General features: G+C 42.5%; 1 protein-coding gene across 1 annotated transcript; it reads right to left on the bottom strand.

Annotated features, from left to right (window-relative positions):
- Positions 1–40,080: 40,080 nt before the first annotated feature.
- On the bottom strand, positions 40,081–127,598 carry grik3 (glutamate ionotropic receptor kainate type subunit 3). The gene is made up of 16 exons (XM_084026114.1): positions 127,258–127,598; positions 82,988–83,161; positions 82,608–82,865; positions 82,342–82,523; positions 78,526–78,579; positions 74,346–74,516; positions 72,535–72,678; positions 68,962–69,069; positions 66,863–66,976; positions 63,356–63,559; positions 56,282–56,505; positions 52,538–52,656; positions 47,579–47,796; positions 44,524–44,749; positions 44,032–44,282; positions 40,081–43,290 (listed from the first exon to the last, which is right to left on the bottom strand). Exons 1-16 carry the CDS (start codon positions 127,370–127,372, stop codon positions 42,925–42,927), a joined length of 2,928 nt encoding a protein of 975 aa, XP_083882240.1. The 5' UTR covers positions 127,373–127,598; the 3' UTR covers positions 40,081–42,924.
- Between the last annotated feature and the right edge of the window lie 16,581 nt (positions 127,599–144,179).

The following is a 144,179-nucleotide window of genomic DNA, read 5'->3' as shown; positions in this document are numbered from 1 at the left end:
TTACACGCTACACCTGCCTAGTCAATGGTTTTACACTCTTCCACTGATTTACAAGTGCTAGAATTATTGTATTAAAAAAATGTTAATATTAAATCTCACAGATTACTGCGATTAAACACTATGCTGTGGTATAATCACCGTACTTAACTGTAACTTGACATTAAATTAATTAATACATTAAGCAGTATGCTCTTTTAGAATTAGTGCATGAAACATATCTCACAGATGACTGATTTAGCAGGATGTTGTTGTAAAATTACTATATTTAACACAGTTAATGTCTATCAGATGTCTACCATGGTAGTTTATTTATCCACATTATGGAAATACTACTGACCCACTGTTCATGAAACTTTGTGGAAGGGTGCAGCGTTGACCGAGGCATGGCCCATTAAAGTGCTCCTTCTGCTGATGAGTACTTCCTGTTGATCGGGATGCCGTCTGAACCTTTTTTAGATGGGCAATGTCTTTGAAAATGGGAATCAGAAAATGGAACTTCCTGATCCGCCCTGGCCTCGAAGAAAGGGGGCTCGCTCAAAGGTTAATGGCTGCCATTTCTCTTCTGTTTGTTCATTATTCAAATGCCAAACAGGCAAACTTTAATCAATGCTCAGCGCCACGCAGACGCGTCACGTGCCACTCTCGGAATGTGTTCATTAGGTTTCTCATGTATTATTAACGTAATCAGGCCGCCATGTCCCAGCATTCATGTCACAAGTGGCTGCTTTGACCCACAAACAAGTAAACAGGGAGGAAAGTTTGTTTCTACGTAGCTTCCAGAACGATGCGCTGCCTCTCCATCGAGGTGATGGTTTATGCATGTGGAGGAGGCGGAGGGCAATGCAGAAATGTTCGTGAGTTTGATTGGCACGATGCGATCGGTGCTGGTTGAGTCCCAGCTCTCGGTACGAGCGTCTTGGTGTGTTGTATTGTTTCTCCGTGTGCACATCAAGGGGAACCTCGACGAAGAACAACGCAGAGGAACACTTTGATGGCGGTCTATTATAAGCTGCTCGTGAATAACTTTTGAATAATGCATTAACTCAGCCTATTAACAAATGTTTTGCACGTATTTATGAACAGTCGAAGCCTTTCACTGATGTTCAAAGAAAGTAGCTGATGGAAGCGTCTCCTATCCTACAGGTGCGATACTCTATCAGTCAAGATTATTGTCATCGGCTGCAATTAACAAGTTGTCTTTTTAATTTTTATGCATCAATATTTAGAAGAGAAGCTCTTTAGTGAAGCACCCTGGCAGTTGAAATGTACCATTGTGCATACGTTGATGTATGTTGTTAAAGGGTTTGTTGAATTTCACACAACTCAGGCGGCAACCTCCGGGTCTGAAAAGTAAAGCCAAGGTGGAAGTGCCTTAATTTGCATTCTTTAGAGGTATTATGTGTTTTTCTGTGTGGGATATATAGCCCATATTCAGATTTGGATAATGACTATTTCACACAGATATGAGCTATATGTAAATGAAACGTGATAATGTCAAGAAGGTAGGACTTGAAAATCTTAGCTTCTTCCTGTGCCTCCTCAAACTTGAATGATTTCATTGATTTCTTTCTTCTTTTTCATATTTATATGATGTATTTTATGTCATGCAAATATTGTACTTTGTATTTGAGGAAAATCAAGATCAAATCAAATTTTCTGATCGAGGGCCAAGTCCTCTGGTTGCAAAAAGCACGTCCTATTGTATAGAAGTCTATGACAAAATGACCCCAATGCTGAAGTTCATTCATAATGTTCATTTAGTCAATTATGGTCCCATTTAGAGCCATATAGACTAGAAAACAGGGCTGTAGACCATAATATGACATACAGTTGCATCCTTTTTGGTCGCCTAAATACCTGTTATTCAGTGTTCAGCTCTACTTTATTCCACTTAATTCCATCCAGCAAAAAGCCGGGATCACGAGAAAATGGCAAAATGTCTAACTTAGGGCTTCAAAAAGGGCAGTTGGTGACGTCACTGTGACGATGTCTTATATCCAGTCTGTGGTTCGCCCACAAAAAGCCTTTCAGCACCTTTCAGCCAACTGTTTTAATTTCCTGGCTGGCAACTTTAGTTTAAACCTGACAGCAATTATAACCGCTGTATTGAACCTCTTTGGGAAATGTGATGAACATTATTTTGGTGGAAATCTTGTTAAAACTGGCATAACAAGACATTCAGCTGACGTTGAGCTTAACGTGCCTAAATGGAGCCTTTGTTTAATTTGTCTGAGTACAAACACGTCCATTTTCTTTCTAGTGCAATTTTATTACCGGTAGAACCAAATCAAACCACCATTAGTCACATGACATTAAACACTAATCGTATCAGGAAACACACCAAGTCTAAAGTGACAAGTTATCCAATTGGCCTTCTCCTGAGACATTTTGACTTGTCACAGTGAGAAAAGCACAGATGTAAGTAAACAACTTAATGATTGTCGACTTCCATTAAGCTGCTTCAGTTTTTAAGACGTTGTGGATGCCGGCTCACTGTCACACTGTGGCGGCTTACCGTGACACTCGGGTAAAACAAAGCCACCATTACTGTTAGTTGTAACATCTGTACTTCTGCCACCACAAGTCAAATATGTGGGAAAAAAGACCCATTTGACATATACTACCATTAGTGGTGATAGCCTTTAAGGCTCATGATGCCGATTCATTGCATCTTCCCTCTGTCGAAAAAGCCATTTAGCATAATGCAGTGCAGTCTTCCAAAACAAACAAAGGTGGGAAATTGGGTTTTACAAGCCTGAAGTCAGACTAAAGCACAGTTTATATTATATATATATTATATGTGTATTTGTCTGCAGAAATCCAATATGGTACACCAAGAAATAATGGGACATTTTTCAAAGTGTATCACATTTTACAATACTGTTGTGTGAGTCCGCAATTTTTTTTCAACTCATTTCTGAGACAAATCAATTAACCAAACTATGTATATACCATATCCACGCCATTTTTTGTACTTCTTTGTACTTTTTATTATTTAGTAAGTTTGCATCATCATTCCAACTAGCTGTTCATTTTGTGAGTCAAATTACCGCCTGTCTCATCAACACTAAAGCATTAACATTCTGTGCCATGACAACTTTGACACACAGTGTTTTGGTTGAGGGAATGTAAAACCATATCATTTGAAAACCTTGTGTGGAATGTCTTAATGTTTATAATTGTTTTAATGGCATTTAAGGGGAATTATGTCTTGAGAAAAGTTGTGAAAAGTCGGAGAGCCTTTGTCTGTCGAACCCATTAAATACGCTCAGACGTACGTGACGGTCGGGGCCAAACATCTTGGTTTTTGAATCGTTGACAGTGTTTTCAATTCCCTGCCGCTGAATGGAAAAGTAGTTTGGATGTGTGAATAAGTGTGAGGACAAAGTGTCTGCGATGCCTAAGCCATCAGCATATTGAGATGAAATAATAATAAATCATGGCCCGTTCTGCGTCTGGATGTCAATAGGACTTTGACTGCAGGTATGACTGTAATAGCCCCGTGGATGAAAGCAGGAAGTCCTTTCTGCTCTGTGATGACAAACAAGTGTGAAGGGCGACGCAGGTGATAAGTGCTGCATGATTAGAGCCTACATGATACCGGGAAAAAAGGTGCACTTGAGGAGTGCTTGTACCGTTCTTCCTCAGATTACCCGCCACAAATCAAGCACTCTACTCAGGTTTTTTTTTGGGTTGCAGTTCTGCAACGAGGAAAAGTAAGCCTGGAGCCAGTAATAGGATGAAGGGATATTTGTCCCACCCAGTGAAATCTCTACAGACACCTCTTTAGATGCACCAAAATTTAATCAACGTATTGAATGAGGTGTTATTGCATTCCGGGCGCTCGCACATTCCACCCAAACATGGTTTACGCGCCGGGGAGCTAATAAAGCACAAGGCATTAGCATTAAAATGAAACTTAAAGGCAAACTCCCGTTGAATATAAATCCCGACCAGCAACGTATATCTACTGACGGAATCCATCTTTTGTAATTAAGAACGAATGTGTTGGAAATGTGCGAGGAGAGACGGGAGAGCTGGAAGTAAAAGACCTGCTCAGAAAGATGAATGCTATTATGGAGCGAGAGTGAGGCGGCTGGTCTGGAATAATAACTTCCTCTCCACATTATGTTAGCGCACTTCTGATAAGATCATTGGAAAATGGCAGCTGTTGGAAATAATGCAATTCATTCCGTGTTGCTGCGGGATACTACAGTGCCCTAAATGAAGCATGTCTTCTATTAGACCCCTAAAGAAACAAACTAATAGCCCTGCAAAGACTTGCCATTTATAATGTGACTATAATTCGTATGATTCATTAAACAGGAACAGAAAACGATAGTATACTCTGATTAGAATCGTCCTCGGGGGAAATTCTCATGTTAATTTATTCTGAAATCTCTCGTTGACTAAGCAACTTGTCGTGACATTGTGCAGATTAATTCCCCAGGTCACATTGCATTGTAGTCTCATGTTGTCTCTGCATTATGTATAATAGATTAATGTTGTTTACACATGTTTGCCCACTTTGGTCCTCACAAAATTAATTCTTCTTCCACCCAAAAACCTATTCTAAGTTCTGATAATGGTCCTCTTAAGGTTTTTAGTTTTTCTTCTGTTCACATTGACCTCCCTAGGAGGTAAATGGATGTAGTTACATATAAAAAAAAAAGCAATTACATGAGTGGACTGCTCCAATTGTTGCTATGTAACTGAAATGAATTGAAGGAGATATTTTCACAACAATATGAACTGGATGAAATCCACAAATTTCAGAGATAGTTAGTTGGTTGGTGATTTGAATTTGAATGCATTCAGTATTTGGAACTAAAAAACACATTTAGTGATAATGGATTGTTATTACAGCCTCACATAACATGTGTTTAGGGCCCATAATTATATTAATACCACAAAAGGCAGCTTTTCTGATTCTCTTGTTGCAACAGTTTTTCAACAGTTGTATTATAAATCCTCTCTACTCTCTCCAGTTTCTGAAGTTTCTGCCCAAACTTCAAGGCAATTCTCTTTTTCTTTTGCAGCCTCTTCTTCCAGGCATTTTCAGAGGAAACCGACTTACCTCTGGTGTTGTCTCACACATACTCCAAGGCTCCCAGTCGTCCAGTGGAGCTCTCATAGACACTGAACAAAAAATCAGCACTCAAGTATTTGATTGCCCCTCTTCGTTGAAACCAAACTCTCTGTGAACACGATGGGAGTTTTCCCTCCCATGAGAAGATAAAACCACATTTAGCTGCAATGCAAATGAGCTCTAAACAGAAGGGGGCTTAATAGAGACAGGTTTACATAAAAATAAAATGTCATCATATGAGCATGTACGATTTTTTTTCATTCAATGTTTGATCTCCCCGCCAACAGGCTTAGAGTCATGGTGGATAGATCGGGGCTTTGAAGCTCCGGCTGGTGTTACCAAGATCTTGAAGTGTTGAAGGTGTTTCTTTAGAATTTAGCATTCAACTCCATCCTCACACAATGCACTCGTTATTTGAATATACTGTCATTACTTCATTTAAACTCAAACAGCATAACATAACCTGTGCAGTTATTCATTGCATTCTGCAGCTGGGTGAGACTTGAGCTATAGACTGAAAGTCTAGAGTCGTTGGTTTTTAAATTACAGAAGAAAATAATAATCATGAAATATTTCATCAGGCAACGTGTAACTTCTTGTGTTTACACAACATTTAACATTTCTGAACTTTGCTGTATTTTGTTCAATGAAGAAATCATTTTATCAAGGCTATCTTTCTCAAAGTAAGACATTGGACTATTTTTTTGATGCAGACACCATCATTACAGCCCTGTTAGTTTCAACCAGACACTTCTTTTGCTTGTGGAATATCAACTTTCTCCTTTTCTGTTACAAATTCATCAGTTCCTTAAACGTGTCTCATGCATTTTGATGTCGTTGCTTAAACTCTATTCAGGAAAAAGAGGGTTTTCCGTGCATGCAGCCTCTCTACCTGCTGTCTGCTACATCGATGTTTACTGCAGTACAAAACCAGACGGAATACTGAATGCTGAATCCTTAAATGAATATATTGTAGTAGAGTATCAATATCTACCCCGTATTCTTACAGTACACTTAACCCTGTTCGCAATCAAAATCGATAGACTAATTTCTCAACAAGGCAGCGTAAATCGTAATAACACTAAGTGGTTGCAGTCTGGAGTCCTGTTTTAGAATTAGGCCATGTGGTGAAAATAAAAATGGTATGTTTGAGCCCTGCATGATCATTCAGATTCAGTGAGTGCCCGAAAACATCAGAACCATATTGATAGGTTATGATTGAATTACTTTTTCCATTTAGTTTGCCTTTGAAAAACTATTTCAGGCTATTATTTTTTTTACCTTGGTTGGTTTTGTTGAGGTTAACAGAGAAAACATGGCACTGCAAGGAATTTACATAACCTTTTATTTTGTCCAAGGTTGTTAGGTTTTGTGCTTTCACCTTGGATGGCGCCGGGTGAAAAGGTGCTGACCTCGTGGATATAAAGTGTGATCGTAAGCACATTTATGTTTTTTTATGTTGAAAATACAGAGATGTTGTTTTGAACGGGTGCATCATTCTGTTAGTCTAACCGTCACCTCAATGACCATAATCTCACTTCTCAGAGCACATAGCGGGCTGACATCTCAACCCCAACATTTCACACACTATGGAGGCAATTGTTCCCTTAAAGTGGACCGCGCCATCAACGGAGGGCTGGGAGGAGGAGAGCGGTTGTCAGCAGGGTTTCAAACCTGGGCAGGAAAAAAAATGATCAGGCCTCCCACATCCCGAGTCATCTGTCTGGAGGATAATTGGTCTCTTCTTTGCCATGTTTCACCTTGCAGTTGTGTGTGTGTGTGTGTTTGGTGTGTGTGTGTGTTTGGTGTGTGTGTGTGTGTGTGTGTGTGTTTGGTGTGTGTGTGTGTGTGTGTGTGTGTGAGTCAGCAGGGGTGTAGGCGGGTCCACCTGCTTGGTCCAAGTCACAGTCCATCCATCTACCCCCATTAAGCCGCGTCCTCGTGAGCGGCCGAGCTGTGTGATGCTGTATGATGCATCCCCATCAAGGCCGTGCTTTGTTAGCCAAAACATCATTTGTTAATTACCCCACGAGTCTTGACCAGCGAGCTCATACATCATCACCTCCCTGCGGTAAACACCAGAAGGCACGCGACTGTGAAAGATCAAATCTTGCGTAAGTTGTGCAAGGGCATAAAAAAAAAAAGAAAAAATCTATTCATCTGTCATTTTTTTTATGCTAAACTGGTCTCCGGTTGCTCAGCTGGTAGAGCAGGTGCTCATTTCCTAACGCTGAGTCCTTACAGCAGTGGCCTCGCTCTCCTGCTTTCTCCTGCTGCACTATCAAAGGAAAAAACAAAACCTCCAACCTGAAGAGGCACTCGCACGTCAGCCTCTAAACACCAGACTGAAGACCATCGCTTTTTTTAAAATCTTTATTGAACATGTTAAAAAAAAAATAATACAATCTAAATAAAGCGAATGAGCAGTAAAAAGGAAAGCAAAAAAAGAAAAACAAGCAAATGGGATGGCGATAAATACATGACTCAAATAATATAGTTCACGTTCAAAAGGGACGGGAAGAAGTTAAAAACGTTTCTGGTCCTACCCCTTTTTATTTTTTATAATTATTTATAATTAATAATATATTATAATTCATCATAAACAAATTACAAATTCACTTTGAAGAAGTCGGTATCTGAAATTTTGCTTGTGGGTTAAACAAATCACAGCAAAACATGACAAAGAGAAGACCAACCAAAAAACAGAAGTTCAGTGCTCTTTAGTCTTAATAAAACTGGGTGTAAGCAGTTTTTGATGGAACACTGAGCATCGGACCGTTGCTACAGCTGATATCAGCTCCAAATATTGTTTTTTTAAACAAGTATTGTTGTTAATAATTCAAATTCAAGATTCTTGATGTACAATTCAAAGGTTCACCTCGAGAAGCAAAATACATTTTGATTATCTTGTGCTCTCCGCACTACGTTACCCTTAAAATATTTCTGTGACTATTGAACATCAACGTATGAGCAAAGGGCAAGTAATTGTAATTTAAACAGCTTTTTTATTAATACATAATAGAGTTACACAATACAGGCAATGAGATGGTTGCTCTGGAACAGATCCTGCAGTTAACATCTTTCATTTTTCATCACAGGCTAGTGTTTAATTGCCTTATTTATTATTTGTACGTTCAGCCCTTGATGGGAGATGGAAGGACTCTGCGGTTCTGGTCTGAAGTGGTTTAAGGTGGAATAAGGTGGGAAGTGTTGCCCCCATAGAGCAGAGAAAGGATTGCTAAGGAGACAGAACAGTGGCGTGTGGTTTAGGCCTGAAGGTGTGGATCTCTAGTACTGAAGTGACCAAACCGCCACATGAAGTCCTGTTGCTGTTGCTCTCAGCAGCAAGGTGACCTTGTTAAATGCACAAACCACTGAATAAAACACTGTTTTATCATCATTCAATTTATGACTTATCTCACTGCTGACCCTTATTTTCATTTCTATCAAATCACAAGGACTCGCTGGGAGCAAAAAAAAAAAAAAAAAAAAGCAAGCTTTTTTTTTTTCTTTAACCTTTTATGCTTTTTTGGGATTAGTCATAGATGTGCAGTGCTGTTCTGGAGACTTTGTGTGACAGGGTCGTCTGAGAGTCAAGCACTCATTTAATCAGGTCACTTTCACCTCTCGGTGCACGAGTGACTGCAGCAACATGACAATAACCGCATGTCATCTGCGGGGGGAGGCGCGCTGATAAGACAAGTGCAGAAACGCAGAGTGACAGCTCTCATATTCACTCCTGCTTCCAGGAGAATATAGCTTGGCTCCTTCGGCTCTCGGCTGCCTATTTTCAGAGCTTCATTTTATCATATGAACCTAAATAAATACCTCTCATTCGAGGTAAAGCAGACTGCTTTCTTGTCTTTTTGTTATGTGCAGTTTCAACAGTGGAACTCATTTCCCCAAATCCACGTCGTGTTCCTCTACAAGTAAACCACAACCCCCCCCCCCCCCCCTCGCATTTACCTCCACTAACAGAGAATCAGATCACTTTAGGAACCTCTCCCGTCCCATCTCTCCTTGCGGCAAGAGATGTGGTGTGACAATGACCGGGGCTTTCACAAACAATGGAGTCTTCTTTCCGGGGCCCGGGTAACTCCACCTGACACCTGACACGGAGCATGAGCTCCCACCGGGAGACTGAGAGCTCTGCCTCTGTGAAGTCTGACTGGGGCGCTAGGGTGGCTTTAGGCAGCGTCGGGAGCCCCGGCATGACTCGATCCAATCCCAGGTAGTAGACTCGTCCTGAAAAATCGTCCTTGACCGAGACGCCGGAACCTACAGAGCTGGGGTTAAATATAGAACATTGTTTACCACAGCCCTCCTAGCGTCGAGCCATCCATTTTCTTTCAAGGTAAGTAGAAACAGCAGTGGAGGTATGCTGACAGTGCAGATGTCAAAGTCATTCTCTCCTGCTAAAGTGCAGCAGTAACTGTGTTGTGAGGGGTAACCGTTGAGGAAGCCTAAAGGAGTACCGACCCATAAGCATTAGCGGTCTGTGATTTCAAAGTTAATTTAACTTCAACTGCAGTACGGACATCCGATAAATGTGCATTCTTGGCTCCAGGGGGCTCCAAACTTTGCAGTATCATTAACCACCAAGGCAGAAGTAATTTTATCAAGGCTAATTTTCTTATTAGCCTGATTGTGTCCTCTGCCTGACCCAGGAGAGGCGACAGGGATAAATAGGGGTTTCCTTCTCTTTGGTTGCACGTTGCCTGCAAAACGTCATGGCGTTTTTTCTCCTGTTATATTGTTCTCATTCGATCTTGAATCCCAAGAAATGCCATTTTAGATTTAAGTGCAAAGGGGCACTTTTATACACTAGATTTAAAGATATATGAATGAAGATACATAGATAAGAAAGAAGACGTGTAAAATAAAAGAGTGGGAACCTTTTAAGATTTAATGGAAAGGTAGAAAGTGCATGAAAGTTTTACTTCCCACTTGAAAACCTGAGCATTTCTGACCTCTTAGTAAGTTTTCAGCTAATTTGTAAAACAAACAGAGTTCTTGTGAAATGATGGCAATCACACGTTTTGATTGCCCCCGAGTCGCACAGCTGCCAGCGGATCTGAAAGCCTCTAGTGCTTCCTCCCGCACAAGTACCTTGATGCTAATCAGCCGTTTTTGTAATTGAGACCGACAATTCAGCTCCGCTACATAGGATCTCTCGGTCGCCATGGAAACCGCCGAACATTCTTGATCATGAGAAGTTCACATTTTCCACCGATAACATCTTTTTTTTTTTTTCGTTCTCCACTGAACCAAATCATCTCAGAGGAGACATGAGAAGTAAAGGCTGAAGGAACGGCTTGTTAAATATTCAGGGATTCATTGTCGTTTAGACTTGTGCGATTTTCTGTGGGAACAAGAGCAATTGGACAGTTTGTGAAAGTCTTAATTTGTTCAGATGAGTGACAGGATTCTCCTGAAACGTGTTCCCTTGCTGCCTTCAAATATGATTTGTTAAACATATACTATAGTGAGCAGAGGATCTAAATGATCTGTCTGGACTTATATTTATATTTTATATTAAATTCATTAATACCATTACACTTATTAATCCCACTAAGGCCCATTCACTGTCTTACTGGGTTTGTACTCCCATTTGACAGACTGGTCCAGATCCCAGTATGTGTTTGCTTGTCGCCGGGTCAATCAGCTTCAACACTAGTCGTGACCTTACGACCCTGCATTGCTTCCATTTTGGGGATTTTGTACAAATCCAGCATGCATCTAAGCGATGCGATCCACATCCTGCCGCCGGCATTCTGCTGATTTGCAGATGATTTAGGTAATGCGTAAAAAAAAAAAAAAAAAAAAATGCAGGAAGGAAATGCATTAGTATGCATCAGTCACACTGGATGTAAACATAACTTTTGTTTGTTTACAAGACATTCCTCACGGCACATTTGAAGCAAGTTAATGAAAAGTAAACAACTGCAAAATGTAGGCTGTTTGTTAAACATAATGTCTTGATTCCTGTCTCCATGTGCATTAAACAAAATCTGTGTTTGTGTGTTTAGGAAGTTAATGTAATTATTCTTTCAATAAGTAAGATGTGACTTATTGGTTATGTGTTCTTTACCCTCCACTGTGTATATTGATATAATTCCCTCGCTTCACGCCGTACTGTGTGGAACGCTGACGGCTCGCATGCATCTCTGAAAGTCCGCATGAATCAAAGCGGAGAGTTGACTTTTGTTACAGAGTGATAGTGACAGCCTGCTGGCCTCAAGGGCAGTTGGAAGGGCAGCGTGCTCTCCTGAGTTCTACCCTGCTGCTTCTGCCGCAGCCCCAACGTACCGAGAATGCATGAAATGTTTCGCAGAAAGCCCGGAGACCTCCGAGCCCTGCATTTCCTTTGACACCTAACCTAATATGACATGTATCCCTACAGCAATGCAGATTTTGAGCTGCATAATCTGGCTTTCGACGGCTGTAGCAACGTGGGATCCTTATTTGGAATTATTCTGAACTTTTTTACCCAACCCGACGTTGCTAAAAAATTGATTCCTGGACACTTTTTGTAGGTTGCCAATGACAGCCCAGCTGAGTGAAAAATCAGACTGAAAACTGCAGGAAAGGCACTTTTTATTTACCTTTTTAGTGAGGTGTAACTGTGTGGCAAGCAAAATGGGACTGACGGTTTGAAATGATCAAAGGAAGAAGGAGTCAATCTCTTGGTTCATTGTAGCTCATTGTGAAAGTCCGGTTCACATCTGTCCCTTCTCCCCTTGCTAGTAAAGATGACAAGCTGTATGTCACATTAAGGCCTATTGGTCATCACACCCCTAATAAAGTCACTGGTTCACCCTGCAGCGTACACTGGCCTGATTTATTTTATTTTATCTTCATAGTGTGTGTCACACACTTGGTATCTCCCGGAGGATAGGCGGCGCCCGGCGTCCACCGGAGTGGAAACATCTGTTGAGGAGCTAAAGACTGATGTCACGAGGTAATCAAAAAGCACGGTAATCACTGTACTAAAATCAGATCCCCAGGAAGAAATACATTATCATCAGAACTTCACATGGCAGGCCCGTTCTCCTATTTCAGTCACTTCATTACCCCCGATGTGGATTTCTCATATTTGCTGAGACACGCGCAATTCTCCAGGGCTTGTTGTCTCAAGAAAAAAGCTGCATCAGCACTTAGGGTCTTCTGGGGGGGGGGACGGGGGACGGGGGACGGCACGGCAAACATCCCGTTTCTTTTTCTTTTTTTCTTTATTGCACTTTGTAATTACAATAACCAAAGGGCTTCGCTCTGATGTGCAGATATTCAAGTACAAGCTGATTCATTTTCTTGCCACAGTGGAAGTTGTTATAGCCTCGTGTAGTTTGCTTATCGGGGACGTGTGTGTGTGTGTGTGTGTGTGTGTGTGTGTGTGTGTGTGTGTGTGTGTGTGTGTGTGTGTGTGTGTGTGTGTGTGTGTGTGTGTGTGTGTGTGCATGCAGACTATTCATTGTGCACATGTTTGTGAAATGAGTGCTGATGTCTGCAGGGTGGCGGTGCTGTAGGAAGGTGGAGAGAAGCCAGCGACGTGGTTTGAGAGACTGTTCAGTGTGAAGAAGGCAGAAGGAGATTTAATTCCTCTCGGTTTAATTGTTGGTTCTGAATTAAAACGTAATAAATTAGGCAACAGACGGGGCCAGATTCACAGATTCCCCTTTGGGGCATAAAGTCACTGGCCTATGAAAACACGCTGCCATTCCATGCAGAACTCTGTCATGGCAACTTGGTCACTGGTTCATTTCACAGCATCCTCCAAAATTCATATTATATATATATATATATATATAGACAGTGTATTGCATTCTTTATGCTAAAGCACTGTGTGAAAAACTCATCATTACATTATTGCAGGTTCATACTTGACCTTGAGAAAATGTGACGAAATCTTCGAGGCTGCTCGCTTTTTCTTGGCTGCATCTCTGTCAGCGAATCGACGTGCTCAGTTCTCATCACATGACCTCATAGTGTATATAAGCCCAGTCTTCAGGAATGCTGCTTTGCAGTTTGATGGAATTACAAAATGCTGTTTATCACTTTTGGTAAACCTAAGAGGAAACACTGGAGCTGCCTGAAAAAGCATTTTGTCAGGATATGCTGGCGTTCTATTGGCTGACTGAACAAAAAAAATACATAAAAATGTAAACAAATGAGAGTCTCTGAAGCATATCAAGCTTTATTTAAGCAATTTTAGTAGTCAGTCCTGCCACTCAGCTGTTTCAGTTTCCTCAAAGTGATTGTGGATGTTTGAAATCCGTCATGATGCACGAAGACAATTTTGGGTAAAAAACGAAGGCTGAGACGTTCCAACAATCCCCTCTAATGATGCACAAATGATGCTACTTGTCTTTATTTGCATTTTCTTGTTCGCACTTACCGGCTGTTTTGTTCCTGATAATACACGAAGCACCTGGAAATCATCCTATTGTGGACGCTCGGCTAATAACTCAACTTAACATCCCGAACATGAAAGTATCGCCTTTGTGTCGGAGCGGTTTCAAATGTGCAAAACTAAACGACTGGCTTAACTTGTGTTTATCCAGGTTGGGGGAGTAATGCACATTTTATGTGGGGCTTTTGATCGTGAGCAACATAAACACAGGAATTCACAACTTTTTGTTTTTCTCCTAAAATCATTTATGGTCGAGGATCTATTTTACTCTACTCAATAATATCATTTTAGCCTCTTAAAGACGGAGCAGAATTGCAGCTTCGATGTAGGGTTGCAGGGTATACCGGTACTAATTTGGTACCGGGGTACTGAGGCATTTAAAACGGTACTATATTGCATTTGGACGGGACCGTTACTTGCAGCGCCGCCGGCAGCGCCTGCAACAGCGGCGAACTCGCCACGTGACGTCACCGCGTTGTAACTACAGCTGAGAGGACGAGGAGCGAGCCGCAGCTTGGGGAGATAAAAGGAAAAAGCAAGCAAGCCGGAGGAAACAGCTAGCAAGTTAGCGAGCAGCGTGGACTGGAGCAACAAACGGAGCAGGAGGAAAGCTTGGAGAGAGAGCGCGCGCAAGAGAGAGAGAGAGAGAGAGAGCGAGAGCGAGAGCGAGAGAGAGCGAAGCACGGAGAGGAGAATGGCTGCTGCAACCGTCACCACGCCGCAACTTGCGGACAAACCAGCGGCGCGAAGTGCGATATGGCCGTACTTTAGCTTAAAACAAATGCGCAAAGCGAGGCAGTTAACGCCGACGCACCACTGTGTAAACGGTGTTTAAAACATGCATGGCTAACGGCGGAAACACCTCCGACTAGACAAACACTTAAAGGACAAGCACCCAGACCTGCACACTGAACTCAGGGAACGACGGGTCATTTACTCAGGAAGAAAAGCCACATTCAGTGCTAAAAGCAAGCGCCACCCCCCTTCACTCTTAACAAAAGTAGCTCTGGAAGAAAAAAAATAGAGCTGGTTTATTTATATTATTATATTTTTATATTATATTATTGTATTTATATTTTAACATTTTTAAAATTGTGTGCATTAGAAAAGCTTGTCTTTGTGGTATTTTATTTTATTTGTTGATTAATATGTTATTGTTCTAAGATTTTCTATTAAAATAAAGTCAGTAATGACATTTTTTGCATTGACTTTTTATTTGAAAAAGTATCGAAAAGTACCGAAACACATTTTGGTACCGGTACCGTGACAACACTACTTCGATGTCAGCAATGCTGTAAATTGCATAAAATCACCCAAAACTCATATACGGTCTAAAAAGAAAAATTAAGTTTATGAATATAACGTCATGCTAAGAGCTTGACATGTATGTATGTATGTATGTATGTATTCATCAGCCTCCAAATAGTCGGATATGCAGTCTGGTGCACGTTTGATATTATTATTAATTTGATTTGATTCATCCAATACCAAGAGGACAAAACTGCTCTTCCACTATGAACGTTTAAATATTTAAAGATGAAATGAGGAGGCTGCTGCCGTGTGATCGGCCTGCTGAGTTATGACCACGTAGCTGGATGTCCTTTTTAGTCACCGTCAATATGATCCAGCTTTATTCATTTATAAACTAGTATTTAAAGGTTTTAAAGCCATACGTGTAAAAGCACATCCTGGCTCAACCAAGTAATCCTTGGTCTGAAGGAGAGGCACACAGAGATCCTGACATTTAAGCCCTTTGATTTCTAAATAAAAGGTTTTTTGATCTTATCGACCAGTGCGAAAGACACGTTGGAATCAAAGTTTAACATCGTGCATCCAATTAGCTTTAAATGCGTATTTTTCCCCCCCTTAAAAAGGCATTGATCCTGAATGGTGGCTCGCTAGGCGGCCAGCAGGTCTGCTTCGGGTTCCAACCACTTGGCATCTCTCACCGGCCTCATTACGGGTTCTCCTCCGTGTTCCAGCAGCGAAACCCACCGGCCCTCCAATCAACAGGTAGCTAATGTTAGGGCCAAAATCACAATTTAACATTAATCGCCGCACATATACTCATGTGGGTGTCCCCTTCTATTACCGAGCTCCTAAGAAAACGCTTCTGACCGAGATCAGTAGAAATAATTGGGGAGATGGGAGTGAATGGAATTATTCATCTGCTGACTACGTGACTACGTCGTATCCATTAGACGAGCAACTTAAAGAAACCCAGAGCCTTTAATCCAAGAGACATTACAGCCATACTTAAAGGGTACTTTCCCTCATAAAAACATCTTTTTTATCTTTTCATTCATCAATAGTAGTAGTATTGTACTACTATATACAGTAGTATTATTCACAAGGGTAGCAAGTAATTCTCTCAACACATTAGCTGTTTTGTTGGCTTGTTTTTTAACAATGGTGCAAGAAAAAAGGTTAACATTAAACAACGAGAGCATATTTGTTATATATATATATATATATATATATTATAATATTTGTGTCGTCCAGTGTGAAACTTTGCCGCTGCCAACTTCAAATGCTGCAGTGTCATTTTTATTATTATTTTTGCCCCGTCAGCATTCCTGCCCATGAAGACTCAGTAATGCGTCCTCGTGTGTGCGGCGCAGCGCTGCAGCTGTTTGCAGCAGCGTGTGTTTTAAAAGCGGTTTTTAATGGGTTTTTGAAAAACAGTGGGTGCATCTGACTTCCACGAGGTAAAGCAACCTCCAGTTAAATAGACTGTAGGATTCCGACTGCTGCAAACCCATAGGTGGATTATTTTACATTTATCTAGCCATTATAATCATGAACGGCTGAGTTGACACCACATGGACGCCCAATTAAGGACTTTAAACTTTTGTTTCTTTTTTTAAATCAGTTTTCATATCCAATGCTGATTTCCAAAACTGAACTTTCTATTTTTACTTGGATGATACGACGAAATCATCGTTCAACGCGCTAATGATAATGGTTGTCATGTTTCCCACAATAACTTATTGTTAGACTCTCTTGTGCTTTCTCTACCCTTCACAGCATTAAAGTAGTGTTTTTTTTAAGTAACAACATACAAGCATAGCTAGCAATGTGTATTATTGTGGTTATAAAGAGTAAAATTATTTATGATGCCTCTAGACTGCCCTGGAAATGTAGTTTTTTGACGTTGCTGGTTGAATACTAATTTATTACGCGGTAACTTATTTTTTACATGACATAATGTTCACAAGTATAAACCACTCTGACTACTTTATGTGAGGTGTCATGATGCGTGAAGTTTACAGTCTGTCCCTCCACTTTAATGTCCTCTTCACTCACATTATGAAGGAATATGAATTACATTGTGAATGTAGTTATTTCTGTCTACCATGATACATTATTATTATTTCCTCTGGAATGTCTCTCACCCATATTGTTATTAGGGGTGTAACGGTACATGTATTTGTATTGAACCGTTTCGGTACGGGGTGCTCGGTTCGGAACGGAGGCGTACCGAACGAGTTTCCATACGGACATATTAAGTAGAGGACCGCATTTGTGGAGCGTGCTGCAGCCGCACATGCGCAGTTGCGCACACCGCGACACAATAAACAGCAGTAGTAGCGGACGTCATGGCTAATGCCGCTAGCGTTGGCAACAAGCCAGAGTTGGAGGACCCTCCCGCGACATTAAGGTCTCCCGTTTGGGAACACTTCGGCAAAGCGGTTTGCCGACATTGTTCATGTGAGGTCGGGTATGTTTCTGGCAACACGTCAAACCTGTTGACGCATTTGAAACGGCACCACCCCCACGTGAACATCGCTACAACGAGGAGAAAGACGAGCGTAGCGTTAAGGCGGGTCCACACCGCACCGACTGCCCGACTCGCGTCGGTAAATGAAGTCGGGCTACTTAATATGGCCGACTCGAATGGCGGATTACACATTTGAATCGGCTGAAATGAACGCCGACGTGGGCCGATTCGAGCGACCACACCAAGGAGACTCATGTCACGGACGCCGACTCTCTCAAAGATGCCGATTTTTGGTCCGGTGTGGACCCGCCTTTAGTGCAAACACAGCTCCCCACCGCATTTAAACAGCCTCTCCCTGCCCTGTTCAATTTTGCACATCAGATGGAGAAAAGATTTGTTTTTAAAAAAACAGTCTGAGCCTTATTCATGTTATTTAAATTGAGCAACAACTTGAAACTATTTAGTGTTGCAACTGTTCAATTTTGCACATCAGATGGAGATTTTTTTTTAAAGAAACAGTCTGTTATTTTTATTTTTTAAATAAATATTTTAAATACTTGTATTTATATTTTTGAGCAGCATTCTAGCTCCAGTGCATGTTCCTACTGTTAAAAGCACAAAAGTAATAAACAACTAGCACATTTATATTTTGCATTTTGTTTTCTTACTGTACCGAAAATGAACCGAACCGTGACCTCAAAACCGATGTACGTACCGAACCGAGATTTTTGTGTACCGTTACACCCCTAATTGTTATACACCATATTTACATGCTGGGATTGGAAGCTACCAACAGTAACCGAGGGGGGACGGGCTTTAACTGTCTCTGGCTCCTCCAGTTCTTTTTTTTAACCTCATCTCTGACTCGCTGCACCCACCGGTCAATAAAACACGTCCACGGTTCTGCTCCTGCAGAGGAATCCGGATAGCCGAGCTTGTTTTAGGCATTAAGCTCGTGCTTGACGAATAAAGCGCTAACGAGATAGCGATCAGAGAGGGCCCAACTCCAAAGGCAGCCTGCTTGCCTGGCAGCGCTTGATAATCTCTTAGTTGGTTTCACTCAGCTCCCTTTAATCTGACTTCACATAATCCTTTTTTTTTTTTTACCCTCCTGATCAAGTAAACGCTTAATTACGGCTAATGAATTCCATCCAGAGCTTGGGTAAACACGTCTATCAAGCAAGATCGTGCTGATTTCCAACTGAAAAAGGAAGAGGAGGGAGAGAAAAACAAAACAAATATGGGAGAGCAATCTAAGCGTGAACATTTTGCGGTGCCAAAATGACTGCGGTGCCACTAAGGAGCCGGTTCTATAGCTGTAATAGCAGGGATTTACAGCTAAAGGGAGAGAAGATGTGCTATTATCTTATTAAACTGAATACCCCTGTGACTTAATTTATGTTAGCACATTATCTTTTCCAGGATAAAAGAAAAATGATCAATCCAGTTATGCTATACGATGTTCACCCCTTTGATTTCCAAGTTATTATCTTAGTTTAGCTCTCATAGCCACTTTACTGTGTGATGCATGGAATATCAGGTCAGAGAAAATACAATCATGCAAAGTGTGGATTACAGATATTTAAAACAATAAAAGCAAGTTTCAGTTCAATGGCTGTAGAGAAAGTTAACTGTGATCACGAGGGGACGATGAATCCAGACTTTTATTGATCAAACTTAACAAAAGTCTCAAATAAGCAGAAGCAGCAACTTCGAAATCGTCCAACTCCACATCGAGCATCTCACCAATTATTTAGTAGCAGTAGTCCGTCTGGTTTGGTGCATTGCAGGAAACGGATATAAAGGAAGAATATCCAGTATTTCTTTATAGAAAATAAGTATGTGTGCACTTGTAGCCTTCATGAGAATACTTTAATGTACGGGAGGCGTTTTGTGTTTCTCAATTAAAATGTATACCGTTGTGAGACTTGTAGATTTTCATGTAGATATTTATTTATTTATTTTCTTGGCCTCGGTTTGTGTATGTGTGAGTAAAATCCATGAATTGTTGATGAGGGGTCTGTCGATGGCAGCAAGCCGGAGAAAACGGATGGAGTACTGGCGAGGCAGAGCTCTGTGGAAGCCGACGTCGTTTTTCAAACCGTTGATTGGAATCATGTTTGAAATGCATTTTGAAAGTTAGACATTCCAGTAGGAAAAAAAGCATTAAAATATACTTTCCTGTGTTTATGTTTCAGAATAGTTCATTTTATATATATATATATATATATATATATATATATATAAATCACTACCTGGTGGATTTGCTCCTGAGCTGCCTGTCCGCGGTGTTATTTACTCCGAGGACCATCCTGAAGCGATTCACCACGGTGCTACACAGGTTATTATTATGACACACTCCATCAGTTTAAGAAGCTCATTGCTTATCTTGGCTCCGAACGCTGTTTACCGGAGGATTTGAGCGATCCACGCGACGCCACTGTTTACTCTGGATTTGCCATTGTCATTCTCTGCCCATGCTTGACAGTTGGGCCTGGGCAATTTGTGCTTGGCATCCTTGAATAGTTTCCCCCCCTAATGAGCCTGATAGAATGACCATTCATCCACAGGGGGAGGGTGGGGGGGCGCTCTTGATGTGCCACAGTTCAAATGTTAATCACCCGAGCTACTTTGGCAAATTGACAGAGCTCCATTCACTGCTCGCCCCGTGAATGCGTTCCCGTCTAAAAGCCAGGCTTGTGTGTCTTCGGGACTAGACACAGGGAGTCCCCCACCGAGTCCCCCACCGAGTCCCTCGCTGACCCTGTTTTACAGTCCTCAGCTCACCTCGCTCTCATTTTTTTCTATGTTAACGGCCAGAGCGGTGGCACCCTCATCCCCCCCATCCGGACTCCCTCCATCATCATGTCAGCGTTCACTGGGAGTTCAGTCTCCCGGACAAAAGGGTCTTGTTTACACTTACAACTCAGCGAACCTCCCCGGCCCGGATGTTTTCAACCCCCTTTCAGTCAATTTGGATAACCCAGCACGACTCATTCAAGAAGCGATGAAAGCAAACCTGGTGCTTAAAAAATCTGAGGTATGAGGAAACTATTTTGACTTTGTCAACATATAGTATTACACTGTAAAAAAACGTCTAGAAAACCAGATAAATCAACAAAAAAGCTAATTTTCGAATTATTTTTTAGATGTGTTACTTTCCAATACTTTTACTGTTTGATGTAAAGCAGTTTGAATCACCTTGTTGTTGAAAGGTGCTATGCAAATAATGGCCTTGCCTTGCCAGGAGGCTTCAGGGTTCATTCTCTGAGCTGTATTTTGATAATTCCATCACATCGGGTATAATTCCACTGAAAGTCAATAAATGATAAATATCTAGTATCACCAAGCACTAAAAAGCAGTTTTCCTTGTGTTCTTTGGATTGGGTTCTCATTTACACCTCTGTTTGGATTTCACTTTAGTCCACTTTTTGCTCTAAACTCCGGTCATGAAAAAAGGTTGCATGCATTTGTAGGCCGAAGAGTTCCTCAAGTTCACTTCCACAGTCCACCCAATAACCAGGAAAGGAGACGACCTCTCCTCCCTCCCACCGCTGAATCTTCTCTGAAGCATGAGTGCACTTTTTCCCCAATCCATAGAGGTTACGTTTTCTTTATAGTTTGCCCTGTTTACCTTCAGCAAACAAACCCGGCCTTGGTCATACGTTAGCCGGAGATGAAAGCCTCCCAGGTCATGGTTATGGATTTTGCCCCAGTGAGAGCTCAGAACAATCTATATTTATATAGCACTCCAACAGCATGACGTCCAAATGATCCCGACGCCGGGGTTGGGTGACGTCTGGGCCACTCCATCACCGTGTGCACAACCCGCTCGTACAGATCCCGCACGATTACACTCTAGTCGTTTATGACCACAAGTCATTGCTGGTGCCGCGGTTAAACCCTCAGTGGCCCTAATGGCCGGCAGCAACGCACATCCCCTTGAAACCGGTGATGAATTACGGCGAGTGTTACATTTCCAGCTGGGGATCTGGTGGTAAATGGGGCCTCTTTCTCGTTGGACATCAAATTGAGCCAGATATGATGGGGGGGGCAGTACAGTAAAAACTGCCAAAACCGACTCGTCTGCTGCAACAAAGGAGGGAGCTGCAAACCTGACGTGTTAAAGTAGTCTACATATGATGATTACAAGGAGGTTAGTGTGGTAGTAGAGGTAGTGGTGGGACAATATATCGAAATATCAATATATATTGATAGTCCCTGCTGCGATATGTCATGGATACATTGGCGCCAAATATCAATATTAAAAAAAGGAATATTTATTCAAATATTGAGGCACTATTTACTGATTCCATGCAGTAAGGCTGTTACTATTTTGCCTCACCAGAGTCACTACTTCATGACTCCTCTTGGCCTTTTGCCTGTTTATGGCTATAATGATGGCACATAAAGACACATTCAGTCAGTGTGTTAAAGAGGGACTAAGCTAAGACTGCATTGAATAAACACAGTATATCATATATAAATCACTGGTATTCATTCTCCTGCAGATACACAGATATCGTGATGAATATCGTCGATGATTTCTTGCAATATATCGTGTATCGCTGTATCGTAATATTGTTATCGTGGGACAAATATTGTGATATTATCGCATCGTGAGTTACTAGGTGATTGCCCTTGTCTGAGGTGAATGCAGTGGTCGATGTTAAACAAGAGAAGGCAATGCAAACCAAGGAACAGTCTGCACCTCAGCGTCAGAAAACGCTTCACGGAATAATGCAAACCTCCTCCTCGGCGGCGGCGGCGGCTCGCTGTGGCAGGAGGGGGATCGCAGCATCTGTCGCTGACAGAGATGAAACAACCGTTTAACGCAAGGCGACAACCGACACGTGTAGAATCATCGCTTTCTCAAGGTGTGGAAGTGGCGCTGTCATATTCTTAATCATAATATTCATCCCGGCTCTGAGGCCAGATTAAACAGCCCATTACCCCGACTCTCATTAAAGTCAGGCAGACACCTTCGGAGGTGCAACACATTTTCAAAGTGTTGTGGAATATTTCCCAGACTCGTCAGTCGTGTGGCTCTAAATTGGAATGAAATCCTTCATAATGTCTTAAGAGGTATTTTTCAATGACAGTACAATGATTTCTGTTCTCTTTCGTGATTCTATCATCTATGCACAAACAGTTAAAGCCCTACTAGGCACGAGTACACACAGACTTAAGAACTTTCTCTAAAATCTTTACTTTGGATATTCATTATGTATTCGCATTATATAACTAGCCTAAACCAGTGCTTTTTCCTCATACTTGTCTTTTGTCAAACAACTCCAGTTAAGTCCAACTGGTGGGGATTCAGTCCGTTTCTAAAAGCAGTCGGGAGCAGCCATTTAATTCACACGATGTCCGCCCGGCTTTACAATCCCCATGAATCTGTAATCGTCGCCTATGAATTTTTCCATTTTCCGTGTCGGGCCTCACATAGAAGATGTTTACTGTTTGTCGTTTATCATTGTTTTCTGTGCAGTTTTAGTGACTCTGATCCAGCTTTACAACCCGAGTGAATCAAGGATGGCTGCATTTTCTTTCTGTCACAAAGTAGAAATATCTGGATTTAAAGGAACTCCTGTTTTGACGGAGCAGCCACTGACGTTTCCCCAAACACTGATGTGACCTGCTGAGATATCATTCTCCTACGCAACTGAAGGCAGCGCTCTAAATGTAAACATGGTTAGACCTTGGGAAATAACTAAGATTTATTGCCTGACAGTGTGTGTCTTCTTAACCCAGCCGCGGATATGCAAGTGTCAAAAGGCGGGATAGATAGCACGCTTTAATCACTGTTGTTTACACTACATCCCACCTCGCTGGGAATGTTATACCGCCGACATAACAGCAGAGGTTATCAACCAAATTATAAGGGTTCATTCAGTAGTTTACGTGGGCGGAATATCCATGAACATGCCAGGCTACGCATGTTCAGGTCAAGTTAAACTGGAAGCAACGATGTGGCAGAGGGAAACTCAAGAGAATATATATAACGCCTTTGTGTAACATGCTTCCCGAAGAGGACTGAATGGAAAAATCGATATCGTAGCGAGATATATTAACACTCTCCCACACAATTTAGCCGTCTCGGCCCCAAATATCAGAAATACATTCATATATAGTACATCACACTTTAATTGTTGAGATTAAGGATTCAGTTCAGATAAACTGGTGTACTATTATAAACGTAGCAGTAAAGCTATATGTGTAATAGCCCATATTCTCACCCCAGGTATAAATGGATGAATCTGAATCCCAAATCGACCCCTCGGGCAACACATTCATTCATTACATCATATTTTTTAAGTCAGATATTTTACCCCCACCAACACATTAATCTGCATGAAGCGGTCTTGGAAAAACACTGCGTGTCGGATTCCGGCCACAAAGATTATTTCCCGCTCCTGCAAATACGCTTTTATGTGTCCATCAGCAACACTGTTTTCTGCTGCCTGCATTACATCTCACTGTGGCGGGTCCAGGATAATACATGGAATATTTTACTGCATCCAAATCCTTTGCAACTGCCAACATGATTTTCTGTGTCTCCCCAGGACGATCTGTTCAAGTCATGGGAGGGGGGGTTGGGGAGCATACCATATAATAAAAGCTGTAGTGAAATAATAATGAGGCAATACACTGTATGCAGCATGCAATACCAGAGGTTTGTTTGTTGGGTGTCATTCAGTGTGGAATTTTGAGCTATCGACCAAATAGATCGTGGTATAACGGGACTTAATGGATGCATCAGTTTCCTCATGTAACTGGCTGATCGTATGAATTTGACCTAAAGTAGCCGCTTCCTTCGGGTTCAGATGGACTGGTAATGTCAGATTCTAATTTAAAGCAGTTCTGTCACATGTTTTTGTCCATTTATGAAGGCACATATGACCTTGACCACTGTGATCTGCAGTGTGCCCGTCCTTTGAATTTGTGTTTTCATCATATACATCCAGAACAAAGGTAATGGCACAAGCTATTCCAAGGGTATGTCACAGTGCAAGCTTTCAAGAAATGTGTCTATGTAGGTGCATTTATAATAAAATAAATCTGTAACGTTTGGTGGCATATACTGCCATACTCTCCATAGATAAGAAATAAGTAAAAAGAGCAGATAATAAGTTAAAAAACGATGATATTTGGAAGGACAAGTCATCGCTCATCAGCTCATAGATGCAAGAACAGAGATTTTCACTTCACTTAAAAAAAAAAACACAAGTCATGAGGGTTTCAGTCCAACTGTTTTGCTCTTTTGCCTCCTCCCGACTGCCTGGGGAAGACTATCCTGCCCCCCCGGTAACATGATCAAGGCTCATGAATTTGGCGATTTCCATTCAAAACCCTTTTTCATTTGGTTTTTATGTCTGAAGTCCAAATGTTCTCTGCCTCAACAACAAGCTGTTAAAAGTGGCCTGTGGATTTTTATTGTTGCTCACACAAACACCTTGTGTGCATCTTTTGAGGTCGAACAAATGTGTCGGGGGCATTTCTCTCCTTTGAAAAGAGTTTTTTTGCTTTTCCAATCCAGCCTTTCTTAAGTCCATGTTTACTAGCTTGCAGTCACATCACACTGCTGCATATCGTGATAAGTAATTATTAGATTGTATTGCTTGATTCTTTCACTTTTTGGTTGTTGTTGAAAAGAGTCACTTTAGCTAAACAGCAGATACAGCATGAATGCCGGAGAAGTGAAGGGGAAAATCAAGCAGCTTTGCCAAAGTTTTTAGCGTCTCCCTCGGGCATCGAAACTTTTAAGGCAAATCTGCCAGTGGGAGGAGAGGGAGGCTATGCTCTTCATGCTAGAGCTCACCTGGGAGACTGACAAGACCTTGCTTTATGGGTCTGCAATTCCCTTCATGTACAACATTTGAGTTAATAGAAGTCTTCATCCCTGACCAACCTCATCAGGAGCTTACTGCCGGGGAAATTATGGGGCTAAAAATGGCCGCACGGCAGCAGCAGGGTAAGTGCGGGGGAGGGGGAGGGCTGCTGAGGCAGGATGTGGGAATATCACCACAAGGTTAGATGAGATACGGATATCACAAAATAATAATCAGTTCACACATCGAGCGTATCAAGGGAGAGGCTGTGTGGATTAGCAAATTGCAGAGTACCATTGACAAATTGCAGCACAATGACATGACTCCTAGTTAGGTTTATATCTGCACATTTACAGCAGTCATATATTTGGGGAATAGCTTTACGTCGCCCCAATTAGCTTTTATGATCATCATAATAACAAAGTATTGTAGAGATGCACCGATCGATCAGCAGCGAATCAAAACCAGCTGCTTCTCAGCTCAGCGGCCTTACACCATTGAGTACCGTTATTCTCTTCAGAAATAAGGTCCCAAGGGTGACGCTGGAAGCTGGAAGGGGAGGGCCTTCGGTTTTTATTGATCATGCAAATGAAACACCTGATTCTGTGTGTGGTTTCCTGCACATACAACAGAGTAACACCTGAATCATGCGAGATACAAAGGATAGCAATTATCTAAAAAAGAAAAAAAAAAAAAGAACCAGTCCCTTTTTTAGTGTGGTGTCTGGGAAGTGACTGCCTAAATGAGCTTTTTGGATTGATGCATTATGGGAAGTACAAGGGTAGTGCCAAAACCATGCCGTCAGTGCCACTTACAAGGGGAAATGCTCCAGATAAACATATGGTGTATTCAATCTTGCTAAGCCTTTGGGGGGGCCCCAGCAATGAGCGATACAGTAAGGACTTCCATTAAGGACCGGCTGCTTGTATTTGCACTTTATTACTGCAAATAGATGCTCTCCCCTTCCATTTCATTGTTGCATGAGTGCTCAATATCTCAACTCCCTCTGACAAAGCGCTAGTTGGGGCTCTGCAATTTCGATTTTTAGGGTCTTATTTGCTTTACGCCGAGTGGAAAGCCTCTGTGGCTGATTGATCAAGTTGCCTGTCCGGCACAATGCTCGGCAAATACATATGTCCGTCTACCACGTGGTAATGGTGAGGCCCCCTGGGAATCAATCACGCCGGTTGCAGAGCACCAGGACGACTAAAAGCAAACGCTCCTTTGAGTACCAGGGACAGGTTCATTCTTTTTGTCTGAGAGCGCTGTGAGCGGTATATAGGCGGGCGTTTCACTCTCTGTCTGACGCTTTTTCAAAGCGTTTTGAACCTTGGGCTCTCGCCAAGAGTTTTGATATATGACACAGCCATTCACCCAGATTACAGACCACACGCTTTGCCAAGTAAATGTCCCAACCCTCACTAAAGATTGGTTAAAAGAGAAAGTAAACCTCTCCACATTCACTCTGACCTGTAAGAGGAGACATCTGTCACCGGCATCGGGGAAAATTGGGGTCATACGTTATATATTCTGGCAGCTTATTCACCTCCGGTAGATGGTCGGAGAAAGCAGCGCGTGTAATTCTTCTCATGTTGAAGCAATTCCTCTTTCGAGCTAGCCTGCAACGTGCCAGTGGATTATAAATGACACCTGCCATGTTTTTTTCTGGAAAAATAAGTGATAACCTTCAAATATTCCAATGGCTGTTGTTCTCCAGCAGACGCGCCGTCACAGTAATGTGTTCGGACGCGGTGAAAGGTGTTTTTTTTTCTCTCCAGAAAACCTTGTAAGGTGAATGTTTGATTGACAATGAAAACATGGTTCGTCAGTGTCACAGCTCAGAGGACATGGGGGTGAATATAATCAGAGTGAGACACAAACAAAAACATCCTTTGCACCCCGAATGTGTACAATATTTGTCGTGACATCCCAGCAGCACGTACGGTGAAGACGGTGCTGCTGGCTCTAAGCGCTGTCATTTTTAGCTACTTTGGGAATCAGCTTGGCAGGCCTGACGTGTTGCCATTCCTCAGTATGTATAACACGCGCTCCAGCCAAATGAAATGTTCCCTCCAAATTGAGGTCATATCTATTCAAATATTTGTTGTCCTGACAATCCAACAGGAGGGAAAATATATTACAAGAATAACAGTGACGACAAAGGGAATATTCAGCCTAATCATAACATAGTCAGACATCGACCAGGGGAGTCTTTTTTTTTTTTTTTTTTTTGCATCAAATTATGTTCATAATTACAAGTGTGTGCACGCCAGACTGCTTTTACATTAATGGCATTTGCATTCAGTCGTTGCTACGTTGTACGTTGCTAATCCAAAACTAGCGACACATGAGGGGCGTTCTTGTCCTCAGCCTGCAGCTCACGGAGTTTCTGTCCAATAATATCTGTTCACATGAATGAAAATCCCTGTGATTCCCAGGATTTATAACGCAACATAATTTGGCTGAGCATCCGCCTTAATATTTTACTTGCTTAATCAAACTGCGAGAAAGGGTGATGCATACTACTAATTGGATTGTTTCGTTTAATTCAATAATGAACAAGAAATAAAAAAAATAAACAAATGAGCTATCCTACTCATTTATGCAATTAATTCCAAATCATATTACACATATTACACAGAGAGTAAAAGGCCTGATACAGCTGAAGCAAAGTAGCATTCAAAGACGTTCTGTTTGAGCGTTCAGTTGCTCGTACACATACGCTGCATGATCTGAACAAGTCTTATCATTCCGCCCCTTCACTCTTTATCCAGATCAAGCCAGATTGAAACCTATTTCATCTCCAACATTGATCTATCAGGTTTTCACCCCGGGCACATGAGATGATTAGCTGGAAACTGTCTCAACATCTCCAGACCCCCAAAATAGCAGTGTTTGATCTGGTTTTATCCGGGTGAAAATTCCACAGTACACCTTTAACATCTTGTAGCGTTTGTATGACTTTTCAAACACAGTTGAAGTCCGACCATCATGGTAGCATTGCCGGGTTTAAGTATCATCAAAAAACCCCTAGCTTTAGATGTCACGATAAATCAGATTTTTTTTTATTATGCTTCAAGCCGATACCGCAATCCACGCGGAAAGCTCTCCCATGATCACAAACGAGATTAATGGGCAGAGACATCACGCTGTAATTGTGGGTTTTAGTGAGATTTGTAAGAAAAGCACCTCATCCTGATCCGTGGTGGTGGTGCGACGTATAGCCGTCACGCTTCCCTTCTGAAACTGACAGCAAAGAAACGGGAGCTGGGCAGCCGGAGGCGTCTTCCCCAGGGAAACATATGCTTGTTGCGATGCTAGACTTGTTATTCTGCAGTAAAGGAGTCCCACTGGACCAGTTAAGTAGTAAATGACGGTATGGAATGAATTGACGAGAGCCATATTTCCACAGGTGCTGCATTGAAGTCCCACTCGTGGTTTTTTTTGTGGCCTTTAAAAATTGATACGCCATCGGAGAGTCATTCCTTCAGGAAATAACTTGCTGTTTGGTGTGGTAGTTCCTGCAGCGTCGGTCGGGGTTTAGTTGTTACGGTGTTAGAGGCTAGTGCTTTACCTTCCCAAGGCTAATGGGGCTCTGATCACATTTAGTGCATCCTGATCTGGCAGGTCAACAAGCGTGTAAAAACCAGTGTTCTCATTAGAGGACGGAACATTGATTAAGATGAAAATGAAAATGCACGACGGCGCGTCGAAAGCCTGAGGACCAGGCGTAAGATCGTCAGCAGGTTTAATGCACCGTGGCCTTTTTACGTAAACGTAAAGTTTAGCTTTGTGGTGTTTGGCAGTTTTTTTCCCTCGCTGGAACCCTTTAAACCAAACCATCAGTGTGTTATTGTCATAGTGGGGAGGTTGCAGTAGAAGATGGCGGTGTGTTTCCCCAGACGTAAGCAGACCGGACATGTAGGGCGAGCTGAGTGCTGCAGAGAGGTGAGTGGCTTCTCGACTGTCTCGGGTCCACTGATTATGATCAGCCAGCGTCAAGCGGCTCCACAGCAGATATCAGCACATTATCTTCAGGTTTAGTACAGCCTCTTAATCACACCAGGCACAGAAATCCATTAGTCTCCGTCACTTTCTCCCCCAACTCAGGAAGCTAGATCCCAATCTGCCATTTGAATGTTCTGGTCCTTCTCTTTCCATTTTCCCCCCAGATCATTTTTTTCCCTCCTCCTCCTCCTCCTTCTCCCATGCGAGGAGATCTTCCCAAACACCACCTTACTTATCTTTTCTGCATTTGTTGCACACTGTGTATTTCCATATGTGTCTTGGCAGCAATCCCACTGTATATCATCTCTCACCGTTCTATCAGCCTCGTACCGCCGTACACACATTTCTCCCCTCGTGCACTCATCAAGATGTAAAGCATCCGAGGCAATCTCGCCGTTGGAGAAGTCACCCTCCTTCCAGTGTCATGCCTTTGGCAGGTGAAGTCGTGATGCAGCAACCAGATGCCTACATTTTTCTGGAAAATTATATAACCTCATAGAAAAATTGTATTGACAGCGGCGCATTTAATTTACTTTTTGTGCTTCTTTCTGGAAAAAAAAAAAGGAATCACTTGTACATGCATTGGTGTATCATATTAAGCTATAATGTCCAACGCAAACAAAAACATTTAAGTATCAATCTTTTAGAAAAGCATGTGGACACGACCAATATTTTTTGTTTATGCCTCTGTGCAGACTATTTTTGCTTATAGAAAAATCAATAGAGCTTGAGTTATCAAATCCAACGCGTGTTGGAAGAGAGTGCCAAAGGGGAGAGCGAGCGGCGGCAAAATCGATCCTGAGATATTGCCTTATTTAACAGGTGCCATAAATAGCAGCATTATGATGTTAACTATTGCTGAAGTTACAGAGAGGACACGGAGAGGTCGGACTGCATGTTACTCACTTTTTTCACTTCGCGCCTGTGAGCAGGTGGATTTTTAAAAATACTGCATCTGATGCCCAAATCATGATGATTTGCGTTGTGTTACGTAATTGAGTTAATCGGATTACATCACTCATCATTGAGTGAAAAGGGGATCTCTGACATCGGGCGCCGTTGGAAGGGTCTGATACCTTTCAATTTACACAATTAACGAATGTGGCGACTAAATAAAGGAGACGTTTTGTGATGATATATTGAAAATGAATCAGTGAGGACAGTTTGGCGCAACACAAGCGGTGCACTGAAACCGGTCCATCAATACGAGCAATACATCATTATGAAGAGGAGTGGCGGGACTAACTCAATTCCATTAGGTAAATAAATGTATAATCAAGGTGATTAATTGACAGATGAGGTGCATTAATGCAAGAAAACCGTCATAATGGAGGGTTGGAGAGTCAAGATGCACGGTGGCACCGGTAGCCGATTTAAGAGTTTTATGGATGCACTTAAAGGTAAGAACGAAAGCATTTACTTTAAAATCCACCTTTGGATTTACATTAGTGTTGTCGGGAGTCCGCCGTCAGCTGCTGCCTTTTTTCCTCCAATTAGGTCGGGCCTCCATATCTAATCTGCGACTCGGTGGCGGCGCTCCAGCAGCATCTGCTCAACCTGCAAGGCCACCCTTGGCGTGTGCCCTTCTGCAAGTGAGCCGCAGATATAACCTCTCCCTAATCCCGCCGCCACCTCCTCCACGTGCCTCGGCATGTGAGCCATCGTGGCACAACTACAGAGAAAAAGGGGAGTTTATCAGAAACGTCGCCTAGCGCGGCGAGGCCGACGCCATCATCAAAGGGGAAATCGTGCTCCTCGGAAACCATCTTAAAAGAAACCGCATTCAAAAGTGTGGCGTCGTACATTTAAATTTAAAGTAGCTTTGCATTGGCTGTGAATGGGAATACAGTCGATGATAATTAGTCCAGAGAATGATCCCACAGTAATACTATAAACTATGATTCCCTGTACTGCAGCTTAGAACTGCTTTGCGACCCTACCTTTGCAGAAGGCCATTATAGTCCAACATGAACCGGGTTGTTGGTCTTTCTGGTGTATGGAACACCTCCGGTGGCTTTTTAGAAATTTGGTGGGAGCTATCAGTGGTTGTGAGAGGAACTTGCATTAGTCATGGTAAATCGAGTCCCCCCACTCTTTTGCTTAAAAGCACTGCACTCCCTGCCATGGAGCACTGCTGCTTCGTAATGGATCGTAGAAACCAGCTTCGGCACGGATGAAACTTCTTCTCTGAGAAGCTGCAGAGTTGCAAATGTTTGGTACCACACAATGAATGTGGGACACCTTAAACATAATGCAGTAGCAGGCGTCGTCCGTATTGACTTGCTATTGCATTTGTAGAGGGTAAGGCACGTTTCTAACCAACTTTATCACGTCTCAATTTTCTTCTCAAGGTTCTTTTGTGAAGCTTTTGCACAATTTAATAGAATATTTCAAATGTTGCTTTGGGTCAGCACTTTATTACCCAAATATTTATATTTATGAGCCGAGCAATGTGATACACTTAGATCTCCAATAACATTAAACCAAATCAGCTATTAATGTTTATTTCTGTATATTTTCTTTAATACACACATAAAAATATCTCAGGCATCTGCTATTCCTCATGAGTAAATAATGTGCAGTCGTATATAAGTATAGAAATCCTACAGCAGCTCAGCGGTTGTACTTCTGGCAGGCGTATGGATCGCCCTGGCTGGACTCTGACTGTAAGTTCAACCCAGACATTCATAAAACTTGAACAGTATTCCCTAGAGAGCCTTTCTAAGTAGGCTGGCAGAAATGTTGTTACTGGCAAAGCAGAGTTGCACCTGGTTTGTGTCTCGATGTTGCTTTATCCGAGCGAGAACGGACTGTAAATCCATAGCAGAGAGAGGGAGAGAGGGAGGAAGAGAGATCTGGCTGTCTCTGCTCATGTTGCTCTGACAGCCACAGAGGCGTAAGAAGAGCCTTCCGGGGTTACAGGTTCCACGCCGCAAATATCACACAAATAGATGGCGTCTCCAACCGCGACACGGAGAAAGGGGTCAAGCGTGCAACGATGATGGAAACCAATAATACGCAATGCGGGGAGACCAGCAACAGCTTGACACCGACAAGTTTCAGGGGGAGGAAACTGAGGATCAGAAGTCATTCATCTAAATTTTGCCTCCGATATAAAAAAAAAAAACAGAAGGTCACTTTGGCCTTTTCATGGAGCCGCCAATAAGACTCTAGAAACCCACCGGTTCTTCTTGGCCGACGGACTGTTCTCCCTTCCCGTGATGAATCATGACAAAGTCGTCTTATCCTTCTTCCAGTCTGGATTTAAGGATGTCGTTGCTATAGGAACACTCTAGACGAATGGAGGCATTGGCACTAAGCAAAATCCAAAAAAATCCATTCATGTAAAAATCGCAATTCTCATTTTGTACGATTCTGAATCAATTCATAACTTCCAAATTTGAATTATTTAAAAATGGTCTTAGATTTGCCCTTGTGTATTTACATAATGATAATCAGTTTAACTTTGAAAAAAAATGATATAAGCTTATGCTGATGCCATAATTTGCCACATCACCTTTATGAGCTCATAGAGGACTGGATCATGAAGCATGTACTAAATCGGAAATCGATTTGAATCATGAAATGAATTAAAAATTGATTTTGAATCAAATTATGACCTCAAGAATCATGGAATCATGAGACACCCAAAGATTCCCACCCCTAATTGGCCCATTTATTAATTCCACGATAACTTGGACGCTGAGGTAATGTGTGTCCCAAGGTCTCATGTCTGTATGGATTTGTGTTTGCGAAGTAATTAGTAATATTAAGATCCGGTGCTCATTGCTACAAACTTTGTTTAGTCGTCCCTGATTGGCCCGAAGTGCTGCTGCATCCTTTTTGCAGTGGATGACATGTTTACCGTCGCCTCGTTTCCAGAGGACTCGTTCTCCCAAAGTACCACAACGGACGAGTGACAGTTCCTGAGGGATCCGCTCGCGAGGTTTTCATTCACTGTCGCTGCTGTCACTTTTTCTTTTTTTTTAAATCTACTGCTGTGCCACCAATGAATGCTTCATAGTAAAGCGCCTCTCATTATTTTCGGAGCTGTTTGTTCAGTTACAGCAGAGTCACTAGTGGCTAGAGCTTAACAGATGAGGTCTCTCTCTCTGAGCAGCTGTTGCAGGTTATTGATGACCTCATTAGAATGCTGCCTGCGGCACGACGGCTGACTTTGAAGGACTTCCCATATGCAATGCCCCAAACCGCCGGCGAAGCCCGCGCCACTCGCTTCATGCCAAACAGCATTTCCTAACGGTCTTTTAGTCGGGGAAGTCAAAGACGAGGCTGTGGAGTCGTCGTCCAAATCTTCTCTCAAACCCGGAGGCTTTTTACGGCAAAGTATGAATTGAGCGCCAGTAAGAATATTTCCTGACAGATTAAGTCTGATCGTCTTCATTTAATCAATCAATACCAACAAAATGTGATTTTTCCATCTAATTGAATCAACAAAATGTACATCATCATTTCAAATTCACTGCTGTGAATGGACTAATGGATTGAATGGGTTCCATTTATGCTCCGGCTACAGGTGCCATCTCTTTACCTTTTATATCCGAGACACTAGCTTTCATTAAGAAAGCCTCATTGAGCAATAATGCTCCGTAATTAAATATGACTTTACATTTGGCCTTACCCATAAACACAGGAAACATGGAGCCACAAAAAAATAAAACACAATGGGGGACATAAATTGTTATTTTCAGTGGCTACATATTAACATTTTTGTAGCTTTGTGTGGTTATTAAAACCGGTCTAGCACAGCGGAAATCATCTGCTATAAATACTGAGGGCAAGTTTTAATCACACACTTTATGGCTACAGTGTGCGGCTTGGTTTGCAACTGCATATTTAGTGTGGCAGAAGGTGATGTTGGTTTACTGTCTGCAACAAGGGAAACCCTGCCAAGATATATTACACAAGCCCGATCCAAAAGACGTGAAATGGACACTACTTTGAATGGACACACACCAGAATATATTATATAAGACTAATTATGGATAAATACAAAAAAATGTTGCATTTGTCGCCATTAAAATTGTGCTTTACCTAAACAACTAGAGTTTGAGTGGTAATTCACTAACAAATATAAAAAAAATAGTGTAACCTTTCTGCAAAATTCTCAGGATATTGGGGTATTTTTGCAGTTGGCCCACATTACCATGACACTGCCAAGCAGCACCCTCGGTCTGCGAGGTCCAAAGCAGCTGTTCTTTCACTTAACCACCACATATTGGGTTGAACAAAGCACCCAGCCATCACTTGCAATCCCGCTTGAGGTGCCAAGAGTGCATGCCAAGTCCTTCCAACTGTCACTTCCTTATTTAATATTAATGAGTAATTTACGGCACACAAATCCCTGCCACTATCACTCAAAAATGTCAAATAGTTTTGAGCAGGAGTTTTGCTTCCCTGGTGATCGTCTTTTTTGTGTGTTTTTTACTTGGACGTTCTACTGCAGAGAGATGGAGGGAGGGATGTGACATGACGGTTTTGGACTCCATCTGCAGGCTGCTCAAATTGGCCTTCACAGCCCATAAACTTTCCGCCACCCAGCCAGACACCCTCGAGCACCTTCCCTGTGGACAAGCCATATAATGTCCTCTTCTAGAAGAAAGAAGAGGAGAGGCTCTCTGGCCTCCATCACCAAGGATTTTTCCAAAGGAGTAAAAAATAGCAAAAATACATTTTGTTTCTAGTACTTTCTCTCTGCCATCGTAATGCAAAACTGGCCGAACCGTCATGTAGTATCAAACATATCATAATGATCAAGTGAATATGCCGAGACGGGGCGGCCAATTCTGGAACTGACGAGGCTGTGCAGAGAAGCCAGCATGAACCCGTTTGGTCAAGGCTTCATCGAACCATGAATGGTAAACTTTATCTTTGTGCAATCTTGATGTTTTTTTTCCCTCTTCAAAACCACTTAGATTTGAGGGAAGTTTACATGCTGGATGCATTTGGCAGCTTCCCAGGCTGAGGGCTGAAAATGTTGGAATTGAGGTTTTGATAGAGAATAGCAAATCATCTACTGGTGAACTCCATCCCCCTCTGGAACCTGAAAGAAGTCTGGTCCTGAGCCAACATCAAACGGCCTTGCTGTAGGCTGAGAGCATCCTTGGGATAAAACACTGACAGGATCTCCTCAGGTAGAAGCAAGCAAAGAGGTTTGGAGTTTGCGTTTGATGATGAGAGAGATCTGTCAAAACCAAATCTTAAAAAAAAAATAGAACGTACTCAGTGGCCGTAATATTTGCGAAACTCAGCCAACACTTAGGAAGGTCCAACTTTTTAGTGCTAGATGCAAACCAACTCAAGACGCTGGCTAGTAATTCTGTCTCGCTTTCAAACAGACTCACAATTAGTAAATGGCAGATTCACCACAAGATGGAGCTGTTGAGTCAGTGGTAGACTAGTTTACAGGTGAAGTAGCATACCTAGCATATATTAGCACCCTAGGCGAGCTTATTCTTAAAAAAACAAAACGTTAAGAACAGTAATTCAGATTTATTTTTCAGAAACGAGAACAAGAGAATAGAATAAATAAGATAATAAGTAACTTTTTATAAACAATAATAATAATAAATTATCTGGTTAAATTTGTCTGAATCCGGTAAATCAAGCTTCGGTTCTGCAAATAGTGTTTTTGACCACTAGGTGGAGCCATAACAAGAATAGAAACGTTCTTAAAATTCAAATGAACGTAGCTTCGAACTCATAAAAACCTGATTGTCTGTCGGAAAATGTAAACAAACTATTTAGAATAAATGTCAGCTGATCACGATTCCGCCTGATTGTCAAGGAAATCACCTCTACTTAATATTTAACCAGTTAATGACCAGTTAGCCTGATAACCTTATTAAGCATTCATAAGGGTATTTAAGAGAGTATGACATCTGTAGCTTCATAATACTGCAAATATCCATTTTCAAAGGTAATTCAATACATAACAAGAAAGAAGACTTTTTTGGAGGTATGAAAACAATCCGGTATCCATATACACCACCGGCCTACTGCTTCCATCAGATGGAGTTCTATCGTTCCCATCACACATGTTGCAGGAGGAAGCCATGCAGAATGATCCCATTCCCCATCATCCTGTACAGCTTAATAGCTTTAGCTACATGTCTTGGTTCAAGCTAGCCACGTTCAGGTTCAGTGACCTGTGTTTTAATGAGATGCCCTTTACTCATTACTGTTGGGCCGGGATATTCCTTGTGAACCTGTGGCCCGCCTGTCAGCTCCAATGAGTATTATCATTCCCCGACGTCTCCTTTTCAACAAGGTGTCTTTGCCCTCAGTGCTGCAGCTGATCGCATGTCTTTTTGTCTCTTTGTAAAGTCTCAGATGGATGAAACTATTTTGTAACACGTAATTATTGCATTATGTGCATTGTAAGCTCCACGGTTTGTCAGTGACTCGCTTTCCGGAGTGTTTTACGTAAATGAAGAGGCGCACGGCACGACCTGAAGCTGCAAAAAAGCGCTGTACCTTCTTGACAAACACCACTCCACATTAAATGTTGGAGGGTGTTATTTGATGTACACTGGAGAAAATTGCCTTTCATCCAGTTCTATATTTATATTCATGAAAAGCCTCCATTCCAGTCATTATCAGGGTCAAAGACGGAGAATAGTAAAGAGCGAGTCACGGAGGCATTTCATGGGCAATGTCTCTATCGGGCTGTTTCACCTAAAGTCAAATGGATAATTCAACATGATGGTGTGTGGAGAGAGAGCTCTGATACTGATGGTGTCAGCGATTTGCAATAAAAGAGAAGGGGTCTGGAATAAACAATGTTTTTCTCTCATTCAGACATTCTGCCATATGGCGCCTCCCTGTACAAACACGATACATGCAGCCAAATGCCAAGCTCATTATGGAAGGTAGAATATGCATGAGTATTCCCTCTGTGGTACCACTTCATTAGAGCATTATGGCGTGCTGTAATTACACCTCATTAATTGTTTATCATTTTTAATGTTATTGAGACGGACAGAGCTAGCGACCCTCTAATAGTCCTGTAATCCAGTTTCTTTGGCACACCGCCCACGAGCGATCGCGAAAAATGTGTCGACGTCGATACAATCTGGACGTCTGACTTGCATCCGTTGCAAGTGATCGATAATTGTGGCGTTGATGAGGAGCTGGAGATGTGCAGCTTTCATCTACCACCGTCTTGGAAAAATGTCATGCATGCATGGTGCAATACTTTTCATGGGTTGATCATAACATGTCTTACTGTAAGGCAATGTGAATCCAAGGTCCACGATATAGAGAAGTAACTACAGAATGTGAAAATGCACTGAATGGCTATTACTGAAAAATGCTAACTGTACATATTATTATACATGAGGTTTGATATGATAAGAATTCTTACTTTATCCTAACATTCTAACTTTCCATGCCCCGCTTCACAATGCCCTCTGTTTTTCTGTTCGAAGGTGATATCCACCTTCATTCCTCGGAAACCGTTTTTTTTTTTTTTATACCGCATCCTTTCCAGCTACATATTTTTGCGCGTCCTGGAGGGAATTCAGTTTTATGAGATGATGACATTGCCTATAATAACATTCAGCGCACACTGGCTCTCTCTATCGAGGCAAATCCTCCGGTGCAGCTTCGGCAGAGACGAGTCTTTCACCTAGTGGGACCTCGGAGATGGGCATGGCTAGGGTCGGGCATTCATTCGCCCCCCAAATGGGTCAATGATGCGCAGCCATCGGGCTCCGGCACATCGGGCTCCGGCACATCGCCCCGGAGTGTCAAGCAGAACATCACCCGCTGACGGCGCTGTCAAGGTCATCAAGGAGAGCGCTGGTCTGGACATGTGCCATCAGAGTGAGAGAAAACCCGCCACGAGCAACGGACCGACGCGGTCTCCATAATGGCAAAGACGCTGGAGGTCGGCTTTAGGTTGTGCTTTCTCCCATGCAGCACCTCGTTCCTCACACATGCAGTACAGTGACATGTGGGAATAAATCTGAGGACATGATGTTGTGGACTTTAAAGGTTCTGCAAAGTCCATATACGTCATTCATTGCCTCTGCTGTTCACGGACATGAGCAGCAATATGTAAAACCACTGGAGATAAATAGTTTACGGTCCCGCATTAGGCTGAGGTCCATTAACATAAAATCAAACATAGACTTTCCATCATAATAAAACATAAAAAATAAAAAGTTCCTTCTCTTAAAAGCCACTCTAACATAATTGAGCACCGCCACATGTCTGCCTTTTAATGGAATAATTAATTTCATTAAATGGCTAAATTTAGTATCTGTGTAGTTTATATTCAATAAAAGGCTCGTTTCTTAAAATAGTCCGTCTTCGTTGACCCACTTCCAGAGATTATCTACGTTATTGCATCACCGGTCCGGCTCCGGGTTTGCCAGTTGAACATATAGCTAATCGTTAAAAGCGTAGATCGCGGTCTTCCAAATTCTGTTTTATGTTTCCACAGACGTCTCGGCTTCTCTTTATCTCGTGTTGCTTCACTCGTTATTTGCTCTCCCTTTTTTATTTCTATCTCATGTAATTCCTGCTTTGTCTTTCCTTGCTCATATCTTATTACAAACTCTGCCTTTTTCATTAATTCTCTTTTCCTTCCTTCTCCCTTCACCGTCTGAATAGCTCTCACATCTTCCTGGGTATTATCTTCAAATCATTCTCCTCGTTCTCGTTGCCTTTTTTTCCTATTCTCACCCCAGCTTTTTTCATTTCGCCCCACTGCTCCGGCTCCCTCCACCTCACATGTCCTTTCACATCTCTCTCTCTCTCTTCGTCTGGCTGGCTCCCCATCCTCCCTCGGCCTCCCTCTCTCTCTTTAACATACTCCTGATGCGCTCCTGCTGGCCCCGGTCTGTCCGAAGGGATTAATTGATAGTGAGAGATAATAAATCTTCCCATTAGGCGAAAGGCCCCTGCCCATTGCTCATTATGCGCCCGCTGCTCCCCAACGCCGCGGCCTGGGGTTTCCCCTGCTTTTTTAAACACGCACGTCTGCCATCCCGGCGCCGGCAAGGTTAATCTCTGCCTATTGATTGGCTACCTCACAACACACATTCATTCATGCACACACACTGTTTGAGGCACACATGTTTATTCCTTTCTCCCCTCTCTGGTTTTGCAGCGTCATGCAGCAGCTACATGCTGACCTTATAAAAAACACATGATATTCCGGTTCCCTAAAAACGTGTACTTTTGATGTTTTATTAATTAGTGTATGAAGATATATATATTCTACCATGAGATCTTTACATGTTTAGCCTTCATGTCTTGTTTTTGGTACACGGAGCTGCAACATGCATGTTAGCCTGCTAGCAACATGCTACCTAGCTATGCAGCCGTTTCCTCATCTATTACCTAATATTTAAAACATCTCATTGTGAGCAATATAGCATGAGCTTTTTTGCTTTGTTTCACCTAAATAATGAATAACTAAGAAACAATATCAAACATGCTTGTCGTAAAGGGATGTGGACCAGATTTGGACCAGAATCTTCAGTTTTTCTAAACCAAATGAATTTTAATTAGAAAAAGAAACCCGATACACTGTTAATCGCATATACTCACTTTTTGAAGTAATTAATAAATAAAGTGAGCACAAGAAATGGGCTTTGTGTGGAGGAAGGATATAAAAATGTAATTATATTTCCGTATTTGCATGCATGGAATGCATACATTCTCCAATCGGTAATTATAAGTACACTTAGGATTCGCCACAATCATAAACATATTGCCCATTTGTTCCCAACATTTTTCAATACATTTGCTTGCTTTAATTATTGACTACTTTTGATGTTCTGTTGCAATATCTTAAAAAAATCTCATTGAATCTAAAATAATCCAATCATGTTGCCGCAATTTGGAAAAATCAGCATAAACAGTTTTAAAATGTAATATTTAATGTAAAGTTTCTAAACTGAATACTGAAATATGCCGAAGCTTCGCACCAAGCAACCATTGTTGGTAAAACCTCCTCATTGTAAGACTCAAATGAGAGCCCGCACATCAGTTGCTCAACAGAGATATAGTTTGTATTTTTTATTTAAAACTTCATATAACCCATACAGCAAACTGTACAATTGAATTATTCACAATGTGTTAAAAAGAAAATAAGTCAATAGCTTTTTCTATAATAGTTTTGTTGAATTCCCCATGTTTTACTCAGATGTCGGTTATTCTAACGTTCTCTTAACACATACATTTACTAGGAAAACAAAATCTTTTTTTCCCTTTTTCTTTTTTTACAAAACCTTACAAAAACTATAGTCATAGAAATTCTGCATGTCCACAAAAAGAAAACCCTGGTTGGCACCAACATATTCATCATATTGTTTGAGAGGTTTTCTGCCAAATGATAGAAGCTGTGCAACTCAAAAGAAAAGGTATACATAAAAAGGCATACCGCTGTGACCGCTGGAAAAACCCAAAACTCATATCACACACTGCTAATGGAACACAGGTTATGTAGCTTACATTTTGCGTTACTTTTCTCTCACGTTTCATACAATTTTGTGTAAAATGACATTATTATTCACATTGATTTGTAAAAAAAAAGGGAAAAAATGTATATATTCAGTAACCAAACTGACTGAATCAGCCAAATCAGAAACCCTGTCGTCAGTCCGACTCATTTTTGATTATGATGATATTTTCAATTATTTTCACATATCACGGAGGCGAAATACAAGAGTCTTTGAGTCACCTTCATGGGAAGCTACAGAAGACATGAGGGTAACAATAATATTTTCTAACGCATCAGCTGCAGCCGTACTTTGGACCAGGTTCTGATCGGGGGTTTCAAGAGCAGCAAAAGGTCCAGTTACACAAGAGAAACCCTAATCTCCCTATTCTAACAGCGCATCCCCTCATTTCTCGGGGGAAGCTCAACATATTCATTTTCATGTTTCACCTTATAGAAATATATCAGCCATCATAAAAGAAGATCTACATACAGTTTCCCATCTGGATGATAGCAATCCAATATACGATAATATAATGCATTTCCATTAAATAAATAAACTAGGTTTGGGGGCTGTGGAACTGGGGTAAAGTGAGGAAGTAGGTTAAAGTGACCTCTCTAATGAAATAAATAGCATCTATAACATTTGACTGTGAACGGGATTCATTTATTACAGTATAAATTTAGCAAAATACATTTTCTCCCGCTGATCTTATCTACATACTCTACTTTGCAGAAGGGGATTGATAGACAGTAATACAGCGAATCTCTACCAAACCGATGCTAAGTCTTACAGATTGGAGTTTCCTTGAATCGTAGATGGTCAAGATTGTTTTATTTTTTATTTCTTTGTCTCAACGTATGGACAACGTAAAACCTCACGGAGGTTTGCCGTTCGTCGGGCTCCCGGGTGACGGACTCCTCGGATCTTTCCTACGCCGTGACATTTTCTGACGACGTACATTTATTCAGTTGGCATTGACGTCAACGTGACCACACAAAATCCGTCTTTTTGTCTATTCACATTATCTTTCAGCACGTTCACACATTACACGTATGGATTAACTCCGTCCACACCAGGTAATTAAACAGGAAAAAGTCTGATGTCACTTTCAGAATCTGTTAACATTAAAAACAAAACTGTTGCTAATTTTTCATAAACGCTCGTACGGCAAAAATCGGTTTCCTGCCAAAAAGCCATGAGATCACACAAGTTCCAGCACGTAGTCCAGTGCATACGTCGCTATGAAAATGCCCAAAAAAATGCACTTTTAGTTTGAAGGTCACAGTCTCTTACCTGTTGTCTCTGTCACTGACAATTCTTACAAACAGAAATACGTGATCCAGTGCCGTCCGACCCCGTCCATACATATATGTATATACCAAACCATATATACACATTTAAGTACAGACATGCTACCATTTCATCACAGGTGGGTACAAACTTTTGAAATGGGTCCATAATGCTTGATCGATATTTCCGTGATGATCCTTTTGGATTTACTCAGGGCTGTGATTACGTTTTTTATTTCTTATGCTTTTTCTGCATGATTGTTTTAATTAACAGTGTCGATAACAACACAAACAACTATTGCGCCAACTACAATTTATTTAAGATCCCTTAACAGTTCCATTGATTCTCATTGACTTTGCATTGAACTCAAGATTCATGCTTTCTAAAATAGCAATGTGAGAAGAAACTGTATCTAGTTCTGTTGAAAGGCCAGATCTTTGGTAATCAACAATTAAACTGCTTAAAAATTCAATCCTTTTGACATATAATGTACTTCTGCTAAAATCAACTTCTTCGCCGACGATCAATTGCTTCTGCTGAACAATATATCACACGACAACTCGGACAAACGTGTATTTACTGCTGACAACTCTGCAGGTTCTGAGTGAGGATTCTCACGGCTTATCGTGTGAGTACCTGTGAACGTACTTTCCAAAGATCCCGTCTCAAAATCCTGCAGCTCGTGTCTGAAAAAGATAAGCACTGGAGCCGCAAACGGCACGTTTGGAGGTGACATTATTTCCAGCCGTTAAAGGCCATTCGGGAGTTTGTGTAAATGAACGGGATGAAGGTGAGAACTTGATATCGTAATCTCTAAACGTGTGGCAAAACTGATCTAATGAAAACGGCTCTTCTTCGTCCTCCGCCTGTCGTTTATTGCCATTCTTAACAAAGCCTTTCTTCTTGCTTCGGTCCATATTTTCCAATAAGATTCTCAGTCACACCGGTTGAGGATTCCTTGAACCGTGTGTATTTTTTCTTTTGTGTGTGTGTGTGTGTTTTGCGCACGTAAACATCAGACTTGAAACAGATTATTTGGGCGTTGTGTTTTTTTTTTTACATGTACCTCTTGTGGTTTCGGAATACAGATGTTAATTTCGTCATACCTGCGTGGCTGATGCTGCCATTTTGAGTTGCCCGTGTTTTGTTAGTGTCCCCATGTCACTGTGGTTAATGGTGAATCTGGTGATCCCGTCTATGCCGTTGTCTCTAGCCTCGGGCATCCCCCCCGACACGTTGCTCAGGAGGCTCTTGCCCGGCGGGGAGCACATTGTCAGGGGAACACGGGCGTCATCCCAGTGCTGCAGCTCATGTTGTCCTTTCCCGGGAGTCGTCGGTCGTGGTAGGCGTGCATGTTGATCACTGCATCCGTCTTCACCATGACCGGAGGCTGAGGCTTGTGTTTCACCCGCCTCTCGCAGGTGAACGACAGTCTGATCTCGTCCACCATGGCACTGCACAAAGACCTCTGGGCGAAAAGGGAGGATGCGGGGAGGGGAGCGAGAAGGAGGAGAGGGGAGGAAAGGGACGGGGGCGGGTAAATGCCTTAGCTTTAAATTGTTCTGACAGCAGAGTGTCGACAGTCTGAAGAGCACAACATGCACTCCAACATAACATTCATGTTGCGTTACTGCTGGTCCGTGTGTGTGTGTGTTTGTGTGTGTGTGTGTGTGTGTGCTTGCTGTCAGCAATGTCAAATCGCACCACCACCACCACCACCGCATGTAGCCTGCACACGGTTCATTATTCGCTGCTGTGTCAGACGGAGTGAACAAGTGCGGCGCTCGAGCATGCATGCAACTACTCACTTAGCATGACTCAAATTAGTGATTTACAACAGTAGAGGGTTCATGCTACTCTGACAGCGGCGATGACTAATAATGGATTTATTCTCTATGCTCCAATTTGCAATTATGCCTGTTAAAATAAGTAAATGTTGTGGTGTTAAGGCCCCAAGTACTCGTAGGGATTAGCCGAAGGCATGCAAATCCTTTTACGACGTGTTTGAACTAAAAAGCCATGAATAGAGCGTGGCTTTGGTTTAGAGGCTATGTGGAATATGTATCATTGCAAAATAGCTTTTTGGTTAGAAACTAACGAAAAAAACGAAAGGAAATCCTAGTAATTAAATTAATGTTCAACTAATTCTCCATCCAGCAAAACCCCAAAAACGACACATCGAGCATGTGATTTATGGGGACATATACCTGCTCCCGTTCTGCAGTCTTCCTCAGCTTGTAGATGAATTCAGCAATCGCCACGAAAACAGACAGCACTAGGCCAGATGCCAGCACAATGAATATACCACCCAGGTTCTGGATACCCATGGGGCCTGTCTCGTGACGCTCTTCATCCAAGCAGCTGCTCCCACTCCACCACTTCTCCTTCAGCATGTGTAGGCGCCCATCTTCCAAGATGCTGAGGATGGCTATGGTGATTTTGTCCCTGTACGGGGAGCCTGGAAGCGACATAAGGCTTGTTTTTACTTTGGAGGATACGCCAGCTGGAGTCTGTGATAATAAGGTCCATAAACACGTTGTGGCATACTGTTTGACTGGTAGCTAAAATAAAATAAAAAACATGTCTTGTGCTGCTACGGTGTCTAAAAAGCAATCCCTCACCCTCATCCTTCAAAAGGAAACATAAATAAAAAGCGGATTTAAAAAAAATTCACTTCTTCGTATCGTCACGGGTCTTACCGAGCGGAGTGCCGATGCCATAGCCTTTGCTGTCGATGATCCCTCCCACCTGGGTCAGGTTGCAGTTGCTCTTCGTGATGTAATCGATAGTGGTGGACTCCATGATGAGGGCGTAGTCGGACTTCAGCACCCGCTGAATCCCGTCCTCGATAGACTTCACCAGCGATGTGCTCGGCTTGCTGCTCATAAAGGCCCACATCTTCTCAAAAGTGGAAACCTTAGATTTCTGGAAGAGACCAAAAGCACCGGTTAAATACAAAGTGCCTTTCATCTGAATTCAAACAATCTTCCTTGTTGCGTCTGCCAAAACAAATCGGTTGAAAAATGTACTACACCACTAAAACAAGTTGGGCAAACCTCGGATCGCCTGATGACGGGATAACTTTACACCTGTGGGGATTCTGAATGCTTGAATAGAAAATATTTTTTTAACTTATAGTATATAAGAATACAAATTGCAATCATTCACCAAGTATATTTATATGATTACTCCTGCAGATCTCCATTGTCACAGGATTAAAGGACAATAAATTGAAGCGCCGTGCGCATCTATTCTCATAAGTGCTGCCGAAGCGCCAGTAATAGAAAGCCTCTCCATTAGTGTTGCATCAGGCTATGTGGTATTTCATGCAATTTCATACGGGGTCACATGTATGCCATGTCTAATCCTAGATAATTACTACTTTAAAGACTATAAGCCATTTCAAATTGTGTGAGATGCTATTATAAGAAGCCCTCCATTATGTGTAACTACAGTAGCAGCACACTCCTGGTGGCTTAAACTCAGATATGATATTAAAACTTAAAACTACCAATTAGGGTGTATAGCAACTGTTGCCAACTTGGCATCTTTGTTTCGTGATTTTTAAAAAATATTTTTCCACCCAAAAGAGTAAATGAGGTCAGAAAACGTGTAATTCAAAAAGATAAAGACCGATTCCTCGAGGAACTCCATCACGGCTAACGTTCACCCAGGCTTCCATTGAGTAACATTCATGTTGTGTTCAATGTCGATTCAGTATAAATGACTGTTGGGCAAATGTAAGTTATAATGTTATCTCTTAAAATTGATTTTTTGGTGAGAAACTTGAGTAAATAGAGTTGTTTGAAGGCGATGCTTTTACAGTAATATGAAGTAGATATTAGAGATGGTAACCCTTTGAACACTAGCTAAAGGAATGACATAATAATTTAATAAAAGTACTAATGGTTAGACTCTTTTATTGAAAGCAATAAAAAAAATACAATGACGTTTTTCCTAATATTTTGAATTGTGTGTTTTAATGCAAATAACTATATTGAAAGAATATCTAAGCTGTTCTAAATCAATTAGTTGTCTTATTTTCTCCTTTTGGTATATTTACTTATGAAAGCAAAAGTTTTGATTGAATCGATGTAATGATAGAATATTATGAAATAATCGCTATAGAGCAGCTTGTCTCTGCTAGGAGTGCATATACGAGTCTGCGGGAGCAAAATTAATGGTTGCAACAACCGTCAATTTCTTTCAACCTTTCAACAGGAAGTGGAAGCTTCTTTCCTTGGAAGCAGTTGACTTGCTCTTCAGTGCTCTCCTTCCAGTGTGCATTTGAACCAAACAGCTGGTCCTTTGAGAGGACTTAATGCCATTGACCTTTCCAGTTGTACAGCCGCTGATGTCAGCCATCATTTAAAACATCTGTTTGGTGGTGAATTTAATTCATGTACGTCTTTCCGGGCCGGGATTGATATTTAGAGCTGTGTAACTGCAGTGAAGTGCTTTTTGAATTGTGAATCAGAAATCGCAAACAATTGGGAACAGATGCTCCCGGGCTATTTGAGTGGATTTTTTGCAGCGATCCACAACCACAACACGAGCTAGCCGAGACCCGACTCGTAGCTAACCGTCTGCTATCTGGCGACTCGTATCACATTTGAGCAGAATCGTTTAGGAGCAGGTCCGTCCGGTTCCACACATCTGCAAAGCGTTTCTCTTTGCTCCCCGGTCTCCTCAGTGTTTATCCTGCTTCTCCGCCTCATTGAGTCGACATCATTAGGCTTTGCTGTAAGTGCAAATGGGATGGGGATGGGGGGGCAGAGGGCACTTGAGTCCTGCGACTCTGACGAGGTAATTAAACACCTGTTCCTCCCATCGATGACGTCACAACTACGGTTCACGGAGGTGCACATAATGATCTAATGTAACTTTTCTTTTACACGGAGAGGCGGGCAGGTTGATGTCTTTTAAAAGTCTGATTCTGGGCGCACTAATGATCAGTACAGGAGATTTTTGTATTTATTGAGTGATGTGCAAAAAGCAGTTTTGTTACAAAACGCTGCTATTGTTTTAAGCCGACATGGAATCAGCAAAAAAAACCCTGAACTGAATTACATAATGAAAGCTTGGGGATCCAGAACACGAGCCATTCAGCAGATCCAACAATGAGTCCCGCTGTGTTTGAGTTCCACTACACGCTTTATTGGGGGGGCATTAAATCTAGAGCACCCAGATGCCCTGGAAGAATCTGTTTCTTGCTTTCTTCCTATTGAATGTCATAGACTTATGGACTGCCTTCAGTGGGAATGTGCAGTGTTTTCATTCCCCCCCCCACTCGGAGAAACTGTAACACTGTTACATGTGTTATTCAGCACCACAGCAGCAGCATCTAAAGCAAAGCTCCAAATAATAAAATAAAAGTCAAAGACCCCGAAGGCATGCTGAAACTTCGGAATAAAAAAATCATTATGGAGGAAGACATCAAACAGTGCAGAGAAGTGGAGAAGCTGAAGAATTTGCCTTTGCTGTGGGAATTAAGATCTAACTGGAAATATATTTTTATATATATATGTGTGTATAGATAGATTTTCTTTCCCTTTGGAAACCTACTTTTTGACAAAGTCAACTTAATATCTTGAGTTTCAACATCTTGCGTAATTTCCGAACACATTTTATATTACGATCATGTTCTTGGCATGTTTCAGCTACAGTTTGACTTCAGACAACTTCACTGTGGACATATTTTAGATTTTCAACAGCGTGACCCAATCACGTACTTTTTATTGTGTTGTACTATACCTTGAAGAAAGACATGGTAGCTCCGTCTTTGACCACTCCGTACTCGATCTTGGTCTGCTTGGCGATGTCGTCGGCCGAGTCCACGGGCGAGTCCATGCGCTCCACGGTGAGAAAAGCCGCCAGGTTGGCCGTGTAGGACGAGATGATGATGAGCGTGAAGAACCACCAGATCCCACCGATGATCCTGGTCGACAGGGCTTTGGGCATCAGCTCTGAGCCTGTGGCGGGACACAAAGTGAGAGACTGTTTAGCGATTTTCCTAAATCAGATTACACCTGCCGTCGCTGTAACCCAATTATACAAAACATGATTGCTTGCCTTTTTTTGTTAATTATCCTACAAATGTTTTTGGCGGTGCGACTGAAAATGAAGCCAGTTTGGCAGTTAAGCTAAACTCTAAAATCAGACCAGTAAACCCTGTGTTCGTCAGGCTTCTACATTATGTACGGCTCATGTAAGCCTTCAGAGTCGACAGCAACTTAAAAGTCGAGAAAAATGCCTGAAAATGACTCATTTTTTGCACCTTTTTAACAATATATGCAACAACAAAAAAATAACTAACACAAAAAACTCAATTTCTTCATATTTCTGTACACAGATCTAGTATCTTTTTCATCCTGGAAAACAAAATATGATGCATGCTTACATCAGCTAGAACCAACCAATTTCCACCAATAATGTCACGACATCCATCCATCACTGAATCTGCAACTTCAAATCTTTTGAAAATTAAATTCCTCCCAGCGTTACGCCCGCCTGCCGATCCTGTTTTACCATATTAATAAATGAATACTTTGCTGGACTTTCATGTGCTCAATCACACTTGTCAAACTGAAAATATCATGTTTGTCAAAAGCTTTTAATGTGGGAATAAAAAAACTTCCTTCACCGAATGTCATTAATGTTAGGATGATGTTTAAGTCCAGTATTTGCTGTGGTTATTGCTATTACACGGAAGATGAATTATTGATGATTACCTCTTGCTGTTGATGCTACTACCAAATCTTTCGTCTGAAACAGCTGACACATGTAATTCACACTGCTGCTGCATAGTTATGTCATTTCATAGCTCATCGGGCTTTAAAGGCTGTGTGCACTCTCATATATTTGACAAACAACAAATCATAAAAGTCCGTCTGAAAGATACAAAAAGCAAAAATCAAGAGAGGGTACATATCCAGACCGACACTTCAGCGTCAGCCTTGACTTTGAGCCGGTCCTCTGCTGAGCAATACTGTGTTTACAATGGCTCACTGACTGGTGTTAAAGTTACTTTCTATCTCATCTCTGACAACCTCTGAAATACCCTTGTGCTCTGTGAGCTCTGTTACTTTCCCGGGGAGATTTATGAGGGCAATTCTGAAGAGTAACAAGCCCACAGAAGGCGGGCAGACTGGTCAGCTCTTTAACCTCTTCCACCAAATTTGATTGGATTTGTCCTTTGGGGTTTGACAAAGACTCTACGTGGTTGCAAACAAGGGAAGAGGGTAGCCTCCCGTAATTCTCCGTGACTCCACGGCAGGGCGGGGTGGGGGGGTGGAGGGGATCCAAGCGTATTCTCCGGTCGCACTAAAAAAATGAAGTGAAGCATCGGGTAACTCAATTGAATTCCACACTATAAAGTGCCGTTGTCAGCAGGGAGCTGTATATGGAGCTGCGTCAGAGCGCTAATAAATACAAAAGAAAAAGAAGCAGCTCTGTCGTACGGCGGCGGGGAAATGAAACGGTGTCAATACGTCGTGCACTTCCTTGAGGAGGGACTCGGATCTTCTAAAGCAAGGTGGTATGAATATTCTTTCAGAAGAGATGATACCGATTTCATGAAACCAAAACATCACATCTGTTTCGCTGACTGTTGCTCTGCTTATTCACATGAATAGTATGCATACTATCACAACGTATCATTTACTTTTTATCAATCATAATACATCTTCACAAAGGCACTGATGAAGAAAAGGGTACAAGAAAATGTTGAATCTGCAAATGGACATTTGGATTTGCAAACAGTAATATTAATAAAGGGATATGCAGTGTAAAAGGGGCCGTATTAAACCTTTAAGCTTGTGTTAACCACAGACCTTTATTTTACGGCCAAAAGCCTTTTTAAAAACACCTCTAGACTTTGAGATGAAGGAAGCGGAAGCCGGGAACTTAGGTACAGGATGGATAAAAAGCACTTTGACAAAACACAGCAACTTAACTCAAGGTCTATTTATTAGCTTCAAAAGCATATTTGTAGATATTTAAAAAATGGACTTGCATTAGGACATTCTTTTTGTTGTGGTCTAAGAAAAACGTTATTTTTACTTTATAAATTGATTGTGTTATCCGGCCTTATGATTTATATATCAAGGTGAACATTTTGAGGCTTTCCATTTCCAGTCAGGTTTCTCCTTGATGCCTAAATATTCTTAATTCACCGGCATTCAGTCTTTTGAATGCGGTTGGATTTCCGTGGTCCGTTATTTCCTTGTGTCTTTGAATGCTACATAATAGTGGCGTTAATGTACGTTCACATAATTTATTAGAAATAGGAATTTATTATTATTATTTACTATTTATTTAGTTAAGATGCTGTTTTATACTGTTCTATTTAAAAATACATTTAAAAATAAATGGCTTCCATTTGCTGTATTCATTCATGTTAAGGGTTTAACCTGAGCCAGGCCTCACCACAATGATAATCATATCACAGTCATGCAGGCGTAGAATGATCTTTTTCTTTTTTTAAACACACAGATATCAGTATCGGGAGGGGAAATGGTATCGGAACATCTCTATTTAAGAGGACGTCATAAAGAAGTCAATCTGACTCCACTATTCTCCTTTTTGCATAAACGGGCAGAATGTTTTGTATCTTATGATGCTTTTTTGAATTCAGTCCGTCGGGGGAGAAAGTGCTGTTCTCGGTGGATTTGCATCGTGCAAAACATAATGTCCCGCTTTCTCTGGAGTGCTTCTGCCCGCCAGCAAAGCCTCACCTTAACATGAGGGAACGAGGCTTTCCCCACGAGAATGATTACCTGTACTTAGCATTCTCTCCGCGGAGTCATCGCACAATAACTCGCTTTAAAGCTGGAGGCTTTTTACTCGTCGCTAATTGCTTTTAAATAATGACGCCGGGCGAATGGAAATGTTTATTCCGTTGCGAGTAAATCTTGAACCTGAATCTCAAAGAAGGGGCACGACTGCCGTTTCCAAACATAACATCAGCATGTGGATAAAGAACACAAATAGAGACAATATTTAAGGCGTGACACCTTACATCAATGAGTCACATATCTTAGAAAAGCAGGAATAATGTGAGTGAATTGGGGAATAAGTCAGCTCAGGTTCTAAAATTAGTTTACGTGGGGAAACCAATTTACAGGGACGGATCAGACATGTGTTTGTTGTGAGCGACAGCCCACTGAGACCACCAGGAACGCATTTGAAGTGTTTGCTTTTGCACCTCCTCATATTTTGCTGGTTTCTTTGTCTTGTCTGTGACACCCCCCTCCCACAGACAGGCTGGTAGATTTCTATTCCTCTCTCTGTTTTTGTTTTTTGGATCTCCTCAAACGCGTCCATTTGCATTTTAAACATGTCAAGGAAATGGCTCCCGTCTCAGCTGCTGTCACCGTGTTTGGCAGACGAGCCGAGGATGTCTGTTAATGTGACGCAGACAAAACACACCTCACTGCAGACGCCGCCTCGGTGCAGCATGTGTTACAAGGTGCTGCAGCACCCACGGGTGTCACAGCCAATATTACAACTCAGACAATTTATTGATTAAAAATCATGCAGAAAAGCAGTTATGCAACGTGAAAAATATATGTCCATATTGATAATACCCACATTTACTTCATATTTCCCTGATTTTCTATTTTATTCTGGCAGCTATGAGTAAAAGCTGCCGAGCAGCGGCGGTTTCAGTTAAATACTGTAAATATTAGAAACGCCTGCAGCTTTGACAGACAGCACTGTGAGCCGTGATAAGAATTATAATAAGGAATTCTCTCCCAGTTTAGTTTAATAATAAAGGCTACTAACTAGCTCATCTTGTTTTGATTCCCCCCCCCCCTCGCAGCCCTCTTCTCTGCAACCGGCAAATTGGCAGAGCGGCTCTGCAGTTTCACAAGAGTGCTGCCGAGCTGCTGTGCTTAATGAATTGCCGAATGTGTTTGCTATCCTTGCGGGCAAAGATCCACTGTTGAGTCTCACTAAGCCTCCTTGATTTGTCTTGTTACATTGAGGTTAAGCATTTTATTACTCTGGTCTTTGCTCCTTTTTTTCCCCTGCACAGTTGACTTCATTATGTGGCTCCTGGGGGCCTTCATTTGCTTACCTATCCCTTTGAGGGACACCTAGCAAGTTGTTTGTATCTCTTTGGTTTTCCAGCTCGAAGCTAGAATTACATCTGTGGCGGGAGGTTTTATCGTGAAAGGAGAAATGGTTTGTTTTCAAAATTATACACAAGCATCGAACAAGATCACAGTGACATTTCTCTGGCAGCCACTTTGTTGGACAGTTAGGAGTGAGACCGGGGTTTTTCTCTCGCCGAGTGCCGAGAAGCATCACACCTGACAGCTGGCATTTGTCAGACATGTTCCTCAACTTACCCTTTTCGTCCCAACAGTCGGAAAGCTCTCGAGCTTGGTGGGTCGACGGCGTTATGGGGGGGATAAATGCAGCAAATGTCTTCCAACCTTTTTCCTGGCAATCTCTTGACAAGTGCCTGGCACCCACTCTTTTTTTTTTTAAACAGCAGCTAGGTGACAACAGCCTCCCTTTGTCATGTAAGGCTGAACTCTGCAGTTGTTCTTGACAGGTAAATGTCTCGTGAAACAGTCACAGAATAGAAATCATGGAGCTTGTCAGTTAAAGAGGGAGAGAGAGGGAGTTAGCGGTGCATGGGGAGAAGAGGGCGGTGTGATGGGATTGTTTCTGACAGCGATAGACGATGTGCCGCTGCCGTACCTTGTTGCATTAAGGAGCCGACTCCGAACCAGAAGCTGTTGAGGAGGGTGAAGTTGTTCTCCACCACGTCGGATCCGGGGTTGCAAGGATGCGCGTCGTACCACTCGTATGGGCTGAACCTGGGGATGAGGAAGGAAGTCGGAAAAGCTGTTATTTTTAGACGCAGGAATATCTCTGTTATCCTTCAGGAAGAATCTGAAAAAGTGAATCGCGGCTGCTTTTCCGAGAGTTACAGCTCTGTTCGAGTTCCTCCTTTGGTTCGGAGCGACACGGCTACAGTATTGATGCCTGCAGAAGCAGGAAGCAGTAGTCGAAGCTCACTAACTTCATATTTATTGTGACATGGCCGCAACAGTTGTGAGCTGTGTTGGATATTCACTCTGTTTTGGGCTCCACCTCCTCCTAATCTGGCTCTTTAGCTGCTACTCGCTCCGCTGCGTTCGCCAGTTAGTCGTTATCTTGCAGCCGGCGTACGCTCGGTTTATCGGCGTGGTTTTCCACCGAAAACAGCTGCCTGCTGCAAACCAAACAGACGAGAGCAGTAAGAGTGAATCCCAACATTAAAGCCGCGGGCCATAAAAACCAAGACAATGTGCTGACATTACAAAACAAGAAGCTCTGTAAGGCTACTAAAGGGGAAGTGCAGAGTTGGGTGATAGTTTTCTGCGAGTTCACAGTCTTTTGATCACATAAAAAGATTGACGAGAGCAGCTTTAGCGACGTTAACGTGTCGGGGACAATGCGAGCACCCATCCACACATTTCCCGATGTTTATATGCAGCCGTTTCTCTGGTTTTATAAAACTGTTATCGAATGTCACATGGGAACATTTTGAAATCATCCGGTCCTGCTTTAGCCTGAGCTGGAAGCCCCCCGACTATTCCTCATGCGCTCGGTGCTAAAGGTGACCAACGAGGCAAAAGGAATCGCATCTTTCAGAGAGTGTAAAATGTCATGTTTGAGAATGTGAGGCATTAAGACTGAAACCATAAAGCATGCATCTTTCCCAATCGCTGCCATTTAGTTTGACACCTGCTGCACACCTTTCACTGCACAAGCCATTTTCAAAGGCAGATTCTGAGATAAAACATTATAAATGTCACTTCTTTGCCCCCCCTTTAAAACGTATTTATATAATGTGAACAATCTTTATTCTCTGTGCTCCGCTGGGTCAAATTGGATCCCTTAGACTCTAGATAGTATCTCCCTAAAATGCGGCATATCCCTTACTTTGATGAGATTAAGTAGACAGATAAGTAACAATGGTGCACAACACTGGAACCCACGATGGGAAATGTACATATTGTCATACCTAGAAGATTTAAATGACGGACATGTGTGTTTAATATAGATGCACTTTACAGATTACATGCTGCAGAAATATTTCCTAACAAGCCGGCAGTTTATTTTAATCAGCACTGATGCACAGTCATGGAACAGCTCTAAACTGGAGTCTTTTCCAGCCAAAGCAATCAGACATCCGAGACAATACGAAGGTGCTTTTACTCGACGGGTTTTTATTCCTTGTGCATTAGAATAAACCACGCACACTAGTGTTTTCATCTCAAAGTGTTTCTCTTAACATTCATGTGGCCTTAATAATAATTTGCAGACATCAGAGAGGCCTGGGGCAGCTGTGGTGCAAATGGTTCTCCCTACCATTTCAATTTATTCCTTCAGTCTCATTTTGTTTTACTTTAATGTGAAATTGAAAGCTGTGGTCAAATAATATGTGATAATGAAGAGACATGGGGGGAAATAGAAAAAGGTTTCTTCTTCACTATTTTGAGTGCAATTTCTGCAGACAATTGACTAGCTCTCATGGACTCCTGCCTCACTGCTAATTCCTAAAAAGCGCTGTGAGGGTTAGCAGCTGTAAACTGGCTTCAGCATGCGAGCTGAACAACCTTTACAGAACTGTCTGCTTAACGACACTATTAGCTGCTGGCCGAGAGTGCAGCCTACACACTGCAGAGGTGGTGATCTGGAAACTTGGTGTCCAAACAGGACCAAAAGTCAAATCTTGTATTGAGTTCGTACGCCTACTTCAGCCCTGTGAAGCAACATTCACCACCATCTAATCATTTTGCAGTTAACATTTATTTTCACGCCCGTAAAAAAACAAAAAACTGTAATTTTTCTGTCCCACATGAATTATTTCACACGCAGCTCTTCTGCATCAATAGTTTATGTTTAGTGGCGAGATGTTAATACCCAAAGACACTCACATGTCACATATTTGGCTAAAAATAAATGTCTTCACATGCATTTTGTGTTGCTATGCCACTTACTCGAAATCCAAAATGCTTTTTCATTAAATATCTATCTTATAAAATGTATTATAATAATATTGAGGCTTTGAAATCCAAAGGCTGAATGAAATAGACGAGCTTGGATTTAATGTCGCTGGCCTTTTCTCTTTTCACAAGACTGTACTCTCTCCAACAATCCTAATATATTGCCTTTAAATCTGTTTTATTACAGTCAAACCAACATTTTTTATTATTATTATTATTTCTTTTTCAAACACAAGTCTCTTAATAATCTGTACTCTGCTTATATTTATGCAGTTATTTCTTTTTTTTCCAGATATTTCTTTATGCTTTTGAGTTATGTGTTGAATGAGAGAGGCCAAATATATTCTCTTTTTTAGATCCTCTTAAATCATCCTTTAGTTTAAAGGCGTAGCTCGATATATATGAACATAAAGGGCAGCAGCTTTTTTCCCCGTCGCATAAACCTTACAGTAAATTTTGCATGCCATTTATCTCCAGCTATGGACTAAAATGCCTTTTGCAGGAATACCTTACAACATGATTATTATGGAGCAGCAGAGCTTCTGTAAGTGTTTCCTGCCTGATGTCGTTGGTAATCTCTGTCCGGTCGCCCTCATATTGTTCGCCGTTTAGAGATTCTGCACCTCCCAGCTATCTAGGCCGGCCTCCAACAACAACAAAACAACAAGCTAATGCACCATTTAAATATGATTTTGTACTTATGCGAGGCCACTCCAGATTGAGTTTGGTCTCACGACAACGAATGGGGATAGAGGAGCGCAGCTGTCTGCTCTCGAGCCCCAGAAGGCCTTTCACTGCCTGCTTTTCTAGAACTTCCTCAAGCACCGTTTCCATGAGAGGCAGCAGGAAATAGTCACAATGATGCTAACAAGATATTCATCGTACTCATTAAAAACAAAAAAAAACATGTAAGTGAGATCCTTTTCAGTCAATCAAACAGATCACATCCATCCATAATAATTGCATGACTTATTACTGCCAGGAGTTAAGTATATGCTGATGATGAACTATAATCCTCTGATCAAATTTCACATCAGGTGTGTGTATTTTTCTCTCTTTGTTCTCCTGAATATGATCATTTCTTTCCCCCCTTTTTTTTTTGCTTCCGCAACTACTTCTTTTTTTTAAACGGTGGATTTAAAGTGCGGCGTTAAAGCTGCATCGCCAATTCCAAAGACATCACACAGGAAACAAGAAATTGCACCCCGAATGAGACTTTGCAAGTCAACTAAAGATTTTCCTTTTCCCATTCCTCCTCCCACTGCTGGGCTGCAGAGAGCCCATGCAGACATAACTGCCTTGATCACTACCCAGCAGCTAGCGCAGTGTGAGAAACCCGACTGGCGTACTCTGAAATCAGCCCGCCATGATAACAGACTCCATGATTGGGGTCTATTGAGAGACCTCGGCAGAGATGTACGAGGGACAAACAAGGTGTTTGACTTACCTGGCGATGACGAAGAGGACGCAGCTGACGCCCAGGTAGGCCAGGAGGATGTAGACCCAGATGTCGGGAGTCATGGGGTTCAGGAAGGAGAAGAAGCCGTTGTTGGTGGCGTTGGGTTTGCGGTACAGGATGCTGATGCCCATGCTCATGAAGGGCTTGGAGAAGTCGATGACCTTCTCACGCATGTAGGTGATGGTGAAAGGAGCCACTGCCAAGTCTGCTCTCTGCAGAGGGAAACACAGAAATACAGAGATTTGATTCCTATTTCCATGTTGGCATTGGGTTTTTTGGGGTAACGATGTCCGTCTGTTGGTCCACCTTTGGTTCCCAGAATATGAATCCAAACGACTTTGGTGATCCCCTAACTTTAGTCCTAGCATGAGAATGATAAAGGGAGGAGGGCCATGCCTTTCCTGAGAGGCCATTGTGCTTGAATAGCTGTCATTCTGCTTCATTGTTCATTTGTTTATCATGTATGTGTTTTATATATTTTATTTTGTATGGATGCTACCGTCTCCAGGTTTGTTCTCAATGGGACTTCCTGGTTAAATAAAGTTAATAAAGCTTTGTACAAACATCTAGTTTACTTCCTTAACTTGTCATTTAACACCACCATGAGATTAAAATTGAATTTTTTACAAAATGTGGGACAAATACCTGCAAAAAAAACAACCTTCCCATCAGGCTTAGCGCCCCATTCAGTTATTATAAGCAAACAAGGTTAAGATGGTAAATGTGCTTCATGTTAGCTTTGTCATCATGATCATGTTCGTGATCTTGAATCTATATATTATGTATGATTATACATTTGCTATTGTTAAATAATTGAAACAGAGCAGACCCAAGCCATGTCATTTTGAGAGAGCTTTTGCTTCATCCTTTTCAAACTCCAAGTATTAGTTTGAAGTTTGTGTAAATTATACTTTAAATTCCTATGTTTTGTATCATTGTTTATATGATTACTTGCCATGAGGTTCAAAATAAATGAACTGAACTGAACTTAGCATGCAAGCTCATTAAAGCCAGTGTGGCTTTTTGCTACTCGATATCATTGATGGATCATTGATGTATCACTGATGATTTAATGGGACGTTACAGCGGGGTGAGATCGGGGGTCGTCTTCTCTTATTTAAGTTTGGATACACAGCGTAATACGCGGCGGTGACATTCTCCGTAAAAGTGAAATATGTGTCTGCCCCATTAATGATGCCTTTCAGAAGAAGTGGAGACATCGCTCCAGAGTATCAGATCCCGTTCCATCTATGAAACCATTATTTAGTGTCAACAGCATGACGTATGACTGCATGCGGCATTATGCAACGGACGCGGCTGAGCCTGACAGATAAGTTGCCGTCACCGTTATATGCGTGCGGCTGAATATTCAGAAGGTTAACACACACACACACACACAGACACACACACACACACACACACCTCCCCTCCACCCCGGCTGGACAGGAGGTTAATGAAACCAGCTGCTTGGTTCACGCTCGGGTAGCTCCTTCCTCCGAGAAACGACACAACTCACAAAGGGAGGCTTTCTTTTCTTCCTCCACACCGAGCCCCGAGAGAGGAGCAGGGCTCCTTCATACAAACAGTTCATCACCAAATAAAACCAGACCTCGCACTTGCTTTCGGGTCTTTATGCAGAACCATCAGGGCTTGCTGCTTCCAGAAGAACACGTAACCTCAATGCGGTGAAGAGGCACGGAGCTGAACGATGCCGCCGTGTCCTGCATGCTTCGTGTGAACTGATGAATTGTAGCGTACGGCACCTTTTAGGGTTTTTTAACACCTGTAAATATGTTAAGGCTGTTCTTAACATGAGTTTAAAGTTGAGATTGAATGAAAAATGCCTTTTGAACTCTTTGATCACATCGCCCTTCATCTTAAATTCCAAAATATTTTTCATATTTGTATATCAAAATCCAATCTTTTCTTCAAAATGTTGCGTTTGCTTACGTAAGCTGGTAGCAACCGTTTTCAACCAGTGATTTAATGACATCCATACATCAATCAAACTGCAGTTTTTAGTGATTGGGAAGTGTGGAGACAGCTCTGTATCACCCAACATTTAATGCCTGCACACTTTTTGGATTCCAATGTGAACAAAAGATGCTAACTTCCGTTTCACTGGGACTTTAACTTCCCCGTGGCTTGAACAGGTCTTCCCCTTAGATTCACGTGATAACCGCCACCCAGCAGCAAACAAAGGTCAAACATTTCCAATCTGAGTGTGGCGCTGCAGTTTACGAACTCCCGTGGTCAGCGCCGCGGTGGCTAAATACACGTTGGCCTCTGCAGAGATGGAAAGATGGGGGGGTTAAAAAAAAAGGAAGAAAAGCGATGCCTCCTGCAGCGCGTCTGCTGTCTCTCTTAAACTATTCAAATTTGTACATCACATACCGCTCCCTCCTGTTCTCCGCCGCCAACTGCAGCTTTGAAGCGAACCTGCCACTCAGGCGGAAGATCAACCAGCGTGCCGTCGCAGACGTCCCGGCGGTGGGGCTAATATTGCATGCCGCATGTTCTTGTTCTGCTCACTGCTTAGGCACACAAACTGGGCACAATCAAGATCACCTGATAGCGGAGCCCCTGCTGCCTCATGCCACATGGCTCTGTGTTATCGGGGGTCTGCAGATGGTGGGCTTAGTGGTGTTCCCCCTCCAGACCTCCTCACCCGACGGTAGCCGAGAGCATTCATGAAGTTACAACTAGCGTGATCCTTGTCTTTCCGATCCAGCGTTCGCCACCTGAGCATCGATACAATGAGCTGATTTCTCATTTTGTGCTTTTGTGAACTGATTAACAGCATCGGGCACATATTCCACACAGCTTCCACGAAGGGTTTTTTTATCCCGCAGCACGCCATCGTACAGTCTTTCTATGCAATCTGCAGCATGCACTCCCAATGCAGATATAAGGGCTGTATAGCACGTGGATATAGGGCTCTGCTTTTGCTCCCTTTCTCTTTTTCTTGTGAACATTTTGCACCAGGAGAGCACACTGTGATGAACTACACAATGGTCACCGCGGGATGCTGAGGGAATACAATGAAAAGGTCTGATTTGCCAGTTGAACGTGCATTCAGAAAGGATGGATGGAGTGAGTGGATATGCCATTATGCAATGCAGGCTAATACCAAACTATACAAAAGGCTCCGAATGATGAAGCAAACGCAATGCAATCAAGCAACTATTGCTTTGCATCAGCGGTGCATTCAGAGCACGGCGGCCCGGGGAATCGACTTTGACAGGCGGGGACGGACACGTTTGCTGCTGAGGCACTTGAACTTTCACCCCTTTGCAGCTACGGGTCAGCCACTCTCGCCGGCAGGTCATCCTGCTGTTTCAGAGCAAAATTGCAATCGCACCATTCGCTTGTGGTCACGTGCTCGCCTCAATTCCAAAAAAAGAAGACCTACTTTCTGTGTAGACAATAATAATATGTGTCTGTCGAAGGAAACACACGATGTGCTAAGCGGGCTATTAACATTTTGCTTCACAGCATGATTAAAGTGATCATCTATTGTGACTAAATCAACTTTAACAAGGCCTGTTGCATCATTTAGCACCTTCCAAACAATGCCCTTTGGCACCACAGTGAGCTTTGTGCCAGCGCGGAGGACGATAAAGGCTGCGTGCTCCACGATGCTAAATCGCTGCACTCGGCAACGTGGCAGTTTTTCTCATAAGCGGCAGCACAAAGTATCATATGCATCCAAACATCACCTTCTCTTAATTAAGTGCAATACAGAGGCATTTTAATTAACTCGCCAGTTGTTATGTGAACACCATGTCAGTCAAATGTCCTTCTGTTATTCTGGAATGGAAATGTGATTTTTGTCATTTTGACTGTTTTTAATTGCAACAAACGAGATGTGAGCAGAGAGTGTTTGTAGATAGAAAGATAGAGGTTAACAACATGTAGAATACTGAGTCAGGTTAACTGTATGTGTGCAAAAACAAGTGAGGATTTATGAGTCAATAAATACATTGGAATACATAAGTGGAGAAAATAATTTCAATCAATCTTTATACGACAATAATAATAAGATTATAGAATATTAGCTAGTCAGTCTGACCGATTCAACTAAACTGATCTACTAAAATAAATAAATAGAATGAATCGTTTTGGCTTCACCAATAATTGATATAAATGCGTTATATCTTATAAATGGTGATTCTTAATTATGATTAATATTTTAAGACTTTTAAGACACTCTCTCCCCTGTCAGCATGTAGCCTATTGGAAGACATTCAAAATAACTTAGCAATGTTTAATTACATTTTTGTATTCAGCATAAAATATTATGCAGGACTACTTTTTTATAGAATAAATATGTTAATTCTGTTGTCTGTTTATTTTTTCACCTTTCAGAAGAATACAGATAGTCTCACTCGCATTATTGCATGTTTATTTCATGGATATAACATTTGGTTAAAAGTTACTGAATCTAATCGAATCGAATCGCTGTGAAGCCAAAGATTTACACCCCTAACATTAGCAGTTTCAGTGTTTGTATAAATGTATATGGATGTTGATTTTTTTTTAGTTTGTTGTGATTTAAGAAGTTTTGAATATCTTTTTCATTGAATGGTTCAGATTGTCGTTTTTGTCGTTTTGAGTCTTTTCCCCGCGTTGCCGCCTCTCTTCATAGATTTCACCACTGTGAGATGATGCATCGTCTTCTGTTCCTCCAGTGTAGTAGAATGCTTTCCTGACGGTAGTTTGGGCTTCCATTAGAGACGTGGTGATGCGTTTACGTGACGTGAAGTCTCGGCACAGTGTTTGGGGATGTGCAGCTGTGATTTATGACGGTGCACTACGTGGGATGACAGCATGGATGCATGAGCCTCGTGGTTAACCCCCGTTTTATCAGCTCAAACCACCGTTTTCTACCTGAGACCTTATCTTAACTAACCTTTTTCTTTATTTCCCCCCAAGTAAACGCACTGATGCCCAATAAACTGTTGCACATCGTATCTGTCTGCATTACAATGTGGACCGCTGGCTTTTTAAGAGGTTAATATAAAGTAGTTATGAATACACATAGGAGAGATAACATATATGACAGCAGCAGCCCTTCTCTAACTCTTTGTATATGGTTCACATGATGAATGCATTTCATGCTGACCATATATTCCATACATTTTAGATTTGAATAAGATAGACATATAATAAAGTAGTATTTTACAGTTCTTGTCCTAAACTTTGTTAGGTTGACGTTTACTCTGAAGGAATCTTTAGCCATAGCAGCCAAGTCCTATCATTCCAGGGTCACATCTCTTGACCTTGAGTTAAAGTTTATGTTTCAGGTCCACTGAATCACGATCAGTTTATCCGTACCGACAAGGGGGGGAGGAAAGCGCTGGACCACAAAATAGAACCCACTAAAAAACCCAGCGAGCCGACGCCATGCGCCCTTGGTCATGCGATAAGGAGCAGTAAAAGCAATAACTAGCTGTGTCGATTGTAATCTCCACTTCTGCTGCTATTCACAAAGGCAATAAACCGTCAACAAAAGCTTAAATATATATGTGTATTCTCAAAATGCATGTTTGAATATGTGGTAAAACTGTCTTGATCATCCAATTAATCATTTCTCTCGTAAAACACAAGAAAATGGAGCTGCTAGTTTGTGTTTCCATTCATATATACAGCATGCTCAGTCCAGAGATCTTCACAAAATGCATGCAAAATAAATCAATGAAATCTATTTGGCTATAAGATAATGAACACGTTCTGCCTTTAAACTAAGAGCAGTCCAATACACAGAGCGTGTTTAACGATGGAGCCGGCATTCCCTGCCTTTAATAGTCCATTTGTTCCCTTCAAGGTTATTGTTATTAACATGGATGTAGCGAAAAGCTCGGCTGGAGACAGAAAGTGCTGCAGTGGGAGCCCACCTCTCCCAACCCTTTCAGCACCAAGCCATTGACTCCTGCCATACGATTCCCTGCACTAAATGCCACTTAAGCTATTACAAGTTTTCAGCTGAGTACAGCGCTGACCCGGCGGGGCTGAGGACAAAGAGAGAGCACTGACAGGGACACTTATGAAATGCCAGCGGAGAATTGCCACCATCATGTCGCTGCGAGGCCGTTTCATGGAGGCTTTGAGTTTGGAAAAGACGTCTGCAAATGCCCGCCGAGCCTCCGCCGGATGATCCTATGTTCTTCCTGCATCCCTTAAAATCTATATATCCGCGGTGCTCATCCCGGTCCTCATCCAGCTGGAGGAAGCCGGGTTTGGCTCGCCGAATGACATCAACACACTTGTAACTTTTAGGCAACCTTGACATAATTGTGCCATAAATGTAACTGACAGCTTTGCAGGCTCTTCCTGACTCGTACTCAATCATAACTATATCACTGCCCACACAGAGGACGTAACCTTCACTTTGGTTCAATGGCATGCTTTTGTAAGTTCGCGTGACGATGTAAAACATATTTTTTTATGGCGTGTGAAGCTGCATAATTGTTTAAGAGACGCCGGCAGATAATAAAGAAATAGTTTGACATTTTCTTCGAGCGAGATGAGAAGATTGATACCTCTCTCACGTTGGTGTAATTAAATATGTAGCAGGTGATTAGCTTAGCTTAGCATAAAGACTAGAAACAGGGAATCAGCGCCTCCAAAGCTCACTAACTAACATGATTCCTCATTTGTTCCATCACAACATTAAAAACTAATTATGTCCTGGACTATTCCTTGGATGAGAGCATTCACTTCTTTGGGTTGCCTGGCAACCGTTAAGCTACTTGGCAAAACCCAAATAAGCATATTTCCAGACGGAGGATTTTATCCCTCACCAAACATTTCCACGGTACACCATACAGTCTTTTTAATGCATTTTACAGCATGCAATCTCAATGCAAATACCAGAGAGCATGCCAGAATACGCCACCTCTAAAATATAAAAACAAATCACCATTCGAGATATGATAAGGCCCCTAAAGGCGCTTCTTTTTCACACTAATAATAATAATCAACACAGTTTCAATCTGGCCTTCGCTGGCAAAACACTGTTCCTTTTCTAAGGAAATGTGAAGCAGACGATATGAAACTTACGTGCTCGATGAGTTCCCGTATCATGCCGTTCCACTGGCCCTTCTCGTCCTGCGAGCCGTACCTCCCGTCGGGCACCAGGCGGATCTCATAGGTGAAGCCCAGGACGGTGGCCAGCTCTTTGAGCAAGTCGATGCAGAACCCTTCGAAGCGGTCGTTCCCAACCAGCGCCTTGTCAGACTTCTTAAGCATGACGTATGGCTCCTCCTGCACGGGCCCAAAACATCAAATGAAAAGCAACGTCGAGGTCAGCGCTTTCAATTTATTCCGCCGCGCGCCACTTAATTGAAGCAAAGTGATCCGAGCTGATGAGTCGCTGTTGCATTTAACGGGCGGTGACAGCGGCTTGGAGCTCGGCGAGTGTTAAAATATGAAAGATGGCGGAGCTTTCCTCCCTGCATTGATGTGCTAACGCAAAGAGACCTGAGCTAATTTAAGGGCCGTGATGTAAAGTGTCTCGCTGTAGTGATGGCGATGCTCATAAAATGAGTGTTTACCCTATCAGTGTTGGCCGCGGGCGCCAAGCTCCTCTCTCCCCCCCACGCCGCCGCCGCTGTGCGTTGACCTATATAGCCGGTGTGCAGGTCGGTTTGTTTTATGGTCAGGTAGCTCGCACTCTTTACTGGCCTGCAATATCCTGCCTGGCTGCTCATAATTTGGGGCGATATAAAAGCTTGATTAGGAACAGAATGCCGCGGTGAAATGGAACATGCTCACGATGTTGCCTTCCTCGATTGACGGCGGCCTCCGAGGGAGAGCGGCGCCGCAGACGCCTGCAGTGGCAACCACTAACGCACAATAGCTCATCAATTATTTCCTTTATTTAGGGCCGTTTACCGTTCGCCTGCCAGATGAACTCGCATGTCCCGCTGTGCATTTGAAAAACATGCTCATGTCCATTAATGCAAGGGGCTGGAATGCAGTTTATTCCCCCCACCATTAGCCAGATGTATAATTTACACACTGAGATCAGAAATAGCGTAATTGATTCTCTAGTGGAGGTGGTCCTTGGTGTTTTTTTCTTTGTAGCTTGTGTGGCACGAAGTCAAAAAGGTGTGAGAAAACAGGCAGCACTCGCATTCCCTCTGGGATTGGTTTTTCATGGACACAAAAATGCACTTTTTGTGAGTTCAGTTTCCTGAAACTAACATTAAACGGGACATAATTTATCCCGTAAATCCAAACAAAGCGGAGGAAAAACATACAGCAAACGATAAAAAAAAAAAATCTTCAATTGTTTGCTATAAAAATGTGAAGCCACTTTGGACACCATAATTAGGAAGGGCTTCTTAAATAAATAATAAGTTATGAATACTTGATGACAATGCATTTAGAGAGCGGGCGCTTAGCCACAAACTTTGCTCAAGTTGTCCAATTAACTTGATCAAAAAAGTTTGCATGTTAAGGGGAAAAAAGTCATTACCATCTGTTTCTAGCCTTCCAATTTTTTTGTGTGCTATTCCCCAAGGTTTGGACTCAAATCAAAGTGTTTATACCAGTTTCTCCCCTCGCAGTCGCAGCATGGGCGTGCAGAACCCGACGAGGAGGGAGGTGGGCTCGTGCCATTACAGGCAATGGAGTGCAAACAATTAATGTAAGGGGGAAAACACATTAAGTGCCTTAATCTCCTCCAGAAAGTTATCACTATAAAGCTGTCAGACGTCTCGTTCACGCATCGCCGCAATCAGTTTGATGCAACGTCGTTACACTAAGAGGGGAGATTGATATCCAAGTTGAAAACTCTCTTTGGCAATTTGAAAGTGAGCAATTTTTTTATCATCTTAAACTAATGATTCCCAACGAAATGGCAAATTGGGGAACGTGTCAGAAACACTCAGATGCACTTTTTATGGGTGAAAATAAAATGATCTAAAATCCTTTTTAGGTAGCTTGTAACTGAAAACACATGAAGTACTAACACATCTGCATTAACACCACTATAACTACAACATGAAATCAGCCACGACTGGCACTTCCTGGTGCAGCAGTTCAACGTCGAACCGCTTAAATCCCCGTTTGGTTTCTCCTCTTGAGGCAGCATTAACATAAATGGCACCTGATAGGCATTAATTACGCGACACCTCGACCTCACTTGTCATAATTACAGCCTTGTGGTCCAATATCGGCGTAATGATAGTGTTTGTGGTTGTAACTTGTATATCCGCGGTGAGAGGGTGCAGGGGGGGTCGACCCTCAGCACCCAGTGACAGTGTTAAACACATACAAGCAGGGATGATGATGTGGGATCTTTCTGTCTGCACATGTAATTATTGTGTTCTCTGGAAGAGTTCATTCTGCAGAACTGTCTCCTGCTTTGTTTTGTTTTTTTGTTTAAAACACGCTCCTGATGTGACTTAAAGCTATAAACCCATTCAGTCTATCAGCCGTAGGCCTGCATAGAAACTGACCAATGGGAGCCATTGCTCCTTACCCTCCATCCAATCCCCTCATCTCCCCTGCTCCTCGTCATCCCGCCTCGTCGAATCGTGGAATTCTGAGGGGAGGGGTTTGGTTGGGGGGGCGGGACCATAGCTTTAATGAATCTGATAGGCTGATAATTGAAGAGACTGTTCCTAAATCTTTCAAGCTTCCCGTTCTCACATAGCATATATTATAATGGAGGCGGCAGTTTTATAATTTCAGATTTTTTGTCGCCCTTGATTATTTTTTTTGTCTCTGGCTTTTATCAGCTGCAGTGAGCTAGCTAATTAAGCTCACGTTAGCTCCACCAGTTGGTTGGAAGTGCTGTCTGACTTCTTAATGTTCTCAGCTGTCTGGTTTCAAAACTCTGGAAGAAACGTCTCAGAGGACGGCGTGGAAACCCGGAGTCCTGCTGCCACCTCACTTCTTCTGTCGCTCCTAAAGTAGCGTCATAATAAACAGTGGTAATGATAACTAATAACTATAATAATCAACTAATAATCAGTTGGATGCAATCCAGATAAATCCTATGTAGTCCATTTTAAAAATACTCAAGATGGTTACGTACATGATCATATTAATAGAGTGAGACTAAAGCTGAACACCCCAGATAAAAATAACATAGTTTGTTTTTATAGAAGTCAGAAGTTTCACTTTTAAAGCAACGTCAAATAAAAGGAGGAAGAAGAAATGTCAAAGCGATTTGGGGTTTTACATTTACCAAATCAAAACATAAAGAGCCACTAACATTAGCCTCGACTCAAGTAAAGGACACTCCCATCCAAACTCTTTTGACTGCTGAGTATCACTGTTGGTACAAAGCTATTTTGGACCATTTCTGTTTGGCAGAAGGTTTGAGTGAATGTGGAATATAGTATGTGAAATCTATGATTTTTATATATGTGTCAGTTACAAGAAATTTAGTGCACAACTTCCTCATTCTGCTATAATTATCTCGTACAATGTGGCTGATGCTGCTCAGTATAAGACTTTGTTGTAGAGCTTGGATTCCAGTGTTTTATGTGGAAGGAAACCCGAGGAGACGTGAAGGGTAGGAGATGTATCCGGCGGGCTACAAAGGTGACCTACCAGGATGGTGGTGATGACGAGGGAGCGGTTGGCCAGCGAATCGGTGATGTTCATCCCTTTTCGCTTCGGCACTTCTGTGATGTTAAGACCTCCCGATGCACTCCACTTCCCCACCTGCGGAAGATGAAAAGCGTACAGCTAAGTGTTCTGTGTCTGTTGCTGTGCCGTGACCGCAGCCCCCCCCCCCCCCCGTTCCCCCGGCTACCGGTCCCCCACATTAGTGCCAGGTTGAACACATCTCCGGCAGCATTAGATGATTGGCTGAGTCACCTTTATTTCAGCAGGCCGGGTTGTTTTGGAAAGCAGAGGGTACGTAGGTGTGTGGCGGGCAAATCAAGGACATTGTAGAACTGTACGTTAAAACAGAGTTTACACACACTTTTTTAAAATATGAATCACCTTATTTTCAAACTAAACTATGCCTTTTTCATGCATCTGTTTGCCCCTTTTTTTTATAAATCGGTCTAAGTATAGACATAATGATATATTATATTAATAATGATGATTCATTATCATTTGGTGGTCTAAATGTGCATGAAAAACAAATACAAGACTAAACAATAAGGCTAAAAGCAGCAGAGCATGGTTCCAGTTCATGTGAATGGCGTTACGGCACGGGGCTGCAGGTTGCATTACACTGTAAAAGTAATTTTGCTCCACAGTGTCAGTGAGATAAACCAAGAGATTTGAAGAAATAAAAGGATTTATACATGCGAGAAGCCCTCCGGCTAAAAGCAGCCGGAGACACACTCTGGAACATATCGTTAGCACAAATAGTCCTGTGGCTGTCGGTAACAATCTCTGTTTGCAAGTGGAGCCCTCCGCCGAAGCCTCCTCCCATCCCTCCCCGTCCTCTATGCAGACGCAGCTTTGAGTATTCACTGGGGTTCGTGCTTGACGTGGATCCATTTAAAGACATGCAGCCCCCCCTTTCCAAAAAAAAAAAAAGCATGGAAATCGTCTGTTAATGTCCTCCCTGCCTAATTCGGTGAGAGGCATATGCTCCGATTTGAAAAGCACATTAGTTACAGCGTGTCACACAACCAAAGAGGACTCCAGGAGAGAGATTTAAAAATATCTGTGAATGCTTTCCGCTTTGCAAAATTCTTCTTCTAATTGAACCCAATTACAATTAGCTCAATTCATCAAACACGATTAGCACAAATATTTGATTCAAAAGTTATTTACTCATGCGGCCGCATGGGGAGCGTTGGGGAAGTGGCACTCTTAGCATGAGCCCGAGCTCCAACTTGGGCTAATATTCAATTACAATGGATTAGTTGAGAAAATTCCACATCTTAACCGGCTCAAACGGTTAAAGCCGATTCCACGGATATATATATGGATCGCTAACATGCTCGAGCGTGGGATTTGTCAGAGGCACAATGTGAAGACGCTAATATGGCATCAAATACTTATTTCTTTATTTTTTTTGCAAGATGAGATGCTTCAACTTAATTGACCGCACGCAGGATAAGATGCCGGTGAAATCGAGAAGAAGAGTCATTTCAAAGCGGCAGCGTTTACAAGCTCTATTCTTGTTCAGAAGGGTTACAAGCTGAGAAGCCGCTGCTATTATACAGTCCTGAGCCTTTAGGGAGTACTTGAGGAAGTCATAATGGGACTTATCCCTATTTGATGTATTCATAATGTATGAAAGCCCTCTAGTAGAGAAAAGCTGTTATAGTCCAGGGGGTACTTTGCCTTCCAGTGTAATAAAATAACTTCTACATTACCAACCTTTTTAGTTGGTTTTTATGTAAAACATGTTTACACAGCTCATTACCACCAAACAACATTTTGGGCATCACCTCAAATTATCATTAAGAGAGGCTGCAATTAACACCCTAATGTGTACCCTAATCCAATTTGCTTTATGACCCACTAACTTATGCTTATGTTGAAACAGCCAATTTGCTTCCTTGTTAGGAGGTAAATGATACTGTCAAATTTGCATTATTTGTTCCACACCAGGAGGGAAATCTGAAATGTATTTGCGAAATCAATAAACCGTTAAATTCTTTTTTGTTTTGACTTATTTCGTTTTTGTTGTCCTTGTGCTTTTATTTCCATCTCAGCAAAAAACTGTAAAAATGTACCTTTTCGAGTCCTTCCTCCTTCAGACTGATGATGTCCAGGTCGAAGTCGGTGCGTAGACCGCTGCTCTTGTTGAAGGACAGTCTCCCCGTCAAACCATCCCAGTGGGACTGCAAGAGAATATATCTACATATTTATATTCACTCAAACTCATGAAGTCACTTTTACATCACCAACCAATCAATACATTTTGGGCGTTTCCAACGTCTAAAAGCCAGATTTTGCGGCTGTAGTTGACATCGTCCCCCCAACATTGTGACACACTTGCTGTCTTACATTTACATATAACAAAATATTTTGTAGACATTACAACATGACAAAAATAATAGTCAAATGAGCCAAGAGAAATGTAACACAGCTGTCAACAAAACACACACACACACACACACACAGATCAAAAGTACAAACACTAACCGTACATTTGCTTTTTTTTATTTTTTAATTACATTCTCCATCTCAACGCCTCCAACGCATTTCCCCTCCAGACTACGGAGTTAATTAACAACCATCGTCTTTTGCTTGATTCCCCATGGGGGGGAGGGGATGGGTGGGAATGACACAAAACTGCCCCCATTACGTTCCCTGCTACCCCCCACCTCCACAGATGTGTTCACAACAGTCTACCTGTTCATCTCACTCTTATGCTAATGCAGGTAGCTGTCTCACCACTGATGACACTAAGGCTTCTCACCTGTGTCTGATTATCATTGTGCATTTTAGTGTAGCCCTGGCGTTTGTGCGATTGCGTGGGGGGAATCCTTCTCAAAATGTTGAGCCAAGACTTATTTTTATCTTAGTCATTTACTCATTTTTTCTTTCTGCAAATAGATTTTTAATTTGTCTTTCATCCCTCTGTGATGCAGGCACTAGATCTCCACTAAGTATTTGTACGGCGGAGCAATCAATCCCCGCGTGCAGCGCTTGTCTGATATTTAAAGTACAAACTGTCACAACCCTACGGGCTCCAGCCCTCGCTTGTCTTCGCTGTCGCTTATCCAGCATCCGCTGGAGAAGTTTGGAGGCTTCAAGGAGAAATCGGTGGCACTCTCCTCCTTCAAACACCCCGATACCTCGTTCTGTCTGGCCTATCGCCACCGAGGTGGGCGGCATGTTCAAACAGCACTAATTCAGAGGGTGACATAAATGCCTCAGCCACATCACATCCGAAGGGCCAATTCGACCTTCAGAACATGTCAGACTCCTGTCTAGGAGAGCGTAAATCAGACCGGAGTAAGTGTTTTCTAACGGAACACTACGGAATGTTTGGATAAGGAGGGTGCAAGAATATTTCACTGGCCGCTAATGTAGCTGCTAATAGGACAACTCCCTGGTATAGCTAACAATGCTCACCCTATGTACAACACACACACATGAGACATTGTTTGTGCATTGTAATGGTATAGGCATTTGCCACGTCGTGTTTGCATATTTGGCAGACAAGCCGGTATTGCTGCTGAACACACACACACACACACACACACACACACACAATAGCAATCATGGATGTTGTGCCAGTTGGGGATGTGTAGCTGAGAAACATTATAATAATAGGGGGCATCGCATTTCAGAGCACAATTTTACACTTTACCGAACACATTCTTGGTATTGTAATGGATAGCAGACACATCCTGAGTTCCTGACTTCCAAACATAGCACTCACAATAACGATGCAGTAATAATGTTGTTGATTCGTCATTATAAACTGATGGTTACACATTGTAAGTCTAGTTTTATATACAGACAGGGATGCTATAGGCTTTACCAAACAACACACTGGAAATCTGATTATATTTTAAATTCAATTTGTGACCCTCTTCCTTATTTACAAAGTCGTGAGGGCTTGTTAGGGAGCCCCACCTGTATCCATAGAGCCGGGGTTACAATGGTCTCACACAGGTGTATCTATCTAACAGGCCTCAGAGAGGGAATGCATGATCGCTGTCAACCTTTCTGTCCAGAGTAGCCAAGAGACACACAACTAATAAAACCACAGATAGCTGTGGGCAAACCAGCCAACAACTGTCTTCGTGGGCTGCACTAAGGATCACAAGCACCTTCCTTTAATCCTGACTGGCCCCTTTTTAGTGCAATGCACCGACTTCAAGAAAGTCCTGAATAAACATGGGGTGTCTTCTCCGAAACAGAAAGGAGGGAGAGGAACCAGGAGGCTTTAAAACATCTCTCCTACCCCTCCTATCTTTGCAGCTCAAGGGAAAATGGTTAGTGACTATCAGTGAAAAGCATTGGAGATAAAGGACAGCACTGTGGAAGATCAGCCTTTGCTCTCTCTCAAGGAAGCCTGCTGGTGGGTTAAAAAACAAAAAAAAAACCTTAGAGGAGCCACAAGCGGTGGTCATTTCAAACCATCCACTCACCCACACAGTTCCTTTTCAAAGCGGATGCTTTAGGGGGCATGAAAGGTTATATTTCCACACGAGGAGCCACACACTCATGCCGCTGTACACCTGGGTTGAAGGTGCAGGTCAGTGCACCTGCAGCATGTGAAAGAGAGTGCTTACCCACTGCTCTTTCTGATTAAATGAAAAGTGCAGGCCGGGCAGTGGGACAATATGGAAAAATAGATTATGTGTGATTTTAGTGACATCTGAAGGTGGCCACAATGGCAGCCTGCTCTCCATTTGGCCCTGGTTCTTCAGTGTTGGAGTAACTTTTTAAACATCTTTCATGTCTTGATGGAGAATGATGCTGTCATGCAGTGGATAAGTGAGCTCAGGACATCAACGGCCTCATCCCGGCCAAAATAGTGAAAAATGCATGGCCTGAAGTACTCAAATACCGCCAGGTTGCCTCACGCCGAGGCACGTAAACCACCAGCAGAGACTTGGCCTATGCAGGGAGACGATCTTTGGATGAAGTCATGGGTGCTGAACAGGAGTTGTCAGCCATTTTGCTAATGATAAGTGGATGAGGAAAGAGGTACAGTATAGACAGCCCCCTCCCGCAGCAATCATTCTGATTGCTCTGTGGGTATATGCAAATGTGTGGGGGATCCTGGTTAGAAGGTGAAGCCTGTGTAAAATACAGTAGATCCGTGAGGTTAATGCTCTAATTTTGCGATAATTGCGTTTATTAGAGGGAAAAGCAAAGTGGAAATTCCTACCATTTATAAACCACAGGCGGAACAAATAAAAACACAAATCACTGTGTTGTTTGAACAAATCAAGATACAAATAGTTCCGTCTCTGCACGCCTCAAATCTGCCATTTTGCACAGTCTTGTTTGTGTATTCTGAGGCACTGTCAGGCTCTCATGTTAGATTAAATAAGAGCCGACTACACTAGTTGTGCTTTCAAAAGGTTACAGTACGAGCTTTTCTGGAAAATAGGTTATGAATACGGGGGATTTATAAAGCTGACAACAACAGCGCTTTGATGTGTCTATCTGGTCTCCGTTGGCTTTGTGCACGGATGTGATTGATTCGCCGGGTAAATATCCAACTCCCGAATGACCACGCGGTCCTCACTCCACTCCTTCTGTCATGTTTCGCCACTCAATCAGCATTCTCTCATATCAATAATCACATAGCAACGGGGCAACAAAGGCCGTCCCATCACCTCTTTGATGAAGCTCATGAAGCGTCCTCCGAATCTCCAGGGTTTGTGGCGGTGGCACTGCAGCGAGTTCACCGTCATCTGCGGCGCGTGCTGGTACGAGACGGACACAATGTGGACCGCGTCGTAGGTCAGAGCCGCATCTGTCTGGAATAAGGGGTGAACATTAATTCAGCTGATGTCTGCGGAAGGACATGAGTAGTAGTTTGGTCACCGGTAACCCGATCGCCACACTGATGCAGAGCCATCTAAAGGAATCCATACCGGACTGTGCAGACTTACACTTTCATGTCACATACATCATTTATAACCTTCTCATACATAATTAAAGAATGTACATCTTATACAACATACCAACACCTTGTTTGTTAGGAATATCGCTTTTTGTGTGTCTTGTTTCCATAAATGACATGTCATTTGGACTCGATACCTGGATTTCGGAAAACAGCATACAATTATTTTTGGCCTTAATTGGCGAGGTAAATAAGGTTAATATTTCTGACATGTTACATAGTATTTAACAAATAGTATTATTTCAGTAGTCTGTTACAGTCTGAGTTCTGCACCAGAACATCCTGTAGGTAATGGTATGAATTCAACAAGCCCTGGACGACATCCATAAATATCTTCTGTTTTGATGGCATAATTACATATTTTTTCTTGCTCTGTCTCGTTCCAAACTGAGCTGCATTGAGTTTGATATTTGGACAGTCTGGCCGGCCGGAGTATGCCAAAGTCCCTCTCATTTTTCTGGAAACACACTGAGAAAATGGTGCATTATCCATTATTAACTATCCATTTGAAAAAAATTGGCCGTAAAGGGATGCACCTGGTCTGAAACAATGGGAACGATACGTCCGAAGGATAATTGGTGCGAAAAGGGCCGAATGAATGTTCTCCGCTGCGTTATACGGCCCCCGTCTGAACCGTTAAAAACAGAAGATAACCCGGTGGATTTGTGCTATTCTTGCCATTATCTGACCCTTCCATCAACACGGATGAAGAGGACCAGGAACGTTCTCCTGACAACTCTTTTCGGTCTTCCAGCCTCCAGACTACATCCCTGAACTCTGAACCTGTTTCGGTCCCACGTGGATCATCCTGGTTGGTTCCAGAGTCCAGGTTGAGGTTGCAGGGCGATCGAGCGCTTTCCGTACCAGCCCCTCCTCTTTGGAACAACAGTCCATGTATTAGTGATCTGCTGACACGTTTCAGATTTGAAATCCTGTCTGCAGAAACATTCTTACAGACTAGTCGTATTTGTTTAGACAGTACAGCTCCGTTACGCAACCCGCTGGTTTTTAAGTTTAACTTCGTCTACCTGTTGGATGATTTATTTGTGATTTTCTCTTTTATGCGTTTTTTTTTCAACTGTCTGCTTGAAGGGTTTTCTTTTTACCACTCATGTTTTCTTCGTTTTATGCCGTCGCGCGTTGTCCTTTTTGAGACCCCGTCTATAGATAAATGAAACGCTGAGTTATGCACATACCTTGCATGTGTGATTCGGACCCTAAAGAAGAAATGAGTAATGAAGAAGCACACAATTCCAAGACATATTGGTTATAATGATGAAACCACTTTGTAAATCACCTAAAATCTGCATATTTCTTATTCAACAGTTAGTGTGAGTGTAGCTGCATGTGTTATTGCCCATAATAAAGTAGTTGGTGGGAGTAATGGCCATCAAACAGTTTCTAAAGGGGTATGCTGTTAAGCTTGAAGCCATTTCCTAACGGGGGCAAAAGTCTCTGAGACAGATTGACGTTTTTGTGACTGACTTTAAGACGGAACAACACAGAAGTAATAAAACATACCGTCATGATGCCCTCCAGGAGGCCCGAGTCGGGTTTGGGTGGAATCTGCCTCTCCATGGACCATTTCTCCACGATGGACGCCACCTGGGGATTGTCCACGTTGAGGATGCGAAAGCCGGTCATGTTGACACCACAGAAGCGATACGGCTCCAGGTCAATGGCCATCAGGTCCTTTTGAGAGACAGCAGCAGTGAATGATGGAGTCTAGCTCAGACTGAACATCCTTGTTTTCATCCTGGCTGCTTACTCTCACATGAAAAGAGTGACGCTGATGAAACAGATGCTATATGAGGGCCAAATAGAGTGAAAGGGAGGAGAAACAGTAGTTGTCGATGTCAAAATGGGGAGATTTAAGCGCGGTGTCTGGAAGCGGCGTCTGTGTAATAAATGAAATCTAAAAAGGCTCTGGTGGCGGAGTCGCTTCTTTTCCTGCTGGCAAACCCTTTTAGAATTGACAAATTGTTATTGTTTTCGTGCCCCCGCGATAATGAATTACACCACAGAAACCACAAGCTTGTGGTGTATTTTGTCTTTCTTAATCATGTTCATGTGAAAGAATCTTTATAGGCACACATTTCTTACTTGGGGAAGATGTATTATTGTTTGTAGCTCAGACAAATTAAAGAACAAGAGTGATAGTAATTAAAAAAGAAAACGCACACATTTCCTCGGATCATATTAATAATTCACGACTTGCATTCCCTTGGCAACTTCCCCTCAGCAATTCAATTTGAGCCGCTGTAATTTCTGGGGCAGCCATTGTAGCTGAAGTGTGAAGTCACATGTTGACACATGTCGTGTCGAGATGGGCCGGGGGGCTTGGAAAAGACATTTGGATGAACATAGATATTTCATTAGCACCCCGTGGGGTTAGTGCTGCGGGAACGGGAGCGTGTAAGACACTTACTAAAGAACGGTCGCCGCCAGTCACTGAAATATTTATCCTCTTTTATTCCTTTTCCCACTAGAACGCAGTACAGTACTCTCCTTTTGTGAAGGGAGATCAAAATAAATCACTGTTGTTCCATATGACATTCAAACATTGCTCAGAAAAGTAGATCGGGTTATGAGTTTTAACTTTGAAGCTAATAATACAAACTAACTGGGACAGGATTGTTTGTAAAAAATATAATTCGTCTTTTGTGACATCTCCGTTTCTTTTAGGGCATTTTGGGATGTCAGAAAAGTGACTTGTTCCTATTATAAGTTCACTTTATATATTTAATTTATTCTTTTTTTGCAGTGCTGCTTTGTACACACATTTCTTACTAAATCAACATAATCCTACGGCAGCATTACACTGAAATATTTACCCAGAGAACACACTGTGGGCGTCTGAGTGCAATACAAAGTTCTCAGCTGCAGCTTCCCAAAGATGGCGATGACAGACTCATTTTAAAGGACAAGGAAGTTATTACCCCCGAAACACCGCTGTTGCCTTTTCATGCTCTAATAAGTCGGCATTTCCCCTCACCTCGGAAGATAAACCGCAGACAGCAGAGGATTCCGTGGAGAGGAAATTGTATTGCCGTGTATACCTCACAAGTATTCATCATTTTGGATCAAACCAAGCCGCCAGGTGTAATCTCCTTAATGGCGTGTCATCTGTATGACAGCTTATTGCGGCATAAGGTGCATACCACGCTCTGATTCCATAAAGATATCCTGCTTCCGACATGAAATCAAAGTTTTTAAGTTTATCCTCTTGTAAATATTTCCACCTGTTAGGAAGCTGTTACACTTAAGCTACGGATGTCCCCCGATACTGGGTTTTTAAGGTGGATCGGGATCGGCTGATCCAATTAAATTTCATGGCCGATCCATATTTAATATTTTCCATGATTCCATTGTTACGTTTGTTTGTCGTTGTTGTTCTATTGCATCAGCCACCATTATCTAGTTGGAAAGTGGAGCAGACAGTTAGCTAGTTAAAAAAATTACTTCCTAGAAGTAAAGTTTAGTGAAGCGTACTTGTATTTACTACTTTTGAATGAGTTGTAAAGGTACTTTATGTTGGATAGTAAAGTGTATTCATATTATAGTTTCTAAGTGCTGGCATGTTGAACAACCAAAGTCCTATTTAACAGAATAAAGGGAACTGAATGAAAGGCCAGATTTTTTAATTATCTTATTTGTGAGAGAATAAAAGCCCTTGAGCACAGCTTGGATGCCTGTCTATTTGTTAATGTACACAAAATTAAATGCTGTTTTCCAACACAAAAAGTGATATCGGAAATCACTATCGGAAAACCGAAATATCGGGATCGGATTGGAAACCTATATGAAAGAATCGAAATCGGATCGGAAGCTAAAACATGAGATCGGGACATCCTAACTTAAACGCAATATAATGGCAATAAAAGAGGGTTTTTCTATCGCCCTATTAAAGCAGTAGATGTGCTCCACTAACGTAACGTATGGCAGAACACGTCGTCTGAGTGTGAAACATGACACACATCATACCCGGACCTTGGTGTCATGTCATATTATCACAACAGACCGGGGGAGTCCGAGGAGACGTGTGTGTGTGTGTGTGTGTGTGTGTGTGTGTGTGTGTGTGTGTGTGTGTGTCTGTGTGTGTGTGTGAAGCAGAAATGGAGACGATAACGGAGAGTGAGAGGGGCAGCACACATCACGCTGGTATTCATTCCCATTCAGTCTGTTTGTCTCCAGATAGTCGACGCCTCGGTGACGAGCAGCAGCGGCTCCCCGCCGGCTGCTTGTGTTCGTCAGACGATGCTTTCTGAGCGGGGGGTGGGGGGGGGGACTAACATGCTCAAGATGGGAATGAACAGTTTACATACCCAGGTGAAGTTAAACATATCTCGATAAATGTGTGTTCGCAGCAAACGTGGAGTGGATTTCTTTGGTTCCTGCCGTTGAAATATTTCAACTCGATTGAAAAATGTCACGTGACGCTGTAACGGCAACGCCTATGAGTGTTGAGATTCTCCTCCGGTCGTCACTGAATCGGAGACAAAAGGTATCGTAGCGGTCTGTGGTCTCCCAGAGGTCTAGCATAGACTCTTACATTAGTCCAGAGACCAGACTAATGTGGAGGAACCAGAGACTGTCTGTGGTCCCCCAGAGGTCTAGATAGTAGCTCACATTAGTCCAGAGACCAGAACCAGACTATGTGGAAGAACCAGAGACTGTCTGTGGTCCCCCAGAGGTCTAGATAGTAGCTCACATTAGTCCAGAGACCAGAACCAGACTATGAGTAGAAACCAGAGACTGGCTGTGGTACAAACACCAAGGTAGATGCCATAATTATGTACTATTAAATAATTATTCATATTTTAAGTCTTGATGGAGCAGCTCCAGTGTTAGCATAGCCTACCTCCGATCGATCCAACCTCCATTCAGAAAACAAGCATTTTTAAAGTTATTTGCTTTTCATCTTGCAGACAGACCGAACAAACCATGACTTTGGATTAATTGTCACCATATTGTAGTTAGTTCATTGTTCTGTTTTCACCATTACATGCAACACTTTTTTTTGTTTTGTTTTGGGTGCATATCACTGTAGTAAACCAGCCGATGTGTCACTTGCTTATTCACAGTCCTGCATTGCATCGTCCCACCTTCATGAATGAATGGATCCATTATTATTCGAGGCCTGTGGTGCTGCTGAATAGAGGTGTGGTTGCTCGTTAGTGTACCCTCATTGATATATGGGGGGTACAAAGGTGATAGAAACACCTGTCAGTGTAACAATACAATTGAACAGCGTCACACACCGCAGCCTCCAAAATGTGTTGAATCAACAAAACCACGGTATTCTCCATTCATGAAGGTTGGGTTTGTGCTGCCCTTTTCTTCATATATTCACTTTAAAATTCATGGGATTTAATTACATGCAATCTTAAAGCTGAGAGCTCATAATGGACCAATTCATGAAGCCGCATCCAGTTTAGAATCTCAAGCTGTTGTTGTTTTTTTTTTTTTTTTTTTTTCACGCCGCCACCTCAAAGACTTCCTTTGACTTCTTTATAAAGCCGAGTGTTTACTACGGGCGCGCTGAAGACTCCATTATGCCTCCAGCTTGTCAAACAGAATTGATATTATGGACTGGATCCAAACCCCCATTGGCAATTAGCCACTATTCATCAAAAACTCAAGCGGTGGGGAGATGGGAACAAACGAGACTCTATTTGCATTAACAAGCATGGTACATTACCAGAGTGGTGAAGATATAGTGGTAATACTCTGTCATCATCCCCATGGTCTGGGCCTGAAACGATACGGAGACAGAGGATGGGAAAGGAAGTTGTGAATGAAGAGAGAAAATGGTCATTTCTTGTCATGTAAAGGCATTTTGGACAAACAATATCAACGAGATGCATTCAAAGACGCAATCAGTGGAGGAAAAAACAGATTTAAATGATTTTTAATGAGCATATCGACTATGAAGCTGCTCATTTTGTTGGCAAAGTTTCTGTTATCGCTTGTTGAGATTTCTGCACGATATGTAGATTCATACAGAGAATAGCAACCATACTTTTTCTATGCATTTAAATGATTTGCAATGGCTCGGGCCAAACGTGACGTTATTCCTACAAAGAAGAAGAGCCTTCAATCAAAAGGGGCTCGGTAATCTTTGCCTCACATCCAAACGCTCCATCACTGCCGCTTGTTTCACTCAATCTACATTCAAAGGCACCGCTTTCCCATGGCTGCTGTTCTGCCTATTTAATTGTGCCATCTGTTGTGGGGAGAGAGAAAAAAAAAGCCAAGGTTAAATAAATAAGATGCTACGCTTATGTGGCGGCAACATCACTGCTCCATCTATAGACGTCAAGCCAAATCCATGACATTGAAACTTTGTGAACGGGAGTTTTTCTTCTTCAGTATTAAAATACTATACTATATACGTAATGGGTCTGTCGACATTATTATTCATCCTCATCTATTTTCTTGTAAAAATTAGAGAAAGTAGGGGTGAGTATTGGCAAGAACCTCACGATACGATACGTATCACGATACTTTGGTCATGATACGATACATATCACGATATTGCAATATACATAAAGATGAAAACACATGTACCTGTATATGTACATCAGATGATATTGATCAGAGTACAAATTGAGTCAAAACTATTTCATTCAAAACAGCTTCTCCATTTTTTAATTTCCATGAAATTCACTGGAATAAATATTGAAAATAAAATGAAAAAGGATAAAGTACTGCATTCACAACGCGTCTAAACATGATTTTTTTTTTTTAAATCGATCTTTGGAGTTGAAAAATTGATATTGTATTGGGCGACAAAGTATCGCGATATATTGCCGTATCGATATTTTGACCCACCCCTAAGAGAAAGTAATGTTCCTCAATACAGGAGCAGTTTCACCACACAAAATAAAAAAAATTTGAGAATTAAGTTCTAAAAAGTTATTTTTTAAAGGCACCAGAGACATGCTTTTCATGTTCTCCCATCCAATCTGAGAGGAAACATAACCTGACAGAGGCATGTTGAATGCAGTTGAGCCTGTCAGGGTGAAGACAGGACCCAGCGTATTGTGGAGAATCGTGGCTTTACAAGAAAATATTCCAAAGGCACAATGCAGTACTTGATATTTCATCTCCCACGCCAGATCCTCATTCATACAATTGCAGCCACCACAATGAATCCAGTGTTGTTTTTGAATGCTACTTATTTGTCTTGGATGGAACCAACCATTCAGTAAAGCTCTAAATGATTTGATCGCTGCTGCCTGAAAAATCAAAACACCAAATCTGCCTTGAATGTTGTATTAGGTGACGCAGATTGTATTCGGAGAGCAAACCATGTGTATTGTATTCTTAATAGTGGCCCGATTTGCCAGGTTGTTAGAATGTATTTATTTATCTCTTCTAGTTTTTATCCACCTCTCAAATGTCAATATTTGCAGATTTTTGTCGTGTTGTATGTCAGTTACTAATTATAAAAGCTCATTGGATATCTCAGCGTTGGCTTTTTGGAACTTGTGATTGGCATTTTTCACTATTTGACATTTTACAGACAAAATTAATTGGGAAATAATTAGCAGATAAGCAAGTAATGAAAATACACCTTGCGTTGTAAGCCCTAATCCACATTGAATAGCTGTGATTGACAGGTAATTTGGTCCAGCTTTGTCCAATGCTGCTTTTTTTTAACAAATAAATCCGCACAAAGCTATTCTGGTAGGTATCACAGAAAACCACGCGTCACGACAAATTCAAGCTTATATACTTGCATGTTTGGGCTTTATTGTACCTGATGAATGATGTACAAGAAGGAAGTGGAACTCTTAGCCAATCACCTGTTCTCCCATCATTTAAAAAGCCCTGCACTCGGATGATGTGGTCATGCAGCTGTCAGGAGAGGTTTTGCCTCAGAACCTTCTCTCACTTCTTCTCTCAAGAGGACACTGATTCTTCCAGAGCGAGATGTGCAGATTGGCCATGAGCGAATATATGTCAGCTTGTATCTCAGTGACTTGGGAGGACCGAGTTATTTAAATAACTTGGGGAGGAGATGATGCATTGGAGAACCATGTTAATGGGAGCTGACAGCACGCTGAATGGGGGGTGGGGACATCTGTAGAGGATAAACCGCCGAGAAGAACCCGTCTCTGACAGTCATTAGTTGACTGAAGATCATTTAGATCAAAACACATTTTGATAATGAAGCATTTTTGATCTCATGCCTGTTTGCGAGATGAAAGTCTGGTCATCCGTGAAAAGTTGGTTGTAGGAGATTGTTTGATAACGATGCACAAACACAGTGATTCTCAAAGTGGGGTCCGTGGTACTGTGGCAGGGGGTACGTGAAATATTTAACAATAGTATCGTAAAGAAAATGCATATCTGCAGATGGGGAGTGGAATAAAATCTGCATATTGTGTCCATGACGCCCACCCACATTCACTCTGAGCCAGTAGAAATGGGATATCATTGTGAAACAGCATTTTCCTTAAGTTGAGGCACTTCCATACAAATCATCTATGTGTGTATTTTGTATTCCATCTTGCTATTGTTTATTTCCCAGAAGTTTTTAAGATCAATAACTTGATATGTAAGCTATAAATGCTGTGAAGTTGAATAAAATCACCACCTGTAAGTATATAAGTGGTATTAACATTCAGTGACATTGCACATTTCTCCCCACTGTGGGATTAATAAAGGATTATCTTATTTTATCTCAAATGAGTCAAATTGAAATGTGTTTCTGGTTTATCACTCTGAAACAGGTCTGGTTCAGGTTCAGGTTGACAGGTTTTAGAGTACAGATAGTTCCAATGGTATCTCAGAGTACAAAGTGGAGTAAGCCCATGTTGAATCGGTGTTACGGTGAAGAGGGGTACCTGACCCCAGACGGTTTGAGAACCGCTGCTTAATGCCATTACCTAAATAAAGATGAAGCAGATTTATTCAGGATCGTTTTGTATATTTATCTACATTCAATTTTTTTTCCAGATATAATGATTGGCAAATATCTGGATGCATCAAATGATGAAGACCCATGATCTGTTTGAAGCAGGTTTACAGTCTACAATACAAATCTGCATCCCTTTGATGAATGAACAGCTGTGCATCACGACTGATCACAGCCTGATATTAAACATCGTAACATTACTCAGTCTAGGATATATTTCCTCCACAAGTTTATAAATATCAATCAGTCAGGTTGAGAGTTGATATCTACCCTTGGACGCGACTGTAGTTGACTGCCTTTTTGAGATGTTCTGGGCAAGCAGGTGGTACCAGAGTAAATCTCCGGCTCTCCGACAGCCGGATTTCACTGCTGCTTAATTATTACCGACACACCTTCTGCTGCTGCTCTCCCAACCCGAGTTCTTGCCAAGCCAAAAGCCTCCATATTTCATTCACGACGCATCTGATCAACCGAATGCGAAGGAATCACCTGGTGCCAGGGTGAGTGGCTGGAAGAGGATCACATGCTTTTTCGCTGGCTTGGCCCGGGCTCAGGGTCTGACACCAGGAGGGTCTGTGTTCTCCCACTAACCTGTTTGAGAATCTGTGCAGCCATGTGGTGATTGCAGTCAAAGATGATGCGAAACTCCCGGTTTCTCTTCATTTCTTTGAGGAGGGGTCTCGTGTCCTGGTTGTCGAGAGGAAGCTGACGGATCTTTAGCCGGATGTTGTACCTGGACGGGGCCATGATCAGCTCCTGTAGTCTGATCAGACCTGACGGAGACACACGGCACAAATTAGCATTAATGCAATGACTACTTTGCACATTATACATTATATAATAGTGTAGATGTTCACCTGTGCTGTCGTCATACACCACAGTGGCTGTTTTCCATTTGAGAAACTGCACCAGGTCCAGGATGGCGTAGCTGAGCGAGGAATAATCCGGGTATAAGTTGGCGTAAAAGCTGTCCCGGTTGTCCATGGGGTGATGTTTCCACCGCACCTGGACGTGCGGCACTTCCAATGCATTGCAGATGGACTGCACGGCATTAGACGACGAACTATGGGAAGGCCCAAATATAGCGACCACGCCTAAAGACAACTGGTCACAAGCTGGAGGGGAGCAAGAGAGGGAAAGCCAGAAAACATAACATGTACCTCTTCGGTCAGCGTATATTGGTTTGTTTTTGGACCGACCATCTGTAATCAGTCCTTATGTAAGAATAGCCACTCACCTTTTCTTGACGCCTCAAAACTGTCGTAGATATTAATCCTCTGTATGTCATATGTTAGTGTCGTGTTTGGCAACAACGTCCTGTTTCTGTTAATGTTATTGACGGCAAATTTAAAGGCAAGCTCCTCGGCGCTAACGAGCGAAACTGGTCCGTCCGTTTGTTCGAAAATCCCACCTGAAAAACAAAAGAGGAAACAAAAAAGCAACGTAAGGCCAACCATAATGACAAACACGATGCACTTAGACGAGCAGTGAGGGGAGCAGCGAGCATAACACGAGGTATTAAATCTGCTCAGCAAACATAGAAGGACCCTCTCCATTTTCAGTGAATGCTGGAAAAAAAAAAACCCAATATCAGCTTTGAAGTCTAAGGCCATAATGGATTTAAGGAAAATGTGTGTGTGAGTGTCTGCCTGTCTGCTCCATCAGGGCAGCAGGGTTTCTCAGGCTCTTGTCTCTCCATTAAAATGTCCTTTTATTTCCACCAGAACACCACATTGGTGGAGCGGATAACTGGACTTGAGCACTCTCCTTTTTACATAAAAATTCAAAGGAGAATATTTTTTCCCTCATTCTTTCAACGGTCTGGACTACTGCTCATAACGTACAAAACATGTCTGTGTGCACATCAAAGTAAAATATCGCTTTATGATGGTGGAGTGTAGCAGACATTCGCTGCTGCACTCCATCCTGCAGTGGAGAAGGAACATCCTCTTTTTATAAAATACTTGGCCAGATGAATGACATTTTTAATGATATGTTGGACGTTAGGAAGCTTAAACAACTAAAATTAAATATTTAAAATTAAATTTGGGTGACTTAAAGGGGAATTCAACCAATATTAAACACATGTAATATCCTATAGCATTATTGTGAGTAATAGTCAACGTAAAAACTGTTGTGTAATGTCGTCTGTGGATTTTAAAGGAGCTTATTTAATGATGATGTCATAGTGGTGGCCTAACAAACAGAAAGCTTTTGTTTCAAGGAGTGACCATTAAAAAAAAAAAATAATAAAATATCCAATCCGATGCATATTGGGAAATGTGTGATCCAGTGTTTTTGGAGTTAAAATGTGATTTTATGTGACATTGAAAGGCAGTTTGTTGCTCAAGTGATCTACATCTTAATTTATGGAAAGCCAGTCATTGTTCCTTCACTTTAACAGAATATTCACAAGTCAGAGTTCTCTTCAGAGTCTCTTCTTTGGCATTATTTCACTGTCATGTCAACCTCGGCATCTAACATTAAAATAGTCTCCGCCGCTCTCAGTGTAATTGTTAAAAGTAGCAAACATTACATGCGCTGTCAAACGTAAGACAACAAAGTCCTCCGTGGCTCAGACGCAGCCTTTAAGACGACAACTTGGACAGCTTCTTAAAAGACGCCTGTAGGAACATCAGCTTATAGAGAGACGCTCCTCCACCTCCTCCTCTCATCATATTATCAATTTCAATAACAAAGCAAAATGTCTCTGCCATCTTCTGTCAATTAAAAATAAATACAATAAAAAGTTCAGTAAGTTTAACTTTTATGGTCGTTATTTAAGCTTTGTGAAACCGGTTTTCTCCGCATTGAGATGTCAACACAGAAATGATTAATATGATGATTCCTGCTGCCTGTTTATGCTGGTTATATGAGTCTGAATTCTCTTTAGATAACCAGAAGTAGGGCATGACGAGGCGAGATTAAGTGGAATATCCGGGTCAGGAAAGTAAAACTTTATTGGGATCTTCGGGTCCGATATTCAGTAAAAATATCTGGAGATCAGCGTTGATTCTTTATGGTCGTAATATGCTTCAATGTCAACAAAAATCTGTAGAAATCTGCAAGAGAAGAGCTAGCTCGTGTTCGTGCTTTAGCCCTTTAGCTACGCTAGATAGCTAAAGGGCCATAGAAACATATGGAACACCATAGAAACATATGGAACAACTAGCTTAATCAGACGTATTGTAATTCATTTCCATTAACTCAGATTAACCGTTGTGGTCTCTCCGTAGCATCGCCCTTCTTATAATGGAGCTAACAGCAGGTCATTCATAAAAAAGAAAAAAAGATTCATGTTTAGACGCGTTGTGAATGCAGTACTTCTTCATTTTATTTTCAATGTTTATTCCAGTGAATTTCATGGGAATTAATAAAATGAAGAGGCTGTTTTGAATGAAATAGTTTTGACTCAATTTGTCCTCTGATCAATATCATCTGATGTACATATACAGGTACTTGTGTTTTCTTCTTTATTTGTATCGCAATACCGTGATATCGTGATACGTATCGTATCATGACCAAAGTATTGTGATACGTATCGTGCCAATACTCACCCTGATAGTGGGTATTTGCATAAAAACACAATATTGGATTGATAAGAATTAAACAGGTCCTAATTCCTTCACTAATACCTATTTGAACATTTGAACGCCTCTTGCCCCGGGCAAGCAGACACATTAATGTCGAGCCTTAACTTTCTCACACTATAGCTCGAAGCAGTTTCTAAGACGCAATTAAATCTCCTAATGACCCCAATAAAATGTTCAATCAAGTATTTAAATACAAATACACAGCGTAGTTCCTAATCATTTGAATCCTGCATTTTATGCAAATTACCACTACATATGATCATAACAAAGTAAACGATACATTTGAATGTGTATATTTTCTAATAGACACGTTTACCATTTCGGACCATTACGTTTGGCTGTTAGGTGAAACAAAGCTAACATTAGAAGAAGAAAAAACAGCATTTTATACTTATATACATATTTTATACAGTATATTTACCTTCACTAAAACACTTGAAATGTTCTTTTAAAAATGTTGAAGAAGGGACACTTTTCCAAACAGCTTCTTGATTCATGCACGCATCATTATTATTTAATAAAGGGCACAGAAAGGAATCAATAAAAACGGCTTTAATTTAATTAGGCCTAATGGGATTTAAAGAGCACAACGTGATTTATTCCATCCCAGTGTTTTGGTGTGTTTTTTGCGTTTAAGGATTTTTTGCACTCCCATGGCCTCGCACACAAAGCACTGCCAACCCCGGTATTATTTCACTAATCCTGGAGAATACCTGCTTTCTGAGAGCTCTGCTTGGAAACGGCACCTGTGACCCTCCGATGCCCCCGAACGAGACCCCGGGGTCTGGATCGCTCTCTCACATATCTGTGTTGCCGTGGCACTCCTGGAAGCCGTGCTCAGATTACTATTTATGACTGGAAGCCTCCGTGGACTGCGATGTGGGGGGGGCATGATGCATAAACCGCCCGGTGGTATGCGTCACATTAAAATAAATGAATCCTTCCATTTCGTGGGGGGGAAATCTCATTAGAGTACATTAAGTAATTGCTGGGGTATATAGTAATTTGACTGTTAAGAGGATAAAATGTGCATTGCTCAGAAGCACTTTAACAAATTTAATAAACAGAGGGAAACCTGCTCCTTGGGAGGAAAATCCTGCGGATAATTTGCTTTGCCCTTTTCAGAATTCAACCATAAGCACAACAGCTTTAAAGCTCTACAAGAGCTCCCTGCCATTCCATCCAATAAGGGACTCTTTAGGATTGCACAGAATGGACTCTAATGATGGAGGGATTGGGATATGATGGAACTTGCCTCTAAGTTCCCGTGCAAACAGCTACGCTGAGTGTTTGTTGTCGCGGTGGGCTCGCGTGCCAATTGAGATGCATGAATTTCAGACGTGTTCCTGCGAATCTCAGTCAAAAGGCTTCAAATGAGCCTGTCTCCAATAGACAGGAACACAAAGGGGCTTTAATTAGTCCCTAAGGTCCTACCACAATATATAAATCAGCCACTAATTACAGCTGTTTCCATAATTTGTCCTTTGTGGACCAGCTGCATTCACAAGTCACAGTGACACGTGTGAGGAGGATTCAAATGCAAACCAGGCGATGAAAACTTAACAGAAATATTAACAGACGACTAGAATGTAAAATATAATGCAACTGTTATGCTGCAGCGTTGTGTGGAATCGCCCAATATTAAACCAATAAGGCTCCTCGGATATTAATCGGTCTCACATCTGCAGTGCTGGTTTGATCCCAACGCTTCGGCAGCTAAATGAACACACGTGTACTTTAGCGTGTATCAAGCAGATTTACGGATCCAGTCGCACAAAGCAAACGCATTAAGAAAGTACAAAGCGGGGAAGTATAAATGCAGCTAATGGCGATTAAAAGGTAAGAGCTACGTTCAGGAGATATCACACTGTTACGTGTTGATAATGGAACAAAAGCATTCAGTTGAAAGACTTGGAATGGGAGCAAACTGCCGATTAAAAGTGCACAAAATGGTTATTTATACGCATAAATAATACATTAATTAAAAAATATGACCTGCGTGTCAATGAGAGCCTTCGGTAATCCGAGGTATGAATGGAAAGGAAGATGGGTTTTTATTCTTGAACGGAGGCGGTGAGTGCAGAGGGCAACTTCTGCACGGCCTCGAGGAACTGACAGCGACAAGCTGCATCCACTCACAATCAGCTTCACATTTCAGCCCTTCCAACGAGAAATCCATGACGTCGCATGGCAATACCCACATGTTGTGTTTCCCACAAACAATGTGGGCAAGTGCACAAGCGTAAACCCATCCTCCGCTGTTATGGAGTGGCAGGCTGCCTGCGAGACGGCTTAGGATATAATCAACTGGGTTCCACTGGAAATCCTCATTTTTAACATCAAGGTTTGCAGACTTGATACGACGCAGAAACAAGAGAAAACAGATACTAGGGTTGTTTTGTGTTTTGATAATGAATCAACACTGAAGTACATTTCTAAATGATACAGCTGAGTCGGAGAATTCCTGATAAACTTGACTTAACTGAGATGTTTTTTTATTTCTTGCTATCTGAGTATGTTGGCTTGAATCCATCATCACTTTTTAAAGTTTTTAGATTAATTTATCCTGACCTCGACGCTGCTTTCCAACAAGATGGAGTCTGCTATATTGTCTTTTTCCATACATTTCTCCATTTCTTTTGGGATTCCATCCAAGATTAGACGAGTTATATTTGTTACGTAAACATGGTCGCTGATGAGAAAGTGTTTTTTTATTCAACCAAGCACACAACAGCATGAGGTAAAGATTGGAGTCGGATTAACCTCCATCGTCATCCAAATGTCACTTTTGTTCTATTCAACAATACGTGCTCTAAATAAACGGGGTGCCCGCGAGGTCGTTTTAAAATCTGTGATAACTTTGCCCTTCAACCTGAAATCTGTGCTGAGGAGAAGCAAGATGTCACCTATAACAACATTTAATATGACGTCACGACCTCATTTCTTAACCTGGGAAACCCCAATGTTTAGGGGGGTTACGAAAGCAGAATTAATTGATATACAAATGTATAAATAGATGCGTATTTCCCCTTTATATAAATGATAGCCTCTGGACAAAGCCCATACTAGATGGACATATACAGTAGATACAGGTAAGTGGATGGAATACATATTTCATTTTTATTGCCCTCCATTGTGCGATACAAGCCGCTTGTTAAAGCCGACGCCGTGCTACCAGACAAACCCAAACAATGGAACCAGCTCATTATGCTCCCGGATAAATACAGTATGTCCTCGCCCACCGCATCTGTGAGTGTTGCTCTTTTGTGCTTCCTTTTTTTTTTCCTGGTGGGATTCCCGATCTCGCCGTGAATAGCTTCCCATCTCCGCGGATGTGCAACAGCATTCAGTTACACAATGATGGCAGCGAACAATGGCCGGCACAAAGCGCACACGCCAGCCTCCGTGAACGGTTTCAAATCCGGCCAATTTTCGGGGGGGGGGGGGAATATGTTCCCTCGTCGTGGGAACAACACAACACTTCGCTGTTATACAGTACGAGGGCCCGGCGGAGAAGTTCTCCAATACCGCAGTTTGTAACGTCGTTAAAAAGAGAGAATTAGAGAAGCAGGCCAGGAATCTGTTATTTAATCAATGATAAGCATCACGAGAGGAAATTAAGGGTCCTTTTTAATTAATGGTGTCTGGCAGCATGTCGGCTCATTAGTTCGCAAAGTCACCTCACAGCGAGAAGGTTCTGGGTTTGATCTTAGCCGTGGTTCTTCTCCCCACGTCACACACACACACACACACACACACACATATACACGCACGCCAGGTGAATCTGTGTTTGTCGATGCGTTGACCCCGCAGCGAAGCGGTGACCCGCTGTATTCCCCCTTGTTATCCGATCGCCACGGTAACCCGTATTAACAACCAGGGGGGCAGAGGTGACCGGTTGATTCATTACTTTAGTTAGTAAATAATGATGTCAAATCTCAACAAAACAATGTGTAAATATCCCCGTTGGAAGAACACATAAGAAGTTTGCATGTTGAAACAAAAACACACGTGTGAAGTTATTTCCCCATTTAATAAATACACATAAAATCACTTCAATATTACTTACTAAAGATACACATGACTTCATCTGGGTAATGTTAGATAGATTCATGTTTTATTATTAAAACATTGTTTTTGAGAAATCCTGTTTGGCCCACACTACCCACAATCCTCGGCCTGCATATAAATATATATATATATATATATATATATATATATATATATATATATATATATATATATATATATATATATATATATATATATATATATGCCTATAGTGCCTATAGTTCCATGTATAACAGTACTTTATAATGGTGTATGTATACAAGGCTAAGACATTAAAATAATAATCATTGACGGATTCATATTTTTATCATATTCTGTTTTGGAATTTCTACATCACAATTTCACAACACTATTAAACAAACAGGATGATTTATATTTGCTTAATATAGGTTGTATTCATTTTAAGATATATTTTTGGAAGAAAAAAGGTAGTTTGGGATCAAATTATTTCGCCGACCCCCTGCAGTAACTCTGCGGATCCCCTAGGGGTCCCGGACCCCCTGTTGAAGATCTCTGATCTAAAGAGAGGAGGCCCAAATCGTAGCAGTATCGAATTAAAATGCTGTGGTAGAAAATGGTGACCGTCAACCTAGCGCGTAGCGTACCGTAGCGCTCCACACGCTACGCTAATGTTTATTCTAGTGAATTTCACGGGAATTAATAAAATGGAGAGGCTGTTTTGAATGAAATAGTTTTGACTCAATTTGTCCTCTGATCAATATAATCTGATGTACATATACAGGTACTTGTGTTTTAATCTGTATTTATATCACAATATCGTGATACGTATCGTATCGTGACCAAAGCATCGTGATACGTATCGTATCGTGAGGTTCTTGCCAATACTCACCCCTAATTTACCGACTTAATCACCGTTGATTGCTGTTTTTGTGGTTTCCATTGAGGCCGTGTTCGTGACTGACTGCTACGGGTTAATATTTGCACACGATGTTAACATCTGAGTCCGATGAATGGATGCTAATAGCGGTTGAAAATGACATGACATTAACAATGAAACATGCGTTTTGTTTAGATGGTAAATCCAGCCTTCGTCTCACCACCACTGCGTTTCCAGACACCAGATTAAAAAGCCGTTAGAAGCCTTGTAGATGTTTGTTCTGAAGAGGTTTCGGGTAATGTGGGTGATTATGTTACATATGTAAGCTAAGTAGCGTTAAAAGCTTAAACACTTACAGGGCGCCATGTTTTGGTTGGCATCTGCTGTTTGTGTTCACTGATAATGCATGAACATTAGCATAAATGGAGGAATAAAGACCACACTTAAGTTTAAAGGCAAGCTTTGGTTTTTCTCGTCAGCAGAGACGTTACGCTAAGCTCTTATTAATGACACTTTAATCCCTTGAGAAACATTTAAATCTTTTCTCAACATATTGTGAGACGACACCTAATATCACCCGATCGGTCACGTGCGTGCGTGAGTGTGCGTCTTCGTGTCCGTCCACCAATAATCAGCATTCTGCTGCAGCCAACGCATATTATATGTGGGGATTTCTTGCATCCATGGCTTGTTTCTTTTCTTCTAGATTCCAGTATGACTCATACAAGTCATATCCATTATTTATAATGACTGTATTTACCAGGTTTCAGTAAATAGAACATAATGTAGTGTTTGTACTCACGTAATTTAACTAAGATCTTATTTTACTGGGCTGATGTTCTCATCAAACCACAATAGGAATATCAAACTGGCCCTGACAAATGACCCAGTAGGAAAGTGAGGAGAGCTCAGGTTACTTTCCTTATTCATAACCTTGAATTTATCAGATGGAATCTGGCAGGAAAATATGGTTTAACTAGGGTTAGGATATCTTAACCGTGAAACATTAACATTCTGACTCATGCCATATCACAACATCTAATTTGTATCTGGTCTATATTTAAATTAAAATGACTGTGCTCTCATATCTGAAACTCTGACTTCCAAATGCAATATTCAACACAAAACTGATATATAAAGTAAAATATCTTGCAACAGATTATTATTAACCATATTAATGTGTAGATCACTGCAATAGAATGGATATAACCATCGTTACCCATTTGAAATCTAGAGCAATAAACATCAGGTACAAATATTTCCCCGTAGATTCAACACCTCGGGGAATAAAACTCTCTATATATTTATTCACAGGCGACACATAAAGCGGATTTCTTCTCGGAGGGAACCTGCAGATAAAGCTCGCCTCGGTGTCTCTCACGCGTCTTTACGCAAAGCCGACTTGAATTAGAGCTCCCGTTCGTCACTCACACTGATTCATGCAGTCTTTGTCCTAATGATGTATTTCATTCTCTGTTTGTAACTCAGTAACACGGCAAATAACTGTTCCCTTGAATGCAAACAGCACTCCAGTATGTCGATGAGTGTTTATATTTCTTTAAACCGGCTGTGCATATTGTAAATGTATATTATTATTACTCATTTCTTTATGCATCATCAACTAGTTTAATTGATCCAAAGAGACTCTCATCAAACAATCCTGATGGGTAATTGATAGGAGCATGAAGGTCCAGTGATGGAGGACAGATGATCCTCACTAAAATAATGTATTTGTTATATATTCCCAGAATCTTTTCTGTTTTAAGTGCCACGGCGTTTAGACAAACGAGTCCTGTATGTACAGCTTTAACATATCATAATATATTATCATATAAATTGAATATGGGCTTTGAATGTTTGAGCCCGTAATGGGGAAAAGGCCTTTTTAATTATGTTATTCCTCCTTCTAACTCACTGTCCACATTGAATATCCATCCGGCTCCATCACAGCTGAGAGGCATTCTTATTTATTTGATACGATTAGTAGTACTCATGGAGCCCTATGATGTTGTGATATCTCCTCTGTCAGAGGACTGTCAGGTAACAACACATTTGTAAAATCTAATTTTATGCTCAAGTGGTTCTGCTTCTGCAATTTATCGCAGCTATCGCTCACCCTCCCCTGCTCGCTCTTGCTCACTTTCCCCCCTTATTCCCTCTCCGGTCTCCGCCCTCTGTTCCCAGCTTAGTGAGGTGTTTTGATCTCATTATCATTCCCAAACATTCACACTGGATAATCTGTCAGGGCGGGAGCAGCGCTCTGCACCGAACAGGGCAGCCCGGTCATGATTAGGCTGTCGGTGCGTGCTTGCAATGAAAATCCTTTTATTTTCCCCTCCTTTAAACCAAACTACAAGTAATGAGTATATCTTTCTCCCTCCTGCATGCTATAAAAAAACAAAAACCCTGGCAGTGTCATGTTTCAGTAAAGACAAAGGTACAGTATGAGGACGACGAGCCAGCGAGGACACCGGATTGATTAGCCAAACTGAGCGGTGGGACTCGGATGCCCTTTTACCAAACCACAAATCCCTTTCCAGAAACACAGCACAATGCACAGTGAATCTCCATTAGACAATCCCGCTCCACAATGCCTGATGCACCCCCCCCCCCCCCCCTCCACGTCTGTGGCCTATTGTTGTCATGGAGGTAAAACCCTCCCGATGCCAAATCCTCACCTCACCGCCAGTTCAATCAATCGCTCTGCCAGGAAAACAGGCAGCGAGACAATGGGAACTAATGCCAGGTGGATGGGGGGGGGGGGGTGCCAAGCCAAGCTACCTGTGTCCATCACCGTCCCCCCCATCCATCTCCTCGCCCCGCTGTCACCCTTCCTTTGTCCCAATATGGTGGCAGGAGTATGCAGACCTGCAGCGTTGGCACTTTGTCACAGAGGGAAACAAAAAGCTCCACGCTGGGTCGAACAGGAGCTTTTCTAAGTGCACCCTTTAATAACTGCGTGTTAAATAAGTGGACTTACATCATGGTAAATACAGGATACTGTTAAATGTTGTAACCGTGGCAACGATTTCCAATAATTTGATCAGGACTCCAAACTCACCAGCTGTGTCCTCTTTCTGGTTTAAAAATAGTGTGTTTCCTCCTCCAAACAGATGTAATGCAGAAACTAAATGTACATTTTATGTTGTAAAATATAATTCTAACCCATCTATCCCAACTTATATATATAACTTTATATAGAATATTTTGTTTTCAGACACAATCACCTCTTTATTCCTATTTAAATGCATCAGTAATCACTTCTGACCAGGTGCAATGATTACATTATGTGTCACACTTACCCAGGTGAACAATTTTAATTTATTTAATTTGTTAGACATGGGCAACCCTGAATATTATATATATATATATATTATCTGGCTAATTAGTTTCAGATAATTCCCTTCCCGTCTCCCCGACATGATATTGTGCGAGGAGGTTCCCGCTCACCAGCTGTGAAGAATCTTACTGTATTCTGCCGTCGGCCACGTTTGCCCTCTCTCACTCTCTCAACACAACTTTAATATTGTCGGCAGCAGTCATCCGTGTGGGAAACTCACAGAACTCCTCAAACACTGGAACTGACCTTGTAGTAGTTAACTTTTTAAATGTTAATTCCACACTAAAGCACGTAAAGCACAAACCTCTTCACTGGAAAACATCATTTTTGCATGATATAAAGTTATTTGTGCAACAGCAACAATGAGAAAACGGCGTGAAACAAATGTGATCAAATGGCTAATAACATGTTGTTTTCATAAACAAAGCATAAGAAAATTATATCTGCAAGTGAATACAGACTAATAAGGGCTTTCCTTTTGTTTTTAACCCCTAATTAACAAGCAACGATGAAGTGCACATTCAACTAACCGGCCTACAGTCTTTGCAGGACAGATGATTATTTTATAAATATTGGTCTTATAGGCTGTCACTTATTAGCACACAGTGATTTCTCAAACAAAACAGTAGAACCCGACGGCACTTTTCACGTGTAATACACAGCGAAGCACTTGATTGGCTGAAGTTTAAACACTTTAAATCTCCTGGAAGTTTCCTTCTACAGCTCCATCTATGACTTTAACTCATGATGTCCCTACGTGACACACACACACACACACACACACACACACACACACACACACACACACACTGACAGAACAAGTTCATGTCAAAAAGCTTGTTTTTTTGTTATTAAAGGCAAGTTTAAACTCCTTTGACAACTCAGCCTTTTAACCTTAAAAAAGCAGATTTACTGGAGCTGACTGAATTATTTTGAATTCATCATTCAACGCATATTTAAAGAAATGTAGACATAATCATCAAATGTATTTTCCTTTGAGGAAAACTGGACCTCACTTACCAAATGTAACTTTTTTTTAAACTCTCACAGCTCTGGTTTTGCTTCCAGAAGTCTGATTTCTTTCCGACGTCGGTGGAAGCAGTTTGAATGTGAACGGAAAGTGAAACCAATTTGAGGAACTTCTTTGAAGACATTTCAACGCTGTATGTTCCATTTTATGTCACAGTCAATACGATGCGAGGATGTGCTGAGTCTAATAGCCCCCCCTCCTCCGGCTTCACCACGGAGTTTTATGTTCCTATTCTTTGGGTCGCTCGGGGACTCCGGGGCTTCATTTTCATCAGGAGACCTTTTAATTTTACTGTCACAAGCCTGTTGCAGACCGCCGGAGTCATCCGGAGGGTTAAAACACCACCGTCGGATGTGCAGTCTCTAAAATGGAAGGTTAGATAACTACTCCGGGTCACAGAAAAATTGTGCGATGTAATTGACATTGATTTTACAACTGAAGGTGCAATTAATATCCAGGCCCTGTGTTTATCCCGGCTAGCCGCTTCAAAGTCCACACTGAAATGGAAAGGCCTTGTTTAATTTAGGCCACCTCATCACCGTGCAGTATTTGAATACCACTTAGTTGTTTTAATGCTTCACATAATAAGAACAAGAGTTTGAGTTGGGCTATGTATAAAACTCTTTGACGGTGCTATTATCGTTATGGGGAATAAGCGTCGTCTGACAACAGGACGTACAGGAAGTATCTTTTTTATGATCTCATCATACTTTTTTAAAAAAGGCAGTAAACATCTCAGACAGGCTTTTATTGCAACTATTTCAACTTGAACGCAACCCAAATAATGTCAAAGAGGCAGACTTTACCAGGATATGAAAATGTCGTTATACTGATATAAAACATTGTGGTTCATGATAAAATCCCAAAAAACATAATGGTATCACTTTACAATCTTATTCATATTTTTGAAAAACCTCAAAATAATCTTCAATAAGATGATCATAAACCATAAAGTCTCTCTGCTAGGGATGGGATGATGTAGCATTCTGTCACGCATCAGGATAAAAAACACTAATTATCAAACGTGATGGGGATCTTCGTACGTATCGTCATTATTGACTCAGATCTTATGGTTCACGATCGTCTTATTTAAGTTAAAATGAATTCAAATTTAAATCTAGTTTCACCATGACAACGAGCTAGGCCCCGTGACGATATTTACAATTAATACAATAATCAGATAATGAAAATTCACCACGGTCAATTGTGTTTTCATCGTGATATAATGCTATAGAGACGGACTCGGGGTCCAACGAGGGTCTGAGGACGAGAGTCACCCTGATTTTCAAAGTCAGGCGCCCTGCTAAATATAAATCTGCCCCACTTATTATTGGACGGACCCCACATGCAAAGTTAATGTAGACAAATGAGGGGGAGGTGCGGGTCGGATCATTTGGGACACCTCTGGCTAGTTTCTGGGACAGGAGGCGCTCAAATGGAAATTCACTCGGCCGGCGAGAGCGTTCACATCCTCTGGAACAAGACCAATCTCAACGCATCGGAATTGGAGCCCCGGGCGCTCGTTTTCTATCCACCTCCTTCCACGTTTCTCTGGCGGTGTGAGGAGGAGATTGTTCCCCTCGGGGCACGTAGAAGAGGCCGTGTACTCGCGAGGATTAGCAGAGAGCACGGAGCAATGAATGTGAGGGAGCAGTCGAGCGAGGGACATTAACTGATACCTTCTGAGCGAAATTCAACATTTATAGAATCTAAATTGAAGTTCCTACAGGTGGATTTTCTTCTCTGCGGTAAAATATATCACATTAAAACGTCCAAGAGAAAAAAAAAAAAAGAAGAAGAAAAATCCTTAATGATGAGCTTCAAAGCACATTCCCTGATGACTGTATGCAAATGAACACGTTTGACTATCTGATGTGATTGACAGCAAACACCATCTCCTCTTGTATATGAAGGCAAGACGGGTCTGAATCACATGTACACGCATTATTTATTATTCCTTCTTTTTTATGACCTCTAGTTAGAAAAGCCGCTTGTTAAATGAACTCATCGGTCCTCAGCGTTGCCTCGGTAACCTCGGCGTTGTCCTCGGGACGATAAGACAAAGGAGAATTAGAAGATGCCGTGTCGTGTTCCACGTCGCGTCCTGTTCTCGGCGCCGAGGGCCAAAAAATGCACAAAGCTTTATGTTTGAGTTCCTTTTTCAAACACGGCTCGACTATTGTAGGTTTATAATAAAAAGCTGTTTTATCACAGAGCACAAGCATTATTCCTGAGCACTTTGCACCGTCTTCTCAAAGCCGATTAGAACACGGAGAGGGGGGGGGGGGCTCATCCTTGCAAAAAGGCAGGATATTTACATTTTGCCGCCGTGTGCAGTGAATTTTAATTAGGGCTCCGCTCCAATTTAACACGCCGGGCTTCCTCGTAGTTTCACACATGACTGCTTAATGGCTTCGTTAACATCCTGAGGGACTTTCCTCATTACCTGATCTGGTCAACTCTGACAGGTGCAACGAGTCTCATCACTGATCTTTGTTCACGGTGCCAAGTTCTCCCGCGCCATCGATCGCACACGGAATCAAAGAAACACGTGTCACGAGTCCAAAAAGCCAGAGCACAAAAAAAAGAAGAAGAAGAAGAAAAGTCAGTCAGCGGCACAAGAGGATAATTCTAATGAGATCAGTGACCTTGACAAAAAAATATACAGCCCAAAGTTAAATGTCTGAATTATACCTGGATTGCCTCTTTGAGGATCTTTGGACGCAGACCAAGAACACCATTAGGCCATTTTAAACAAACCCATTAAGTGTTTCATTACAACAGACTGATTCAGTCCTAATGCAACGCTGTGGGAAATGCCTAACATTTTTTATTTGCGTTTCCTCTCTTAAATACACCGAAAAATACATCTGATTGTGAGTCGTACGTGTCCTTGAAACTGAAACCAATTTGACAGTTTTCCATGATGTAGCATTATGTGACTGAAAACACCCTTAAAATATTATTTGAATAAAACATCACATATGAATTCTGGCCTGAAGGTCACTGAAGTTATCTAGATGTGAAGACAATAATTCAAACAACCTCGTGTGACAAGGTCACCTCAAACATCCGAGATCCTTTCTTTGTTAATCCAAAAATTCTTTTTTTAAACATATAGAATACGATGCTTTATCATTTGATTTAAAAAAAAAAAGAAAAATCGGGTTATTTGTAGGTGTTTTGGAAAGGCGCCCTCGCAGCAGCAGCTGTCTCCTCGCCAACATCTCCCCGACCGACCCAACAACTTGTTTTCTCACTTCACTTCCTCCGCACTCGCTCTCTCCGAGTGATGGTCACACACGCTGCACAGCATAAATTGTCTTGGCTGTTCGCTTTGATCCCTGACATGGACGCGGCGCCCCGCTAAAGCAGCTCCCCCGCGTGGAGCGCTGACAATCAGCCGGCCGCTTTGTTGTCCAGAGAACACGCAACACCTCGCGGATCGCCGTTACAACCGCTCGTTGGCCATGACGACCGCCGTGGAAACACCGGCCGGTCTGACGTGGAATAATGTTTATTTGGACTAGAAGCTATGTGGAATAAATCCACTGTGATAGAAGTAGAGAATGTTATATTATTTTGTTACACGGCCTTCAGACGGTTGAGTATTTACTGTGTGAGGTCAAGTAAAGCATGACGATAAACCTCAGTGTATTCTATGATTCATATCTTCTTATGAAGCCTCCTATTATGTTCTTGACCTTGTTTATTATTCATAGTGAATATTTTTTCTTTAGGAAATGCTTAATAAGCTTCGGTAAGTGATGTCAATAGCTTTACAACTTATAACTGTTTTTATCATTTAGGTTCTGATTATTTTTTTCAATTAATTGATTATGTGTTTTTGTTCCATAAGATGTCAGAAAATAGCACCAGGTGACGTCATCGAATATCTTATTGTCTCAAAACGCAAAATCGAGAAAAAAAACATGAAATCCTTCCGTTGGAAAAGCTTTTGGAATATGAAAAGTGAATTATCTGACTTATTCCAGTTGTAATATTGCAATGTGCAGGATGTGAGCAGAAGTTTGGTTTAAAACATGAGGGGAAGCAACCGCTCTGACATGTCAAAGACGTGTTGTTGTTGCAGACAGCTACTGAAATGAGCGTATGCTAAGCAGCTAGCTGTCCCGCTAGTTTAGCACTTTTACCTCGAGACGCGATGAAGGACGAAGGAGCAGATCCGTCTGCAGGACTCGTCAGTCACGTTGAAGGTATACAGGACGTTGTGAAGGTTTTTTTTTTTTTTGGATGGAATGCAAAGTGGCAACAACCAGATAGAATGTTCTGGTGACAGGAAGGACAAAACAAAGGTACAAGGATTTTACAGACTAGTAAAATATGTACCTTGCCACTAGTTGCTATTTTGCATGTCTTAAGTGATATATTGCGTCAATATATGGTTTTGATGTGGCTGTTTTCTTGCTAAAACCACACGTGAAGATTATAACAGCAGTCTTCCTTTCTTTTATCAAAATACAATGTTCTATTCGGCCTGGAAAACAATGCTTACATCAGCTAGTCCTTCATACGACCACTCAGACGTACGTCACAATACGGAAGCTTGATGCTCTAGAAATGTTTCAGCTCGACCTTCGTGTTAATATCGTTAAAGATGCTTGAAATATAACAACAAAAAGAACCCCCATTTAGAAACACGCACATAAACACACAATAGCCCCATCATTCGCTATAATTGACGATTACGGTTTTGTCTCGTTAATGATATAATTGCTCGTTGTGTATTGCATGATTAATAGTATTTTTCAACCCACGTGAAATCTCGGCACATTGTGCTGATTAAGTGCATCAGCTGGTTCTCACCTCACCAGCAGCTCTTACTTCTTTTCTACGTACATTTGCTCCAAACTATCACAAGGGCCATATATCATAAAAAAGCAAATGCATGGAGTAATGTGTGCCACCTGAGCCGCTGGTACTTTTTCCTCCACCAAATGAAAAAGGCATGAAATCTCAAATTAAGTGAAAAAGGACTGAGGCAAATCCATACCTCATACTAACCTCACCTTCTTGTGCAGTCAAGCCGCAGTGCTTTTTATCTGGCAGGCCTAATTCTATTGATAGGCTGTTTAAAAAGAATAGAAAATCCCCATGCTGCAACGGCATTTTGGCTGCTTAGCATTTGTGGGAATACACAGTAGGAGCATTATGGGAGCAGATTATTTATTTTGAATGAGAGGCAATTCGATACCTCGGGTCCAATGGGAGAAGCTAAAATGTGTTCCCGGTGCAAAACAAGCGGCCGAGCGGAGACTGGAGAAATCCATCGGGGGAGACGAGCGACTGAGATGCTGAATTGAATAACAACAGAACACGACAAAGCCAACAAACTCTAAAGCTGACAAGTTCATTACCCGCTGAAATCACCTGGCTAACAGCTTTTCTTACGAGGCTTTTGCTAATAAAAAGGGGTTTCAGAAAATAACTGCACACGCTGCGTTTTCTGTCCGGCCCACCACAATGCCGGTGGCTCGGTGTCAAATTGAGGTCATGTTTTTAATCCCATATTTCCTGGTCTCACACTAAAGCTCCTCTATAGCTCCTGTAAGGTATCACACCCAGTGTATTTTGTTACATTATTTAACCGCGAGGCAGCGGCTTGTCGACTTCATACCAAATGCAGTTTGACAAATGGCCGAGACGTTTTTAATGATTGAGCAGATTGGATAGAATATGACGTATAGATGCTTCTAAGTGGTAGAATGAGGCTACAGACTCGCATGCAAACGTACCAGAATATGCATGTTCAATCATTATGTTATATAAATGGCATTTCCAGGGGGCTGGGGTTGTACTGAGGGATGGTCGGTTCGTATCCGACACGCTAGAAACTCTGTATAACCTCGTGCTATAGCCTGTAACACCCGGAGAAGAATGTGCTTCCTCTTTTTTGGGGAGAAGGAAACAAGAAGTGTCTTCCTTCTCCAAAACTAACGTGGCATAATAAAGGCCATGCGCCAGCAGGCAGCGACTAAACACTCGGCCCATCGGAAGGGTCCTTGTGGGGTCAAGATGCCGAAGCGAGCGTGACGCCTCGCCTTAAGCGAGCCGAGTGTGGCGAGGAAGAGGAGACCGGCACAAAGGGAAAACAACCGTGATGCACTTGCTTCCTTGAGGACTTTCACACGGTGCTAGCTCCGTAACAAGTCACTCCAACTGCAGCACTCGGAGCAAAGGTACCGCCAAGCCGGCGAGTGGATGGAGTCAAGGACCTATTGTGCCATTTAAAGCAGAGAAGGGGCCTGAAGCACTGAGATGAAGCAACTTAAACACAAACCGCTCTAACTCCCGTTTTATCCCCGTTAGGGTTTTTTTCTGAGGAGGGGGGGCAGCAGACAATCAAGTCGTACAGCTGCACGTCACCGAGTCCAGATCCCCGAAAACATCAAGGGAGTCTCACTGTCAACTTTTTAAAGGACACGGCACTAAATCATCCCGGGTGTCTGGAGGAATCAGGAAGGAACAGCTCATGAGTCATTACATGTGATGTAATGTTTCAGGCACTGTCATAATCCGTTAAGAGACTTAATTAAAACGCTCGGTGACTCCGCAATTACAATCCGCTGGGCTGCCGACGCGCCGCCGTCCCCCGTTTGTTTGTGGAACCTGGAACCTGGAAGTGAAACGGGGACAGTCAGTCAGAATCAAGTCGTCTACTCTGTAATGCCCTTGTGAATGTCTAGCGCCGCCGGTGACTCATGAAATATGTTCCTCCGATCACAGGTTACCTCAACACCATCAATCCTCCGGATTAATTTGGCTTGGGAGATGAGTTATTCAATAATTCATTGTGTAATATTTGCCCGCACATTAATCCTTATTCAACGCGGTGACATGGCAAATTAAACCGATTGCTTACCAGGTAATTTGGACATAATTAGTCTTCTTTCAAACTGTGGATCTGAATCCACGGGGTTTCGTGTTGTTTCCGCCGGGTGTTTGAGAGCCGGTACGTCACGCAGGATGTTGCACTCCCATAATTCCCTATACGTTTATTTTCTTCAAGGTAATGTAGGCAGGGAGCAGCACATTTACCTTCTTCCCCTTCAAACCTTAAGAGATACGAGGCAATTAAGCTTGCTCAGCACCCCTCCTTCCCCCTCCACCTTCTTCTGGTGACCCACATTTAGCCTTAATATCTGTAGTGAACTCACTGTATGAAATTTGACACTAACAGCAGATTTTTATTTGCCTTTGAGAGCGTTCTCGCCAAACAAATTTAAGAAAAGAAAACGCCCGGGTCAGCGTTTTTTCTTTCTTCACACTTGTAGCGAGTGGATATTCATCACATGCTCAGCGTTGTTGTACAAATCAAAGAGCAATTCACTCCTGAAACATAAAAAAACCTGGTACTGGTAATCCCTGCAGCCGGCTTTCTCTTCAAGACAAACATCACATTCTTTAGACTGACAAAGTTCTATTTCACAGCGGAGCAGCTCACGCTGAAGGTCAACTTGATTGGGAGGAAAGTGGGTACAGGAATTAATTCATGTGAAACTGTTAACTCCGGAGTGAACTCTAATTATACGAGTCCACAGAATTGAAAAAACAGCAGCACTTCAGTGACCTCAAAGGCAGTTTTTCATTCGCCCCCCTTTTAACAAATACAGTCGGAGAAGTCTTGAGTTATTGCACCGGGTCGCCACAATTACTGTTGGAACAACAAGCACCCTTTACTTTGACATTTTAAAAAGTGCAACTAGAAATCTACAAAGCGTGCCACTGGAACGGGAAGGAAGAGATGGATTCATTACCTTTAATGGAAGAGAGAGAGGACTGACCACAGTCTGCAGTTTTACAAACAGCTCGCCCATTTAAAAACATATGAGGAAGACTTGGAGTGATACATGCCGGTCTGCATAGTACATACTTTTTACTCACACCTGCTGTCTTCTTGTCAGACTGTACCCCCCCTCCTCCTCAGTAGTCGGGAGGATTCACAATTACAGGCCTCCTGTTTCAATCTGTCAGCCTCAGACAAAGTGCAGCACTGAGTCTCCGCTGCTAACCGTCATTTCGTTTTTCACGTGCTTCGCTTGAGTGAAAGGAGCCGAAAGCTCCGGAAAACACTGAAGAGATACGGCCGGAGCTGTTAGAAGTCATTAAGGCATATTTCGGGAGGCGTGGGAGGCTGCTTATGTGCATCTTATTTATCATTTTAATATAAATGATGGCCTATAATCCAGTATTTGTGCTGCCTTTTTTACAAGAAATGACGTTTAAATCATCTGTGTGATTATTTAGCTGCCGCTATGAAAGGTGATGTAACCAGACTATGCAAGGACGGAGCATTTTCATCATCTTCAGCTCATTGTTTTGGTTTTTAAAGCTGTTCCCTTTCATCGCACTCATCAAGCCCCACGTTCAGGGTTAGCAGGCAGCCGTTTCCACTGAAAACACTCTCCCATTGTACGCTGCCCACGCGACACCAAACACTACACAGGCAGATAAACAACGAGCCGGCGAACACAGTGGACCTTAATATATTTGTCAGCCGGCCAGAAGTCTCTCCAGCTGGCTGTGCTGCCCACAAGTGGACCAAAAAATAATCATTTAATGCAGGTTTAAACTACAATTCAGTCCTGATACGGAAACCTGGGCTTTGTGGGATAACGAGTACTGGTCTGAGACCAGGCAACACTGGGCTGTACGTACACATAGCTTTCCTAACGTTGTAAAACAGTAACAAATACATACATGTATAGATCGGACCAATCACAATCTCTAGTCAAACTTCACAGGAAGATAACCAGGCTCCTGTGATGCACCTTCGGCTCCTCGCTCTGTGATTCAAGGTTCACTTCAAGGACATTTCAAGGTGCCCTTCAGTAAAACTCAAACTGAGAAATGAGTTATTTTGCCTTTTCCAGAGCTGCATATAATGCCATAACTGGTATATGGCAGCAAAATTGTATACATGTTATTTATGATCTACAAAAATGGGATTTAAAAGTTTGTGTTTTACATGAAGAGTTCTGCGTTTATGTTGTATTGAAGAAATACTTGAGGTATTGATTTTGACGCCAATGCACAGCTTCTGTTTTCCACCTGGATCTCCGCGGGTGCCTCCTCTCTCCACTTGAGGCGATGCTTTTGTTGTACATGATCCCGGGCAAGTAGAGCCCAGCTGAGTTAATCTGTTTTCTGCATCAGTGACTTGCAACAAGTCCACTCTCTCTCCTTTTTTTCATTAAGTGACTGAGGGATGCTGGAGGCTGAGGCGAGCGGGGAGCAGAGCTGCTGTCAAAACACCCTCGCCAACCGTCACACGCATTAGCCGGGGCCCATTTTGAGAAATAACAGGGCTCGCTTACTTTTATGCCTCGAAAAAATACGCAACCGCAAACAAATATCATATTTATTCTCCCCTGTACTTTTTGCAAGTTCGCTATTTTTTTCCCACAGCAGCTCGATCCAGTTTGAAATGTTTTCCAGAATGATGTTCTGTGTGAAAACATGACATCAGATGGATTATCCCGAGGCAAAAGGATATGGCAATCTGTGTTCAGACTTTGTTTTTTTTCCCTCCCACTTTCCCCGGCTAGAAAACTATTGTTTACAGCTTCTTCACTTCCGCAAGCTCGGGGAAAGAACAGGAGGGATCGGCCTCCCCGGCCACAAGGTGCCACCATCTTCCTCTCTCCATCTGTCGGCCCACTCTTCCGGGGGCTAATTATCCTAATCCCTTGAATCCAGAACGGAGGCTGGTGGCGGGCGCCTCGGTCCCAGGACGCTAGCGTTTTGCCTCCCAGTTAAAATGTGGAAATTAATTACCGCCTGCCCTGCTGCCAATGGGAGGGGGGAGAGGAGAGGCAACCGGAGGAAGGCCGGCCCCTGACAGGTGTGGGAGGGTTGTTCGGGACTTCTCTAGAGAGTCTGACGTAGGGGCCACGAGTTTGTTCAACACTGTAGGGTACCACTGGAGTCCTGTCTCCGTCGGCCACTGTAGTTACACATAGAAAGGTTTGAACCCATTTTCTACTCATAACGTGCACCTCTGTTGCCTCCAAGTCTCGCCCAATTTCCATTTTATTTGAAAAATCATTGCTTTTTGACACCCATTTTTCTGCTAGTCTAACATCCACTGCATTATTAATGGGAGCATATCATACCTTAAGGAGTTTAAAAAGGCTGGGTCTAAAAGATACAGCCAATGCGATAGTGACTTAAACTTCCATTCTTGCTGATGGCCATCAGGGGGCGACTCCTCTCAGTCTGATTGTATCGACGTCTATAAGAGAAACACCTTCTCTTGATTATTCCCCCAGTCAACATTGTAAACATGAGTTTATGGTCTCAATCGCTAGTTTGAAATAGTAATTTCTGAGAGTAATTTCAGGTAAAATCCACCATAAAGAAGAGTATGCTTTAGGGCGTGGCTACCTTATGATCGACAGGCTGTTATCTTCATTGTTGGCCTTAAATCTTCAACTCTTTCAAATTGTCAATTCATGAAAATGAATTGTAATCGCTTCACTTGCCCGTGAAATGTCTTCATCAGTCATAATCAAACCAATATGGATCCAAAATACAGTATGGCTTCATGTTTTGTTTGAGGAATAAAGAACGGGGAAGTAATGCGGACACAACACAAACGTATTTACCATTAAGATGACGAGAATGACTTCATTTTACCGTTCAGGAGAAACATCATCCGTTGTGAACCGTGGGAGGCCATTGGCTTATGTTGGCTTATGTTGGCTTATGTTTTCCCCCCATTTCTTAACACAGATAAATGAATGGAAAAAATAACCTGCAAGATGTTCCAAAAACACCCACACGGCCAAACGACAGACATGCTCACACACGGTTCTACATTGCCAAGGGAAACCGGGTGAAACATTCCACTAGTAAAATGATATTCATGGTTGAGAAATGACACTTTCTGGCATCCACTAAAATCACACTTTTCTATTTTTCTCAGAGGGGCCTTGCTCTCATTAAAGCAAATACTGGTTTTGAAAATGAACTGCCTGAAATGATGCCAGGATCTAGTTTGTACTTGTAGGACCAACAGAGGGAGCCACATAGTCCTCTTGCATTTGATGCTGTGGCCCCTTGTTCTGTTTCACACCTGTCGACCCATCAAATGTAAAAGGTAATGGAGGGGAGCGTTTTCTCACATGGAAACCATCAGGTCTTGATCACACCACCCTCACAGGTCCGGCCAAATATAAACCAGCATGTTGTTGCTCCCTATCCCCCCAAAGTATCTGGTCTGCTCCCAATTTCACAAATAGGCCGACACAGTAGGTCCGAAAATAATTAAAATGAGTCATCGTCCTTCTCCGTGTTGGAATCAAAGTGGGGAATCCTGGAGACTTCCTGTTCTGGTCGATTTGGCTAAACTGCAGTGGTTGTTTGTGACTCGGCTGGATACGAAGCATGAAACATCAACCGTGAGAGACCATTAAAATGGGCTTGCAGTGTGTGGTGCGTTAGAGATTCCTTAGAGGAAGAGGCGGTTGTCAGTGCGAGGGCCAAACGGATAACGTAGTGTGGTCGCTGCGAGGATACCGTCTCGTTTGGGAGGGTTATGCAGGTCAAGAAATCATCCCTTTGCATAACTGTCAAAATAACGATGTGTTTTATTCAAAGTCTGAGTATGTTTTTAGGACTGAATTTAGTGGTTGACTTATTATGTAAAAAGCAGAGTAAGAGGGTGGAGGGAAATGTGCCTTGAGGGATGTCAGCTCGTCCAACGCTCCTTAGTAGAAATACATATATCAATGACCCCCCACATGGACATCTGGGAGGGACGATGCAGCAGTGCAGCTCGTGATAGAATCAGCCCACGGACCCAGAAGGACAAGGACTCGTCCAGCCTCCTCATGTTTCGCGTGGCCTTGTGTGTGTGAGAGATTGTCAGGAAGCACATTTTTATTTGATGCGATACGAGCATGACCCGTGTGCCGGGGAGGTAATGGGGGTCATCAGTGAACAGGTTGCCATGGAGACAATCAGATACCCACAGGTGCCGTGTCAGTTGCATGATGCTCTTTCCTGCCCAGACGATGTTCCCTTCCTGAAGACAGTGGCTCATTTACTGACGTTGGTGAAAAGGCCATTTGACATTTTATAATCCTACTTTTTTATAGCTAATATGTTAGAAAATAATTGCCTTTCAGAACCAGCAAAAACAGAGCAAATTAGTTGTGTTCCTGGCTGCCCTACAAATATAAATCTAATAATTACTCTTCTGTTATCTCTGCTTTGGTCTCCACCAACCTCTGGGAGATGAATCTGAGTCTTTAGCTTCCTAAAGAGTTCCAACCTTCTTTCCCAGCCGGTCAGTAGCTTCGTCAGCATGGAGCCGAGCAGGTACCTCAAGGCCGGTTTACCTTCAACAGACAACGGCTGCTACGGGAAACGGGTTTGCTGTGGACAATAAGACTGGACTGAACCATTAAGGTTTCAGCCTTCTGTGAAGCCGCTTTCACTTTCAAAAAATTTTTTTGATGAGTGGCGCTTTAACAGAGATGAAAGGCTGTTTTCGACAGTACCCATTAGGCTTTGACAATGCTTCTGTGGCTAAGATCTTCTGCTGTTTCTTTTTAGAAAGCATGAAACATATGGTGCACGGCAGAAATCTACATCCTAGGGTATATAGAAAAATAATCTAATAGAAACCATGATGTAATGTGTATCTCTTCAATAGTGCTTTTGTAAACAGGGGGGTCTTACAAGCATACACTTACTTTTTCTAGCAAGGCAGTATTTTAACCAGTATTTTAGGAGATATTGTAGCAGCCGAAGGAGAACTGCTTCATTTCTCTACTCTGCGACGGGGATAAGCAACCGTGTGACAGGAAATGGCCGAGAGTGTGCAGGTTTTCCTCCCAACCAGACGCTACATGGGGCGATTTCCACTGATTAGCATGCCTCCTAGCTGACAGAAGGAACTAATTAGTGTAATCACCTGCTGTACCGCGGCACACGGTTTCCCATCGCTGCTTTAAAGCCAGGCAACTTTGTGTCTCCCTGAAATAGTGCTAGCTAAGTTGATTACAGCGTCTAATGACCTTGATAGTGTGATGAGTGGGCCTGTGTGCATTCATGGCTTTTAGCGTGCGGCTGGAATCTTAACGCTGCACTTGACTTCCAGAGATGTGATCCCACCTTCACATATCCTCATTAGGAAACCCTTTGCTGATCATTAGTGCCGTAAGTGCCTTTAATTGATAGTCATCTCTCAAGGATGACTTTCCTGTTATTTGCTGACTAGCCGCTGCACTTGCTAGCCTCACAATCCCCCACTCTAGCCCCTTACACCCCCCGACTAGATTCCACGGTGATGCATTGAAACATCATTCCTCTGAAACCAAAGCATCACAGTACAGTACTCTGGACTGCATCTACAGCAAGCAGGTCAATATTCAACAAAACATGTTTTCCCCATAATGCAGTACATGGTGCTTCTCATTTTGAGAGGGGGAGTCAAATCGGATGATATTTAGGGGTTCAACATTTCTCACTTTCTCCTTATCAACCTCTCCTCCAATCAAAACCATCTTTCTAAGTGGTCATCTACGTCATCAGTTGCTGTGGTTTCCATCCATCTCCAGTGTTTCCCCTAGAATGAGTTCCAAGCCCGGTTGTTCCCACTAACGATGGTTTGCTTCACTGCTGTAACGTTCTCATGTTATATCTTCTCACTTGCTGAGCTCCTATTGGTGACCCTGTAGTACACTTTGTTTTGTCAGATTTTTTTATTATCCACTTAACTGTTCATGACCTGACATTATTACCAAAGACTCGCACTGATTTGCTTCACATTGAATACAGTATTCAGTGTATATTAATTATGATATTGTTCCTAATGCTCACAGGAGACTTTATTAACATTTGCAAACTGCCTATATCCAAGCACGAGGAACTAAGCTGCTACTCTGAGGACTCAGCCTTCTCTAATTATCAATATTTGCAGCGTCTGTTGATTCTCTATTTGTAACACAGTAGACCTGAATGTATTTATGAATCACTATCCGTTTTAAATTCTGCCGAAATTGTCAAAATGGCATCGACACGTCCGCGCACGAATGAACAAGACATCGAGAGCCAGCTCTTCTTTTCGACAGCAGCAGGAACTTGGCAGCCAGCGTCTGACCTCCAGGCACGCTAACAGGCTAACGATACGCTAATGTGTCCCATTACGGCCGATTTGCCAGGAGGGGATTCTTTTTGTTGAACGCCATGCTGCTGGTGGATTTTAGATGGGCACTGTATAATGATGCGCGCCTTTCTTCCTGGCTCATAAAAGATACAAGAAGTAGTCCTGCTGAGAGTCATTAGGAAGGCCATTTACAGTGTGCTTTTCTTATTCACACACTTTTTCTGTGCAGTCTTTGAAGAGAGCCACAAGGCGATGCAGACATCGCCAAAATGAGACGCGAGCCGCCGCCGCCGCCGCTCGGGCTGAAAGTAGTTCTTGTGAAAGACTACTAAACAGCTGTTCTGTTCTCCCCCATTACTATCAAAACCAGCACTCGTGGTTGATTCTTTCAAAGTAACCAAATGGATAGATACATAAATAATTGAAGTACTTACAAACAAACAAAAAAGTGTAATTGTGCGGCGGGATTCAGGGGGAGAAAAATTGCAGTCGGGCTTGCATTTGCAGAGCATGAAACAGAAATTAGCATGGTGTGATGCAAGCGAAAGGGGGGAAATCACAAACCATTTTCTGCCTTCACTCTCCGGCCTTACTATTACCATTCCATCGACAAATTGAATCCAAGGCTAATTTGCATTGCATCACTGTATAACCTCTTATTTATTCATTACTTTTCTCTCCCCTACATACCATTAAATCTATTTTTTTCAGTACAGCGACTGCTGTAAAGCAACAGTGAGGAGTAGATCCCATGCTTCCCAGTGCATGCTTTCCCAATAAAAAGAAAAAGTGAGGAGAAAATCTGTCACATGGTTATTAACTCACCTTGACCTCCATGCAATCTTTATTTATCCATCATGCTGGTTGAAAATATGTCTCTTTTATGGTTTTCATCAAAACAACAAATATATTATATAGTTTCTGGAGAATAAATTGCCAATAATCCGATTTTGACTGAAACATTCAGTGCTGTCATGAAGCAGTCCCACTCATTCATTTGCACAAATAGATATTAAAGGAGGGAGTTATCTAAAATCTCAAGGTATATGGTGACATCGTCAGCGAATGCATTAATCACTCTTCATATTAAAAGCAATGTGGAAGAGATACGTTGAGGAAATAGCATTAAAAAAGGGTAAGGTTATCTAAATGTGATACCTCATTTGAAGATTCCTTTTCATTCTGTGGAGAATCCCTTTGCAGTTCCCCCACTTGGGCAATTACTCAATTACAGTGATCCATCTAATACCTGTCCACTGTTTACTCTGTACTTGCCCTCTCACATTAGACTGTCTGCCATGCTTGACAAGAAAATTATGAAAGAGGCTGGGCCCGGATGCACTGAGGTGTGTGTGAGTGTGTGTGTGTGTGAGGTGATGCTATTAAACGGGGCTCTGATATTTGCTACTGCAGAACCAATCAGGTTGGTATAATGGATGACTTGTCTCATATCCATTCTTGCCTGATGTGACAATACCCTGGAAAACACAGATGTCTTATCTGTGTTTGTTTGTGTGTGTTTGAAAATGAAGGTGGTGTGAGAGATGAATGAAGCAGAGAGGGAGAGTCGGGCTGGCTATTGTTTGGAAAATGTTCAATACGGTTCCAATAACTTGTATTTGGCACTGATAAAAGAATGATGCCATGGAGTCACTAACTAACCCCCCTAAAGAATGACAGTATTATCACATGTAAGAGTCTATATTATATATACAAGATACATGTAGAAGCTAAAGCCTACAGGTCACAGTGTAAAACGAATATTGCTCCTGTAAGTTCTGCAATCCCAGGTCGTTATGGTCACTATCCAATACCCAGCAGGAAGATGGGTTGAGATGGGTAATGGTCGTAGCAACAGAGCGAAAAGGATGTTTTTATAGTGCCTTTTTTTGGGACTAGTCTCACTTAACATCATTGTGGATCATGACTTTGGTTAGAAACTCAGAGACACCCTTTTGCAATTAAAACCTGTCAACGAGCATGACAACCACGAGGTGATACGGGAGGAAACGTAATGCATACACCCCTTTTGTTAATTACGGCGGAACCTCGAGTGAAGAGCAGGATCACTTCCCTCTTGTATTTGAACAAACTTTGCACTGATTACATTTGAAGATACACCGACATCACGCTGACAGATATTTAATTGAAGGTCATTTCTCACAACCGTGTGTGGCGGAGACGTGCAGGCTGAGACGGCGAACGCAATCAAGATTTTAACAATAAATATGGCCACATTATTCTAATTAAAAAAAAAAGATGTTGAATCGCAAGAAGTTAATTCAGTATTTTGTTACGTCCCAAATAAGCACCCACATCAGACGCCTGGACGAGTGAATCACAATGCCAACAGCATCCCCTATCGATCCCCATGATAGCTCCGGAGAGGATTTCTACTGGTGTCTGGGAAACAGGAGGCGAGGCGGTGCTGCATGTGCATCAACACTGAACCTTTGCATTGGTGCGGGTCAAGGCCGTCATGCTCACGATCACCACCGGGCAGCGCTTTGCTGTTCAACATTCATGTGGCTTAACGCCTGAACATGAGGTCAGCCAGCTGGGTTTTACATCCAGGAAGGTTAGTGATGTAGCCTGAGGAGGTCTTAGTTCACCTCAGAAAAAAGGCAGTTAACCTGGTACTGCCCACAGTTTGAGGTGCTTTTACCCTCCATGAGACACCAAACATGTCTACAAGATATTATTCGTCCCAGGCTCATAGTTCATAGGTTCATAGTTAATTGTACAAGGCCGATACAGGGCTGATGATGGAACCCCGAAGGTCTCCCGATGTTTTTACTGTTACTTTTTTTTTAATAGTACACACATCCAAGTACAAAGTCGAGTTTGTCATGCTCTACTCAAGTGTGGTCGTGTCAATACACGTTCCTGCTGCCTTCAGAGGGCAGTAATTCAAATGTTAAGTGCATTTATGCCATAAAACATGAACGAGAGCACAAACATTAAACTATAATAATACTATTAAATGATCATTTTAGCCGTGTTAGGTTGATGTATCAAAGTCAGTTATAATTTCTGGTTTGTCTAAGAAATAAAAGGTGGGTTCTTAGATGTCATTATTTCACATTCGAGAATATTACAAGACGATAAAAGCACGCGAATGATCCTGGTTTCAAATGTTTGCTTTGCTACGGCTTCACTGTGCAGGATGCAGGATGCCTTTAATGGCATTGTATCATTAAGCATTTATTAATAATTTGCAACCCCCACCTACACTTCTGCGTCAGTACTATCAGCGTGCTAAAGCAGCCATTTGTTATAAACGTTGCATCAGGTCCAGCGTTATTTGTCCTTTGATTTCCAGCCACGTCTGGATGCTGCGGTTAAGTGATTTGAGCGTGCAGCTCTGACAGAATGACTGATTTTTCTGGGAGAGAATATGGAATTTACATGTCTTCCCGGGCACAAACATGCTCACAGACACCCAGCTGCAGCGTGTCAACAACATGGCATGTCTGGCTTTGAACTGACGCGAGTGTATCTGTCTCCAGGAGTGACACATTACCAGGAAGGTGTGCAGCCTTGCAACGTTTTGCATATTATTCAGCACGTGAAGGAGGAGTGTACTCAGGGTCGACATTGGACTGTTGTTTCACCTTCCATCAGTAGTTGAGAAACATCCCATCTTTTTGAAGGTAAACAGTAATGTTCCATGAATCAGGGCTGAATATTATTTATATTTTCACAATAATTAATCAGTTTAGGCAAAAACGGCAGAAATGGAACATGAGAGCTGACCAAGCCCTTCTCATACCAAATACCAATGAGGAAGCAGCTTTAACGTTTTTGACAAACACAATACTTCCTGTCACCATTTCTTGTCGCCTTCATCATCAATGTTAGTGACTGCTTAGTCTTCAGTTACACAATGAATCTACGGGAGGAATGCTGCCTGCATGAAAACGTGAAACTTCCACCATGCTACCAAGGGAACCACCGCCTGCTCTGCCTCAGAAACGCCAGCAGTTTTAACCAAAATTCCAAAATTAAGTAATTTCGATGCATCAGCGGATTCACTGGTGGTGGCGAGGTACATTTTCACAGTGCGTTCACATAGCAATTCATTTTTGTCAAACTCTGACATGTGATATGCTCTGTTCTGGGTAGTGCTGACTTGTGAGGGAATATATAGAGCTTAGAGGAGCAAGCATGCGATACCAACCATGACACACCATCCAGTTTTATAAAAATGACTAACAACAACAGTAGAGCTTTATTTCCATCTTGCTGCCAGTATTCATGATGTCAGTTAGCTTCCAGCACCACCTACTTCATGATGATGAACTGCCATGCTGTAGAACAGGGGAGTCCACTTTGATCTCAAGTGGGCCGGACGGGAAAAACATTGCATATTAACCTATTAATAACACTTTGTAAGTGTTTGTACAGTAATTCATGAACAATCAATTGACAAACCAGATGATAAAGCCTGAGATGTCTCACTGATCTCTCAGATACAACCGACAACAGAATGTTGTTTCCTCAAACCTGCCAACAGTTAATTTATCATCTCTGTTCGTGGTTGTCCTTGGAAGTCAATAAAGTCAGCTAGTGGGCCAGATTGGACTTTTTAGTGGGCCGGTTCTGGCCCTCGGGTCCCACATGTTTCACATCCCTGGTCTAAAAGGAAGTGGATATTGAAAAAGCATATAAAAATATTAGAAACCAATTTTCAATACCCAACCAAACACATCAAGGTCAAAGTTTACCCTCGATTTTCCTGACTGTTCTACTGCAGTCTGCGGCGGCGTCGATGTCTCAGCAGTTGTAAAACACTTTTTACCTCTTGACCTCACTGTGTATAAAACCCCTGAACATGTGTCTGTCTCCGTGTGAGTCATTGTGACAGTTCCCTGAGAATAATCAAAAACAGAGGCTGCGATAGCAAACCGGAGTTATGCGGCACAGATGTTTGAGTTGTCAAAAGATTCATCAGGAACCCTGAGATCTCCGAGGTGTGTACTCTGATGTTTCCCCCTGCCAATTAAATAGCACACAGTGTTCAGACGTGCCATGAAAGGGGGTACGTATGGAAACCAAATCAAACACAAAAAGCTGTTATATTTATCCCCATACGTGATTACCATGACCTAAATCATTTGACTACAAGGAAAAAGGGAATATTCAAGTTCCACAGCCAATTTGTACACAAACACAACGCTGCCACTTACTGTATCTTCATTATCCTTCTTTTGCACATTCAAACAGATACAAACAAGGGCACCCAAAGAGAGCTGGTGTAAACCAACATGTCATTTCTACCCTGGTTACAGCACTCTTCAGGGACCCTACAAAGCCAATACTTTCTCTGAGGCTTCTCGTTTGAGGCACGGCGAACACCTTCGCTCATTTCTTGAGTGAACAAATGTGTAATGTTACGACGAGCCACTCATCTGCTACAGCCCCTCTACTTCTTATGATAATGCTGGCACTGAATATGATGGTGGATTTACTTTTCAATACAAGTCTCCTCTGGCACAGTACAGTCTATCACCGTGTACAAGGCTGACACTGAGCCCTTTTTCATTCGAGAGCTGTGACACTTCAATCTCTATCAAATAAATGCCAAGGAAAAAGTCCTGTGTCGGAGTCTGGTAAACACGGAGCAGGTGAAATCACTGAAACTGTAATGGGTGGATAAAGCTAATGTTCCATTGCACATAGAAGATTACACAAAGCCAGAGATGCAAGAAAAAAAACAAAAGTGAGTGAGCGAACTGCATCCTTTTAGCTTTGGCATGAGGGAAATGAGAATAAAAGAAAAAACGGCAACAAACACTCGTGAGGGATTTTAGCCAGTTTGACAACAAGAATAAAAGCCCATTCGGTGAGTAAAACGTCTGAACATGATGAAGCCTGTGACTGCAGTGACCACTTCTTTGGTAGAAAATGAGATAAAAGCTGGCTTGCAGTTAAAGCAATTGCACACATCACAAGCCAGCAGGCAAGTTATTCTACAAAACACAGTTCTCATTTTGTACATTTGAAGCTTAACTCCGTAGATGCTATGGGTGACTTGAACTTGGGGGAATGGCTTCCAGGAGCAGAGACATGTCATTCCATGTGTCGTGGCTGAGTGAAAGGCAGCTGCTGAGCTGCAGGTCATCTCAATTATGTGGTGAGTGGAGGAGCCTTAAGATTATACGTGGGCTTGTCAGACCTGCTGGACCCGTTACCGGAGACAGAAAGAAGGACCCTTATTCTGAGACGAGCCACACATGCCGTTCCATTCCACTAAAAACATTCTGTAGTCCCAATTCAGCGGTCTGTTGAGGACCGCAACAGGCCGAACCGAGAGGTGGATTTCCTGTTTCATCTCCCATCGCCTAGCAACCAGCTGCGGTTGGCAAGAAAGAGCATAGAAAGAGGTGCCTTCCGTTATATCACCAAAATGGAGCCAGAGATTCTATTATAGTCTTTTTATTGTATATGATGGAGGATATGATTCACCACCAGCACCAGCGACACATGATTTGTCTGTTCTGCCACATCTCCAGCTGCTGATCCACTCATAAATGCCATGTTGAGTAAAATCCAATCATCATCGACGGGATGAATATTGGGATAAGTTGGGCCGTCCACCAGTTCGGATCCAAATCTGTGAAACGAAGGCCGCATTTCTGCACTGCCTTTGAAATGGGACAGCCTCGTCCCAGCAGCTGTGACGCATCTGGTCTTACAAGCCTCTGAAGGATGAATTGGGTCACAGCTCATGATTCGCACGGGATAACAAGACATTGATGGAGCTGGGATGAAACACCTCCCTGGATTCGGGACTTCCTGACTACCAGAACGTTGGTGGTCAGGGTCACACTTTCAAAACCCCTCATCTGCATCGCTGTACACCCATGTAGTCAGGAACAACTCCGACTGCTTCATCAATCTTGCTGATGCCGAGAGACACGTCATCGAGAATCTGACATTGTCCACATACACCGATGTTTTGGCGGGAATGGCAACCCCTTTACACTCTCAGAAGGTTTAGGAGGTTCCAACGTTTCTCTAGGACCCTGAAGATGTTCATTACCAACTAGTATTCGATCTGCTCAGGTCCAGTCAGTCCAGGTCCAGTCAGTCCGTTGGCAGGGGGTACCACTGGATCTCCACTCTCCTTGCTGCAGTACTTGCACTACCCCAGCTTCTCCACTCCTCCTCCCTCAGGCTTTTGGGCTTCAGGTGTAGGGTCCAGTGACTTGCTTCAAACTAATATCAGCCAAAGTGTCACAGATTGAAAACAATAGCATGGGCACAAGTCTTTTTTTTTTAAGAAATTCAAGTGTCCCCAGAGGCTGATGCCAGGACATAAAAATAATTAAGCGAGTGTATGATTTGATGAGCTCCACACCCTGGGCATTTCACCCACATGAGCAATATGAATCAATATCCTGGGCCCGAGCCCTCGGAGTTCTCCGTTGTGACTGCTTTAACTTTCAATCATGTCTACAGGCTTAATGATTGCAAATGCCACCGTGGCAATTCTTTTCCAATTCCCTTACTAAAAAAGAAAAAAGACATTTCACAGGGCCCATTTGCAGCTGCTGGCGGTTGCAGAGCGAGGGACAAAGAAGAAGCATTTCTTGACATAAATGTAACAATTCAATATGCATTAATATGACAAGGAATTCCTTTGACCAGCGTCTCTTATGGATCTTTTCATTTCCCATTTATTGTACGTTGCGAGATAATTTTATGTGTGAAAGAGATGGTTTAAAGGGAGTGAAATGAAGATGATGCTTTCGAAAGTCTGCAAGAGCAAGTTGTCACCGGTTAGGAAGTCCAATCTCCCCGATGGGTGACATTTTGATGTCATCCCTTTCAAACGACAACATTTCAAGTGTGCACATTCTGATAAAGCAACATGAAAAGTTAAGTATCCTCTGACACACAGATGAGATGGCAGCATACCGGACACTAAAGCAGAGTGGGGGACGATTGTGAAGCACCATGCAATCAAGGGGGTCTGAAGCGAGGTCTGATGAGCCAGCGTGTCACTGCGGAGCTCCAGGGTTCCACAGCTAATCAACCACCAAGGAAGGGCTCAAGGGGCGTGATCACTCAAGCGCTCCATCACCACGCAGGGAGGAAGGCAATCACCAGCCCATTTCCATGTGCTGTTATCCCCACCCCCCTCCCCCATCAAGGTGCACAGATGACCAGGGGAGCACAGGGTGGAGGCAAAGGTGGCTGAGATGGGTGCAATCAAATAAAGTGTGAAAAAAAAAGCCAGACAAGAGAAGAAGAAAAGAAAATCCTTTTGGTTCTGCAAACGGTTTATTCAAGACATTTAATATCTTTAAATAATCATGAATGGGATGGAAACACGGGGGGAACAGATTGAATGAGGCTTGATGGCTTTCCTACCAGCGGCTCATAAGATCCCTGTGATTGGGCTTGCAAATTGAAATGTTAGTCTTGTAATACAGTGCGTTGAGGAGACAGAAGGGGGACGGGTCAAGAAGGGTGAGCGAAGGTTCTCATTCTAACCTGGCAAAGGGATTTACACAATGAGCACATGTTAGCGGAGTCACGTCTTCTGTCTGGTAAGAAAAGGGGACGAGCAAGTGAATGAAACCCAAACAAAAGCTTATCTTTCACCCTCTTAAAAGAACAGGACTTCAAAGATATGGTTATTCCTTTTTTCAAGGAAAGGAAGGTGGGTAATAAAAGGAGGAGACAAGAAACGGGGGGACAGTGGGGTCCTTTTTCTATCGCCGCAAAATGTATGACGTGCAACTAAAACGGATTAATAAACAGATAAAAAAGTCTGACAACCCGGAAGCGTGATAGTGCTCAGACTTCACAGATGCATCGCAGCACGTATCTGGAGGTAATACCTCCTCCTGGAGGTAATACCTCCTCCTGTCCTCTGTTTTAAGTTTGAGGGTGGCTGGAGAGGCTCCCTGCACTAATAGGCTCCACTCAGAAGAGCACATACACAGCAGGCTCGTCCTGTCATCTCGTCCTCCCGATGCTCGGCCAGAATATTGACAAAGGATGAGAGATATCTTATCCGTCTGGGCTCGAGCCAGCCATCATTACAAACTGGAAATCCAGCTCACAAACCCTGCTGCTTGTCCCTTGGCCTCCTGAAGGTCCCCGATAGGGAAAAATCATATCCTTCCCCTATTTTTAAAAAAAGGCCATGGCACCTTCTTGTGTGGTTACGTCTCTGATGTTCCACCATGCTGGGTAGAACAGACGTATGCACATCTAACAACGAGGCATGTTGAATTCTACACTCTATTGAGACATTTCCAAGTCTTTGTGCTGGAGTCGGTATCAAACGGTTTTAATTTCGCATTAGGGCTGCTGGTAAACAATTAGGTATACCAATGATTAACATGTTGATTTTGTTCGGCGCTGCAGCTAATGATTATTTTCAGCATTGATTTATGTGCCGATGTATTTTCTGGATTAATTGTTTGGTCTATAAAATGTCAGGAAATGGTGAAAAATGCCCCTTAAAGCCCCAACACGCAAAAAAACTAATAATGGGAAGTAAAACAATAGAAAAGATTAATGCAATGTGATGGCAATTTATTTTATTTCAATTATAAACCAGTTATTTAAGTTTTTTTCTTGACAAATGATCATATTTGTATAATTATGCATCTATTTTTATTAAATTTCATGTGTGAAATGCTTAAATGTGTAGCTGAGTGACCAACAGTCAAGGGTTACATTTCTGATGATGAACAATCAAGTGTATTTTTTACTGAATTAATGACTAAATACATTTTCTGTGGACTGATGAAACACGTTGCCCCATTTTAAATTGCTTCACTAAGAGATTGCTCCTTTTGAACGCTGTGTATTGTAGCCTGTCCTCAGCTCTACAACAGCAACGGTCCTAACCACATTTGAAGTAATTACCCCTCTGGCAGACAGCGGATCCATATGTGAACAGTGCAGAAGGGAGGATATGCAGGACATTAACTGAGCATTAATTCTGTGATGCCAGCGTGATGCCAATTATTTTAAATGTGGTCAATGTTCTCATGGTTATACATTTCTCCAAATGAGGCTAACAAAAGCTCCTCGGTATAAATGGAAAAGGCACTCAAAAAGGCAGAAAAAGCCAAAGCGGGAAGAGCAATTCGGTTGCTTCGAACGAGGAGATTTGTCAATTTGGAATCAGTTGGAATTAGAATATTCATCGTAAACGTACCGTTAAAATGTACGTCAGGGGTATAATGATAGGTATTATTTGCCACCATTATAAACCGCACTCCCACTTAACGTAGTTTTTGACATTTCTAATTGACCTTTCAAGACATTTAGAATATTGACATTTCTAAACTGTTTTCTTAATAGATTTGTAAGTCTAGACATGTCTTTTTAGTGAAGAGCTCTCTATTTTCTGTTCCTTGCTTTGGCTCACAGAAGGCTTTGTTTTCTAAAATAACATTTAGCAGATATTACAGGCGATGTTTTGCAAATAACCCCACAGCCGATCACAGCTTACTGATACAGACGTTAAATATTCTGCACGTCCAAAATACTGTGCATAGATATTGTAGATGTCTTTTTATAGACTGCAGATTCTAATTTGTTTAAAGCTTTGTGGCATCTCTGACTGAAGTGGAAGACAAGAAGGACATGCATTGTTTGCTTTACCGATGACAATAATCAGCCTAATACACCGCAGATGTCTCATTAAATGTGCATATGATTATTGCAGCGTTACTTCAACTGATCCCTTTCATCAAACCAGATAATACTTGCTGATTGCAGACTATTTAACCACGGGGAAAATTCCACGGTATTATTTTCACTCAAGGTGAAAAGCAATTAGGAGTATAGCTCCTACTTTGCCCGGTTTTATTCTGAAATTAGCCAGCTTTAACAGAATTAATTCTCCTTTATTTCTCTGGATGAGTCAAAACACAACGTGTTGAGGAGTTAAAAGAGAGGACCTCGGATTTTATCCCGCTTTTTTTGTTTTGTCCTGTGAATTTGGATCAGCTAGCATGCTAAAACTCTTATATACTTACTTATATCACACAAATATAAACTAATTTGTGGTTTCAGACATGCTCAATAAGCTTGTGAACATTGCTTCAATAAGCAAACATAATTAACGTATTAAAGCAATTCAACTAAGTTTAAACTGATGTGAAAAAAGAATAGCAGCAACACACCCGACTGATCCCTGAAGAAAAAATGAATAAATAAGAACCAGAAGCCCTTGAGAGTGGAAAACATGATTTAGGAACAAAACAATCAGAAGCCTAATTTTTCATTAACGCTCAGTGATAGAAAATTGATTTGACGGGGAAAAAAAGGGGGAGTGCAGCTTTGATGATCAACTAATCACATGCTATAATCTCCGCCAATCACTACTCTGTTCCTCTGGCATCTCTAGAAGGCAAACCTCATCTAAGTCGTTACCTTTCATGGCCCTTATTCATACGGTACAAGCATCTCTAATAGCTGTACTAGAACGTACCTCTAGCCTCAAACTAGCCCACAATCCTCCCATCTCCCTGCCCCTCCCTGTCAGCGATGATCTCCGTGGTGTTCCATATATCTGCGGCCGGTCAGATGCAGACAAGCTGTCTTCATCAGAGTCGCCGGGGAGCGATTTGTGGTTAACCACACGGCTCTCCGGGGGCGACCTGGACAGTAGATCGGCGGCCGGTGAAACATTCCCCGAGACGATGGAGGGAGGGAGAGACCGTATTGGATTGTCTTGAGTGCTGAGGGAAATCTTCTGGGTATTGGCCGTGTTAACTAAATTGACATTGGCTTTCAACCTCGCCGGCGATCCATCAGCGGAGGGGATGAGCGCCGGGGCCGGAGAGGTAAACCCTCCGAGTCTTATGCACTTTCTGCAGTCGTCCAAGCATTTGTTGTAGCCGGGATGAAAACAGGCGAGGAGAAGAGAGACAGAGAGGGGAAAAATGGAGGTGGAATGTGGAAATTTGGCTGTATCCTCCCTCCTGATATATTTTTGTTGATAGCCATTCATTTGTAGTGGTTTTGGCCTGAAGAGGTTTGTCTTATCTGTTCCTCCTCCCTCTCTCTCCCTCTCTCTCTCTCTGGGGGGAAATAGAGGGTGAGTCTTCTCCAGCCTACTCTCTCACAGTTGATTAGTAACTCCTGCTCTACCCCTACGCTCCAGGGATCCTACGCCAGCTCCCCTTATACATCCCCTTGTCATGCACATACTCTCTCCCACAAAACACACACACACACACACACACACACACACGCCTCCCTACAGTCATGCAACGGCAATTTGAGGGGAATCACACAACCAAGACCTGACATTTATAACAATGGGAGCTTGATTAAAAGGGCAGAATGAAACGGTGTCATCCTCCATTTATTGTCCTTAGCCCAAAGTTAAATAGGGTTTAAACCTGTGCATTGCTGCTGATACCTCCGCTGTCATCTCCTGATTGCTTGAAAAGCGGTCCGAGGGGGGGGGGGGGGGGGGGGGGGGGGTTGTTATTGTAATGCAGGTGTGTAACAGTGTGTTACTGAGGTGTCAGAGGTGGCCAAGTTTACACAGAGCGTCTGGGAATAGATAAGGACGACGCTGTAGCACGGGGGGGCCTAACGCTAACGCTCCGCCGGTGGACGCCGTGGCGTTTGAAAGGCACAGGAATAAAGCTTAGTTTTATCTGGCTCGGGGCAACACACAAAAGGCGGCGGCATTGCAACGTGGCGGGTTTTAAAATTGGGATCAAAAGGTTCAAGCTAATTAACAAGCTAAATAAGAGTCCCCTAGCTTCTATCTGCGTCTACCTCCCTCCCTCCCTCCCTCTCCCATCGCCCGCTGTGTGTGCACTTTGCCAACAAATACAGTGTGTCGGGGAAAAGCCAAGACAAATTGCTCACCAAGCTGAAATGTAAAAAAAAAAAAAGAAAAAGCACCAAATTACCTCCAACGAGATGATTCTAATTAACTATGTTATATTGCTGGCATGACCCTGAGAGCCGATCTAAGCTTTGTTCAAAGTGTTTGGATGTTATTTGGCTTTTTTCCCCAGCAGAGCCCGGAGGAGGGCTGAGATGGGAGAGTCAAACAGAAAGGACAAGGGCGCATAATAAAGACAAATGGCTCGAGCATGAAATTTGATTCATTGCCTTGGTACAGAAACGTTCACAGGGAAATAGCCAACCGTTGACATGCCGTGAATTTCAAAACGCTGTCAAAGCCAAAAAGCACACGTCTCGTTATAATGACATGGCGTCCCCGAGGGGGGGGGGACTCGGCTCATTGGGGGGGCAAATCAATCAGGTTTGTGATGGACGTGTCCACGTTGAGTTGGGGTCACTTACCTAAATAACCCAAATCTAACCTTTTTATCAAACTATCCTTTAATGTAACCTTTAAGTTCTGCAGATCATTACGTTTAATTTGATACAGTTTTGAGACACACATGTTATTATATGTACTTGTTGGCTCAAGCTTCAAGTCCTGTTTTTGTATTTTATTTTTTACTTTGCTTCCCCTTCCCTTTCCTGATTTTATTAAGATGTTTTCTGTATAGATTGTATGTCCGTATTGTTTTTTTATCCTCATATTACGTTCTTTTTAAAGCAGTTGAAGTGCTGTGAGATTGTTTCCATACTTCAATACAAAGGAGGCAAAAAAAGAAATGTGAAGATGCACCAATATCCAATATCGGGCTGATAATAACTCAAATAGCTGCATCAGGTTTCTGCTTAAGTTTGGACATTAAAACGGTTTACACTTGGCTTGTCATTCCTGTTAATTTAAGAAATAGTCCCAATGGAAACAGCTGGAAGTGTGTTATCTAGAGTACAAATGAGTCTAATTGAAATCCCATCCACCTGCATGGTTTAACAAGAGTTGTTGTCATTTGGGTGCAGTGGCCCTTTAAGCCCTCGCTTCTTCCCCAAATGACTGGAAATGACAACCAAAGACATATTGCCTGCAAATGAGTATCTAGCGTCTATATGACAGGCGAGTGATGAACGCATTTCTTTTTGGAAAGAGAAAGATAAAACGGCCACGAGGAGCTCGGCACCCTGTTTATTCCAATAGGCATCACAAGCATATGCTTGCAGCAGACCTTTCACTGCAGAGCACCCACTTTGTAGTGCGATATGAAAACACCATCTGGTGTGTTAGCAGCAGGCTAGGCTAAGCTAGCTGGGGCTAGATGGGGGCCCTGCTGTGTCACAGGATTACCTTACTGGTTGGTAGATCCGCTCTATTAGCCCCTAGTGGCTCGGATTATTGGATCATCATTATTATGTGTGACTGAACCGAGCTAAGCACCTGCACTTCCTTAAGTCTCGTTAGTGATCAGACACATTGCATCAGAGCATTCACACCTTTCATTACAACCTTGGCTGGGACGTGAATACACGGTTTATTTAAGACGCTCGCTCCTGCTTTTGCCGACTTAAAAAACGGCTCAGAGCTTCGGAAAAAACGGGGACGGCAGGAAAACCAAAATGTGCTAGCGGAAGTCCATTTCCCAACGCGTCCAAACAGGATCACAGGCGAGCACGTTCAAGAGACGCGGCCCTCTGCTCGACAAAACGAACATCTGCCGTTTCTCATCAGCGAGATTGAAGCTAATGATGAGCCGCGAGTGTGCTGACAGAGAGAATGGAATTGGATTTTGTACAAGAGGCCCGGTGAGACCAGACATATGTTTTGGAAAATGTTGTGGATGGAGTATGGCTTTATATAGTCTGTGTGTGTGTGTGTGTGTGTGAGGTAAGATACAGATGCCCTAGACTGGCAGAAAATAGGCCGCTGCTTTTTCCCTCTTGCAGTTCATGTTTATACAAGTGGCTGAAGAGAGGCAGGTAAAAAAAACACAACGTTGTATTCTTTCCCTCAATCTCTGCGTTCGCTAACAGATAATGGAATTACACATCAAAGAAGCGTCTCTCCCCCCCGTATCCAATTCTTCTGTGACCTCTACCAGCCTTTGTTCATATTCACCACGACAACTCCCCGGCCCCGAGCCTCCACCGGCAGGCTTCTCCCTGCTTCCTCCCCTCTGTCTGGGGAGAGATTAAATTTAGATGAAAATGAAATATTCATTTCCACTCAGCAACTGATGGCCATCTTAATTTGATACAACTTTTGATGCAACATCTCCTCATTGTTCTTCATCGCCAAGCACAATTTATTTTATTTATTCCAACTGTACGCCATCCTCCTGTGGGTAAAAACTCTCAGTCTCTCAATACAAGCAAATTCTCAACACAAGCAGCCCCTTTGGGTTCCACGTTGTTAGCAAGTAGAATTGCAAAGCACACCATTACAGCTCCTTTTTTTTTCTCAGCGGTCTCTTGAAATACGTCTGAGTCATCCCAGATGAGACGTTTGCACACACACACACACACACACACACACACACACACACACACACACACACACACACACTCCCGGCCGGGCGAGAATCTCGGGGAGAGTGCACTCTATTGCTCGCTTGAAGAGTTAATCACATGAAAAACTTCTCCGTCGCCTCTCCGCCCGCCGGTGCGGGGATAAAGACAAGCCTCTGAAGTGGCTCCGTGTTTGCAGACTTCAACCAGAGTGGTGACCACGGACCCAATTTATCCCACTGAAGCTTACGAGTGGTCACACACACACACACACACACACACACTTGTCAGCTTACATTTTCAACGTTCATGCCGTTTCACACACAATAATTAAGTCTGCTGTCGTGGCTTTGCCCAGAAGCTTTTTTTTTTATTATTTAGCCCCCTAAATGAGAAATGCATGTGTCCAGGTGTTGTGGGGGACAAAGCGGAGCTTAGGAAATGAAATCAACATGAAATCATGAGGGAGATTGATTAACTGGCACTGATTAAGTGCTTTGAGTATTGGGTAGATAAAGTAATTGATTATACAATAAATCCCTGTCAGGCAGTGAATAACGTCACGGGGAGAGAAAAGAGGCACCGAGTGATGAATTAGTTGCTTCGGTCCAAAGATGAAAGAGACAATGTATGATCATCTGTAATTACTGTATGCTTTCACAACATATATTATTTGAATTGGACTTTCAGCTGATGTAATTGGGCCGCCCCTGTGTGAGGGAGGATGCAGAGTGAATGCTGACAGAACAAAAGAGCAACTATTCTATCCGGCGTGATCCTCAGCCTTGTTTACCACGTTGGCAAACATACAAGCCGCAGACAGACGCGGGGAAAACGACATCCTCCAGCGCTCCCGTCTTTATTCTAACACCGCGGGATCGACTGAGACGCTTTCCTGGATTAGACGAGAGGTTTGCACAAAAAACACGTCGTGGTAAGAAGAGAGAGAAGAGGAGGGGGAGGCGGAGGGAGAAGCGCAGCGTGTGAGTGGAAGAGTCTTTTTATTTTCGGGGAGCCGCAGAAGAAGACGCCGCGACCATCTGGCCTCAACTTAGAGCGCCGCGCTGGAAAAAAGGCAACAACTCCACCTCGGATGCCCACCATTACCCAGATGGTGTACTTGGAAGAACTGCGTGGGACCGCCTGACCCGAGAGCAAAACACGAGCACAGACAGGGGGCGCCCTCGCGCTCCAAAACGCCACCGCTCCGCCTCGATGGTTTTCACTGGTTTGTTTGTGTTGGGAACCAGTGGAGGAGGACTGGGCGGCTATGAGAGAGCCCTCTGTTGGTGTTTAGCAGGGTGGCTGCAGCACAGAGCACACACACACACACACACACACTCACACACACACAGAGCACACACACACACACACACACACACACACACACACACTCTATTAAGAACCAACAGACTGAACACTAACGTCCTCTCACACAAACGACCACATTGCTGCGTTAGTACACGCCCTCGAGCTCATCCAGCATTAAAACAGATCAAATTAAAATGTGCAAATGCAATTATAAAGAATATTTGTCAAATATTTGTTGTTATTTCCACACGAGTGAGGACAGAATGGAAGCGGATGCTCGCTCGCCCGCAGGCTGCTGTCGTCGTCGTACGCGGCGGACACTCGGCCTCAAAAGATCACATGTTGAGACGGAGCGTCTTTTTGAATTTGATTTTTTTTTTCTCTCCTTTGACAACGAGGCAAATTCAGCAACCTTGTCAAAATTCAATCTGAGGAACACAGAAAAACCCAAACTGCTCCCGCACCGCCAGCGCTGATGGATTCTATAAAAAGCATGGTTGCGACTGTAGCACACATTTCAAGGTAAATTTGTCTCAGCACTTTGACATTTAATAAAAAAACAAAATAAAAGCCTGTCAAGTCTATTTCAGGTCTTCATTTGAGCTGCTGCCACAGTTAAAAAAAATGTCCCTTTGACCAAATGATTTCACTTCAGATCAGTGGAGAGAGAGAGCTTTAAGGATTCATGCCGATCCATGCACGGCGATGTCAGAGAAGTCACGGCTCTTCAGAGTGCAGCCGTCAATCACAGGGGCATTCTGGGCCGGCCGCGACGGCGGCATACGACGCTCAGCACTAAAGATCATCCTCCAGTCCCACACGTTAGCCTGCGCTTGTGTTGAATGTGTCTCAAACATGCAGGAAAAGGGCTCGACGGCGTGCGTTCCGGGTTCCAGAGCCGAGCAATCATCCTGTTAACGTCTCAGAACTTAAATGTGAACGAATGTAGAGTGAGATGTTGCTGATTTCCAGATATATTGCTTTTGGAAAGGCCTCTATAGAGACCCTGAATATAGAATATGCAATAGTGTGACATTCATCCACTTTCACCCCTCATTTATAACAGAAAAAAAAGAGGCTCCATGCCATTAAGATGCTCTCGCTGCCTGTTGTAGTGCTACGTTAATGTGGGCCAGTGCCATTTTTTGAGTAATTGTCCTGCATGGCACTCGGCCAAATGTCAAAAACGATTTGCCTGGTGACAAAAAAAAAAACCTTATTGATCTTCATTCTGCTCCCCGTCTCTTGGCGGCGCAGAATGTTTCAGCGCATCGCCTTCCAAATGACAATTCTCACGTTGTTTCCTCAGCGAGCGGCTGGAATACAGACAACGGCAGCTTCCCTCTGCTTGTGTGAAAGGTCAGCGGCTTTTTAAACCACGCCACTTTGAGAGGAACGCTTCTCAGATCACATGCATTAAACTTTACTCCCCTGAATACATTGGAACATTCAAACTTTCTGATAGTGTGATTTTTATGGTAGCTTTTTATTTATTTGTATTTAAGAGACCCCTTAAAGCTCAAACTTGTGTTCTGTAGCCGGTGACTCAACATGCTGGCTGCAGGAATGGGAACGGACAAAGCAGAGTGCATAGAGGTCACAGCAAGCCAGCAGATCCTCAATGTTACAGCCGGTGATGCACCGTCCTCTTCAAGTGAAACACATTCAGGCTGATGTGCATTTACTCTCCATTTAACCCCCCAAACACCCCCCCTCCTCCCCCAGTCCGCACGGATCCGGACCCGCACTGAGAAATGAGCGGAATAAACAAAAAAAAAGGAGCAACTTTCACGCGTAAAATGTGAAATGCGCACAAACACACACACACACACACACACAACTTACCTATTCGAATAACGTGCGGCATCCCGTTAGAGTAGTGAATCCAAAAGGGACACGCCATCAGCAATGTCCAGTATTCCCATATCGCGCTCCGGGGAGACGGCCAAGTATTTCGCATGGTTGGAAAGTCGCGGGATCCACTTTTGTGTTTTTTTAAAAATCCAAAGGCGCCTCAGAGTCGCTCATCAAAGCTGAATTCGACGGAGCAGATGTGGATTTTTTGGAGTCTGCGGCGAATTTGCGCTCATTGTACTTGGTGCAACATCGGTTTTTTTTCTGTTACTCACAAGTCTGAGATGAGGACGCAGACCCCCGAAGCCTCTCTCACACACACGGCGGATCAGTGATACACCTGCGGACGCAGGGCTGCTACAATCCCCCTGCAGGAGTGTGTCTGTATCCCTCCTCCTACCGCCGATGCTATCTGTCTACTGGCAGCAGCCGAGCCGGACTCCCGCACCGCTGTGGAGGAGGAGAACTGCGCCTGCGGAACTTTGGGTCGCCTCGAACGATTCTGTCGCCCGAGAGACAAAAAAAAAAAAGCACGTCACACAGGATGAAGTGCCGAGGAACAGGCGCGCGCGCTCAACACATTCAAATAATGCTGTTTGTTGTTGTTTGCAGTTAAATCACTCCGGTCCTCCGGTACTTTGGCGAAGGCGAACGGACGCGACGCGACGCGACTCTCCAGTTGCGCGCGGCGATGGTTTATTGAAGAACGTCCAAAAAATGTGTTGGAGGGAGAGAAAAAAACCCCCTCTTTGTTACACACACACACAGACACACGCACACATACACGCACACACACAGAATCCTTCCACGGTGCGCTGGGAGGTGAAGGCTGTGCGGAGAGCGGAGCATCTGCGTGCGTCTGACGACCCTCCTTCCGCGGTGCCACGAGAGCCACGCGTCGTTACGCACACTTGTCAACTATGTCCAAGAAGTGTTTTATGGGGGTGAGGCGGCTCCGTGCGGCGAGCCCGGCTTCCAGGTGTTCTACACACTTGCAACGTGTTATTCCTTTCATTCATCTCCTTTATGTTCTGGGATTTTAGGGCTTCCTCCTAAAGATGCGGATTTATTTCTTGTTTACTGCACCGGGATGGTGGATTTTCTGTGCTCGAGCAAGCAGGAAGGAAATCCCCCCTCTGTGTCTGAATGGGATGAATTATTTGCATGAGGGGGGGAATAAGTGTCAGCTGAGGATGGGCCGTTGACAAAGCAGCCTTCTTATCGCTGTTATTTGAGACATTCATGTGAAGTCAATGAGTACATTAAACCCTCCTCCCAACTGCTCGCTGCCTATCTGCCTGCCCCATTCGTCATGGCTTTACAAACAGCCGTCAAACACAAGCAGCGGGTTACATATACAATGACACAGAGAGAGAGAGAGAGGGCTGCTCCATGTCTCTCTCTCACCACTGCAGTGGAGGAGGTGAAAGAAGCACCTGTTTATGGTGAAGATTGCAGCGAGCAGTGCGTTATGGATTTTTACCTGAAACTCAACGCCAATACACAGGAATCAACTTCTCTAGGATTCATAACTCTCTGTTTTAGACTTAGATCATGTTTAATATGCACACAGGAACATGGATGGATGGATAAATAGATAGATCTGAACCTGATAATCATAATAACAGCAGATGGATTCCTAATACACCAAAATGTTGTTTTTTTTACATTAATGATTTGCTGTTTTTAAAGCGTATTGTGAAAATGAAAATGCACTGCTACACGTCTTTGTGCTTAATAGAACAGCGTTGATGAGATGGTGCCGTGGCTCATTGGTTTTATTTTTCTGTTTGGATCGGGGAGGGGTGGGGGGGGGGGGGGTAAACTGAGCATCAGGGGGGCATGCAAGCAAGAACAAGCCAGACTGACTGCCACTGCATATTCATGTCTACCCCGAGCAGATTTATCGCCTGTTGGCACAATGTAAGGACTATCAACGTGAGTTATGTGGCCCGGCTCTCGCATTATCGAGATTCATTGACTCGCTGCTCTTTCAAATACAAAATGTACACAGCTCTGGCAAACAAGACATTCTGGGTCTGTGGGTGCCCTCTATGGAGAGACGGAGGTCTGTGCTCTCAATCACCTGGGCTGATAAGTGATGGAGGGTGAAGGGGGTCCGACCCCCCCGAGATGGAGGATCTCCGTTAGATTTTTTGGAATAAGCCAAATCTTTAGGCATCAGTGTTTCCTCGTAGGTGACGGGGAGGAAACTGTAAAAATGTCTACTATTACAAGAACTACAAATGCACTTCAGCAGTGAGAGGGAGAGGAGGGTTATTAGAGGAAGCAGCGTACAGTATCACAATCACAAGGATTTTACACCAACGAGGAATTTGTCTGAGGGAGGTGAATATGTACACAAACAGCAGCTTTAATATATAGTACACTATAAACAGAGACATACAGGGAGGGATGATTGATTGTACAGTATGTCATGCTGTACACAATGTAAAGACAGTTTGATAAAAGTAAAAATCAGCATCCATATGGGTGTTATTTTATTATATAAATGCATTATCACTGATGCAATAATGTGTAAGTAGTGCTGTCGTAGCTGGTTGAGTTGGAGCTGGTTTATCTATAGTGTGTGTGTGTGTGTGTGTGTGTGGGGGGGGGGGGGGTATAATTCATCAGAGCGGAAAGAAGAAAGCTTCCAATTTTTACATTTTTTTTATTTTTTTTTTTGAAATATTAAATAATTGAACCTTCGAACCTGAAATAGGAATTTAACTAAACGATTAAAGTTTAGAGGAGCGATGTCTCTGTTGGCCACAGGCCTAATAGACTTCCCTCATTGATATCAAAACGGTAGCATTTTGGCAAAGGTTGTAAAATGTTCTTCTTTATAGGATATCTGTGCGTCGGCCCCGATGAAGCAGAAACGACGAGGCGTCAAAAGTGTCCGTGAAGGTCACCAAGTCGACTAAAACAACATAAAACCGCTGCTGGAATAACTCAGTCCACTCCACTCCTTGAGTAAATTAAAAAGTAATTAAAGTTGACACTTTAAGCGGGTCACATATCCGTATAGGACGGCACCGGCGGCTCTATTTCTCTCTTCTTTTTTCGTCCCTTGTGAAATGATTGCTGTTGCATTTACAAGCGGCCGGCGATCAATGCCTCGTCTGGCAAGTTGGTCATAACTAATGGCTCCAGAAGCATCAAGCCTCCATTGTTGCAGTTGGAGACATCGACGAGGAGGGTGTACTTAGTTGACTCGGATTGATCAGCACATTTTGTTTAGAGCTTGAAGATTGTGAGCGAGGCGAAAGAGGACAATCAATTTCCACGCGGTGGCTTTCAGCGCTTGCTTATACACCTATGATTGGCTGGAGAAGATGTGCAATCCAAGATGCTAGATTGTTCATAATTATTTGGAAAAAAATTGCCACACTTCGATTTTTTTGGGGGGGGGCTTCAAAAACCGAATCATGTGAAGCATTTTCACCATTGATTTAGCTTTTTTCTCTTCAAGAGAAACATAAAGAGCTCCAGTCACCAGACTGAACATAATGCTGGGGATCGAACGTCTCCCCTCAACAATCGCTCAATAGGAAATCATTTCTAAGTCTAAGCCTGTGCTTATAAATTAAATGCCTTTTTTTTTGTCTTTTTGAGTGGATGCACCTCTTTTGACTGCTTTAGTTTTGTTAAAAGAAAAAGATGATTGCTTCACATGAAACCACAGAGTCAACTTTTCAAACTATAATGGAGTTGTATTGATCTCTGAGGGAAAAAAAGAGAGTGACGAATCAAAAAAAAAAGAGCTCTGAAGGCACTGAAGCTTAGTGTTTGGGAATAAATATCCCATATTTGGGTATTCATTGTGAGTGGAGCCCGCTTGAGATGTCTCCTCGGCGTCTCCGCAGAGTTCAAACATCTCAAAGAGCTTTTGTACCCGTCAGCTTCCAGGGATGCGACCACATTTTATGTCGTAGAGCTGCAGTTTGTACGTATCGTCGCCATGACGACGGTTTGTGTGGCGACTCCATTCCCCCCCCGAGGTCTGCACATGGGCAGATAATTAAATGTCGATTCACCCTTGGTCTACTGTACCGGGGCGACACAGCAGCTTTGCTGATAGATTGAACACTTGCTACAGCCTCCGATGATTCAGGGCGAGGTGCCACGTGCAGACAAGGTTATGAGGGATTGGCCCAATTCTGCCGCTGATTGCAACGTTTACTGGGGCTGCCGCTCCGGTTTGGAGTTAGAGACTGCTCAAGATGTATGTTCGGACGCTGACGTATGTGTGGCGGCGGCGGCGTGTTGGGGGGGGGGGGGGCAATCACAAAGCCTGATCAGTCATCCAGACAGTCTGCGAGATGGGAAATGACTGCTGGCGGGTTCAGCCACTGGTTATAGATGAGAACGGCACGGCGTAATAATAGATTCCTGACCCGACCTGATTCATCAATTGAATTATTAGCGTTATCATCTTTATTATCCCCGCCATCTATCTTCAATAACTACGGGATGCCAGCGCAGAATGGTGGAGCCGTTTTTAACGCATAAAGAACAAAAAAATAAATAGTTTCATGACCTTTAAATCAACACTTCTATATTTCAAGTTCTATAGTTGAGGTGAGTAAATAAATAAAACCCTGATGAATGTCATGCTTCCAAAGATGCTTGTGTGAGTCCGTCAAATCAAAGACGTCGGAATCCCCCGGCGCTCGGCTCTCGAGTGACGGGTCCTTGATGTTCGAGCCTTTGAGGACCTTTAAGGTCAAGGAGGAAAAACTGCGGGGAATTAAAATCACACTTGAGCACTTCTGTTGAAGAACCAGCGGAGTGCAATCGCTGAGTGATTAATTTTCTCCCCAAACGCTGTGTGATTATACTTGACCCGGCGCACATCGCCGGTGCTGACCCGCACTGCGGCTGTCGTCAGGACGTAGTCACAGCCAGGACGTAGTCACAGCCACGTAGTCACAGCCAGGACGTAGTCACAGCCACGCCATAGTCACAGCCAGGACGTAGTCACAGCCACGTAGTCACAGCCACGTAGTCACAGCCACGCCATAGTCACAGCCAGGACGTAGTCACAGCCAGGACGTAGTCACAGCCACGTAGTCACAGCCAGGACGTAGTCACAGCCACGTAGTCACAGCCACGTAGTCACAGCCAGAACTAGTCACGGCAAGTGAAATGAATACCAGTACGTAAGTAATTAAGTATGTAAGTAAGTATGTAATTAAGTAAGTAAGTATGTAAGTAAGTATGTAAGTATGTAAGTAAGTATGTAAGTAAGTAAGTAAGGTAAGTAAGTAAGTATGTAAGTATGTAAGTAAGTAAGTAAGTAAGTATGTAAGTAAGTATGTATGTAAGTATGTAAGTATGTAAGTAAGTATGTAAGTAAGTATGTAAGTATGTAAGTATGTAAGTAAGTAAGTATGTAAGTAAGTATGTAAGTAAGTAAGTATGTAAGTAAGTATGTAAGTAAGTAAGTAAGTATGTAAGTATGTAAGTAAGTAAGTATGTAAGTAAGTATGTAAGTAAGTAAGTATGTAAGTAAGTATGTAAGTAAGTAAGTAATGTAATGTAATTAAGTAATACCAGGTTTAGTCTATCAAACAAAAACACCAAGAAAGACACGTATTACTTAGTGTTAAAAACACGTGTGGCGTTTTAAAACATTCTGAAATCATTTTAAACGTTTATAATCACAAAGAAGGAAACATCCACTCATCTTGCCCTTTGTTTCAACAGTTTCAACAAAATATCCTCTTTTAGCCTTCATCTTTGTTTACTCATCTGATTTTCATGGAGATGTGACAGTTTATATTTCATTCATTAAAGTACCAAAGGTGAGAGAAGCTGCAGCCTCACGTGAGTTTAGTTAATAAAACACAACAACGCCCCCCGCACAAATCCTCTATCCAGGGTTGCAAATACATTTTAATGATCCAGAAATCTGCTGATTAGTTTTAGTGATTAATCTGTTAATCTTTTTGTTTTCAAATAAAATCTGAAAATAGTGAAACATGCTCACAGACAGGTGACTTCAAATGTGATTAGTTGTCCGGCCGACAGATATTTAGTTTCCCATCATATAGAACAAAGAAGCTAAGTCTCCACACATACTTTTCCAGATTGAAATGGCATCGGAGGTTTGATTCCTTATTACACGTGGTGCTGAGTGTCTTCCCGAGAGGGTCGGACTGTTTTTCATAATGCAAATCTGTGTAAAACATAATTACGTTTTTAAGTTTGGAACCGTTGGAATCAGCCAAGCATCCTTAAAGCGTGTTTACCATCTCCCGAGAGTTCCTTAGCTGCTTCAAAGCTAGGCGGGGTGAGAGGTCAGTATCATGGCGTGCCTCGCAAATACTCCAGCATCCAATACCCACAATGCTTTGTTGGGGAGGGTTATCTCCACTCTCCACTCAGTTCAGTCGAGTAGCCGATCCATCAGTGACGGCGAGAGGGGAGAGGGAGGGGATTAGACGCTATATGGGCTCATATTGCGCCCGCGGTTGGTCGGAGGCCAGTGTTTGTTGTTGTTTACACGCCAGTTGGCCGTCATTAGGCGCCGGCGAGGCCGGCTGCCTTCCTCCCTCTTATATTCATTAAAAAATGAATACACAGTAAAGATGCACGTGTGGCTCCCAGCCAGGAGTTTTTGAAGTAAGACTCAATTAACCTCGGTGACCCCCCCCCCCCAACGCAAACAATGAGGAATTAATTCTATGCAGCATCCAAACCCCCGACTGAGCCGAGCGGCTTCAAAAACGACGTTCTCGATGGTCGAGGATGCATTTCCACCTTGTTTTCGTTTGCGTCTGCCAAATCAATGGCCCATTAAAAAATCTGCAGCAACATAAAAATGGATATCATGAAAGCACATTTGCTTTGCAGAGCATGCTCTGAGAATCAGCATTTTATTATGTGAGCGCGTGTGTGTGTGTGTGTGAGTGTGTGTGTGTGAGAGAGAGAGAGAGAGAGAGAGACTATCCTCTCGTTGGCTCTTCATCGATTTGACTTTAGCATTTTATTTTGACACAAGAGTGAACACGATATCCTTGTGTGGCCACCGGGACCTTGATGTGATATCAGTGTTTACCATTCTCATTGACGTGACGGCGCTCAAGTCGGCCATGTTGGCCAAACGTTCACCACAACGACACACACACACACACACACACACACACACACACACACACACACACACACACTCATTCATAACAACCTGTGTTACACAGCGATCTGCAGACCGATCATGTGATCACGTTGGTGGTTATGAGTAATTGCGCCCCGCGGCGGTCCCGAACCTGGACAACTTTTAATTATGTTACAAAGTGCACACGCTCTCCTGCATGAATGTCTCCATTCAGTCTCCATACAAAGACACACACACACACACACCCACACACACACACACACACACACACACACACACACACACACACACTGAATCATGAAAACATGTTTATTAAAGCGAGATAAATTCACACCGTGGTGTTTGTTGATGTGAGTGAGGGATCGTCCCTTTGTGTTATCTATGATAAGGAATATAAAAAATAACGCGTAGCAAAGCGGTGGAATGCTTCCAGAAGGCTGAGAGGCTTCTTTTTTTTTTTTTGAAGAAAGGGAATAGCAGAGATAGAGTGCTGACAACATGAATGAATGAACCCACTGGAACGTATTCCTCAGGCACTGTGGATCATTTATGTCTTGTATGGCCTGTGCCTGAAACAGCTCTCCCTGCGGAGATGAGTGTGTGTGTGTGTGTGTGTGTGTGTGTGTGTGTGTGTGTGTGTGTGCTGTCCATCATCAGGAGCAGATGAGTGTGAAGTGAAGCACATACCAACCAGCCAGCATGTCACTCACAGTTTCATGTCGGGCAGGTCCCTCTCGTCACACTCCAGTCGGGGAACACGGCGAGGCATGATTGCTTCCAAATAAAGATATAAAAAACCCAAGTCTGTTTCTCTGCAGGAACATATTCAAATGTATTTCTATTTTTAAAAAAACAAACATTTGAATTACAACATGCAGCTCGATTTCACTTCAGTGAAAAAAACATGCTGCAACGAGAGCTCCATCGTGTCAGTGGTTTTATCAGATTACGAGGTGGATGATAATGTAGGGAACTAGTTGGAAAATGTGGATTATTATTCCACAAATTTCCTCTTTCATCCCCCCGGAATTTCTTAATATCCTGCGTGATATGAGACCAATTTCCCAGAGAGGATTAAATAGACCTTTTGGGATGTGTCTGATGAGATAACGTGATGATGAAACCATGAAGGTGTAACACGTTTAGTATTATTGCAGTTTTGTGTTTTACCATCAAGACATAATTTGTTTAATCATTATTATGTATGTAAATGTTGATGCTTACAAGATGCTGTTGTTTAGGTATAAAACACCCATTTACTGCTCGAGTGATCCCGTGGAAAAATGACCACCTTGCTTACTGAAGTAATCACTAAAAAAACCCACAGTAACGAGAGACAGGGGTCGTTCAGAATCCTGCTCGTTCAATCAATGTACACGGCAGCGCGCCGGCTTAATCACACATCTTGTATGGGGATAATCGCTACACGTGAACCTTGGCTGGCTGACATTTGCATATATTGAGTTACAGGAGTCAGTCTGCCTCCGACTCCACCAGTGGATCGCCGTGTGATGATATCCTGCTGGAAAACATCAGGAGCACTTTCTTCCAATCATTGTCCACCACACGCCAGCACGCTTATATTGATGTTGATTCTGTTTAATGGGGAGGGTTACTGCCATATATAGAGAAATAATCGATTCTATGATGCATTGCAATGTTTTGTTGATGCAGTATAGTCTATACTCTATGTAGCACATCGGCAGTATCATACAAATAGGAATTGGTTTGAAACATTTGAAGGAAAAAGTCTCATTGTATTTAAATCCTAAATAGAGATGCATGGTGATGCATTGAGAATCGTTTAATAATCAAATTGTGACCTCTGAGTCATAATCGAGTTGAATCATGAGGTTTCCCCCTATATATATATATGTATACTGTATGTAGAACTCACAAGTAGATTAATTCATGTTGTGTCCTGTTTGCCAATAAAAAAGTACAAAATACATATTATAATCAAAAGATAAATCCAAGAGAGGAAAGCTAAAGAAAAATTCTGCCGCACAGTTATATTTATATTTCCAGACTTGAGTCTGCGAACATGAAACCGAAACAATGTCCATCCAAACTGGTGACCTGACGGTGGCGCTAATGAGCTCATTAGTGGTTTTAAAAACCACGATCATACACAAATATGTCAGCATGATTGCAGATGATAACATGGATGTTTACGTTGATCAGAATAATGAGAGTAAAGAGACTGTAGTCCATGGAGGTCTAGATAAATACACACATCTGAGGTTTCGTCTATAAACAAGAACAATAAGCTCCCGACATTAGAACTCTATAGATTTCAAATTTGCAGGACAATTACCTGGAGGGGAAAGCAGAAACAAATCACTTTAATGCAAAGCATAACAACTGATAGCAATATAGTCCTGTAGCCACAGGAAACGTCTCGGTCTCTTATTTATTTTTATTTTTTTCATTATTCTTGAAAAAGCACTATTGGGAAATAATGTAAATTTACAATTTCTTGTTTTTATATATAAACTGTTGGACAGACTTTAGGGAGGACTTGATAAAGTTAATTTAATTTTGTGTGAGGCTTTAATGCAACGTGATTTTCCTAATTTGTGCAAGCAATGCATTTGTAATTTAGCCAATAAAAGCCACAGCTTGACAGTTTTGTGTGGAATACTTTCATAATGCCCTTGCAACGCTGTAAATCACATCTCCACAGCAGCACCATACGTTTAGTTAATATGACAGTGAAGAAATGTAGGCTACTTTAGTCGTCGTCACTCATGACTGAACCACTTTTTTTGTGTTTTTTTTAAAGTGCTGCTGATGGTTGAAAGCTGCATTTCAATGATATTTTGTTCATGCTAGAGAGGCTGTTTGAATCCGTTCCAAACTTTCCTGCCACAACAGATCAATAGGCCTACTGACAAATTACTACAAGACGCACGACGACAAAATATTACAGGAAACCATCTGGAAAAGTGTGTGCTGCTCACGATAATTAAAACTATAGATATCACCGATGACAGGGACCGGAGAAGAGGTGGGATGTAGTGTGTGTGTATATATATATATATATATATATATATATATATCCTCAGCACCTGCGACAATCATATGTTGCTTCTGCTGATGCTCCTTTTGCTGCTCATATCTTTTTTTTTTTATTATTATTACATAAATGGTATAGTCATCATAGACCAAGTCTCATGAGGATTAATTAACCTCCATCGTTCACGATGACATCCCTTGAAGGCCCCGTGGGAAATAGTGCACCCGAGCGCTCCGCCTCCACTTGAATAGTCAATACGAGGGTACGACCTGACGAGGGTGGAAATTGTGTTGAAGTTGTTGCAGACGCGTTTGTCTAATGAAGCACGATGTTGATCATTTCTTTATTCCTTTTAGAAACATCCCATATGCTTTGGAGTGACGTAGCAGCTGGTTTATTGACGACCAAGAAGGATGTATTTAAACATTTTATAGGCCATCAGTTTGTATTCTACATCAGAGGCCATCACCCCATGGCTGGTAGTGACCCGGTGGGACCCCTATGACATATTGTGTTAATTAAACTGGGCCAATAATAATGTGTAGCGTATAAATATCCTTTGCAATGATGTATGTATACAACGCTAAGCCATTGAAATAATATTGCTGACAGATTCATATATTTATAGAACATATTTTAAGTCTACATTGGCATTTCTACATCATAATTTAACAAGATTTAACAAATAGGAATATTTATATTTGCCTAAGAATAACCCTGCAGTAACTCTGCGGACCCCTAGGGGTCCCGGACCCCCCTCTGTTCTACGTTGTGTTTTGTACAGCCCTCCTCTACTGTCAGAGTGGCTTCAGTATCAAACGTGTTGTTGAATGAAGCGAGCTCCGGCTCCACCGGAGGGAGGGCAGCCTTAAAGATTGGAGCTTCAACTCAAACGCCACACGTTTAAGTGTTTCACCACCGGGAGGTTGCAAAGGTCTAATTAGCCGCCGCGGCTGCTCTGTCGGCGACGGCAGACCTCTTTCCTTCTCGCTGCCGAGTGAGCCCCGGTTTACTGCGGCTCCATATTACAGTGTCAAGCACAACTGGTTTCCCGGGTACTGTTCGGTCTCCCCCCATGGGAACACTTCTGAGGAGAGGCTGCAGCAATTATCCAGGGCCGCGAGTGAAAGGTGAAAGGATTTGTATTTATCAGCCAGAGAGTGGTTAATGACAATACGATACGTTGGAATTATGGGGATTAGAGGCCGGGGATTTGTGTACAGTCAATGAAGTTTCCGGCAACACCTTACTAGCTCTGTAATTGAAGGACTTTGGGGCGAGGGGGGGTTATGTAGTGTGGGAAAGGACGAGTTGGCAACAAGTTTTTTTTTTATTTGCCTCACGGGTAACATTAAGTCTTTGTTTACTATAACTATGTAAAGAAACATGGCCGACATCACAGTGTGCTGGAAACCAAGGTGGCCCGGGGGGGCGTTCTAGTCCAGTCCAGTTTAATTTATCGCCCTTAATTACAGGTAACCCTCTCAAAGGTTTTACAGCTCCTCCATAATAAAACAAAACATGATTGGAAGTTTATTTTTAATGCTTAACAGGAAGAAAAAATCATCTCCATCCAGTAACCAAACACGTGCAGCAGTAATAATAACTTACTGATTAGTGATGTACAGTGATTACCTGTAACAGTGCCGTCACACACACAAAAAGGCTGCAGTGATTAGCTCACCACTGTGGGGAGAGAGACCATAACACTAAACAGTTCTCCCCTCGAGCTTCGTTTCAGGAGAGATGACACTCGGCTCCGTGGAGAGCAATAAAACGGCAACAACAGCATTTGGGACCGCACTCATGGAGGGGTCTTTAAAACGTATTATTCATGCTACGCTCCATCGTAATCATCCACCGCCGGATGGTTGGGACTTCTACGAGGTGAGGGTGGGAGGACATGTCGAGGAGAAAGTTTTGCGGATTTACATTTTTACCTTTTAGATCAATTTGTCGTCAAATCTGTAGTTTGCAAACCATTTAATGCTAATAATATCACCAAAGGTCGAGATACACACTCCAGTTACCACGCCCTTCGTTTCCAGCGTTGCTACAGTAACCACAAACTACTTTCTGCTTCCATGCTGAACGTTGGCATCGGACAACACTTTTGCATGGCAGATTCATCCAATTTGGCCATAACTCCCAGAAATAAGGAGGTGGTCCAAACTCACATAAGTAAGCTTTCTGCATGACCATCTGTTGTGATTTTTAAAGATGCTGTTTCGGACTTTACTGTAAGTAAGTTCAGTCCATTGCTGTTGGAATGTTCAGTTCAGTAGAAACCTATAAGCACTGTTTATTGAATTACTACTACCACATCCACAACACATAGATCCATGCTTGCCATGATGCTTGTGTGGTCTTTCAGTGAACTTTGAACCAGGAAGTAACATGACATGAACATGAAACGGAGCTCCGAGGTGTTTACCAGGTGCAAAGAGTGGTTTGACTCTGAGATATTTTCAGATCACTGACCTCCTTACTCTTTACCATGGGGGGAGGGGGGGAGGAGGAGCCAGGCCAAATATCATATCAACAAACACCTCAACCCCAAAGAGGCTGGCTGCCCCACAGAGAAGCCTCATTTCAGATTCCCTTACTCATGATCTCTTTCTTATGGTCATGAAGCAAGGTTTCTATTTATAAATGAGAGTCAATATGAAGACTAAACTACTTTGTTGTCTCTGTATTTACAACCGCTGTCCAGCAGAGCGTCTGTATCACCATCACAAGCCGCTTTCAGCGCTAAATATGTGTACAAATACAATTTTTTGATGATTTTCATCGCTCTCAAGAACAAAGGTAAACAAAATAGATAGGAGAATATTAGATTAGATTCAACTTCATTGTCATTTTGCAGAGTACAAATACAGACGATATGCAGTTAGCGTTTAACCAGAAGTGCAAAAAAAGCAGAAAGTGCAAAGTGAGCAGTACATTTATATAGTAGATTTATACAAAAGAAAACGTGTATGTGTAATGCAGTGTTTTTTTCAGACTGGGATATGATGGAAAGAATAAGTTTTCTTACACCACTTCTTACTTGAATGATTTTTTTTTACAAAGGTTGACTCAGAGTAGCACATCAGTTGTGACAACGCCATGGTCTAACCGCGCATGTAATTGAAACAATCGATTTCAATTTCATAAACACAAATGTGCATAAAGCACAGAACCGGTAAAGTGAGCTTCTGTTGGTTGAGCGATCCGAAGCGCATGCCTATCAATCTCCCCGTCTCCATCCCCGGGCTTGTTTATTGTGTTCCCATTGAATGGTGGATTGCAAGGCATCGCACAGGTCTTCTATCATCTCAAGGAGAGGCAGCTTCTGAGCTCTGCCTAAGGATCGGTTATCTCACTTCAACGGGACAAAAGGTCTTGTATTACAGGCTCGGAATATATCCTCGATCGGTTACTAAATTGAATCCTTCATAGAGGAGGAAAAAAATGGTGCGTTTGAAATTTCTCTTCATGGTGTCGTGTGAAGAATGTTACCTGAAGCGTTTCAGTTTCAGTGTTTTCCAAACATCATCAAAGATAAAAATGTAGTTTTTCCAGCTTGTGTTCATTAAACCTCCCCCCGAGCATCGATCGTCCTCGCCTGACCTCACAGAAATATGTGGAATGACCATGGCCGCTTAATGTGGCGGTAATGTGTTAAAATGATGTGTGGTTACCACGGCAACCATGCCAACTGAAGCTTAATTAGGATGCATTGTTGTGGGGGACTCAAATGTTTCCGAGTTTTGATCAGGCTCTGTGTGGGGACGAGGTGTGGAACGTCCAACATGGGACTTTCACCCAGTAGACCAGTGTTTGTGTCCTGTGTGAAACCAAAAAGTCATTTTTTTAATTACTTGATTAGTTACAGAACAAAAGTAGTTATTTTAATGCAAATCATGATCTTTTCCATCCGAAATCTAATATTAAAGTTTTTGTTAAATTGTATAGATTTCACGACCCCATTTCTTAAGAAGTTAAGAGGTCGTGGTCATTTTAAGCATTTCCCTGAGATCCCGTCGGTCAGTCCGGCTTTAGGTTTCATGGGGCTCCACAAAGATTCAGACCATCTGAAGGGTATCCTTTGTTTTCCTTCCGAAACCTAAACATCCTGATTAATGTGTAATAATTGTATTGAACTCTGTTTCAAACCAAGCTGCTATCATGTTTCTCCATCTATCCTACTATAACATTCACCCAACATTACTTCCAAGGCTAAGAGTTAGCACATCCCAGGGTTCATCCCCACTGCCACTTCCTATAAAAGAAATAAGGATAATTGGAAAAAAATTGTAAATCTATCTAGCTCTTACTGTTTGTCTTTCTCATTACATTTGCTCTCGCTCGTTAAATCTGTATATTTCTCTCTCTCTCTCTCTTCCTCCCTCTCTCTGCCTTGTGTTAAATTAGATGGGAATAGGTAATGAGAACATTTCATGCCAGAAGCATTAGTGACGATGATAATTAATGTCCATTGTCTTTGGGATCAGCTAAATATTAGGCAATCGGGTGGAATCATCTCCCCGTGTAAAATCGCATTAATCAGCATTTGGGCCCACCTGCTAATAACGCTAATGCGCTCCCGAGCCTGAAAATTGGCAAAAGGCGTCGCGTGAATGCATAAGGAACTCCCGAAATCAAACGTGGTGATGAGCATTCAGAGTTCTCAAGTGTGTTAAAAGCTGATTATAAGAGGGTTTTGTCAAAGAAACAAGTCACTAACGAAGGGAGCGTCAAATGAAAGAACACTCATTTTTACACAAATCAAGTCTGTGTTTTACCGTTTGCTGTATTTTAGCTTTTCATTGGAAAATTCACCAAAGAATCAATTTGCTGTAACAGTGATGCACCTTGTGTTACTGGGCAAATGTTGTTGTCTGGGTGTGGATAACTGGTCAACCAGCGACCATGAGATGTTTTCATTGCAGCAGTATTGAAGTAAAGAAACAGCGATCAACATCATACATGTAAACATCAGCTTTGATTTGACTTTGACTTGAGATGCAGAGAGTAAGAGACCCTGCTGCCTCCACGTTCAGCAATCATACAGGAAGAAATCCATTACAGACGAAGGGCAGGTTTTTTTTTTTGAGTAATGGATGCATCTCACCTCTTTGTGACCTGAAAAAAATTCCACTTTATTACTTTTTACTACTTTGCTATCAATCTTTTTAAGTACATGGACTGGAAAGTTCAGGTGTCTTCTCTGGGCATGTACTGTAGAAAGTCATTCTGGGATAAATACTGCATAAAAGAAAAACACAGGCACAAGAAAAAGGTCAACCACCAGACCTGCCACAGATGGATGCACTAAAAAAACCCACTTTACACACATTTACATTGTGTCAGAGTTGTATCAGAGAGAAGGTGCTGAAAATTTTTTCCCCACATCGTTTGAACTGCTGCCACTTCTCTCTGCCAGCAGAAAAATCCTCCCGCAATCCCACTTTGCAGGTTTCTGCCAGCTCGCATATGCACGATGAGAACCCGCCACAAACCTGCACAATGTGGCACAATGGGACCCAAAACGGCTCAGGTGGAGGCCAAGCAGTCACTCTGCTCAGGGACCCTGATTAACTTCTTGTACCCTACGAAGACGTAGGCATCCTCTGCCGACACGACTGTTTCAAAGGCTGTGGTGGGCTCAGTTTTAAAGCTAGTGGAGTGAATATACTATGTTATATAAAGCTGTACAACCCAAGGCATCCGTTGGTCCCAACCAATAATGCTCTAAAGCTACATTTCAGCAAGGTAATATCTAGCATCGCCGTATTCTCAGGGACCCCCTGACCTCACATCTCAAGATATCTGACTAACAATGGGTACTAGGGGTCTCCCCTTTAAAGACTTGCCTACTAGACCCATGCAGTTCCCATTAAACTGTATGGCTTTCTCAGGCATATTGACAATAAGGCAATTTCCAGAACATCAGTGCTCATCCATCCATCGGCAAAAAATGCAAAAAATCTCCAAATATCAAAAGTTTTTTGATACCAAGTGACAGCCCAGAGTTTAAATGTTTAACCAAATCTGTTTGTAATAAATGGTATCAACCCAAAAATTGCTGCAACAATTTATGATAGATCAGTGTGCAGAGGAAGGGCCATCGTATACTTCAATCGTACAATAGGTGCCTCACCAAAACACAATTATTACAGATCTAGAGTAGTAAAAAACTTAAGAGGAATGAGCTGCATCTCAAATTAATCTTCAGGTTCCCAGCTTTCTAATGATGTATAACACAGGTATATATAGCTGACCTTTTTTGTGACCAAAAAAAAAAGATCTCCCCCCGTGCCATAGACTATACTGGGTCTCTGGTAGGGAGATGGGAGCGGGGGCAACAACAAGAACAAGAGGGGAGTTGTGGGTCAACTGTACACCAGATTATATGAGGCAGTGTGTCCAGGCACAGTGTTTGTGGTAGATATCGGTGACGTGGGAGTAATCATAGGGATTTGGAGGAACAGCAGTCTTATTTTGGAGTTATTGATTTTTTTTGCCTGCCACTGGCAATGTTAGACAAGTGAGGCAGGAATATCAACCCTGCAAATGTTTTTGTTTTGTTTTTGTGGAGAGTAATGGAGCTCCTCTGGCAGCCACAATGGCACACTCATTCAAAATCTATTCCCTGATAATACTTGGATATTACAGCGTAAATTCTGACCTCAGTTGCCTCCGCTGCCCACTGGCTGTGTTTCGTTGCCAGTTTAATTTACATGTGCGCATCCTGACAAGTCTAAAAATGACACGGTTCTGTCA

The sequence above is a fragment of the Eutrigla gurnardus genome, assembly GCF_963514095.1.
Source record: "Eutrigla gurnardus genome assembly, chromosome: 14".
Lineage (NCBI taxonomy): Eukaryota > Metazoa > Chordata > Actinopteri > Perciformes > Triglidae > Eutrigla > Eutrigla gurnardus.
This window is presented reverse-complemented; position numbering and strand designations above follow the sequence as displayed.

Bases quoted from the DNA above. Each gene is read 5' to 3' on its own strand.
- grik3 (XM_084026114.1), bottom strand. From the start codon at position 127,372: ATGCGAAATACTTGGCCGTCTCCCCGGAGCGCGATATGGGAATACTGG. The intron at 69,070-72,534 runs GTGATGGGACGG...ATTCTCTTGCAG, and splicing joins TCATGAGCTTCATCAAAGAG to TCCCACTGGGATGGTTTGAC. The intron at 47,797-52,537 runs GTACGGCAGCGG...GTCCCGCCACAG, and splicing joins CGGCTCCTTAATGCAACAAG to GCTCAGAGCTGATGCCCAAA.